This window comes from Rhipicephalus microplus, chromosome X (assembly GCF_043290135.1).
Source record: "Rhipicephalus microplus isolate Deutch F79 chromosome X, USDA_Rmic, whole genome shotgun sequence".
Taxonomy (NCBI): Eukaryota; Metazoa; Arthropoda; class Arachnida; order Ixodida; family Ixodidae; genus Rhipicephalus; species Rhipicephalus microplus.
In genome coordinates, this window is record NC_134710.1 from 287,078,851 (window position 1) to 287,212,690 (window position 133,840).

Genomic DNA, 133,840 nt, shown 5'->3' on the forward strand with positions numbered 1-133,840 from the left:
CAGTCTCTCACAGTTGTCTCGGTACGACCAGTTGCTAGAGTTCCTTCTCCGAGAGTAGCTTGTGCTTCCGATACAAGATACCATCGACAAGAAAGAAGCAGGTTTCGCGATTCTTTACTATCAACTTTTTACTAAGGCTCTCTTAACAATGCCGTAACGATGGGTCATTTCTTTGGTATTCCTCAAGGGACACTTTATCTATGATTGTGGCAGTGGCTTTCAGAACAGGCAGCCTGGTTGTGGGGCGTGTTTCTTTCACTGCTGCAGCACTATCAACTAGTGGCCCGAACTTGTCCTTGCGCTCTGCTCTCTGTGGTTAGCCGAGCTGTCCCCGTGGCTCGGGAGCTTTTCACGAGGTACGCGCACGAGCACGCGCATTGGCGAGCTCATAGTTTCACCGCTATCCCCATCATGATGACTCCCGCGCACCCTGAAATACTAAATCGGCCCCGCAAACCGATTTTCTACGTCAAAGCATGACGCACACTCTCCAGGGCAGCGTTTTTTACCACACAGACGGTGAACGCGCCGAGTGTATGAAACCGGATGGTAGCAAAGCGTGGTGGGAGCTGACGGCCTTAGAGAACGACGCCTGTGGTCGTTTTCCTGGCGGGAACGCCAGATGACTCGATACCATCCATGAAAATGCCGAACATGTGCTCTCCGCACGTCAGTTTTGACGTAGGTCGTAACCAGATGGTCCCGAGCCCATAAACTATGTCTGCTATTGAGGTAGTTTTTGGTAGGCCAAGACAAACACGTAGTGCTTGCGCTTGCACGCTATTATGTGCTAGAATGTTTGTCTTGCAAGTTTTAGTAAGCAGAGAAAAACTGTAGTGCAGTAGACCTATCAAAAGTGGTTGGTAAAGCTTTAGGATGTAACTCAATGATAGACGCCATCTTTTTTCAGCGAAAAATTTCAGGACGTGGGCAATACATATGACTTTAACTTTCAAGTTAGTCACATGAGAGCTCCAGCAGAGGTCGCGCTGAACAATGACACCTAAAAAACGATGAATACGCTTGTAAGAGATAGGTTGGCCATTAATGTTTATCGGATAACTTGGCATCGTGTTGTGCGTGAAAGCGACCCCTGCACATTTGTCTGTTGAGATTGTTAGGCCTTGTGTGCGAGATAATCAGATGCTTGCTACGCTGCCCTACTAGGCGGCTACTTAGCCGCGTCTCGGCTGGACACCTCCTCTGGAAATCGTGTCCGTAGCCCGACAGCTCCCCGTATCATCAGGCTTAGGATGCCTTGAAGCCAAAACACGCCAGTGACGCGCGGCCCTGGCAGGTAGTACGTGGCAGGTAGCCCGGGCTCAGCTGTTACAAGGCTTGGGTTCGAAACCCAACGGCCGAGTGGCGAGCCCCGCTTCCCTTGTCTCTTCTCTCGTACCTTCGCCGCCACGCTCTACCCTTCTTCTTCTCGTCCCTACCGTGGCATATTTCTATTGGTCTTCAGTTTTTTAAAGATGATGGTATTTATTGCGGTACTTCACCGCAAAAATTTCGAACTGTCTGTCTGTCTGTCTGTCTGTCTGTCTGTCTGTCTGTCTGTCTGTCTGTCTGTCTGTCTGTCTGTCTGTCTGCCATAATGATACACCTAAAGGCCCCAAAGAATACCCAAAAACGCCAATCCCAACCACAGTGCCCCCCAATATTGTTCTAGTTTCAGCATTCATACCAGTGTGATTGTCAATTAAAAAGAAAGTATTCCACATGTCTGAGGCACCACAACAACGCGTCAATATTCTGCGTATGTGGGTTTATAATAGAAAAAGCATACATAAGTAATTCTGAGGAACATAGCATTTATTGCTCTGCGAAGACAATGCAACGCTATGCACAAAAAGGCAAATGTTTCCAACGTTTTGTTGATATGACACGGTGGTGACATCTGCCCGTCGCTCTGCGTTCTATACCTTATTGCCTCTGAGACAGGTGTGCACGCCGTCCTTCGTTTTCGAAGATAACTGCCAGATAGTGCTTGTGTAACGTGCCTATGCGCTCGTTAGTGCTAAATCGCCAATTTTCTAACGCAGAACACCAAATAAACGTTTTGTTCACTCTCTCCAGACGCAAGACTCTGTCGACCACACCTGTAGTGAAACATGCAGATACAGGGCCATTTTTGTGTTCTCTTTGGTTTCCAGCTCAGCACTCGTGCCACCTTCATGTTTGTCTGCTTCGAACTCTTGAAATAGCGCACCCTTTGAATTTTGGCGCAAGTCATTTATCACAGTCCCTAGGATTCAGTGGCACGAAAGTTGCCGATGCCTTGCAGGAGTTATTAAAGTTATTAAGGCATCAAAGAGATTCACACTGTACAACGTTTCATTGCTCCTAAATTACTTGTTTTCAAAATACTTTCTTTATAAATTTATTTATTGTTGTTTCTGAAATATCTGCTACGCTTTCTATATTCGTCATTTAAAATTGTCAATTTTTTAATTTTTTCCTCGTTCCTTCTTATTGCTTTAAAAACGTGAGCTAAAATATAAGAGTATTTCTTTAGAAGTTGCTGGGTTTTGTCCAATCCTCCAGCGTGGGTGCGTGCCGCGAATTCCGGGCTCTTCCTCTTCCACCCGCATGCCGAGATTTGAAGACAACCTACATTACAATTGCACGATTCCGCACCTTAACCTAAAAAAATGCTTATCAGACCTTGTCTTTACAGCTTCTCCAGAATATAAGCACCTATTATTTCCCTGGAACAGTGAGTTATCGCGGTCGAAAATAATGGAAGTGGCCATAACCAAACTTCGCTGCCGGGTTACCTCCCTTAACATTTACCTGCATAGAGCAAGTCAAGCATTGTCTTCTCTGTGTTTCTTCTGTAAGGAGGAAGAAACAATCAGTCATTACTTTATATCCTGTCGCCGGTATACGTCATTGAGAAGAAGATTCATAGCACCACCTCTTCGAAACTTGGGTCTGGAAATATCCGAATCATTGTTCTATCATTCGGCGCCTCTACTCTAGATTACAGTCACAGGGATGTTTACTACGCCAAAGAGAAATTTATCAGTCAGACTAAAAGAATATATAGCTAAATTCTTTATTCGTTTGAACTTTTAAATATTATTATTCAGTAATTATTTCTTGTGTAACCTATCTGTAGCATATACGAGTAGTATTGCGAAGAAAGAAAAAGAATTCACCTAACACTCGGCCAATTCCCTGCTTTGGGTAAGAGCCATGAGATGAGTAGAAGGAGAAGAAGAAGGAGGAGGAGATATCAACATAGCCGAGATTCTTGCCTTTTGTTGACGCCACTTCTTCATGCGTTCTGCTAGGCCAGCTTTTCCACGTGCAAATTTGCATTCCGTTACTGGTAAGCGAATACGTTTTGTTATTTTGTTTACGCTGCCGTGCTGCGACCCGTTCGGTGATGAAGGCACAAGGTGTAATTGTGAAGACTACGAGAGAAAAAAAAAAGCGTTAAGTGCCTCCCGTTAGATGCAGGATGAGTAAGGCTTATGTTCGTCGATGAATTTGGCGCACGACTATTTTGAGCCGAAGCATATCACAGTGCAGCACTCCTCCCCTTCCCCTTTTCAGTGACGATCTACAATTGTATACAACATTTTCTCATTTACGAACACATATTCCCTTTTGCATTTGCCTAGGCACTGGCGATGACTCCATGTTGAAAGCCAAGTTCTATCTTTTCCCAGTGTATTTTCCAATGTTACACTAGACGGAACTCTGGAGCTAGTGTCTACGGGAGCTGCAGCTCGCATGGTGCTTCAGCGAGAATGAGAATGATGGGTAGTAGATGAATTTGCCTCATAACCGTAATTTCGGCTCCATTTTACGTTCGGTTTGGAGCTGCTTTGTCACAAAACGACAGAGAACAAATATTTGGCAGTGGCACTTCACCACCTTAGCTTTTTAGGCTCACCAATTCTTATCGGACGGCGAAGTTTATAACGGTTGTTTTTTTTTTAATTCGAAACGTGACCAAAACACTGTTGTAAACGAAGCCACAACGACATTTTGAAGCCCGCAAGCACAAATACTAGGCAAATTCACGCACAATACCCATCATTCTTATTTCGCTCAATGTACGCAGCGCCAAAATCTTTTCCAGTTAATTTGAGAGTACTCTATGGATTATATTAACTCCCTCCCTCCTCGTTCTCGTAAGGATTCTGTACCGCACTAGCTTTGCATTTCCTCCGGGATCTAATGGAGAGGAAGCCTGTTTCACCTCACGTAGTTTTGCAGTGTTTCCTGATTGCTGAAGCGTCCCAGCTATCGATGACGTCGTGTGACAATGTGAGGATGTTATCTCGGAACATTGACTTATTTGACGCCGTGATGAAGCCATAAATTTAGACTACTTGTGATATTACTATGATTTCATAATGCGACATCAACACATGATCATGTTCTGTTTCGTCATTCGTGTTGACTCCGATGGCCACTTTTCGCAATTGATGACGTATCTATAGGGCTGTCTCTTCTATATAAATGGATGTTCTCGCAAAAGTCTGTGTTTAGGGGGAGGGGTTGTGGATACGCGAAAACGTAGAGTGAAAGTATACTGTTAAAATAATCGCGCACATATATAAAAAACACCAGGCCTCCACGTAAAGCTCAGGACAGTCACCGCGAAAAATTGGCGAACTTTCAGAGCCTTTTATGAACAGTCTTTGGGCAACTTACAAGCACACTTGCTGGGTGTCCACTGCGCCATAATTAATCAGTTTTTTTTATTATGCCGGCATTCACTATGCTATCGGGGGTCATTCTTCAGAGAAGCAAGGTATCCACTACACAATTGCAAGGAAGATTGCGCAAATTTTTATTAGGGGCTGATGACGATGAATAACTAGGCCTGAAGTGGATATGCGCAAGTGTTAGGTGATCATGAACAAGCTTTTGTAATGTGTTGGATACTTGGACCACCCACTCGTTAAGCAATTCACATCGTGGGATGTCTGGTTTCTTTTGCGTTCTAAAACGCTTTAATACGGATACTAACGCGATTCCTTAAAGGGACACTAAAGTAAAGTAACAATTTACGTCAGAGTGAAAGCTCAATGTATGACAACATCCAAGACGACAATAATATTAACAGGAGGGCCCCACTTATCTAGAAATTAAAGTAAATGCATGAGCCACATTAAGACATTCTCAAAATGATAGCGATCACGTCAGACAATCCACTACACTTATTCACTAGCAATTGATCTAGCACCACTGAATAAAAAACTTTCTGTGCATAAAAAGACGCAATAAATTGCTCTTTGTTTGTTTCTTTTTGATTCATGGAAAATAGAGCCGCCGGACGTTACTACGCCGAATGGCGCGAGTAATTCAAAAATTCAATTTTGGCGTGGTTTTAATTGACGGGCCGTGCCATCTAGCGGGGGACAGTTGAACCAGAAACACGTCGGCCATCTCGGAGCCATTGGCAGGAAACTGATCAATGGCCGTTGCTGCTGCTGTGGTTCCCGCTGCCGTCTTTCTGTCTACTAGTGTCGGCGACCGCGCAGTAAAGCCGGCCAACGTTGTACACTGCAACAGTGACGTGAGTCGGACCGCTTCTTGAGGCGGGTACTTTGAAGTGCGCTAACCCGATGCGGGCCACTAAAAAAGATTTTATTTCAGAATAAGCCCTTTCTTGGCGTAAAAGTAACACCACGAGGTTTTTGGACCGCTATTTCAACGATCAAAGTCGATGTTAGAGTAACCTATTGTGTCCCTTTAATCGACATTAGGCCTGCCTAAGGCAGGTTTTTAACGGAGTTTCAAGCACCAGCATAGCTCTGAGGTGGAATGCTGGGCTGGCGTGCAGGAGACTCAAGTTTGAATTCCGCTGTTGTCCTTGGTGATCTTATTTACGGATTTTTTTCTTACTTCGAGTGATAGAGGTTACGGACAATGGCGGCGGCGGCGGACAACTATATGGCACCGCAGGTGATTCTCGTTGTTATCTCATAACAGCTTTCGCTGCAATAACTATATATTTAGAAAAATTGGGTAATGTGAAGAGGTTTATTAGTAGTTAACGACAACGGCAAGACAGCGGGATGAACCGTCCAGCAGAGACCGGCACAACAGCGAGCCGAAGCACGAGGCGAAAGAGCCGGGCGTTGGCGATGCTGCTCGCTGCAGGCACATCTTCTTCTTCACAATCGCCCCCGCTGAAAAAGGAACCACCTTGGTGACTTAAGAAGTTTCAGGCAGAAGCTCACGGTACGGTTTCAGTCGGGAAACATGGACGATGTCACGAGCGCGCCGGCGCATGTCGTCCGATCGGGAAACTGGTTCAATTAGAAAATTAACCGGAGAGGTTTTCTCCAAAGCGGTGTAAGGCCCGTCGTACCGGGGGACAAGTTTCGAGGAGAGTCCCGGAGTTTGGTATGGGATGGCAAGACACACAAGAAACTTTGGGGCATAGCTGGGATCCGGAAGAGAGGTGCTACGGTTTTCTTTCTGGCGTTGTTGCTCTTTCGAGGTGAACGCATGGGCGAGCTGGCGGCACTCTTCGGCTTGCCGAGCAGCATCGGAGATATGTGGACACTCGGAAACATCAGGATGGTAGGGAAGTCGGGTATCAATTGTATGGGAAGGCTCACGTCCGTAAAGAAGAAAGAAAGGTGAGAATCCCGTGGTGGTTTGTATTGCGGTGTTATATGCGAACGTGACGTATGGGAGAATACGGTCCCAGTTGCTATGATCAGATGTCACGTACATTGAGAGCATATCACCTAGCGTGCGGTTGAACTGTTCCGTTAGCCCGTTAGTCTGCGGGTGGTATGCTGTCGTTTTCCGATGAATGGCGTGGCATTCCGAAAGCAGAGTTTCGACGACCTCGGAGAGGAAAGCGCGGCCTCTGTCACTAAGGAGCTCTCGAGGTGCACCATGTCAAAGGATAAAGCGTTGTAAAATGAAAGAGGCGACATCCTGAGCTGTAGCGCTCGGCAAAGCGGCTGTTTCGGCGTAGCGTGTCAGGTGGTCAACCGTCACTATAATACACCGATTACCATCTGTTGTCAATGGAAGGGGACCGTAGAGGTCAACGCCGACGCGATCGAATGGCTTGGCAGGGCATGGAAGTGGCTGCAATGCGCCAGTCGCACGTGGCAGTGTTGATTTGTGTCGCTGGCAGTCAGGACAGCACTGCACGAATTTGCGTACAAAATTGTACGTGCCGCGCCAGTAATAGCGATGGCGAAGGCGTTCATATGTTTTGAACACACCGGCGTGGCCGCATTGCGGATCGTCGTGAAGAGAGGCGCATACTTGCGATCGTAAAGTGCGTGGAATGACCAGCAGTCACCAGCGGCCATCCGGAGCGTAGTTGCGTCGATGAAGAAGTTGATCGTGGATGGCGAAATGGAAAGCTTGACGTCGGAGGGATCGAGATACTGGAAGGCTGGGCGTGCCAGATAAACATTCGATAAGAGAGGCGATCCACGGGTCACGACGTTGTTCGGTGGCAATAGAGTCGAGATTTAGAGATGACAAGGTCTGGAGGCAAGTGTTTCCGCACGTCTGATCTGGTGGTAAAGGTGAGCGGGACAAGGCATCAGCGTCAGAGTGTTTGCGTCCGCAGCGGTATATGACACGAATGTGGAACTCCTGGATGCGGAGTGCCCATCGCGCAAGGCGGCCAGAAGGGTCTTTCAACGTGGAGAGCCAGCAAAGCGCGTGGTGATCAGTTACTAGACCGAACGGGCGGCCGTATAAGTACGGCCGAACTTTTCAAGCGCCCACACCAGAGCCAAACGCTCTTTTTCTGTCACGCTGTGATTAGTTTCGGCTTTCGTCAGAGTGCGGCTAGCGTAGGCTACAACGTATTCTGAATAGCCGGGCTTTCGTTGAGCGAGGAACGCGCCAAGCCCGACGCTGCTGGCGTCGGTGTGCACTTCGGTAGGAGCCGTCGGGTCGAAGTGGCGAAGAATAGGTGGGAAAGTGAGCAGACGGCGCAGAGTAGTGAAGGCAACGTCACATGCAGGGGACCAGGAGGAGAGGTTCACGTCACCGCGAAGAAGCTGGGTTAACGGTGACATGATAGATGCAAAATTGCGAACAAAGCGCCGGAAATAGGAACATAGGCCTACAAAACTGCGAAGTTCTTTCATGGTCGTCAGCTTGGGAAATTCTGCGACTGCTCGAAGTTTTGCTGGGTCAGCTAATACGCCGTGCTTGGACACGAAGTGGCCGAGGATGGTGAGCTCGCGTGCAGCGAACCGGCATTTTTTCAGGTTAAGCTGCAGACCAGCGTTGGTCAGACAAGTCAAAACGTGCCTGAGGCGAAGGAGGTGCGTAGGAAAGTCATGGGAGAAAACCACGACATCGTCGAGGTAACAGAGGCACATATTCCATTTGAGGCCACGTAGCGTATTATCCATAAAACGTTCAAACGTGACAGGCGCGTTACAAAGCCCAAAGGGCATGACGTTAAATTCATATAGTCTGTCTGGTGTAATAAATGCCGTTTTTTGGCGATCGGCTTCAGCCATTGGCACCTGCCAGAAGCCAGACCGCAAATATAGCGACGAGAAAAATTCCGCTCCGTGAAGGGTGTCAATGGCGTCATCAATGCGCGGCAAAAGATAGACGTCCTTGCGGGTTATCTTATTCAAACGACAATAGTCCTCGCAAAATCGGATAGATCCGTCTTTCTTACGCACCAGGACGACGGGAGACGCCCAGGGACTGTGAGATGGTCGAATGACGTCTCTACGAAGCATATCTTCGACTTGATCGTTGATGACGCGGCGCTCTTCAGCGGAGACACGGTATGGTCTTTGACGCAATGGCTGGTGTAGGCCGGTGTCAACATGATGTTTGACTCGTGATGTGCGGCCCAGTTGAGGTTGCGACACATCGAAAGAACTCCTGAACTCATGCAGAAGATCCAGCAGGTCGGCATGTTCGGTGGGAGTGAGAGTGTCGGTGATGGCGCTAGAAAACGTATCATTGGACGACTCCCCGAGTGCCGACAGTGCTTTTGGGTGGTCGCAGTAGTCATCCGGGACATCAACCAAAAACGAAGGGTAGAGATCCTGCACGCGGCCGAGACATACCCCCGCAAGCAAAGTGACAGGTGCGGAAAGCGGATTGCTTATGAACATGTTGCTTCTTTCGGCGGCAAGGTCAATTGTTGCGAAAGGAAGTGGCAAAGCTCGACGACATTTGAAGATATAGGAAGGCATAAAAAGGACTGTAGCGTCAGTGTAGGCGTTGCATGAAACGGGAACAAGTGCAAAATTTCCAGGCAGAATATCGCGGTATCTTCATGAACGAGCAACTTCGGCGGCTGATGAAGAGCGTCTAGTAATGGGACATCACACAAGGGTGAAAACTCAAATTCGGCGCGTGCGCAGTCTATGACGGCATTAAGTCGGGATAGGAAGTCCCACCCGAGGATGACGTCATGAGAACAGACAGGGAGAACAATAAACTCCACGATGTAAAGAATGCCTTCGATGGAGACTCTTGCAGTGCAGGCTGCGAGAGGCGTTACTTGCTGTGCGCTTGCGGTGTGAAGCGACAGTCCCGAAAGCGGCGTCGTTACTTTGCTTAATAAACGGCAGAGATTAGCGGCAATAACAGAAACAGCGGCGCCGGTGTCCACAAGGGCGAAAGTACAATAACCTTCAACAGTTACGGCGACCACGTTAGCAGGAGAGGAGCGAGGGCTTAGACAGTTCGAAAATGGCGCAGTTCTTGCCTCTTGAACTGCGGTGCTTAGTTTTCCTGGTCGGAGGGTCCGGGCCGGCGACGCATGGGGGAGGGCGATCGCCGACGAGGAGAGGGTGCGCGTTGCGGCTGGAAGTCAAGGTGGTCAGTAGGGGCATAGCGAGGTGGCGAGACCAGTCCGTATTGGACGAAGGGTTGGCTGCCGGGATGCGACGACCGGGCATAGTTGCCGAACGTCTGAGGTCGACGGCGGCAGTAGCGAGCAACGTGTCCGCGAGTGAAGCAGGCGTAGCAAATCGGTCGGTTATCGGGCGTCTTCCAGGGATTGGTTACTGGTGCTGCCGCCCAAGGTGCAGTATAAGCAGCCGGTTGGGCGGGCTGTGAGCGCGTGGTGTAGGGTGGTTGCGGGAGCCTACGTACAGCGTCTGCATATGTGAGCGGCGCGGCTACGGGCTGCATCTTTTGCGAAAAGGCGAAAGGAGGAGCCACAGGCTGCGCTGCATAGGTTAGGGGCGCGACCACGGGCTGAACGGCTGGCGGATAGGCGACAGGAGCGCCTACCGGCTGTGCGACACCCGGGCAGTGACCACGGCTAGATAGAGGTGGCTCGTAGTGCGCAAGAGGAACAGCTTGTGCAACCTCTTCCGATATAGCACTGCGAAGCGGGGCAGGTAGACGGGTGGTGGTCTCGTGAGTAAAGGGCACTAGGGAAAGTTGGCGGGCGACTTCCTCACGGACGAAGGCTCGGACTTGCTGAAGCAAGGGTGAATTGTCAGGCATGGAGTCGAAACTTGACAGCGACTCACCACCAGGCTGAGGCTGCCGAGTCAGAGTGCGTTGCTTCATCAACTCGTCGTAGCTCTGACACAAGCTGACTACTTCAGTAACTGTGCTTGGATTCCTAGCCGAGAGCATTTGAAAAGCGCCATCGTCAATGCCCTTCAGGATGTGTTTGACCTTGTCCGACTCGGGCATGGTGTCATTCGCGCGTCGACAAAGATCGACGACATCCTCAATATAGCTGGTAAAATTTTCTCCAGTCTGCTGAGAGCGGACGCGCAAGCGCTGTTCTGCTCGCTGCTTGCGGACAGCCGGCCGACCGAATACTTCGGCACATGACGTCTTGAAGGAGCATGTGGGAATGTTGTGTTTGTGGTTGTTAAACCACAATTCTGCGACGCCAGTGAGATAAAATATGACGTGTCCCAGCTTGTCGGCTTCATCCCACTTGTTATTGGCGCTCACCAGCTCGTAGTGGTCGAGCCAGTCTTCCACGTTGGTCCAATCCGCACCACTAAAGACCTTCGGGTCCCATAGCCTAGGATGGCCGGGACAGTTGAACTGGGGCGACGACGCCGATGGGTTGGCGTTGTCAGTCATGACGGGCTGTAGCGTGCGGCTTCTCAGCTCCAGGGTGTAGCGACGGGGATAAACAGCACCCTCCACCAAATGTGAAGAGGTTTATTAGTAGTTAACGACAACGGCAAGACAGCGGGATGAACCGTCCAGCAGAGACCGGCACAGCAGCGAGCCGAAGCACGAGGCGAGAGAGCCGGGCGTTGGCGATGCTGATCGCTGCAGGCACATCTTCTTCTTCACAATAAAAAGAAAGAGTTCCTGACGTGCGTGATGACCGCCTCTATGGCGGGTGCCATCTGTCCCGTTGTTTCCAGACTTGCATTCTGATTTCCGCTAACAATACGCGCTTTTTCTCAACATCGACTAGTACCGTGTGACCGAGTCGCAAAGCGACTGGTCGCGGGACAAACGGCCGCTTTAGTCACCAAGCAACTGCTTTGGCTCAGTGACTCGCCACTCGATTTTCCTCTCGCTCGTCTGCAGTCGTAACCCTCTGAAACAATCAGACACGCAGCAACAGCACGACAGTTTATTTACCGGAACAATATCAATGCAAGCCGACGTGAATTCGTTGTCTCGACGTACGTATACGTAAAATGCAGGTGCGAAACGTCTCCTAAGTAGCAAAACGTTTTTAAGAAATTAACCTGTTTTAAGTAGGGAAAGGTCCGTCAAGTATAGTAAAACTTTTACAAAATTGATGCCTGTTGTTCAAGTTAGAAGTTGTAGTGCGTAAATCTGATATCAGATGAGGGCAAGATTGGGGTAGTTGGTGCGTAGTCATATTTGCAATTTTTTTTGCATCACGCGAATAAGGACCCGTCACACGTCTTTTGATACTGACGTATTGAATAGGCTTTTTTTGACCTCCCTGTTTTTTATCGTTCTTGTGGACGCATATATTTTGCCGGTATGCTAAATAAAGTTAGTTGGAAGTCAGCACTTTTTCTATCTACATCTGTCCCTTTTTTTATTTTCGCTTGCTGTAAGAATTTTGCAAATGTGATATCAGTTCGCGAGTTTACTTCACAGATATGTGTTGTGCTAAATAATGAATAATCAATGTAAGAGTGCAATGATAGAACGGACTGTTTTATTGTTGGCAGCTTTTCCTAGGCACCTCAAGGCAGACGTAACCGTTGCGGAACCTGGCGAAGCATGTCTCAATCACGCGGATCCTTACGGTGTCTCCAAGATGCACTTCAGCACTGCGACAAAAACAAACATAAGCCAAGGAATACTCCAGGGCATACAAACGCGATTCCAGTATTATATTTATTAAAACTGTTTTTTCTGAGCATTTAAGAAATCCTTCAGAAACAGGTACGTGACTTGGAGGGCTTTGAACAGCATCAAGGGCATCAACCATTCATCGTGCCACTAAAAATATTGCAGGTTTTTCTAAGCACTGCGGAGCAGCAGTTTCGCCAACATTTTTTTTTTTCGTGCCGCAGGACGTGTTCAAGCTCTCATAATCTATATACACGTTTGTGTTTTCATGTCTTCGTTCATATTACCGCGTCCACAGTTGTGTCGCCGCTAGCACACGGCTAGACACAAGTATGGACCCACTCGTCCCCAGGAGTGTGCCTACGATTACTGCGCGCTGCACTTTTTCCTTGAATAAAGCTCCTGTGTTGTATAGCTCGCGACCCATCTAAAGTTGAAAGGTAAATCCGGGAGTGACAGGTCAGAATCCCTTCCCACCTCCTGGCCACGCGTATGCAGACAACAGTGTGAAGATACAGCTGCAATAGTTTAATGGATCATGTCTCCTCCCCCCTGTTGACCGTAGCTGCACGCACGACAGCCTGTAGAGGCACTGAATATTACGTTTTTTTTTTATTTCTGGTGCAGGTTGACTGACACGGGTGATCTCTTGGAAGAGCGCGATGGAGAGCATTTCTCCTGAGAGAGGACAGCGAGTGCCGTTCTCAGCCTGCGCGGGAAGGGGCGACACCTCCGCCATCGTAGATTGTGCATGAGACGATATTTACCGACCAGTGTGCACCTCAAGCAATGATCAGGTGTGTCAGATAAATGACTGTCTGCCATACTGCAACAAGCTGCTCTTTGACATCGGCTTGGAGCTCTGGCAACAACGTGGAGGGTCATTGTCTTTGGACACAATCCACGTCAATCTAGTGCCTCTTCCTGGTCCAGAATCGTACAGGGCAATTCCCTTCCTTAGTTGGTTTTTAAAAACACACGCCTGTATAAGGGCCCTCGAACTTTACGATAACTACTTGACGCCGCACAACAAGATCGTTTTGCAAGAACTCCCAGAAAACTCAGGGATAAAGAAGCTAACACTGCTTTTTGTCGAAGAAGACTTCAGCGTGTACAGCGCTATCGCAAAGCATCTTCCCAGGCTGCAAAGTCTCGAAGAGCTAAGTTGCTCAGGTATATACACGTGTGCAGAAACTGTGAGTGCCATATCAGAACTTTTAAAAACTTCGAAATGCCTCAATTTTTTGACAATCCAATCTTCTTTTGAGTTCGACCAGCCACTAAGGACACTTATCGAAGCTCTCGCCGAAAACTCGACGTTGAAATGGCTTGACTTGGACACTTATCTGATGACCGCCAAGCCACCAGGACCACTCGGAGAGTACGTGAGTAGCAATTGTTTCATTTCAAGTTTGACGATTTCTGGCTAAGACGTAGATCGCGAAAAGCTTCTTCTTTCCAATGTCCTCGTTCGAAATGACACCCTCTCTACGCTGCTGGTTTTAAATGTTTTCGGCGGCGGAACATCCATGCGTTTCACTACGAGAGTACTAGCCGAATGTTCATCCTAGAGAAAACTTTATGTGGGCTCGGTGCAGAACGCATATACCATGATACCGGAGGCCTCACTGACGCGCTGCGCGGATGATTTGGCGCATAACCAGACATTGGAGGAGCTCACGCTTCCGTACGACTTGTGGCATGCAAATGACTGGATTGCCTTCTTCGCAATGCTGCCAAGAAACAAGTGTATGAAGCAACTCTATGTCAAACATCGATACCCTGATGACTGCATGACGTTACTGCCTGTCCTGGAAGTATTGGCGCTCACAAAACAGTCAGCACACGTTTCTTTTGGTCATTACATTCATGGGATGGAAATAAATTTCTTGCATTTTGGAGTCTTCCCAACGTCACCCTCTCCGGAGACGAAAGTGACCACGTTGATACTTTAAAAGAACTACCTGCGTTAGATAACATTACCTCTTTGTCTCTTGACGTATTTGAGGCTGGCGAACTGTTGTTCGCTGCTCTGGCGAAATATATCCGCGAGACTACTGTACTTTGAAGACTGAAACTGATGGTAGCAAGTCCACGAGATCCGGACAGAACAGCTACATCAACTTGCTGGGAATCATTTTTAGAATCGATGTCCACCAACGCGAGCATCTCAGATTTCGATATTGTCACCAACGACAATTTTCGCTACAATGACTTCCTCATTCGCACCATTGTGCACAGCATCTACACAAGCTGAGTGTGTTTTATGAGGAATACTGGATTAGAGAGGGTCACCAAAATTGCTTCGTTCTTGTCTGAAACTATTGGAGACAACTACGCTCTTCTCGAAGTTGACTTACATGGTGAGACAGCGAGCGTGGATTCAAAATGTTGTTTGTTCGCAATGCGAGAGATGACGCGAAGAAACTGTGGCCTCGTGGAACGCGCAGCTACCTTCAACCAGTCGGCACCTCTCGATAGGTCTGTATTTCATATTTCTTTCCTTCGCTTTCGCAAATGATACCGTGCTTTTAGATGCGAAGCAGCTCCTTGACTAGCCTCTGTAACGCTGTCTCTCCGTCCGGACCGTGATCCCCTGGCCGAAGGTGTTAGGGCGGTGTTAAGTAGGTCGCGCCTTCCCTCGCAATGCACGCGCGTTGACGTCACACTCTTCCTAGCCTGTCGCCACTCGCCGCGTAGGACACCCGCAAAACGGCCTCTCACCTCCCCTTTTCTCGCCTCGCAATGCTGTTCCAGTAAAAAACCGACTGCTCACTCGGCTGCAAAACCATTCACTTGTTACCCCGTTTATGTAAGCACTTGATCGTGCGTTCGGAATTCAGTCAAGGGCATCTTTACTAGGCTTTCGCTTGATGAGCGCCAGCGTCCACGTCGCCATCAGCGTAAGCGTTAGCGCACGCTGCTTCGCATCTACGTATGGTTTTCTTAAGCGGGAGGTGGTTGAATGTCTTTTTTGTGTAAATATCGCACCTTCAGTAGGTATACGACATGTTAAAAACGAACGCTAGGCAAAAAGGTGCAAAGAATGAAACAAGGTAGCATGCCCCGTCCTTGTAGGGGTTAAATCTATTGATACCAACATAACTTCCTTAAGGGCAAACTACTCGTTCTTTAAATACTAGCTTTGAGGAGACAAACTGTTAGTTTCCAGCAGTTTTGATGCAACGAACTTTTCCCGTGTAAAGTTTACTCCTTTAGGGTAGTAACTAATCAGTCATAACTACAAGTCTCCCAGAGGATAACCACGAAGGGGCGAAATAACTCAACAGTGTCCTTTGGTTAGGTGACTTGAGAAAGAAACGTTTAGGCGAGAAAGAAACGTTTAGGCGACAAATAAGGGGCACCAGCAAAAAGTGTCGACGTGCACGTAGAATTGAGGTGAAGCGTTGTGTCATGCTTCATTTATGGAAGCAAGGAAGTTGGGGGGGGGGGGGCGCTCGTTTTTTCACGTGGCACTAACTTACTGAAAACTAGCAGATAATGAATTAAACGACTATATAAGAGACGTTAACTGTACTGCTACTTCTTTAGCAGCAATGAAACCACGTAATAATGCTCCATTTTAGAAACACCGATTTAAAAAGTCCTACAAACTTGCAGACCAAGGTTTACAAGTGGCTAAAAAGCATGGCATACCCCATGACTTATAAAGTTACGTGTGAATTATAGGTTTCACGCTGTGGTTCAGATTCATAGTGGAAGCTTCAAAGTTGCCGCAGAGATTCGTAGGTCAGCCTAATCAATTAGTTATTCCACCTAGACGCCTTAGCCTATCGTCAAAGTAAGCAGTTCTTGCCCACTTTCACCACATAATTGAATCATTTCGTCGCATTTTGCCGACATGTATTCAGGCCGTACTTTCTGCAGGAACGCTTTCGAGATAATTACCAGATGCTGAAGCAGGTTCTGAAATATGTAAAATACAGCGCGACCTAAAGTTATTGAAAGAAAAGTACAGTCTACATCTGTGTATAGTGCGAGACTAGATATAGCTTTACTCTCTGGAGTGAAACCTGGGGCGCCATTTTACTGGTGTCCACTTGGGCCTCCACACATTTTCTAGAGCTCGGCGACCAGTGCGCTGCCTGTTTTAGGTCTTTTTTCTGTAGCGTAATTTCGATGTTTCGAAGTTTTCAGAACTCTCGACACAAATGAGAAAGAAGGAATGTGTTTTGCTGCAACGAATGCTAGCCCCAAAGATCCGCTCTCAATCGAACATCTCGGAGGCCATGCATCAAGTCTATTATCAGAAGCACCTGAATTAGGTTGAATGCGGCCGCCCATCTAACACACTTCAAAGGTTGTCATGCATTCCAGGCTGCATTTTTCGAAAATATCAAACATCTAACACGTTCATACGCTAGTTCAAAGTTGTCTAGCTTGTGTAAGAGTCATGTTACTGTATATTTCGTTCACTCTCGCTACCATGACGCTGGTACATAGTGTTTCCACTTTTTGTTGAACAAAAAGAAACAACCTTTGTTAGGGGAAATGGATTGAGGTACCAGGAGCTTAAATTATTGTTTAACAATTTACGCCATGTCAGGTCTTTGGCACATGCAGTAAAACTTATTGTAGCATTGCTTTTCATGAGCCAAATAAACCTGAGCTAACCTACTTGTCTGATTAGTCAAATGGAAATTACGTGTGATTAGAATTGAACTTTGTTAACTGTTCTGAAAAAAAAAACGGCTGATGACGGCAGGCGCAGACCGGCAACCGGCTCGCTGTCGAAAAAAAAAACCGGCTGAGCCAGTATAAAACCGCATGGGTGGCAACCCTGTAAATGCTGGATGTGCGCTGGCGAGTTCGGTGTGCCGACGCGCTCAACGGGGCCATGACGTCACTGCTCGCTACTTTTTTTGAGTAACTGAGTGCATTTCACCACAGTGGACATGTCCACTAGATGGACACTACGAGAATAGCACCCCTGGTGAGGCTTGCCAGTTCTGACATTGGGTGCGAAGGCGTGTGCATTGCTTTATAGGCATGCAGATCTCTGCCCGTTGTCAGGAATGTTGTTAGTAAGCCCCTCGTTTTGAGCGCTCCGAGGTTAGTCCTTTTTTCACGTGACCGCGTATTTGGCCGGGACAGCCAAACAGTGCATGCCTTTTTTTCCCAAAGAAACAGACAGCCTGTTAGCTACTTGAGCAAAAGGCTTGCCAATTCGCTGCTTCTTGGCGTTCAATCTATGCTGATATTGTTTTTTTTTAAATAACGACTCTGCATCACTCACATCGTTGCTCACAGGTACACCGCCAGCGCATTCGAGAAAGCCGCACGAAGTCCAGCACTGGTCAGAGAGCTCGCCCAGAAGACGGATGTCGCCGTTGTCGAAGTGACCGGGGTACTCCGAAGTCGCCTTCGAAGCGTCGAGGGCCTACAGGACTTCATGAGACTCACCTGCGTGGTGAAAGAGTGCGTGACGTGCGCGCCTCCTGTGGGAGGCTGCGGAACGCCACTGCATGATCTGAACGACGACTGCTGGCGCCTCGTAAAGAGCTACCTTAGCTTGGATGACGTCAAGCGCATCGCTGTTGCGAATCCCTATCACGTCAGCTTGGACATGAAGCACTAAAATACATCGGTCAATAGAGCTAAGAAGTTGTAGCAGAGAATAAATATGAAAATAATAATGCACAAAGGAAACTCATCAATCCGTGCGCGTAAACCCTCTTTTAAATAAAAGCACCATTCAGAATATTTGTGCTTCAGTGCGTGATGAAGCTTTTATTGCTGATGTATTAACCAATCTTCGAAATTTTCATCTCACAGACGTTGGTGTATTCTGCATTTATGGGGCAGCACTTTTCTACGAACACACCAGCGACGCGGCATTTTCCCGCGCACCGCTCGCGACACGGTGCTTTTTCTCTTTCTCACGTGGAGCATCACGGAATTTCTGCCGCCGCCCCGCCGCGGTGGTCTAGTGGCTAAGGTACTCGGCTGCTGACCCGCAGGTCGCGGGTTCGAATCCCGGCTGCGGCGGCTGCATTTCCGATGGAGGCGGAAATGTTGTAGGCCCGTGTGCTCAGATTTGGGTGCACGTTAAAGAACCCCAGGTTGTCTAAATTTCCGGAGCCCTCCACTACGGCGTCTCTCATAATCATATGGTGGTTTTGGGACGTTAAACCCCACAAATCAATCAAATCATCGAATTTCTGCCGCCGACCGAATCACTCGCTGCGTCTTTTATGCCGCTGCCGCCAGCTGTCGTGCAAGTAAACCGCCAATGAAAGTCTCCTTTCCTTGCTTCCTTCTCACTAGGGTGTCGTCTCCTCCACTACGTCTCTGTTCTTTTGTCGCGAGGGGGTGGGCTGAGGGTGAAGCTGGGGAGCTAGTTTCGCGGTATCCGATTTGTGGACAAAAGGGGCGTAGCCAGAAATTTTTTTCGGGAGGGGTTCACACCAACCCGATGGGGAAAGGGGGGCACAGACATCGATGTTAACATGTGTTATGTGTTAACATGATATGTGTTAACATGAAGTGTTATTTTGGAAGAGTTATTACAATAAATACACTTTTGATGTAACATTTACTGGGAACAAGCTTAGAAGAAATGAACGCCATAATTGAAACTTAGTGAAAATTCTTTCAAGTAGCGCAAAGACATTCTTCAGAACGCGAAGACCTTGTTGCAATGTTGATCTTTTCTGCAAAAAAGCGCTCACAGGAAAGAGCAATGCAACACATCTGGCTCTCCGTGCTACACAGTATAACAGTAACGAATGGGTAACGAAGACACACCACAGTTAAAAAAACAATTTCGAAATAAAAATTTGCTATTTTTGTGCGCCTGGAGCAAGTTTGTGTTCTGAAACGTACTTGTATTTATTTAGGAAACTGTAGCCTCAGCCGTTATTTACTTCTATGTAGGGCTGCCTCAGTTGTACCGAGAACAATCAACGGTACATCTTTTTGTATTCACCTCCTTTTGCACTTCCTCTGAATTGAGCCTATTCTTAACGAAAACACTAAGTGCTATTTAATTACGTGGGCACTGTTAGTTAAAAATTGAGTCAGGCATATGTATTAAAAAGACCCCAGGTGCATGGCACTCTGATTCCCTCCGTGACAACGGAAAAGGCACCAAAGAAAGCGAATGAATAAAGATGTAGCTATTTCTTTTAGACGCAATGAAGTGAGCGAACTGATCACGAGATCATAAAAAAGCAACAAGGGTGCCCTTGGAAGTATTTATAGGAAATGCAGATAAGAAATTAGGGGTGAAGTGAATAAAAAAAATGTTTATCGCCTGTGAAGGCAAAAAAATTTTCGAGTCGCTTCTATGACGAATAGGATGGCTTGAACCTTTGCAGAATGGAAATCGTTAAAAATAATAATTTCAGTGTTTTACGTCCCAAAAACACGACAAGATTATGAGAGACGCTTTAGTGGTACTCTACCATTTCCCCTCCACCGAAGTTTGACCGGAATGAAACTCAAGACTTTCAGATCAGCAGCCGATCGAGCACCCTAACCACAACTGCACCGTGGTAGACTAATAAAATTTTGCGATGGTGACATGTTTAGAACGAAATTTACGCTTTCAATTTTTCTGCCTGCCTGCAATCTGTTGAGGCATGAAACCAAACTTTGTCCAAGTTTCTGTTAAGGAAACAGACGTGCCAGTTAAGACGTACTCTGCAAAACATGAAGAGGATTTTTTTTCCACAGGGCTCAGAATAAAACCCGAATAAAGTGACATCAGGCAAGATCTGGAACAATGCAGCGCATACACCTTGCTTATGTGCCACGCTCTCTATGATAGCTAGGAAATAATGTTCGAGCTGTTGAATGTAGTTGAAGGCTTCTTCCAAAGGTACGACTAGGTCACCAAAAAGCCTACCGGGCACGTGGTATGCTTTGAGCATCTGAAAGTATTGATGACTTTTGGTGACATTGCCAGATTCAATTTTTCAATAGCGCAGCACAATCGCAACCTTGCGTTTGCTTCTCCAGAAAAATTTTGATCAGGTAATCAACAACGTAATACGTAGAAGAGTCGTTCATTAGATTCGAATAAATGTTTGAAGCCAGTTCTGATATTTCTTCCAAATGAGGAAAGTTGTCATGATGTACAGGTTCCACATAGACCGCAAAGGATTTGTCTTCCGGGGAAAAGTTAGAGAGTTCCTTTAGAAAAGTATTGTTATCTTCTTCTACAATACCTCCAGCAGATAATTTAAATAGCCTCTTGATCATGATGTGCTTGAGCCCAGTGGTGAATTGCAGCACATTTGGGTTGACGTTGCAGCCACGCATCTGCCTAAGAGTTCCAAAGATGTTTTAAAGTGGATCCTGTTGCAGGCGGCGCGTCATCAAGAAAGAAAAGTCAAAAATTGTTGAAATGTCTTCTCATAGCATTAGAACACCCATATTGGTAATTTGCCAACTTTTGTTTGTATGCGGCTGCCTTCTTCCATCGAATTTCCACTGTGCGATCCAAGGGATTTTAGAGAGGAACTCGGTTATTTCAGTGTTCCCTTTGCGTATGGAATACTGCAACTTCTGTTCAGTTTTCTTGGACTTCGAGCTTTTGAGGCAATCAAAAATATTTATCAATTTTCACGCAGAAGTATGCCGTTGCTTCAGGAAGTTGGCGGGCGTATACCAAGGCCATGATGGCAACACACACTGACGCACTCAGCACCTCTGTAGCTCGTTTTACCTTCATGTTACTGAAAGCTTTTTTGAAAAATGTGTCTTTCTGCTAGTTTAATTCGGTGCAAATCGTAATCTTATCTCCTGCTTTGAGTGATATAGTTGCACAATATATTTGTATGACCAATATATAATTTCTGCGCCAATTGTCAGACTATGCGCCTGCAGGTTATTTCTCGTGGTCTTAATGAAATGTGGCACATCAAAATCCAATAAATTTGCTCCCCATTAGCCATAAAAAAGGGTTTCTCAGCTGTTACAACCAATTGGTTTGCAACACTTACGTTGGTAGCCCCTTAGTCACATACTACAGCTTTCACAATATATCCAGCATTCTTAAGCTCTTTGATCAGTTTTAGGGGGGTATTTTTAATCACAGAAGGTGATGCCGAAGTATGGCCAACAGTGTAAGCAATCGGCTCTACATACTTTCTAGATACCGGAGAGAACAAAAACCAATGCGCGGCCATCTATTTAAAACGTACTTTCGCTGCCATTGTCGGTAAACCCATGTACAATATTTTGGGCAGCATTATAAGACAGGTTTTTCTTAAGCATGATTTCGTTGAATATGAACGTGAAAACGCGACCTCGCCTATTCAAAAAATTTGCTTTCGACGCTATGGCCTGCAATATGCCAGACATGATCCCTGGAGTCATTTTAACGCTTGACAGCCACCTCCGTAATTATCGCTGAGAGGGCAAAGTAATATGTTTTGATAAGAAGGGGTATGCCTTTGGGCCATGAAAATTTAACAGTAAAACAGATTTCTTGAGCCATAGAGGAAAACGTCTGCCCTTAGCTTTTGAGTTGGCATGCGTGGCTATTAAAGTGTATACATCTCCTGTCACAAAAGGTCGCAGTGTCTTCAGGTCATCTGATGCAGTTCGGGGCATCTGCTCATGCTGCTTTTTCGGGCGCTTTATTGTTTTCCTCTACTTGGATAGTTTTACTTGAAGACACCTGATGATATCGGACCGTCGTTGGGCCGTCCTCTGGGCAGCAGTCCTTAAGAGTGGACCTGTAAAAAGAAAAAAAAAACGTCCGTAAAACAGATGAACGAAAACCTGAAACGTTTACCTCGCGCATCACGGCTAGCTTCACTCATCGTAGCTATAAATGAACCCTGCCAAATTTGTAAGAGTAGACTCCGCAAACGATGCTTTCGACTATTAAAGAATCGTAGGCCAAAACTGAATGTCCATGTCGCTAGTCTTGGTACAGGGGCATCATCCGGGCCAAGGCATGCGTCTGAAAATTAACGATTTCGGAGGAACGTTTACAACACTTGGTACACCTTCATATGCTTGGGGATAAAAGAGAATAAGACGAGAAGCACCCGTTACATGTGTATAGCCAAAAACCGTCTTGTTCGTTTCCGCAGGGCTGATTTGCAACGTTTAGCAATTCGCTTACAAGAGTCTGCTGGGCCAGGATGGTTACCAGAGCAATCTTCTAGCTGCGACACGGCAAGGCATTGCTGATCCAGTGTTTGTGCAAATTATTGGTGCTTGTAGAGTGCTGTTTCGCCTTTAAAAATATGTCACGAACTGGAGCGTACACTCTCTAACGAAACACACGAGAAATGTGCGGTGCAGACGCGGTGAAGGAGGAACACGAAGTTTAACAAACATGGAACGACCTCTCAATTTATACATGTATAAACAGGTTCGGTCTGGTTCCGTCGCCTCTGTGCTCTAGCTGTAATGAACCTGAAAAGCTTGATTATTATCTTCTAACATGCCACTCTTTAAAAAATCAAAGAAAAAGTTCTTCGAAATTTAATTTGAAAAAACTAGGTTTTTCACTTAGTGCTCTGAACATTCGGTCCTTTGGGGCTGCCTCATTGAAATTTAGTGACAAGAACGTCTGTGGGGCCATCTGCGAATGCCTGTGTGACCAAGATTACCCTGCGGAGCCATTGATCATCTCTCTTTCCTAACCAAGCTTAAATTCATTATTTCATTCCTACACTACATCAATTTATCCTACTAAAGAATTGTGTATTACGAATCATTTTAATTTATTCGAAAAATCCTATTATCTTTCTTTTTTCAGTCAACTTTTTTCATTGTACAAAAATTGTCTCGTCATGTGAAAAACAAAGTAATTATTTCTCCTTAACTTCCATAGTCCTACATTGTTCACTTGCATTTACCACAGGCTTTTTGGCCCATCCCACTTAGTGGGTAAGAGGCGGAAAAGAGGAACACGCAAGCAAGAGCTTTATGCCAACATCAACATCATGCCCACTGCCTTACAGCTATGTTCTAAAGGCGTTCTGGTTTCTGAGGCACCTCACAATTTGTGCATTGTTTAGAAATCCTGGGTATGAATGGTTTCATGTTTTACAGCGAGCCTTAACTAAGTCACTTGTTCACAAATTATGCCGCATTACTCGCTTTAACTATTTTTGCAGTAAAGGTGTCATATCTAGTGACCTAATGCGCCAAAAATTCGTATTCGACATTTAATCTCTGCTGTGTCAGTGAATTCGCGTTTTTTTAATTTGAGATAGTTATTTTCGAAATAAATGCTATTAATGTCATATACGAACCTTGATATTTAGGTCAATACTTATTCACAAATTATTATACTTATAATTTTATAAAGCCTCAGGGCCAGACAATAGTATCAAGTACCTGGAATCACGTGGAATTTTGAAGAACTTTATGCCGGCATTCTGGGTGGTCTTTCCATTGTTGCCGCACCATACAACGCAGCAGTAGTTGCCGTACGACATCGCTCAACCTTATGGCGCGTACTTGTTGAACAGAAAAGGTGTAGAAACTTAAATATATTCGCGAATTTTCACGTGGCTAGACACAGAATGCGTGTTGGCCCATCGCACTGATTTTGTACTTCACAAACTACGGCGACGTAATGTTGGCCGATCTTCTTATTTATATGGGTGTCTATTTATCGCAATGCTATTACTAGACTAGATGCCTTTTGTGCTTCTTCACAAGTAGGTTGCCTTATTATGGTACAAAATTACAAAGTTTGCATGCGAGCAAAATATAAGGCTTCATGTTTGTGTAACTGTTTACAGTACGGCGAAACACCGCAAATGGAGTGCGCGCATAGCAAGTTGCAAAGAACGCGCTCAGTTGTGCGATTTCCATTTTTTTTTTCTCTGACAAATTTATTTCCACTTTGTTGTATATATCAATCGCGTTACATTTTTTCTATCGTCGGCATACCGCCTTCAGTTAGCTCCACTGTTTTTTTTTTTTTTTCTAACACCTACTTCAATCATCAAGATGGGTCGCCAACCCGTGTAATATTAGAGCTGACACGTCCCATCTCTAGCACCAAAGCAGAGCTGACCCAGAACTAAAAAGCTTGGCGCTTACAACTACTGACAAACACCCAAATTTCGGCAAAACGGGTTAACGATATTGCGTTAAAATACACCATACCGCCGAAGAATGCTACCGCTATTCGGCCTAAAATAAGGAGAGAAATATCTATGCGCAACGCTCGCAGGCGCCGCGCAATCGGAATTTAGGAGGAGTGAACTACGTGTTCGGGTTGTTTTTTTTTTTTTACATTTTGATGTTTTAGGAGGCAACGTCAACCTCCTCACCCAATATGTTCGCCAGCGCAGCGTAGAGGAGAAGCTGAGAGAAGGATGTCACGCTGTCTCTATTGGCTGTTACATATGACGCCACGATGTCACACGCTCCTGTGGCCAATTACAGTATACGTCGTGACCGTTTGGATGTGATGGGTTTGAACTTCACCTAGTGACGGTTAGCCAGGCCCGACTCCTACGTCTGAGCGAAGCTTGGTGTTGCACGGCAGTGTACTTTTCGTGTCTCGTGTGGTCGCGGGCTGACGAGGAGCTAACTTGCTTTACACGACCGGTACTTCAGTATCGCTCGCTTCACTTCGCTGCTTGCAATACAGAACCGTGTGGAATTCACTGTGAATTGTTATAATGCGCGCGTCTGTTTTTCTGTGAGCAAGATGTGTTTGCGGCATCGGTCATCGTACGCTTGTTTTGACCGCCGATGGAGTCGCCCGCAGTCATTATTTTATTTGCCGATTATTGCTGCCCTGAGTATATACCTTCTCTCAGTGCGATGAATCAAGAAAGACGAGTGCAGAGCTTGGTGTGTGGGGAGCTTTTTGTGATTTCAATGCGTGTGTTGTGCCAGGGATAATTCATGCTCGGGAGCCATCCTGTGAGTATTACAACATTAGTGCGCCCACAGTGGCTGATTGAAAGTTCCGTTGGGAGAAAAAACAACGACAATAGAACAGGGGGGTTGCAAAATTTAATCTGCTCGTTGATCTTGTGTGTACTATTTTTTTTAATTGTTTCACCTTTTCTGGTCGTTATGGCGGGAAACAGCTGGGGGCACAGGCTATTTCGCCACCCCCGCGTTAAAAGCGTGCTTTTACATTTCGGGGCTTTTTAGTTACATTTGTAGTTGCTTTCTTTGGGGGGGGGGGGGGCGTTAACTGTGCCTCTATGGAGAGAGGTGAATAATTCCGGTCATTTTATTTTAGCCGTATAAGTTCTTTTTTTAATTCTATAACGCCCCCTTCTCTCTAGCGGTACATTACATATGTCAAGGAGAAAATTAAACCTCGCACCAGCTCGCGCTGAGGTTATCGACATTTGCTGCCCGGAAGGCGTCAGGAATTTTGACGCAGCTGTGCTTAACCTCACGGCCGGATGTGGCCGGCGGTCGGGTGGGCTGGAAATTTTCAAGAACATTACTTGCCTGTGTGCAAAATTGTCGAAGATGGGAATGTGAAGTGCCGGTTCGCTTGGTGTCAGTTCAGGGATTTCGCCGGTATGGCGGCATTGAGGCTCTAGCTGTATTTGCACACTATCTCAAAACTGCTCGCTTACGCAGCTGACGGCTTTCGCCCTTCCTCAGTACTGCACAATCAGTTACTTTTTATTCCTTTTCTTTTCTTTCAGCTTCATGCTCCCTTGCTCGGTCTAAAAAAGTAGTCGCGTCGTAGCGTCTCCTGCGCAGGAATGATATTTAAAGGCGGTCAGATTGAGGGTTCTTCATTATGATGTTCCACCATCTTAGCTCTCGCATGTGATTTTCGTGAATACCGTATATAGTTGTATGACGTTATGCGCGTGAAGGTTATAGTTTGCTAGAGATAATTTTATCTGCGCGGAAGTCTTAGGCATGCACCGTAATCGGCGAAGTGTTGCGTTTGTACTAATATATCTGGCAGCATTTCCCTGCATTCCTTCTATTCCCTCGTCAGAGGCCACTGCACGGAACTGTAATTGCAATTTGTAGAGGCTTCTTCGTCTACATAACGCTTTGGTTATCTTACGCTGCGGTTATCTACATTACGCTTTGGTTATTTATGTCTAGTATACCATGTTACAGATGGAGGCAGTGGCTAGGCCTAGTAATCTCACATGGATTTAATGCCAACGCATTGACGTTAGCGTAGGATGCTGGTTTGTCGTAAGAAGGTCGTGATGTTAACCAGCATTTTTGTTCCACAAAATAGTTTACAACATGTGTTCTTGTTATTACACCTGATTCATTGGTTTGAAGGTTCTCGATTGTTGGGATCGCTTTTTTGGCTGACGTGGAAGCTCTCATGCACACTGAAGCGCGCATGACAAATTTTACTTTAAATAAACTTCTCACTACGTGCGTGTGACACAGGTACAAGCTGTGTGAGCTTAGTTCAATGTAAATTATTTTGCTTTGCTTACCTTTTCTTGTAACAGGTTGTCACTGGTCCCGTTAATTCAGGAGGCGATCGCCGTGCTAATTCCAAGGGCCGGAGTATCGGCCCGCCGAACCGCACCACGAAAGCGTGGTCAATTTAGAAGTGGTCCTATTTGGCGCGCCAGCGGACGCCAGCTGTGGCCCAAAGAACAAGTCAGAGCCGATAGTTGATAAACAAAACAAAATTATATTCTCAGTTATGGCAGATCAAAACGATACACAAGCATGTACACTCGACAATGTCACCAATCAAACAATGTACTACACAGTACAATCAGCCACACTCGAAACAACGGACACAGACAACAATACGCACTACAATGCAGTCGCATGCATCGAACGACCAAGACACTTAAAGACTAAAGAGTTAGAAAACTTATTCAGACCAAAGATCTTGGAACAAAAGTCTGAATAATACTCTTCCGAGAATCACTTACTCAAAGTCCAGCGTTGTTGTCGTTCCGCTGCCCCCGAAGTTTCTCTTCCAGAAAACCTCGCGTCTTCAATTGGCTGCTATCCAAGCTTCAAACTTCTTCGCCGGAAACACGTCGGCTTCACACACGCAGCTGTTGCCACGCGTCTTCGCTCGATAGCGGTAGACACACACTCTTGCCTGTAGCTCGAGTCTTCACCCCTCAGGTGGAAATCCTCTTCTTCTCCTCCTTTGTCACGGAAGACAAAAGGCTTCGCGCACAAGGCGGAACACCCTACGCACTCTGGCGCATACTTTCTTCTTCTCCTGCTTTGTCAATAAGGACAAAACCTTCACCGACAGACGTGGCGGAATACCCCACGCACACTGGCGCTAACTTCCTTCTTCTCCTGATCTCCCATCTCGGCTGCTCGATTAAATACCTTCCGCGCGAGATTCCAGAAAGTTCTCATCATTTCGTCGGCGCGATACGCAGCGAAGGCTGGGGAAAGGGCGAGACGGTACGAGGGCCGTCCGCGATGGATGACGCAACCCTGCATCACCACGCCCCTTTCCATCGGGAAGGTTCTAGGGCTTGCTCGGCCGCCGATGCGAGGAGGTTTCGTCGGCGCACGTACGCTTCCCAGGGGAGAAATACGCGTGCCCGGAGAATCTTTGGATCCTTGTTTCTTGTTTTATCGTTGACCTCTCGGCGCTTCGTCGCGAGAATTTGGCGGCGCGCTCTTTTTTACACAGGTCTAAACATGGGTACCGCTGAAGCCGGAAAGCGAATACTGGGTCAGCGTTACGCAGGTGATCCAAGCCTAACATGGGAGCAATGATGTATGTGGAGGCGCCGTAACCATGTCAACCAATGTTTTTTTTTAGCAAAGAACTATTTATGCTGTATCATCATTGAAAAGATTACTTTTCTTGTCTAAGCTATTTAAGCGAAACATCGTGAGCCATTATTTCACGTTTACTTTTTATGGTTGCGCCGCCTAACAGACGGCAGGACGAGCCTGGGCCGCGTAGGGCGGCCATTCCCCACTCTTTACGGTTACTATGTTACTCCATGACTCAACTATGGGAGATCGCTAAGCCGTCCCACAAAAAGCCTCACACAAAAAAGTCTGTACGCTTGTATAGGGGGTGGTGGTAAAAAAAGTGGGTAACGATTTAGAGTGCTTCGTACTCTACTATGGGAGAGCATAAAGCCGTCCTGTGGGCCTTAATGCCACACTAAAAAGAGACGGAAACTTCGCCATCCAATAGTGATGGTGGCGTTCCTTCAGCTTTGAGCAGTGCTTTGAGCTTCAGCTTTCAGCAGAAGGGGTGACCGAGCTTGTCGTTGGCGTGATCGAGCATGTTGGGGTCTTGCAAAGCGAAACCGGTGCCGCTGGCGTCGGCGGTTTTTTTCTGCTAACTCTGCATTACAAGACAGCGATTTGCCAGCAAAGTTAGCAGTACGGCTTCTTTTTGTTTCCTGCGTACGAGAATCATAGAAGTCCAGACCACCAGATCGTGTATGTGGCGTTTGCGAGCCGCGACAACAACCGGGTGACAGCGCATCTATCCTGCATTTGGCGGCGCGGGGCGCGTCCTGTGCGAACAACGCTGTTTCGGCAGCAGAATTTCGCTCGCTGTAAAAGCGGATGGCTCAGTGTGAACTAGGGCTTACTGCGCATGCGCGACGGCTGGCCCAAGCACTGCTAGAATGCATTGCAACACGCCTCCGGGTCTACGTAAATGGCTGGCTAAGACGCCTCTCTCCTAACACACTATCAGCAATCATGTAAGGGCGTCGGGGAACAAACTTCTGCAGGTGCGCGATGAACCCACGTGCTCCCACGGGGCCTGGCAATCAACCCGCGTGGCGTGCTTCAACAAGAGTTCGGGACGAGCAACACCAATCGAGACTACAGTCAATTCATAGTGTGCTCCACTCGCAAGGTGGCGTTAGCATCAGTCATGGCGCACGTGATGAACGGAACTTTGAGTGGACCCATGCGCTGCTTCGCAAGCATGGTTTCTTTTAGTGGAAAGTGGTCTAATTAAGGCTTATTACGTGATATCCGAGACTTGGAAAAGGTGGTACACATTGATGAATTAGTGCTTGAGTGGTTGTGCAGAAGGTTATTTAAGTGGAATTTTACAAGAAACTCATGTCACGAAATACTTATCCATGTTCGTCTCTTAAACTCAAATAAGTGTCTCAGGTTATGCCGCATACACTTGCGATAACAGTGGCAGAATTTTTTTTTCATCGTCGTTTTTCTGAGAACTCTGCAAAGTGTAAAGCAACGCAAGATGGTGGGAGCTGAAAAAGACGAGAAATGCAGGGATCGAGTGTTTGATGACATATTTTATTGATTGACTATTCCTTCGGTAGTTATCATAATTTTTTGTGTGGTTTTCAAGATTTTGAACTGTTTATTCACGTATTTCTTAGAACCTACGCGTCACCCGCTGTAAAGTGCCGTCTTCATGCCCTAATATATCTAATTATATGACACCAGGGCTCGGTGGTTGTCAGAGCTCTGGCAGTGAACTGTGTGAATGGTTCTTGAGGAACTAGAAAATAACAATGCTCACGTGCAGTTCCAGCAGCTTATCCTTGCAGGCATGGGCGAAAATAATTTCGGCGTAGTTATGAGGCTTCGGCAAACTTTTATGATATTATTTCAAGGTGTTCAATAATTAGACGTATAAGGTATTCAAATGTAATGAAGCATTCTCTTGACGAGTGCAAAAACTTGCTTTTGAATGTTTTAAACGCAAGGATATCCATGATTGCTATCGTGCTAGTTTTGCAGCATTTACACGTGTTAACCGGGTAACGATGAATAGTGGCATCGAAATTCACGAGATTTCTCTTCACAGCTACTAATTCCTGGTGTTTTATTTATTGGGCATGGCAACATTTTTTGCTATATACTCATGGGGCAATCAGAAATCATTCTTTTCGATCTCTTGAGGTGACAGCAAAGCGAAATAAATAATTATTACACGTGACACTGAGTCTGTTTCAGTCATGTTGCGTCTCACTCTGTCTTGCTGTCATCAATACAGACAACATAATTATAGAAATATAGCGAACACGTTGCAACTTGCAACACGTTCATTAAATATCAATAATTTTGTTCTACATCCTACTTTTTGATTACGCATTTCCAGCTCGAGCCGAGTTTGTCGTATTGCCTGGCGGAAAGCGCCAGACGTCAATAAGGCAGTGGCTGAATTCGCAAAGAATTCACCTGAAGCTCATCGCGCTGCTGGATGGCAGGCGTGCTTCTATCACGCATCCAACGTTAGCCGCCTATGTTGTGCCAATGTATATATTGTTTATGTTCGTTCTTCCTGATCGCCCGTTAACGGCTCGTGGATAAAAAAAACGATGTGCTTCCGGCTGTGGCATCCGCCTCTGCAGATGGCGATTCCAGATAGGCGTTATTATACTCTGACCTTTAGCCCTCTTTCTCATGCATGCGTACGAGGGAAAGGGCACAATTTCGAACAATCTGAGCTTTTCCCGTAGTCATTAAGCTTATTTGGCACTCTCGGTAAGTGGTGGATATCTAATGGGGGGGGGGGGGAGGCGATCGCCCTTCCCAGTAAAGAAGTCTGTGTCAGCACCTCCCTCTCACTTCTGAGCTTGTATAGTCTACAGACTATCATCAATTAGGACAAAAAAGTGAAACGATTGTGCTTTGAATGGGTTCAAGCTGGTAAAAACAAAAAAGTCATGACCACATCCCCTCTCCGAAACCCGGTTGAAGATGTTGAAAAGTGCCTCTTATGGATAAAGTATAAATTTTCTTAACTGTTCAAATGACATACGAGATGAATTGCTTTAAAATATATATCGCTGAAGCTTTCCAGTGAAGCTAAAACTTGTCCCCACGGTGTTAATCACTGCGTTCATACCGACAGTACAAAAACTTTTTTAATTATTTATTTGTTTAAACAAATGCCTTTAATTCAGCCATATTCAGCGTGCAAACGTACAATAATGAAGGGAAGGGCATAAATTAGCACGTGATAACAAGTTGTTTAAAGATACAAATTATACAGATATAATATCCTGATTTCACTTTTGGCTAATTTCACTTACAAGAACAAAAGCAAAAGTGCGCCAGGTGAAAAACACTGCAATCAAAGTACCTATATGTCCTGGACGTGATAGAAATTGAGATCGTTAAATACACTGCCAAGAGAGATATCATGAAAAAGCATAATGTGCAAAAAGTAACCATTCATTACTACCACGAGAATGGCATCGTACTTGTCGAAGTTGATGCTGGTGGAGATTTTCGAAGGGAGGGTGTCCTCATCGGTGGGAAGAGAGGGTGGCACATAGGGTGCCTCCTTTGCTTGCCTTCGGGGGCCCAAGTTAAGCACAAGCTCGTTTATGCAGTCCTTGCGATGTGGTTCTCTGCCGGCATATGAAAAATCCGCGGGGCCGGTCACCCTCGTCTCCGGTACTGTCCCCCTCATCCGCCGCCAGCGTCCGGGTTGGGGCAGACGCGGACGTCTCTTCCTCATGCCGGGGATCGTCCGAGGCCACTGTGCTTGCACCACTATCGTTGTCAGCCGCACCATTGTTGTTCGAGCCAGAGCTGGCAGTACCATTGCTGTTGCCCCAGCTGGACTCTGCCGGTGCACCATAGGACTGCCCTCCCGCGCCCTTATCACCCCTCTCTGTTCGCCGCCGTATCGCCACCCTTTCTCTCTTTCATAAATTTTTTCATTCTTCTCTCAATGCAGCTCCTTACATCCTCCCCCCGACATACATCTCACACCGCACAAGCCATCCACTTCAAGTGTCCCGTTATCGTAACAGAACTGCCGCTTTTTCCGCTTCTTTTTTTCCCCGCGCCGTCAAGGATTGGAACGACCTTCCTTGCTCCATTGCTTCCACCACCTGCCCATCATCCTTCGCGACAAATCTTACAAATCACCTATGCTGCAAAACTAACGTGTTCAAATGTTCTCTTTTCCTGTGTATCCACCCCTTATGTAATACCCCCGAGTGGGGTCCTTAAGGAAATAAAAATGAATGAATGAATGAATCTGTTGTGGTGGTTGTCGTTCCTTCCCAGTCATTGCTCGACTGTTCAACACCTGGCCACCTTGCAGCCAGTGCTCCTCGACCCATGACTGTCTTTTCCATGCCATGGCCTGGGACAAAGCCGAAGCCGCCGGCAGTGTAGTCAGTCAGAGCCTCAGTCATTTCAGTCTCACTTCCCGCTTCAGACCGTGTCACTCCCATGATGACGGTCTCCTGCGATTCTCGATTGACGAAGCAGCTGTGTCGTTGGTTCCTTGATAACTTCCAACACGTGTTGAACCTCGGCCCTTACTTCTGTCCTAGTAGCCGTGATCAGGCGTGCTCAGAGTATCGCGAACAATCACCGATTCAATGCCGTAAGACTAGGGCGCAAACAGGTTCGATATCTCAGCGTCGTCGTCTTCCTTCTAGCTGCTCGGAGCAGCAAGCACGTGCATCAGTCTTCGTTTGCTTCGTCCTTATGCGCAACGATATACAACAATGTGTAGAAGTCATCTAGTCAGCCATACACAAACTCGAAATTACGTCACCTAAACTAAGTAAACAAAAAGTTACGGGAGTTGATCGTCCTGCCGCGGTGGTCTAGTGGCTACGTTACTCTGCGGCTGATCCGCAGGTCGCGGGATCGAGTCCCAGCTGCGGTGGCTGCATTTCCGATGTAGGCGGAAATGCATGCCTCTGTGCTCAGGCTTGCGTGCACGTTAAAGAACTCCAAATGGTCAAATTTCCGGAGCCCTCCACTGCAGCGTCTCTCATAATCATACGTGGTTTTGGAACGTAAATCCCACAAATTAATCAAATCAACGGGAGTCAATTGTCATGTAAATAAGGAAGGATAAAATCAAATTATACAGCAAAAACCATCTATTGATGTTCATCACTCGAAAACATAAATGTAGGACTTATTATTACGAACTTCCATTTATCGTAAATAATGCCAGAGTAACACAGTACAACAAGAAGGAAGACGAACACAAGTGTCAGCAGACAACTGCTTTCATTGAAGGTAGGACCTGAAGCATATTTATCCATATGCAGCATAGACACCACGTTTCGAGGAATAATGGAACGTCGACAATAGAAAATTGCGCAGTCACTTTGATACCTTATGTTTGCTATGCTCCACCAAACCTTGTAACATTGTGCCTTTGCAGCTTGCGATTGCATGTACATGTAAATTTAAGGCCTCGTTTTCTTCTTAGGAAACAATATAAATAAAAACTACCAGACAATAATGCCAGAGAAAGAATAGGGGATGCCATTATAAGTCATTGTAATGTCAATGTGAAGAAATAAAAGTGGACGAAACAAATTAGTCCCACGTTCAATTCCTGCCTCTGGCAACTTCTCTTATCGTCCTTTTTTATTTGTTCACATTTACATTCCAATAACTACTAATGACATCCCACACACTTTCCCTGGCATTATTTAGCTCGAATTAATATGCACATACCTGTGATTCTCCCTCCAATAAAATCAGTCATGTAATCGTGCCAGTGTTTGCCTTTCTTCCTCTAATCATGGCATTGCGAGCTTGTGCCACTCGACCAACAGATTGAAGTTGGCTGAGTGTTACCCAAAGATCACAATGACAGAACTTCTGATCAGAGAAGCGACATGGCATTGGACACTAATCTATGGTGATTTAATGTTTTTTATCATTGTGTAAAGGCAGCACCTCTCTGTAACAGTATTATGGAAAGAGGAATATCTAAATGTGTCAGAGTTGCAAAAGTATTCAGCTAGCGTTTTATTATGATTACAGGATATACAGGACTTAGAGAAGGTGACGCACATTGATGAACGTGTGCTAAAGTGGTTCTGCAGAGGGTTATGTAAGTGCAATTTGACAAGAAACCCATCCGAGAAATTATTAGGTTCAGTAGGCATTCTGACCCACCACATTTAACAAAAGAGTACACATCCTATCTTATATTTCTATTCTTCAATCATGACTTGAACCAGAGACCATTCATTCTTAAGCCAAAAATCAATTTTGCCACATTTATATGCCGAGAGCTGTGCGTGCGTGCTCTCAGCGCTATTGATATATCATGGTACTGAAGAAGTATGTTATCTTCCAATGGCATGAATGTCAAACTGCTGTACTAGGGCAAACCGCCCCCAAACCCGACAGTAATAGCGAAGAAATAATGAGGAATATAATACAGAGAGAAAAGTGATACATGTCAGGTAATATATTAAAGAAATTTTCGAGAAGATCAAGTTGATGTAATACGAGACTGTTTTTTTTTTCTTTTTTGCCGTATATTTTTGGCAGTTATCCATGCGCAGGGTTTTCCATTAGGAGGAAAAAGCATGTCTCCCCATACCTCCCCCCCCCCTCTTTTCAGTTGGTCGAGTCCGAAAGAAAATAAGCTTGACATTGAAAGCAATAAAAAAAACGCCAGGCCTGCGTGGGAGGCACAGCACACTGCCACAGTGAAAGCTAGAAGAGCAGCTTTTTAGAGCCTTTTCAAAACACTCATTGGGTAACTACTGCAAGCACACTTGCTTGATACCCACTAGGAAATTATAATAACACTCCCCAAAAGGCTAGGACGATGATGCGTCAGTCGTGGCTGGCTCTCGAGCAGAGAAGAGGCCAGCAATTTTCTGTTTTTCTCCAGATTGAGAGCCACTCTTGCTGTCGACCCACTACGTGTGGGTGGCAATATACACTGCGCTGCGTTATCTTGCAAATGTGTGAGCCATACCTGCTACTGCATGCCAAATGAACGATGAAATGCACTACTACACGCTTTTTTGAACACAACTTTAGCAGATGTATTCAGAAACATAATTATCAAAAGTGCTGAAAGCCCGCTTATGAAACTGTGTGCATGGCCCATGAAATGCTCCACTTGGCTCCTTTCTGTATGTCTGAAACAGAAGTAGAAAAAAAGAACTATTGTAGCAGCAGCAATGCTCAGAGTTTAAACCACTATGGTGCCTACTACGTACATCACCTGTGTTCACACCACTATTTCATGAATCGCAAAAGCAGACGGTCTTTCTGGACAAGAACTGATCACATGCAGAACAAGCAGCATTATGCTACGAAGACCTATTGCTATAGTAGGCAAGAACTCAACGTTAAGCACACTATATTTCAACTGCAAAAAAATTCATAGACTAGCATAACAAATTCCATTTAAGTAGTGCCATAGTGTAGCTGTTACTTTTTCTGTAACTACTAACACCATGAAGAGTTACGCGGGGTGAACAAAATAAATTTGCATTATATTACGAAATCTTACACAAGACAAAGTACTGTAGACCACTGCAAAGGCCTACGAGCCAGGCTACATACTGTAATGGCACCTTTGGAGCAAGAAACAGGAGCTGTGGATAAGAGGATCAAGACTTCGTTCTCGTTTCCGTAGCCTCAACCGATCCAACACTCTGGCACTGCGCGTGATAGAGTGCTGGATGGGTAAATTCCGCCTTATTATTAACATCATGATGGAAGTATTAGCCTGATGAAGACAATAAATAATGCATCAACACAAACGGTGAGCATTAAGTTAAGAATCAAGGCTTGCATCTAGATTTTTTTTAAATCCAATAAACACCACACGACAGTTGTACATCTCATTACGGCAGGAGCTAACATGAAGATAGGTGGTTGAATGAGTGTCATATCGCTAAATTAAGTGTGTTGTTCGAGCCAATTTCTGAATAGGACAATTTCTCTAAGTTGTGGCAGCAACCATTATGCAGTTTGCTGCCTCGGTAAAGAAAAGTTCTGTTGTCGAATAACAAGCTCTAACATTTGTTCAATTATTTTTTTTTCATCAGGTATACATCTCAACACATTCATTCCAAAACCTCAACTTTAACAAATGTTTCTATTGTAATGATACGGGGTGCAAAACTTAAGCTGCAGAGGACTAGGCATTTAGCAGGGGTCTGGCTGCTCAACAGTTTCATAACACTATGCCCATGATGCTAAAGATGAGTGATGGGACAAGAGAACATACAATTACCAGAGCAGTAAACTGTATCAAGTTTACTGCCACAACTTAGACAAACGGTTTTTGTTCAAACATTCAAAACAACCAAATCTTGAAAAATCTTGATTGCCTCCAAGAACAAACTTTCTTTAATGATTTGACCCTCTATCAAGACCCCCCTCTCCTATTATCATCTTAACTTCTGCCATAATACCACAACTGTCATATAGTGCTTGATAGAATTTTAGGATATGAACAGTAAGCCTTTCTTCTCAATTTATTGCTCACCCTTTATGTTCATGCTTTAATGACTGTCTTATCAGCCAAAGAACCCAGGGTAAAAATGTGTGAAGGTGTCTTCAATTTTTAGAGCCAGAAGTACTTTTAACTTTTGGTAAATGCACTTAAACAATGTAATTTTATTTTACAAGAAAGAACCACTCTTGTAAAAAATATACTAAAAACACTGCATTTCTCCATGTTTGATTTGATTGATATGTAGGGTTTAACGCCCCAAAACCACCATATGATTATGAGAGACATCGTAGTGGAAGGCTATGAAAATTTAGACCATTTGAGGTTATTTAACATGCACCCAAATCTGGGCACACGGGCCTACAACATTTCCGCCTCCGTCAGAAATGCAGCCACCGCAGCCAGGATTCAATCCAGCGACCTGTGGGTCAGCAGCCGAGTATCATTGTGCCATGTTTCCTCGCGACCACAATTACCATAAACTGAAACAAAATTATTTTGATACTCTAGCCTTGACATTTTGCTGACAAAGAAACAAAGACAGTGGAAGAACCATGAAGAACAATCATGTGTAGATTATTTTTCTCCCATAACTCAATTTCTGAGCACATGATTTGAAAGGCCTCTGCTGTATTAGAAAGTTTTTCCCCGAAAATAGTGCTGGAACAACTTCTTCCCACATTGAGGCATCGAAGCACCAGTTTCGGAAAATATTGGAAATGATCAAGAAACCACTTTACAGACTAACATGACAAGACCACGAACTTGCAAATACTTACAGGTTAATGCAAAATCACAGTTTCCGAGGCAGCCCAATGGCTTATGTCTGTCCATCTGTACTACCTTCTGTCTGCCTTTGGGCTGGTTTTGTAGAATGTCTGCCGAGAAAACAAAAACATTAAAAACAGTTAGCTTTTTCAAGTATGCTCCATGTAACACAACCTAACTTTTTCGGCCTCATGAGGTAGCAGTCTCGAAAGCATGCTAACAGCTGCTGCTTTATGCATTTATATCTCATACCCCATTTGCAGGCTCCAAAATAATGCCCAGTCATCAAGCAAGAAGTCTAACAGAGAAAACAGAAACAACATTTTGCACTAGACATAAATTAATTTCTTAATACTCACTCAATAAACTATTTTCCTTACGCATTATATGCATACATGTTGAAAAGACTGGGCATGTAAACATGGCTGCTGGTGAGTCAGGACACTTCAAATGCCAACAACCAATGAGAAGATAGACTAATGGAACATATAAGACAGCTAACCAGACGCCCCTTATTAAATCTATCTTTATATCATGACGTAAATGCATGCCAAAATTCGAATCACGCAGTTTCCTACAAGCAGAGAAATGGAGAAATGCATCTAATATTGAGGCTTGGCATAGCGACATGTGGTAGGGCATGTGTGAGCCAATCATTAAATATCTCAACGAAGAAATCAAATTCTGAGCATTTATTTCTTACAAAGACCAACAGGCATGTCATCTTGATCGATATCTCCACTTGCCTTGTTTTGCTTCTAGGCTAATGTCAACTTTTCCAGTTGGTGTTTGCGGTGTCTTCACTACTCTCTCGAGTCCATGTTTCCATGCCCTGCCTTTTTAATGCGGATACAAACCTACTAAGCAGCTCACCTCTCCTATTTGAAATGTGTATACAATCTAGAATTACCACTTTGTTCACTTGATGTAACAATAATAATGGGGTTCTGAATGTAGATGTCAATTCAAAAGCACTTAACCATCTAGCATTTTAGCCTCCCTTAAAAGTTCAACTGTTGCCCTAAAGATCAAAATCACTCTGTACGGGAGTTGTTCACATGGTAGCATAGCTGTAAGCAACGTAAGATCAATTTTAGGACTATGAAAAGAGCTCTAGGTAAAAGCAAAACACGCAACTAGCAAGAAGAACATATTATCCGGCCTAGAATCTATATCTGCTAACCAAGAATGCTGTGGTGCAGGCCATGCACCTCGGCAACTGTTCAGCTTTTCTATCTGAACCAAAGCTTAGTAGAGTCAATATTGATATGTAGAGATTGCTCTAAAAACAGCAGTTAAGTTGCCAAAATTTTAAAGCCAAAAGACCAAAAAAAGCTCCACGAATAATACAATAATAAACACTTAATGATGCAAGTACACCCAAAACACCGTATTAAATGCACTGGTTGAATAGGTATTAGGCAAGCAAAGCAGCAAAGCAATGAACTGCCAGCTATGTAGCTGCAAAATAAAAGAAAGGAGGTGGCTCTAGTGACACGAAAAATCTATGAAAGTACTATAAACAGAAAAAGTTTGGTAGATGTTGAATCCACAACAAATGTGAATTTCGATACACCGGTACTTAATGCTTGTAATTAGGCTGGTGACTGCATAGATCAGAATGCGAAGTGCAGTATGAAATACTTCTTTCAAAATTACATTCTCAGACAAAGTAAAAATTTAGCTTCATCGAACAATTCCTATCACGCAAACTTTTGCTATTGATGGTACCTATTGAACATACAGAATGTTTCGTATAATGAACACATAAATATTGACAGAAGCTACAGACTAATTCACAGATGAGCACTGCAAAATATAAATCAACAAAGCCATGCGGTGCATAAACTGACCATTGATAATTGAAATGTAAAAAGCTACTATACAACCCGACCATCTCAAATTTTCGATAACTGCATAAATTGTAAATTTTGAGCACGTTGCCACAAATAATGTGTTCACATGATGAAGTGATGAAGTAACAGCCAATAAAACACACATTGTAGCTGTTTTCAGTTTCTCACTCGGCTTCTCCATCGTTCTCATCGTGAAGAGGGGTACGCATACGTAACCATCTGCAGTCAGAAGCCAACAAAGCATGACGTCAGTGATTGTGCAATCAACATGCAGCCATCAACTAAGAAAGGCCTTATTGATGTGCCGCTATGCTACATCGGCACGGTGAGGAAGTACTGTGCAAGGCATAGGTGAGATAAACAAATATGCAGCACGCCTCACAACGACCCAATCTACACCGAGTAATTTTAAGGCTAAAACACTATTCCATATTGCAGAGAGAACCAACCGACAGTCAGTGCAAAATCACATGAAGAGTATACACTGGTCAGGCATGAAGGGGTCACCATATTTGTTTTTCGAAATGAAGTTTCTGCGATACTCACACAATGCGATTAATGCAGCACCCTGTAGGAATTAGCGAGATGGTCTGCAAGGTGATAAATAAGACAAAGCAAAAGCTGCCTAATCGCACTTTGCGAGAATGTAAAACACACTGTGCAGGGAATTACTTTTGCAGACATATTCCTATAAGCTATAAAACTGACAAATAACATGCCTACTCTATGCAACATAGGAATGCCTCACGCCTTTGCAAGACCTTTACTGTGATGACTGCACTGTCTGTGTAGGCCAGAGGCAGCCAGCCCATGGCTTTCAGGCATCTGATCCGATTGTTGAAAAGAACTTGTGGCTCACATCCTTGTAGCACTGCTTTTGGGAAGTGCTTCCTGTGATAACAAAAGTAACACAGCATAATTATTCTCTGTAAACACTCACATGAAATCCACATTGGTGCCTTTTAAAAAAATTCAGCTATAGACTGAACCACAGACATACTTGCTTCAGTTATAATGGAGCACCTTATTGCTTTCCCTGGCCTGGTTTTTTGTTTTCACCCATGAAACAATCTAGCAGAAGTTAAGCTTTAGTTGGGGAAAAAGCAGTTGAAAAGCATAAATTTATCATACAATATGAAAAATTGGATAATTTTGCATGATATATGAAATATAATTCTTGTATAGTGCCACCACCAAGAAATGAGTGAGCAAGCTGTGACATTAAGGTGTCACAAAATAATGGAGTTTCTGGAAAATGCAATATACAGCTAGGTAATTTTGCTATTGAAATGTGCTGTTACTACTGACTCTGTAGCTGCAAGTGCCTGCTGAATCTACTCGAATGCATTTAGCAAACCTATGTAATAACACTGACAGAGAAAACCCAGTTCTCACTTAGCTGCCCCCATCACAGCATCATGTTGCTTCACATAAGGGTTCCTGGTATGCAGGTTGCAGATGCATGAACTTTGTGGCTATGTCGTACCACAGTGAACGTGGTCGACATCTGCTCGAACTACGTGAGCAGCTGAAAAATGCTCCATTGTGCAATTAGCTGTAACAATGCAGTGTTGCTAGCTACCAGTCGCTTCACAGTACACCCTTAACAAATTTTGGCACCAGCAAGGTTTCACAGTGTATACAAGCGTCTGAACACAGTATTCAATGCTACCAGTTGCATTCTCTAATTTTATATCTAGATGAATAGAACATGCACACAGTAGCCAATAATTGTGCCAAGTAGAAGAGACCATTTTAGGTACTCTGCAAAATTCATAGTCAAGAATCAGGTTCATCACTCAAGCCTGTTGTTTAGCATTATAAGTGAAAGTGTGCTTGCAAACGTACACAGAAAAATTAGCAATCGACAATGAAAAATGGTAAAAATTAGGTTCATGTTTGGCAGAAATAAATCGCATACAGTAAAGACAGTCTAAGACACTGCTATGATAATGTTGTAAATTTCAAAATGGGTCACTATTCTATACACTATGCATGCATTTACAAGAAAGATAACAATGCTTGTTGCAAGAAACAATAAAGTTTTACAGTTTTTGCGAAATTCCACTTGCCAGTACCCCATTCTACAGAAAGGCAATACTTTGCGAAACCAAGTCACGTTTCCAGACGAAATGCACTCGCCATGGTGACGAATAGGTGGAGTACTCTTCTACAGCATGATTTATTGGAACTCAAAATTCTGATAACAATTATTTCTTATTATAGCTAGCAAGAGCCTCTCTACTGTTGCTTATGTGAAGTAATTTTATGTCAGTAGGAGGCCACAAGAATAAGGGCCAAACATTAATGAGCGCAAAAATCACAGTGACTAGTTGTGCAGCAATTTCCAACTATCCTTATTTATGGAAACTATTGCACTTCTTTCTCAAATAAGAGTTGCACATAATTAACACTTTCGCATGAATATAGTTAAGTTCTAGGTAGCATACATCCTGATTTTACTCTGTATACCCTCACTTATTTTGCAATATTTTCACTTCGACATGACTAGCTCAAAACAACACTCTTCTTCATTAAATAGAACTTTGTACTATACCTTTGAGTTAGCCACATATGCTGAATAAGCACCTCTTATAGGATGCTTGGCTCACCGTGTGGTCAGCACTGCACAGTTCGTCAGGGCACTTCTGTTTGCTACCTGCAGTACACAGCAAAAAAACTTAGGCATTCAAACAAAAACAAAGCAAGTATGGCAGCAGCATTTCGTCCTTTGGAGATAGAGAAGGGGGATGGGTAGTGCTGTATTGTTCTTCATAAGCTACACACACATGCACAAACTGTTTTAGTTTGGCACATAAACAGTATAAACGAGTGAAAATGATTAGAGGAGACAGGTGGCCGCATATTTGAAATCCTCCAAAGAAGGAAGAAACACGCACTTGGTATTTTACAGTATACAGTGCCATCTATGAAAAGTATGCAAAGTGCTGAATTTCACTAACACTTGGACACTATTAAGCCAATGTGAAACGACAACGTATTGCACTCGCTTCGCTGTCCAGCTGGTGCTTCCGAAATTTCCTGAGGTTGCCCAGACAGCAAACTGGTCTGGCCAAATTTAAGTATACCCATTCCATTAACAAGCACCGCTGGCCTCAACTCCAAGTGACAGCACCAAATGAAGTCATTTAATAATGGCATGCAACTAATGCTAAGTACCTAAGCGTTTGAATGAAATATTTTTAAAATATAGTATTAAAATATGTTTACCACCAACAGTCATACTACATTATACCAAGGAGTGCTAGCGATATCACTGCAAACACTCAGAGCAATGTCAACGACATATCTCAGAGACCTTCGCAGTCTTTTATTGAGCTGCAGTTAAAGGCGGCAGCCGCTAAATGTACTTTGAACCCCTTCTTTCACAAACCGAGAGAGCTGCTTTTCTTCAAAAGAGCTTGCGGGCGCAAGGTGCAGGCATTGACGGAAGTAAATATAGCCCCGGCAACAGGGACTACACCGCTCAGAGTTGATGTGCCGGCACTCTAACCAAACTGTTACAGCGAAGGTAGCTTCTTCGTCCTTTTTCGCCCTATGAGCTTGGGAAGCGCCCATGCTAACGCGCTGTGCCCTGTTGGGACTCCGGGTCCTGGCGGTCTCGTTTTCGGTAGCTGGCCCCGTAGCAGGATCCATCGTCCGACAATTCAGTGAGAAGAAGCGCCCGAACGAACGACAGAGATTTATTTACATGTTGAGAAGTGATCAACTGATCCAAAGAGAGAAGAGAGAGAGAGATACAAAACGTCTTCGGCATTTTATAGCGCCGCGTTGTCGACACTGGGCGCATTGTCCGCATCGTCAGCCAATACGGTGGCCCCGGCACCTCGGCCACGAAGGAGGGGGAAACCCACCTCACAACACATGCAGGGGAACAACCTAACACGATGCCCAAATATGGTCACGAACGCACAGCAGATTCCGGAATTCTCCCGGCGAGAGGGAGGAGCCTGAATGGGGAGGTGGGGGTCGACGACACAGGTGGTCAAGAACCGGTTCTCCCCGCAACTCCTCTTGCTTGGTTCCCTAGCGCAAAACCAGTGCATTGACCTTTGTTTTCGCTTGGCTGGAAGGCCGTCTCAGGTGCGGGCTATCCCGGGAATGCGTCGACGAACTCCCAGAGGGGTTCGCAAACTTTTGGAGAATCCCAATGCTGGGGCCGGTCGTAACAGTCTCTCGCGCGGGGGGGTAAAGATCTCGATGGGCTGAGGTTTGCAAACACTGTCCAGAGAGATCAGCGCCGGCAGTCGGTTTGGTGATGACCGTCTTTGATGAAGTAGAGGGCACCACCTGCTTCATTGTAGGCTCAACAGACATCACATACGCACATGAAAACACAACTACTCAGCCGGTGAGCGCCGGTCAATTCCACCAAACTCCACCAGGCAATTTTCCCCTTTAACTGATATTAAAGGAAATACACAATTTATTCAAAATGTTACTCATACGTTAAGGTGACACAAAACAACAACACTGGAAGCACACCGAACCCGAAACCCTGGATAGCCGTGTCTTCATAGTTTTCAAACAAGTACACCTAAAAGAGTAAAAAAAAAACAATCACTAGCCCTTGTCTAGGTTAGGAAAAAAAAAATGCCAGAGTTCTCGAGACATCCTCTCGCCTCAGGGGCATCGACTTAAGCCATCAGCGTTGCCATGGAGTACACGCTTTTTGTAGCGTATTTAAAACGTATATTGTTGCAAAACTAGGCTCCAACGCAGCAGGCGGCCGTTCTTAGAGGACATGGTCTGTAGCCAGGAGAGAAGACAATGGTCCACTTCCACAATGAACTTGCTTCCGGCAATATAACAAGCCAGTTTCTGGACTGCCCAAACCAAGCACGCACATTCCTTTTCGCTAGCGCTGTAAACCTGCTCGCGAAGGGTGAGTTTCCGGCTAACATAGAGGACGGGATGCTCTTCATCCCCCTCATCCCTTTGACTAAGAACTGCCCCCATGCCTCTATCACTAGCGTCACATTAGACTATGAAAGGCCTCGAGTAGTCCGGTGAACTAAGCAAAGGTTGGCTCGACAAGGCCGCTTTCAAAACGCGGAAAGCCTTTTCTTTTTCCTCATCCCAGTCGACCATTTGGGGCTCGGTCTTGCGCAACGCGTCAGTAAGAGTGCTGGCAATGTCGGAATATCTAGGGATGTACTTACGATAGTAACCAGCTATTCCAAGAAAAGCCCGAATATCGGTTTTCGTTCGGGGCTGGGGAAAGTCTCGGATAGCTGCCACTTTCATTTCAGAGGAACGGCGATGCCCTCGACCGATAACATGCCCGAGATAGAGTACCTCTGCTTGTGCTAGCTGACACTTGGGCGCCTTTACCGTTAAACCTACTTCGCGTAGGCGTGTCAGTACTGCTCTCAAATGCGCCAAGTGTTCTGGCCAGGACGAGGAAAACACGGCGACGTCGTCCAAGTAAGGCAATGCGAAGTCCTCTTGACACCGCAAAACTTTATCCATTAAGTTTGAAAAACAGTAAGGCGCGTTCTTTAGGCCAAAACTCAACACTTTGTGCGAAATGTCCCCAATGGTGAAATAAATGCAGCGTACCGACTCGCCCTCTCGGTGAGCGGCACCTGCCAGTAACCTCTCACTAGGTCTAGCGTTGAGATAAATTCCGCGCTGCTTACCCTCTCGACGCGTTCCTCAATGTGGGGAATTGGGTAGGTCTGATCCTTGGTGATGAGGTTTAACTTACGATAGTCTACGCAAGGACGCGGATCTTTGCCGGGTACCTCCACAAGAATTAACGGGGAAGTGTAATCACTTTCACACGGCTCAATCACGCCCAATTCCAGCATCCTGTTAACCTCTGCTTTTATTAGCTCAAGCCGGCGAGGTGACAGCCGATACGTCTTAGATCTTACCGGTTTCGACGAGGTAAGCTCTATGTCATGAGTGAGGACGGATGTCCGGCCTGGCTCGCTTACAAATCTGTCCTGAAACTCGGTCAAAAGACCACGCAATTCCTGCTTCTGCTTCCTTGTCAGCTGTGACTTTGATACTAAATCCTCAACTCTTTTCTCGATCGGGACTTCGTCCGATTCGGGAGCTAATTCAGAAATTTCTGCCGGAACCTCTTCCGGAACATTTACAGTCATGTTCACGATGGCTTCACTCTCTTTAGAGGGCTTGAGTAAGTTGCCATGATACACCTGGTGTACCTTACGACTTCCTGGTAATTTTACCACATAGTTGGCGTCAGACAATTTTCGAGTAATCTCGGCCGGGCCGACCCATTGCACTTCAAGCTTATTCTTTTGGGAGGGCCTCAACAACATGACCCTGTCTCCTACAGCAAAGTGTCGCGCTTTAGCTGTTCGATCGTAGTAAAGCTTAGCCTTCTGCTGTGCTTTGGTCATCGCACTCTCGGTCAGTTCTTGGGCTTTTGTTAGACGATCCAACAAGGTGAGGACATATTCCACTACTATAGGATCATCACCGTGACCTTCCCACGACACTCTCAGCATACGAAGAGGAGATCGCAGTCTGCGGCCGTAAACAAGTTCCGCTGGCGTAAATCCTGTTGTCTCATGTGGTGCAGTTTTTAGTGCAAACATCGTTGCAGGTAAGCACATTTCCCAGTCAGTTTTTCGTTCAAAACATAAGGCTCTTAACACTCGCTTCAACACGGAGTGAAGCTTCTCTATCGAGTTCGACTGCGGATGGCAGACTCAACTATGCAATAATTTCACGCCACACCGCTCTAGAAAGGTTGTCGTTAAGGCACTCGTGAAAATGGTGCCCTGGTCTGATTGTATCTCGGCAGGAAAGCCTACCCGGGCAAACACGGACAGAAGTGCGTTCACTACTTCCACGGAACTTAGCTCTTTTAGCGGGACCGCCTCTGGAAATTTAGTAGCTGGGCAGATTAAGGTCAGGATGTGACGGTAGCCTGAAGTTGTCTTGGGCAAAGGACCTACTGTGTCAATTACCAACCGACGAAAGGGCTCCGTGATTACGGGTACCAGCTTCATTGGAAATTTCGCCTTATCTCCCGGCTTACCCACTCGCTGACACACATCGCAAGATCTTACAAACCTCTCTACATCTTTAAAGCATCCAGGCCAGTAGTATTCCTGTAAAAGACGATTTTTCGTCTTCTTTACGCCTAAGTGGCCTGACCATGATCCTCCATGCACCAAACTAAGCAAATCCTGACGATACGCCTGAGGTACGACTACCTGGTCAAACTCTACTCCTCGCCTATCTAGATATTTTCGATAGAGTATGCCGCTCCTCTCTTGGAATCTCACATTTCGTTTGGCGATTCCCTCTTTCGAACTGTCCTGGAATTGCTTAAGCATCGGGTCACCTTTTTGTTCGGTTATTAATGATGCGGGGCTCACCTGCAGCAGCCGACTGAAATTATCCGAAGTTGGCATGACACTCTGCAGCCTGTTCTCGCACAAGTCGATTTGTTACCGTGGTGTCCAACTCGCAACCAGGCCCGTTATCGATTTGAGGCTTGTTTGCCTCAGTGAATGTTGCTCTCGCAGCCGGCGCACGTGCCTTCGATCTAGTCAGTGCCTGCACTATGCCTTCTCCCAACGTTAGACCTTTCTCCTTCAGCATTTGATCTGACTTGTTTGAAAATAAGTAAGGATACTGCAAGGGTAGATATGGCGATACCGCGGCTTCCGTTTCCAACGTACCAAATGCGCCTTTAAGGACAACTTTAGCTACGGGAAGGCACTGACTGTTTGCTTCTACGGCTTGTCTAATCCAGGCACAGTCTCCTGAATACTGTCCGGACTGAACAAAGGACGGATGAACTACGTCCATAGTGGCTGCGGAGTCTCTAAGAACCCGACACTGCTTGCCGTTCACGGTAAGGTCGTACATATAGGGCTCTAACAACTTCATGTTCTTGTCGGCTTCATTTATAGATAAAAAGGCCACCTTTTCTTTCGGGCAATGTTTCGCGAAGTGCCCTGTTTCGTGGCAATTGAAACAAGCCGCCGGTTTTTTTGCCTCAAATTTCCTTTCGCTTGCCTCTGCCGACGCCTCATGGTTAGATGCCTTGTTTTCCTCACCCTTTTGTGCGAGACTTGTCGGTTGTTTTCTAAACGGCACCTTATTCGGTCGTAGGAATTTTTCCCCTTTTGGCTCGCTGCTTGCCCCGAGGGCGCGGCGCGTAACGAATTCTTCAGCGAGCTCTGCGGCTTTTGTTACGGTGTTCACGTCTGGTCTATCCTGCACCCAGAACCTCACCTTTTCTGGTAACCTTTGATAGAATTGTTCCAGACCGATACACTCGAGCATTTTGTCATGATTCCCATACGCCTTTGCCTCTTTCCGCCACTCCCCCATGTTGGCCATTAACTTGTAAGCAAACTCCGGGTATGAATCATTGCTCTCTTTTACGGCGTTGCGAAATTTTTGTCTGAAACCTTCCGCTGACAACCTGTATTTCTTGAGAAGGCTCGACTTTACCTCACTGTACTCGTCAGCCTCCTCTTTCATCAGGCGCGCGATTACTTCAGATGCCTCCCCCGGAAGTAGGGACAACAAGCGTTGGGGCCATGTCTCCTGGTCAAAACCCTGCCTTTCGCAAGTTCTCTCAAAGTTGACAAGGAACAGCCCAATGTCCTCCCCTAGCTTGTACGATCTCATTAGGTCCGTCATTTTGAACCTGACCCGCTCTGCGGTACCGGATGCCTCGCTGCCTCCTGCTCTACTATTATGGCTAATCTCTAGCTCGAGGCGCTTCATTTCAAGCTCGTGCTTTCGTATCTTATCTGCCTCGGCTTCTGCCGCTTTCCTTTCGGCCTCCGCCGCCTTTCCTTCGGCCTCTGCCTCGGCCGCCTTTTTTTCGGCCTCTGCCGCTTGCCTCTCCTGAATCTCCTCGACACATTCTGACAGCTCGTCATCCTCCGCCCCCAATGCGAGAATCGCCTCTATCAGCTCTGGCTTTCTTTGAGAGTCCGACACCTCCAGATTCAACTCCCTTGCAAGTAGCAACAACATAGACTTTCGCAGGGATTTCAGATTCATGGATGCCTCCAGTACCGCTGTCTCTGTTCCACAAAGATTCCTGTCCTGCAACTAATTAACCTTGACGGCAACGACAGCTCTAGATTCCTGTCTTGCCTCAAGTTTTCCTTTAGCTTAGTCTACAAATAAAGCTTCAAAAAGCTCTTACACGGAATCCTGCCCTGTCACTGTTAACCTTGACGCCACTGACAGAAAGAGCTTAACCAAGCTCTCACACAATTTCTGCCTGACGCATGTTACCTGTTAACCCAATGACCAAGACAGCCCCTCTCTACCAGCTTTTACTTAACACATAGAGTAAATGCCTGGTAAAATTTAACAGAGAAAGCCGGCACTCACCCAGTTCGCAGTCATGTCTCCGGCGTCGTGCCTCTCAGAAGTGCCGTTCGATTCCCTCTGGAAGTCGATGAGCTCGTGTCATCCTTCTCCTGTTGTCCCGTTGTTGGACTTCGGGCTCACTCCGTCCAGTGGTCGCTTTCGGGGTTATCGGCATCCCACCGCTGCCATCCAGTTGTTGGGACTCCGGGTCCTGCCGGTCTCGTTTTCGGTAGCTGGCCCTGTAGCAGGATCCATCGTCCGACAATTCAGTGAGAAGAAGCGCCCGAACGAACGACAGAGATTTATTTACATGTTGAGAAGTGATCAACTGATCCAAAGAGAGAAGAGAGAGAGATACAAAACGTATTCGGCATTTTATAGCGCCGTGTTGTCGACACTGGGCGCATTGTCCGCATCGTCAGCCAATACGGTGGCCCCGGCACCTCGGCCACGAGGGAGGGGGAAACCCAGCTCACAACACATGGAGGGGAACAACCTAACACGATGCCCAAATATGGTCACGGCGCCCTAAAAAATGCCCAAACATGGTCACGAACGCACAGCAGATTCCGGAATTCTCCCGGCGAGAGGGGGGAGCCTGAATGGGGAGGTGGGGGTCGACGACACAGTCGGTCAAGAACCGGTTCTCCCCGCAACTCCTCTTACTTGGTTCCCTAGCGCAAAACCAGTGCATTAACCTTTGTTTTCGCTTGGCTGCAAGGCCGTCTCAGGTGCGGGCTATCCCGGGAATGCGTCGACGATCTGCCAGAGGGGTTCGCAAACTTTTGGAGAATCCCAATGCTGGGGCCGGTCGTAACAGCACTCTCGGGGCTGCTCCAATCAAGCGATCTCTTCTGTATGGTGTTTCCGTTTTATTCTTTTTTGATACATTTTTTTCTGATAGCCAAATAGCGAGAGCCACGATGCGCCACAGCTTAGGTCACTGGCACCCAACTGAGACGAGAAAATTACTAACGGACACTGCGAAAATAGCGAGAGCCAAAAGAACAACAAGCTGGACTTAAGCAACTACTGCCGGCGTAAGACCTGCACACGGTACAATAAACGCTGCCAGCAGAATATGCCGCGCTAATATTTATCAGTGAATTATCGCACTCAGACACAGACCAGCTGTCACACTCCTGCTAATCAAAGTGGCTTGTTTATCTACACGGAACACGCCAACTAAACTTCGGTCGTGTCGCCTGATAATGCAACTGCAACGAAAAGGATGGGATGCGCAGTTTTGTCTGTCACTCACCAGTGATGTAGAGGAATTTTCGTGAACTACAACGCAATGCGTACTGTAACACGACACGTGACAGCAGCTTACAAGCCCACACCGCTAAACCCCTGGTAACCAACTTCACGGTCAGGGGCACGCGACACCGTTGCACAGAATTCGCAAGAACAGCGAAGCGCGCGCAAAAAAAAAAAATCACAGCATATCCACGGAGTGAATGATGATTAGTGGGGCGCAGCGTTCGTCAGTCTGTCTGTCCGTCCATCTCTTTTTGCGGCCATCCCTCTGTCTGTCCATCCGTTCGTGCGCCCCTCTGTCTGTCCGTTCGTCTGTCCATATGTCTAGAGAAAACTCCAAGCACAGCCATCTCACATTCATCATGTATTCATCATATACAAGTGCCCCCATCCAGCAGACATTGTAAGGACCGCTATTTCGGGTATGTGCCACTGGTGGTTACGTCCTACGAGGGACCCACAAGCCACGCCATAAGGAGCTTTGCCCCTAAAAAAAAGCCGCTTTCGAGTGAGTCTCTGTGCGATTTCGAAAAAGCGTAAACATTCAAGGCATGAGCATTTTGTCGGCTCATGCCTTGAATGTCGAAGAGACCGAAGGCGGGCAAAATTCACGAGAGCAGTACGATAGGACTTACCTGATAGCGAAATCCACAAAACTTGTTCGCTGGTCAGCTTGACGGGAAAGCTCCGACACAATTGTGGCTCGAAGCAATGAACTTAACGACACCTTGCGCAAACTTCTGGTGGCATAATGTCCGAATTGACGCAACCACAGGTTAGCCGATCAGAATAGGACAAGGAATACACGTCTCGGTGTCCCAAATCGCCGTTTAACATGGTCGTTTCTAACGAGTCCTCGACGGAGACGTTCCGCCGTGATGCGCGACCTTGCATGGATGGATGGATGGATATGGCTGTACCCTTCAGATCGGGCGGTGGCTAGCGCCACCAAGCCGTAATACTTAATGAACGCAAAACTATATTTATTTATTTTTTCCTTAAAAAGTGAGTTTGAGGATTCGTACTTTGCAGTGAAGAGTTCAATTTTCACTCGTTCCTTGACTTTAGCCACCAATCAGATAACCTCCTTCTAGTTAAGTCTACTTGCTTATAGTCTATTTTGCCCTCCCGGTCCCTAAACCCCAGTGCTTTGAAAAACTCTGCGCCATCATCCTGAACTATAGGGTGAAGCCCTTTACAGAACATTATCAAGTGTTCAGCAGTTTCTTCTTCCTCTCCACACGCACTGCATACTGTGTCTACCCCTTCGTATTTGGCCCGATATGTCTTGGTTCGCAGTACTCCTGTCCTTGCCTCAAACAGTAGAGAACTACCCCGAGTATTATCATAGATCCTTTCCTTGGCAATTTCCTGCTTAAAAGTTCGATAGATCTGTAGTGCGGGTTTCTTAATCATGCCCGTTTTCCACATGTCAGTCTCCGTTTCCTTCACTTTCTTCTTAACCGATAGTTCTTTTTGGTTTGGCCACCTGCTGTTTTCTAAGTATTTACCAGTCAACTTCCTGGTTCGCTTCCTCCATTTTGTATCGACATTCTTCATGTACAAGTAGCTGAAAACCTTCCTAGTCCAACGCTCCTCCTTCATTTCTCTCAATCGCTTCTCAAATTTTATCTTGCTGCTAGCTTCCCTGCCCTCAAATGATGTCCATCCCATATCACCTTGTACTCCCTGATTTGGTGTATTCCCGTGAGCTCCTAAAGCAAGCCTACCTATTCCACGTTGCTTAATTTCTAATCTTGCTTGAACTTCTGATCTCATGCACAAGACCGCATTGCCGAACGTCAGCCCAGGAACCATGGGCCGCGTCGTGGAGGCGCCGCTGGCGCCACGTACATACATCACGTGACCACGTCGGAGAGATGTTATCGCGAGCCGGCGCGCGCGGCTGTGTTCTGGTGTCGCGAAGGGGCCCACGCTCGGAGGATTTTCTTGTTGAAACAATATTAAAATCATGCTTTGCGGTTGCGGTATAAGCTCGTTCTATTCGCTACACCTCCACTGCAGTAGAATATCCTGCGTACTTGAGAATGAGACAGTTCGTAGAAATGGTGAGCCTGTCGTAGTTAACTTTCGCATTCAAAAACATCGTAAGTACACCATCAAATTATACGTACGCGCTGTTTGACTGACCAGATGAACTCACGCATTCAGTTGTGCAAAACGCTTATACGCAATTTTTTGCCTAATATTCCGACCACTTTTTTTTTTATTGAGAAGCGAACAAAACAGAAAAAAAACTTCCTTACCGAGAATAAAAAAAAATTGTTCACCACCTCTGATAATTTCAACGCACTTGTTTTTTTATTTGTTTTTGTACACACTATCTGGCAACCCTGAGACGCTGGGTGAGAGGACATTAGAATTTTCACATCAGAGGGATAACAATAATTCAAAAATTCTCGCAAGCTCATAACAACGTGTGGAACCCACCCTTACATCGATACTGGTTTCAACGACATATCAGTGATGATGATGAGATGGAACTACCAATGTTTATATTCTCTCTTTGGCAAAACAACCCGCTTACAACAATGCCGCTGAGCCGCATTATAAGTTATATCAAACAAGTCTGGCTGCTGCGTGTTCGTGCCAAAGGGGGGGGGGGGGGGGGGTAATGCGCGTGTTGTGTAATCCTCGAAAGGAAAGAAAACGGGAAATTTTTGCGTCCAAACACCCTTCTATTATTATGGGGGACTCCGTGTGGTAGTGGTCTCTAGAAATTTCACTCTCCGCCATTTAAAGAGATAATGAATAAAAAATATAAAAAATTGACAAAAACACGGAAGTTCTCTTAGGAAGGCGCGCATGTTCCGCTGAACAAAGTTCACATATCTTTGAGTAATTTAGTTGTATTTTTGGTAGACTGTCATCGCGCGGCAGCAGCGCGTGACTCTTAATTGCTGTCAGAGTCTCCGAGGCACACGCAGGGCGCGGGTGTTCAGACCCTTCTCTTCCCTTTTCCAACCTCTCCTTTCATCCTAATCTTTCCTTACACAAAAGCGCTGATGCTTTAGCTCCAAGCCGGGAGCGCTACTCGCTGCCAGTGCCGTTCGTAGTGGAGTCATCCCACGCCAAACATACCACCTATTTTGACGACCACCTCAAATCGATTCGTAGAAATATCCTGCTGATTTACTGCATTGAAAGCAGTGAATCACTAAAATATTTCGGGAAGAAAAAATTCTGGTCACGTGAGTGCTTTCCGAATTCATCCAACTGTCGTATGTCTGTTGTTCATGAAAAAAAAATATTTTTTTGAAAGAGCCACTCTCTCTTTCAATGCCAAATTTAGTTTTTATATTAAGTAATGGTGACTGTGCAAGGTGTTTTAAGCTAATCATTATCAGCGCAATTTGGCCACATACACCTACAAGAATTTAGCCGAAAGTGGTTATGTTTGCAGTTTTTCTATTGCACATCTGCTTTTTATAGAATATCTCAGAAATTAATAATTACTCCATGGAAGGTATATTTTGCAAAAAAATTGCCTTTGCACCCCTCAAGTCGCTAAACTTACGAGAAAAAAATCTCAAATTTCCCAAAATCCTCAACTTTGTCCACATTGAGGCCAATTTGCACCACGTGGTGGTCTCACTAAAGATAACATTTATATCCAACTGGAAAGCAAATAAGCAGTTCTTTTGCTATCCCAAATTTATCATTGCAATTTTTGTTTCATGGAGGAAAATAATTTTTGAAGTTTCCAATAGGCGGCTATCTTCTCATTTGGTTATATGGCAGCTTCCCTCTAGTTCCCCGTGGCCCCGGCATTCTTCAAGACAGAGCGTTTCCTCTCTGCCTGAGTATGAATCTACGACATGCACGCGGGTGATGTTATCGCATGCGCCCATCGTGTGACTGAGATGACTCGGTTTGCTTCCCCTTTGCTTCAGCCACGTTCGTAGTGCTCACTCGCGTTCATTTACCCGCAGCTAGAACATGCGATTTGGACTTTATAAGGTGCGTGACGGCACCTTATAAACGCGGCAGAGTATTCATATCACAGTAAAAAGATTAAGAGGAACTATGAATAAACGATTGTTAGTTACACGCACCCAGGCTCTCTTTCAACACATCGTGCCCTCCGAAAAAGTGGCCTGGTAGTGGCATTTCCGCTAGGAAATAACTAATCAGAGCAGCCAAATTCTAGACTTTTTCATACGGTTCACTGTTGTCTCCGTACCTACAATAACAGCACTACGTCTGTTGGCATCCACGGCCATTTTCTCCTTCCCACAAACTGAGAGGCACCCGTGAGCTCTACTTAGATTTTTGCCGTGCCTCTGACAGACAGCTTTTACAGTGTAATAAGTGACCAACGACCGCTAAACTTGGCAGGCAGACCGAGATGGGCCGATCACAACTAATCACAACAATTTATCGACGACTACTTTGAGTACGACGATAAAGAATAGCAAAAAAAAAAACAATCCTAGATGGAGAAAAAGATTTATTACATAAAATGCATGCCTCCATCTCCCCCCAGGATACAGATGACAATCTTCGCACAAGTGCGGTCCCGGTCGTTTTCCAGATGCACTGTTAACGCCATCATTTTGGGTCACTATCTACTTTCAGAGGCTCATTGCTGAACTTCGGGTGTGGGGCCTTGGTTGCGAGCGACCGGTCTTCAGTGACTTGCGTCTTCTTCTTGCGATGTGATTCGGTCTCTAGATGCTCCAGCTTGTAGCCGACGTTCTCAGACAGCACGATGCCGCGGACTCGGCAGGACAGGTCGGTCACTTCGCCATTCTGTTCCTTCAGCTCTGACATGGTCGACATCGGCGGTGACATCGGCAACGGCATCGGCGAGATTTCAGCAGACGCGAGCGGTCTCAGGACTTCTTCCCTCTGTGATGTCTTCGTATGCTTTTTGCCCTCAGCACGAGCGATTAGGTCGTCCTCGATGTTCAAGGCCACACCAGATAACTTGGAGACAAAGGGATTCGAAGCGATCTGGGGCGACGGTAGCGCCGCGGCGGAAAGACCGACTGCCGTTTTGACATCCGGGTTGAAGTTCACCGGGCTCCCCCTCGCGGCCATTTCAACTAACATTCTGTGGGTTTCAACTCTTTTCTGATGTTTCGGGCTCTTCAGGTCGTCCAAGTAAGGCGCGGGCCCGCTGAACTGCATGCTTTATTCCCGGCAAAAGAACTGCGCCAATGCCACGAGCGGAAAAAGGAAGGCAGAGACTGCTGCGCCGCGCGGCGCATGAGCCACCCCCACAGATTTGGTTGCACGTTAAACACCAGGTGGTCTAAATTTGTGGAGCCCTCCACTAAGGCGTCCCTCATAATCATATGGTGGTTTTGGGACGACAAACCCCACAAATCAATCAATCAATCAATCAAGCAAAAGCAGACGACACGTTTCGCCAGCGCTTGGTGAAAATTTGAACATGACATTGATTGTGAATGTGAACAGTGATAACGGCGTGATGAGAACGTTGTGATAGTGACAGACGGCAGTGCAGAGATTCACGCAGCAGCTGGGGGGTGAACTCATTTGTTTTTGGCTAAATACGCGCATAGGGGTGATTGGTGTACAAGCCTTGTGGGCACGCGGAGCGGACGACAGGCGATGCACCAGCGCCTTTGATTGAACATTAAAAAAAAGAAAAGGCACGATGGCGATGAACCTGCACCATCTGTACCTGCCCATCGTTTGCACCGCTGCGGCACCATCTGAACATTTGCTGCACTGGTACCGCACATCCCACCGAAATCAAACACCTTGAAACCGAAACTGATAACACAGTATTTTTTTTCTCCGCTTTGAACTAATAATTTATTTCTCCTAGAAAACAAAAGAAGGTTTGTCGTTTTGTCTAACGGGGCTACAATCGACTGGGAAGAGGATAAGTGGAAGAATTGAGAGGTACATTTTGAAATATTAGTTTTGAATAGTTCTGAACAAACGCAGGTTGCGCGCCCTGGACAACACCGGAGATTGCATGCTCTTGATTTGAGTCTTGAACCAAAAACAAATAATTTTTATAAATGCGTGGTTTTAAATGGAAGTAAAAAACACAATACTAGAGGAACGTGCCCTTTTGAACAATTTTTAGAGTTTAAAAATACAAAATTAGAAAACTGCAAAGCCAGGTGCAAAAATTGTATGATTTCTTAACTGCCGTTAAAATAATTTAGTTTTTTATAATCACACTTACTTTTGCAAATAAATTAACAATTTTTGCATATCAGTGTCAACTACGAACTGATTTTAATTTTGTTTTTAATTGGCTTTGACTTGACTTTGGATCGTCGTCTTGTCTTTATGCTATGACCTTGGTTATGAAAACGCATGTGGAGACGATTCAACCTTTCATTCACAAGCCTAGCAAGCGTGCGCGCCGATTTAACGCTTAGCTCAGCATGGTCCGCAAACTGAAATATCACGAGCAGAAGCTCTTGAAGAAGGTTGACTTTATATCATGGGAAGTCGATAACAACCTCCATGAAGTAAAGATTATGAGAAAGTATTATGTACAGAAACGCGAGGATTACACTAAGTGAGTACTATTGTTGCTGTCTGTTCATCGGTCGGTCACCTCGGTCCGTTCAAGCAGGCTGCATTCACGCACTGCGTGTGATGCTGTACCACTTAATGTGCATGTAATGTTTGCGCAGGTACAATAAGCTGTCACGGGCTATACGGGATCTGGCGCGGAAGATCAAAGAGTTAGATCCGAAGGACCCATTTCGTGCCAAGGCAACCACAGACTTGCTCAACAAACTGTAAGTTGGAGAAGCATTCATGTTTGCCTCTTGTGCCTGCTCCACGTGCGTGTAATTTGGCCGGCTTATGCATGCAACTCTATTTTTATGTGCCTGTATGGGGATAAAACGTGGAAGGCAATGGAGGTAACACAGTTCATTGCACTGCTGCTGCTACTGCTTCAGCCAACGTGCTTCAGCCAATCTGATTATAGAACCTCACTTTGGTACTTTCGCGGCTTCAGGAAGCAGTGTTGTAGGCCGACAACACCGCACAGATCTCGATATCGGACTGGTGCTGTTATATATCGCTGCTGTGCCACTTGATGTCAGTGGTATAGCGCTAATGCGCTTTACAAACACCGTTGCTCTGGATTGGTTCAAGCTTTTATCCTTATTATGGAGCGTCAAATATACTTGGAATGTCGTCAGATCTTAACCAAATAAGGAACATGTACCCATCAGGGCAAAGATATATGCAAGAAGTGTGAATGCCCTTACCTCGCCTTTCCTCTTGTGAGAAGGCACATCGAGGCTCTTGGTTCGCCGTATCACATAGCGAATTTACATTTGGCTCAGACCCAAGCATGAAATGCATGAATAATTGTTTACCTTCACACTGCTCACAAGCACAAGAATGTGTGCGCCAGTTTCTCCTTATACCCTCCTGTGGTACACACTGCTTTGAGGCGCTACATGACATTAGATAACTGGAAACACACATTTGCAGCAGAGTTTACGCACATCTATGTTTCTTATCGTTCCTGCACATTACTGCAGCTGTGCAACGACCCTCAATATCGCAACCTTTCAATTAATTGAACCCCATTAATTGAAAGGTAAAAGGTGATGCTTTGAATATGTGTCAATTTATGAAGTAAACACAAGGCTGAATTTACACATCAGTTTTGTTTCATTTAGAAAAGGTTCGTGGCACCAGATACAAAAAGACGCAGGTAGTGCTGACCTTATGCACAGCAGTTATCGGCGCCTAATTTCAGTGTGCAGATGCAACATATCAACATCGCCACTGCAGTTGAATGCCGAGGTGCAGGCAACCAGTAGCAGCTGCATAGTGACATTTTACAGGCAAAATGCAGTGTGAGAGGCCAAAGTAGAACCTTTATATGCATCGCATGTTCACAGATTTCCTGACATGGGCATGAATTATCTCCACATTATCATGAATCTAGCAGAAACTAAGAGTGAAGACCAAGAATTTGATGCGGTGTGAAATGTCTAGCTTCTGCCATCTGCAATATGAAACAAAGGAAAGCTAGGAAATACGATGATTGTGCATGTGCATACAACTTGTCTAGCATACTGCCATTTTAATAACATTATCTGCCCCGCCGCAGTCCTCTAGTGGCTAAGGTACTCGGCTGCTTACCCGCAGGTCGCGGGATCTAATCCCGGTTGCGATGGCTGCATTTCCGTTGGAGCTGTAATAGTTGTAGGCCCGTGTGCTCAGATTTGGGTGCACGTTAAAAAAACCCAGGTGTTCGAAATTCTCGGAGCCCTCCACTACGGCGTCTCTCATAATCATATAGTGGTTTGGGAACGTTGAACCCCACATATCAATCAATCATACGATTACTTGCTGTTGGGATGGGAGGAGCTTGGCACCCCTGCTATGACTATGATGCCAAGCTCATCCACAATGGGGAGCATTTCCATTGGGCTACTGTCATTATAAACGACCACCCAGTAGGACTGCTGGTGTTATCTGCACGTGCTGTCAGTGATGCTACAAAAAATGCACTCATGCACTGGAAGGTGTAAGGTGGCGGTCGCGGTCACTAAAATAAAATACTAATGCATTTGTTCTGGCAACGAAATAACTTTAATTATACACAGAATAAGAGCAGCATGAATGCACAATGAGTAAAAGGCTTATTCTCGATGCAAAGTGTGATTTGCGAATGAAGCCGTCACCGTGTCTTCATCATCCCTTCTTGCTCAATGGTCACAACACTGTCCGGTGCCCTCTTTTTCTGTGCTGGCAGTTGCCCTATGCTATTGGATTACATCCAGAGGGGCGCGTTCTGAGCTTGCACGAGAGGCTGTGAAGAAAGAGTTATTTTGGCACTGAAGACCATATACCAAAATTCTACGTCTTCTCAGAATTTCGTTTTCAACTCATTTTTTCCTGAACTGATGCCTTGATTTGCCTTAACCATATAGCTCAATTTGCTGCAATAGCCAAACTGGTTGTTGAAGCATCGTTTCTGCGAGCATTTGCCCATGGCACGACATAATCTTGCAGTCGCCACCAGGAAATGTAGATTGAACGATTCCAATCTTGCACATCTGCCTTTGTAGCATCGAATCACTCAGTAGTACAACTTCGCTTGGTATTTTCATTTGCAGCTGCTTTAGTATTTTCATTTTTAGCCGGTAGTTCTCGAGAGACGTTACAGTTCTCTCTGAGAATTTGTTCAGTAGTTTAATTCGATAGGACATCACTTTGAAGTAGGAGGAGAAAAGGGTTACAATCTCTAGGTGCTGTAAGTTAGACAGTGATGTCAGCCATCTTCTCGTTAAAAATAAAGCTGGATGAAGCAGTTCGGGCTTGTTAGGCTCAGTATGGATGTCTTAGGGGCACGAATTTACCATGGCATCCATTTTGCTCAGCATTGTTCTGAGCTCTTCAAATCAAAGGCTGCTCGTTCCCAGCGTTTTCCTCAGAGCCTGTTTAGCGAGTTCAACCAAGGTTTCATAAAATCTGCCAATCATGGCATGCATTCCGATACGAATTTCCTTTGTATGTGAAAGTTGGCAACAAAGTTCTTAACCTCTGTGTTTCTAATAACTGTCCAAGATGTGGCTAGATTCCTGCGTGTCTTTTTGGAACATCCTTGTCTTGGTCGTCCTTGTTGAGATGTGACCAGCAGACATGTTACTCATCAGCTAGAGTTGTATAGCCCAGGTTACACTACATGTCAAGAGAGCAATGTACGACTTCATTGTGATTGCTTCTTTGAGAAGAGGGCCAGCAAGGTCAATACTGGTCACTTCAAAAGGAGAGGCCTTGGTGGCCTTGAATGAAAACAATGACACATTATGCACGCCGAAAATACTTGCAGTCCTGCCTCGATCACACAATATGGTGCATTCAGACAGACTGAATCTGCTTTTGGAGGCGTGGACGACGCTCCATGTGACCTCACATCAGCGATTTCTCTCTTCTGCGTGCCTCGCAAATGGATGAGCCCAACCGGTTTTTCATATCGGGTATCTGGCGGCATAACGCTGCAGCTTTAGCTCACAAACAGACTGGCAACTAGTAGACTTTTTATCTGCACAAGCCAAACAGTTGCAGTTGATTTCAGCTCTGTGTGCACTTAGTTCAATTTATTTTTGGGGCTATATTTCAACACGATCACCTTTGAGATGTCTATCACTTTTAATGCACACTGATCGGCAGATTAGAGAATAGCAGATAAGTTTTCTCTTGAATCATTTCTAGAGACCAGATTGTAGGCAAGTGCCTATTCTGTTCCTTAAAGGGACACGGAAACACTTTGACAAAAAAAAAAAAAACATGATTATGGTGTCATGCTACAAAATTTCGTGTTTCTAACTCGAAAATTAGGTAGAAAAATTGAATAAACTAATGCAAATAACTTTATTTTGCCAAAAAAGAGCAACAGGTGCCGCAGCCGCCATCGCGAGTCTCGCCACCACTGTGATTGATTGGTCGGGAAGGTGAGCACAGCTGACTGCGCTCGCCGGCAGTCAATGCTGTGTTTATCTGTTGAGGCACTGCACCGTGCTCCCTACCAGGCTGCAGAAATCGGGCACCCTATTCTAGCCATTACCATCACCACCACCACTCTTTGTTGAAATCGGGTAGTTGCTGCAAGTATGTCGGCCTCTGAAAGTCGGACCGAGTTCGCTGTACATCCATACATGTTCAATGACTGAAGCGGCACATAGAAGCCAGTCTCAACCAGACACCTTCTCTTGCGTTGAAAACATAGAATGGCACGTATAAGACGCATGTCGGTACTTAATTTCACTGTAGTAAACTGTTGCAAATGATACGCTTTTCAGTGGATATCAAATTCGATAAGAAACAGCAGCATCGGCACTTGCTTTTAGCCGCGTATTGGCACCGTCCGCGCTAGGCGCGGGCAGCGTGCAGAAACATCACTTGTTTGGGGATTTTACAGCTCACAGTAAAGCGTTGGTAATGCTGTGAGTATCCTACTTCGCAGTGGGAAAGGCGCATGCGATGAGTCGGTAAGCTACGACCAGAAAAAAAAAAAGTCAGATGAGTGTTGCTCTTGCTGCAGTGGTGATATGTGCTTTGAACTGCCCTGAAAGTTGTGCAAGAATAGTTTGGCTCATACATTGCAGTTCTCTTTTTCATAATACCGTCCCTTTTTCTAGATTCAGCCCAGTACTACAGTGATGTGTTAAAATGAAAATGGTATATTAGCTGTGCTAGAAGTGTGCAACTGTCGTGTAGAATAGCTGATTTTAATTATGCTACTGATATCTTTGAACACCTGTTTTTGACATAGGTGCTCATGAACGTACTGCATGCAAATGGGGAAGAAGGAGGAGTACTGCTGCTGCCTAGAAATTCGGCAGATTCGCGACCACCACAGCGCACTTCATCTTGTAGGTTTGAAGTATTTTTTTTCAACTGTAGTGGCTCATTTTGCAGCCATCTTCTGATCCAGTGAAGACTTGTGAAAGGCGACTTTATCGTGACCATAAGTGCTGTGGCAGCCATATGCCGTGCAGTAATGCGGCATCGCGAGTCCATTTCAACCTTGCAAGAACACAACTAGTGAATGTCGGATGGCAAAAATCTCCAATCGGAAGAAGAGAACAGTGTAATGGCAAGAAATGCCTACGAACTGGCAGGACTGAGTTACGCAGGCGGCCTGGTGCGAAGTTGCCCGCCGTGTGGCGGCTCACCCCTGACGATGTCGTCACCTCCCCACGTGTCTATCTCTCCCATGCTCCGCCCCTGCGTGTGCGCGTGCGGGGGGAGTTCTCGGCCAAAGTTTGCTCGCTAGCACCGTTGTTTAATGAGCCTTGCAAAAAAAAAAAAAAAAAAACTCTAGAAATGTTCTAAAAGGTTGCTGATACCGAATTCGCAATAAATTTGCAAATTCAAAACCTCATCAGTGTCCCTTTAAGTTCCTATAATGCCACGTTGATATATGAGCATGAATTAGAGGTTAAGGGCTTTTATAGTGTTTTTATAGTGCCTATAAATTCCTATTCTTGGCATTTGTCCCTAAATTTCTATAAGTGCCGATAAATGCCTATTTACAAGATTGGTGCCTATATGAATACTACTTAACTTCAAATTTGGCTTTTGAGTACAGTTGGAGACTGTAATTCATGTTACCAGACAAAATTGAGCTTCTGGAACTCTATGGGTTACAACCTATACTCTATCTCAGAAGTTCCTTTCAGCATTGTCAATACTGCAAGGCTCCTTGGCCAATAATAAGAAGGTTGTTTAGCCTCTACACATGTATTCATGCACATCGCGTTGTCTCCTCGGTATCTTCCCAGTATCTGCTCGCTTGCTAGGGAATAGGAGGTGCTTCTGTGCAGCCGCAGGATAGTGGAGAACGAATGCGAAACCATGGAGTGTCATCAGGAGGAAGTAGAGTGTAGGAGGAAAAAATCTGATGTCCATGTAGTTTTCGTTTTGTTTGTCATTTACTTCTTAAAGGGCACTTCCCCAGGTTACACGAGACATTTTATTTCTACACTGGAAGTTGTTGCATGTCCAATTAGAAGTTTTGAACCACAAGAATTTTTTTAATTGGTTCTTTACAAGCTGAAAAAACATGATGCGAAGAGCTGAGCTTGAAACCTTTGCCACTCGCCCGGTGTAGACTTGATAACCGCTGATATCGGTGCATCACTGTACTCTCCCTGTGCCTGTGGGGTTGCAAGTGGACAGCAGCATGAGGTCAGTCTTCAGCAGCAGTAAAGCAGATTTTTCTTCGCATCAGCCATTCCACAATGCTGTTTTCACCGAAACAAATTACTCTCCTCAAAAATGCTCGACAAAGCTTGGTGTCCTTCACATTCTGTCAGCATCCATGTTGTTGAATACTCTTAAACCGGTTTGCTGGCAGTGCGCGCTCGGAGCGCAGAGGCTGTGGTTGAGAGTAATCCGGTTTTTCTCCGGTTTTTCTCTCCTTCGACAGCCTCTATTGTGTGTGAATTGGCCTGCAGACGGATCATCTGCAGATTAGCTGTCCGTATCCACGACAAATCTGGATTCGGTCTGCCGTCTGAATGCACCAATAGTGTCAGTGTATCTCATATGCCTCCGTGTAACCCCTCTTGGTGACAATGCAAACCAAAAAGCTCTAAGCTCTAAAGTTCCTAAAAGAACTAAAGTAGTGCCAACTGCGCCCCTTCACCTCTTCCTCCTCTCTCAGCAGCTAAAGCAGGGCCCCTATTAGCCCCGAGAACGAATGCTGCCGTCGCTGCGGTCATGGCAATGTGACGTCACGGCACGGACTCGCCTGCTTTGCCGGCGCCCTTCGTCTTTTTCTGTGCCCGCCGTGTACACGCTCTTTAGCGATACGTTGGTGATTATTCCTCAATTTCATGACGCTAATTTCTGAACATACAAGGTGCAAGATTTCACAACTAATGAAAGTGTTTAGAGCTGTGACAAGTTTCCACAATTTACCTTAATATAGGCAGACTCCCGTCCGAACGGAAGATTTATTGTGAACATGGTGATGCAGGAGAAGACGTTCGTTGTTTTGTCGCGTACACTACTGAATGAGTGCTGAGAAAATATGCTAAGTGGTACTAACGTTATTACAACTAGGCATAGACTCTGGGATTAGAACATGTCTGTGCCGAAGTATGAGAAATGAAATTGGGACGTTTTCGATTTCCTACATACATTACGCTTTACTGTGTAAGTTACGCCTTCATCTGCAAATGGTATTAGTAATTTGACAGACTTGCGCTTTCTACAGCGGAAGACATTACATAAATATGACTGTCATAAGCACTCACGTAACATGTTTGTCAAACAAACAAAAATATTACTGCCACACGCACAACGATTTTGGAAATAGTGAGGTATTTTCGTTCACTGGGATCATATGTACTGGTTTCTTCCCAACAGTCGCCAGGCATTATGTAGTTCTATACCTTGATTTGCGTGAAATGCTGGAGTGTTCTACCGCCGCGTCACAAACGCTAATGGAAGCTTCACGTGGGAGCACCGCTGGTAACAACGGTTTGTCAGAAAGTCGAAATGAAAACCCTTTCTATGCCGCGCTCATGGACATAGCACAAGCATTGGCGTAACCAGGGGATGGCTCACCGGGCCTGTCCCCCACCCCCCCCACCCCAATTTTTTACTAAGCAGAGAGAAAAATTACCATTTCCTGTAGGTGCCCTCCTCCAACTCCGAAAAAAATTTCAGCTTATAGGCTTCTGGATCTATATGTAATAACTAAACAACCTTCGCCTCGATGAGGCGACGACTGGTCTTGCACGTCATGTCCACCACCAGGTAATGACCTGCAAAGAAATTTAACATATGAGGTGGCTATCTAAACTAGTAGTTCCGAGCGTGACCGCACCGTTGCTATGATTCTGCACAAAGACAGAATCTGACCGCAATAGGAATTTCCGCACCTAACCACAACCACCGCACTTAACCTCAACAATATCGGTCAATTAAAGCTTCAAAATTTTTGTGAGATAAACGTGAAACTAAGCAACGTGTTGAGTGAGGAAGTACACGAGAAAAACACACAACAGCGGCGGCAATATTCTAGGGCGAGCGCCTTCCGGTATATGTTGCGATACTCGATGCTGCACGTGAGCACGGGGCTTGATTCACTTGTAAAAGCGTTGTCCGTAAATACGTGAATTCCTCAGGTACAAATTATTCTAGGGGAGGAGAAGCCCTGGTATACCTGAAAGGAATCACCCATGCACATCTCAACCTTATAATATAAATATGGTGTCCTAAATACTTCTAAAAATCGCATGGTTATGCATCGATAAGTTTGTTGTATACAAACAGAAGCGCATTCTTGATTTTCACACCCGTCCGAATGCAGCTGTCGTTGCCACGAATTGAATGTATCATCGGGGTCAGCAGCGCGACACAGACCTTTTTACTCATCTCACATTGCTATACGACCCAGCGCATGATTGTGCACTAGCAAAAGTAAAGATTTTATTGTTTTACCTGACTCGTTACTAAATATGTTTTCTTCGTTCATCTGCAGCTTGAGACAAGCGAAAACCGAATGCAAACATTAGGACAGGGCATGAAGCGAGCGCCTCGTTATGTAGGCGCGCCGTGGCTCGCGTAGAAGAGTCCGTGTCATGACGTCATCTGCCAGGCGGCGCTGCTCCAACTTCTCAGGGCTAATAGCATCCAGTAAGAAACTACGAACACAGCCATACCTTCTCCTGGCGCACAGAAGAGGGTAAGCCAGTGCAGTGCCTCCTTCTCACCAGGGTCTTCATGGAAGCAAAAGAAAACATGCCACCAAAAACAGCCAAGATGGCGCTTGCACTACCATGGCTACCAAGCATGGGGTAGAGGAGGAGCCTGCACAGTGACACTAATGGTGCTACTTAAGTTATTTCTATGAACTTCAAGAAGCTCAGCCAGGTTGCTCTTTTTAGGCAATACAGCAGGACGCTTCTCATTGTAGTCAAGGGGGCTACACTGCAGCCTTCCATTAACTCTTAAGATTCAATCACTGTCTTATCAGTTGAACAGTACTCATTGAATTCGTATTCTGTTTTTGCACCGTATTCTGTTTTTGCCCCATTTTTGCACCGAGCTGCTCCAAAACCATGAAATTTGTTTAAAGTACGCCACGCTGCACCAACATGCCCGACCAGCCTGAAAATTTTCTCAGTTGCGCTAATTTCAGCAAGACATAGAAACCAGCCACTTTGGTAATCTGCAGTTTTGCGTCATCAATCAATCTAAGCGCGCAAACCCATAACTCTAAACTGCAATGTCAGATATATTCCCATTAGGTCAGGGCACTCGCTATACGCAATCGACCAGCTAAAGTAACCAAGCTGCGCGCCCATTAGTCCACTGACCGCAGCGTATACGTATTGGCAGGATGACACAACTTCTGGACAAAAATGCGTTGCTGTAGCCACCAATGTTTCGCGGAAAATATGAACTTCCTAGTCAGCAAACGTGGGTATTGGCATGTAGCACCTAGAGCTGGAAGTGCATACCACATTTTTTCGCGCGCAAACAGTGTCGACGTGCCGCGAACGACGGCGTTGCCGGCGACCATGTTGGTCGCCATAGCAAAGGCACATAAAACATTTTTTTTTTTAAAGTTGCGTCTTCCCGGCAATAAATAACTGGTGCTGTCGCCAAATCAAGGAAGGGGCGTGTGCCGTTACTTCACCTGGTAAAACGCGTCCTGCAAGTGAGCTAAGAAGTAGTAGCCTAAACATAGCCCCATCGTAAAAAAAAAAGAGGGGTAGGGGTTGTAGTGGTGTTAAAAATTTCTTGACCTTGCTCTAGCCCGTGCAGAACGTTGATTAAGTCACATACGCCTCACTACATCATTGCCCTTTGGGAAAGCGCATTATGGTTTGGAAGGGGCTCTTAGCACTAGTCACGGTACACAGCTCATTTTGTTCAATTACTCATTCGTGTATACGCTGCATAACTGTGAGTACTAGTATGATTGCTAACTTTTAAAAATGCTATGTGCAATTATTTGGAGCTGTGTATAAAATTACTAGCGCCTTACAAGAACTGTGCATGTTTTTTTTTTTTTTTGCCACCCCTACTTTTTAGTTTCCTTAATCTCCCGATTTTCAAGGTCGCCAGCTTGGCAGATCCACATTTGAATTCACGAAGTCTGTCAAAGTATTTGAAAGATGTCGCAATCGCTAATGTGGACGTTATCATTGTTTGCTTAGGGGGGTTGTTTAAAATATTACTTTTATTGAAATAACACCATATTGCCACAGAGACACTATCCATTATTAAGAATGATCAGCGTCCACGGTCTCAGGCGCGCTCATGCTTCTGGCAGCGCAACTCATGCCTCTCGTGCATGGGCACGAGTGAGTGTGGGTTCGACGTGCATAGAAGACGTGTTGGCGGATGCACAGTTTTTGTTTGGAACGCTCTAGCAGACTCATCCATTTTTTGCAGATAGTTTTCAGTGCACTAGTTCACCCATAATAAACTAGTTTTTGGTGTTTCTTTTTTTGAATTCATTACATTCTGGTAGAAGTGCAGGGTATGATTGGAAGCTCCTTTGGCACAAGAGAGCGGAGCCCTTATCCTTAATGATTAGAATCTGGTGAACTGACTCCAGTACACCAGCGTTCAAGCTGCTGCCTTCGAGGAAATCTGCCTGAGTTCGGAACCCTTCCCAGTGCTCCAGCAACACAGGCAGCGTCCTCAGACAACAAAGGAATAATGGCTTGCCAGGTGACATTATCGGAGCTTATTCTGTCTCCACCATGCTTACCTGAGCCCTTCCATGGCGACACGTTCGAAAATGTAGAAGATTGGTTGGAACACTTCGAGCAGGTTGTGTATACCAATGGCTGGCACGAGGCAAGGAAACTGCGCCGCCTGTACTTCACATTGGAGGATGCAACGAGGACGTGGTATGAAAACCGCGAAGCGTTCATACAGACATGGGAAAAATTTCGACAACAAATGTAGCTACGTATGCCAGCACTGATCGTTGGGAGAAGGCAGAGAATGCTCTTCATTTCAGCAATCAGCGCATGAACGAAAGCATTCGCATGTGTTTTGAGGACATGTCCCGCCTTCTCAAACGCGCAGACCCGAACATGACCGCAGAGAAATAGCTTCGTCACTTGATACGAGGTGTCAAACAGTAGTTATTTGCCGGTTTGGTACGCAACTTACCTCGGACAGTTGCTAAATTTCGCACCGAAGCCACCACCATAGAGCGGGCATTGCAGCAGCGTTTTCGTCACTACAATCATGATGCCAGTAGTGTTCCTATGATCATGATGCTAGTAGTGTTCCTACGGATGTCTTCTCCGCAAACCTGGCCAGCAGCAGTGAAGTGTTGAGGGAAATGGTACGAATTATTGGGAAGGAAGAGCTCCAGATGCTGCTGCACCCACAAGTCGCACCGCCAGTTTCGTCTCTCACTACTTTAATCGAGATGAAGTTCGCCACGCCATTCTACGAGTGGAACCTGAGGCGCAACGTGCTCGACTCAAACAGCAATTACAGGAATGCCCCGTACCAACCTATGTCGATGCTGTACGCCACGGGCTGGCATACTGTGTCGTTTGCAGCTCCCAGTGGCGAACTACCGGATTCGCGTGGCTCAAACTATCCAGCTGATCCGAGGCCACGGAAAAGCGACGTGTGGTACACACCTGACAGGACGCCGCTCTGTCGAGTGGCCGGCCTTCTTCAACCCATAGAGCCTCCTGTGACTACATTTCAACAGGTTGGCATGGACCTCCTCGAACTGTTTCCAATGTCGGCATTGGGAAAAAGGTGGATCATAGTTGCTACCGACTATTTGACACGATATGCTGAAACCGGCTGCCTTGAGTGAGGAACGGCAATGGAAGTCGCAAAGTTTTTCGTTCAGAACATTGTTCTTTGCCTTGTAGCCCCAGTCATCGTGATTACAGATCGGAAAACAGCGTTCCCGGCTGATTTGATGCAGTCCATAATGACAATGACTAATCCCAGTCATAGGAAGGCCACTGCATACCATCCCCAAACTAATGGGTTGACAGAACACCCGAACCGCATCATCGCTGACATGTTGTTGATGTACGTTGACATTGAGCATTAATTGGGGGACGAAATCTTGCCATACGCAACTTTCGCCTACGATACTGTCGTGCAGGAGACAATCCGTGTCACACCATTTCAACTGGTCTACGGTCGCACTGTCACTACGACACTCGATGCCATGTTGCCAGTAGACAACGACAATCACAGGCCATCTGAAGACAATCACAGGCCATCTGAAGTTGACTTTCTGCAAGTGGCTGAAGAAGCACAAGAGTTGGTACGACACCGAATACATCAACAGCAAAACAAGTGCGCAAGCTACTACAATCTTCAGTACAACCCAGGCGAGCGAGTGTGGATATGGACACCAATATGACGCCGCGGTCTATCAAAAAAGCTCCTTTGTCGATACTTTGGTCCGTATAAGGTCCTCCATTGAATTAGTGACCTAAACTACGAAGTCATCTTCAATGGACACATCCGTTCAAAACAACACAACAGTGCGGAAGTCGCACACATTGTTCATATGAAGTCATATTATGAGAGACAATGAAAAAGCTCCCTTGTTTGCCTCCCTCCATCGCACATCGGGACGATGCGTATTTCGAAAGGGGAATAGTGCCACAGAGACTAACTACACTATTCGTTATTAAAAAGGATTAGCGTCCACGGTCTCGGGTGCGCTCATGCTTCTGGCAGCGCAACTCATGCCTCCGTGCATGGGAACGAGTCAGTGTGGGTTTGACGTGCTTAGAAGACAACGTGTTGGCGGATGAACAGTTTTTGTTTGGAACCCTCTAGTGGACTCATTCATTTTTCGCACATAGTTTCCAGGGCGCAAGTTCGCCCATACTAAATTAGTTTTTGGTGTTTCCTTTCTTGAATTCGTTACAATATATGTTTACTCTGCACGATTCATGTGATGTTGAATGGTACGTACATACTTTTTTTAATGTATGCCTTCTTTTTTGCACTGCTTCAAATTTGGTCTTTTGTGATAAAAAACGTTTTTTTTTTGCCCGGAACCTGCTCTATATTTTATTTTTGTGCTCCAAAAGCTAAATTTTGCTGCTCCAAAAATTTCTCCAAATTCCATTTCGGCTGTTGCACCCCTGAATAGAGCGCGACTGTTGAATCCGCTCAGAGGTCCAGGAGCTGCTTGTTCAGGGTATCCAGAATGTGTTGACATAATCAAGCCACAAGGTGGCATGCCATTAGTTCCAATTTTGCCAGAGTAATTTCCTTGGCTGGTGCAACCCTAGATTTGTTCTTTAGAATTGTTGAACTTGTCCCGTTGTTACACTTCAGAATGGGTAGGCGACCGCTTCATATGGCCCTGGACATGCATTAATGAAAATGTGAAGGCAGGTCGTCATCCCTCCATCCGTTTTGTGGCCAGTCATGCCAAGCTACTTGAACCTCGTGCAGATGTTGGAGGTGGAGGTCATCTAACCACTTCTTCCAGGGGGCTGCGATGCTATCGGGATATTTGTAAGAACTGTTGAAAGAGGGCTTTTGTGTGTTTGATAAAGGGAGGAAGCCACCCTAAAGAGTCACATATCCAGACTCGTTATTGGCAGCATGGACTTTTCTTTTTTGTGGGGCGTTCGACATTCTGAATGCACTGGGAGAACATCAACTGATCAGCATATAGATTACACTGTCATGGAAATCTGGAATAGGATTGCCTATTAAATATGACACACACACACACACACACACGTTAAAGCCCACTTATCAATCAATCAATCTATTCATCCTATGTTCGTTAAATTCGATGGTGGCACACACACAGCAGGTTATTGCACCAAATGTCATATATATCCGAATTCTCAACAAACATCCACCACCTCAAAGAAGGCCGAAGCCGTTCCAAGAATCCTATTAACGTCGTTGGGCCCACACAGCCGGTTGATTTCTCTACTTTGGCAGCAGCTCAACATGAAGATGACAAGCTGAAACACCAGTAGTCTGCAACCACTGCCCTGACACTGCAGCGATTTGCCATTTTCATGTCACAGCAAATTTTGTCTCGGGATCTAATACTGAGCATAAGCATGGGCATAAGTACGAGCTGTGAGATGAGTAATGCAGTCTGGAGGAAATGGCTAGACTAACTCCGTCTGCATGAAGTTTCAGTACCTCAGTATTACAGGCCACACATAAACTAAAAGATGACGACCTGTCCAGATCCTAAGACTAGATTCGCTGTGACATAAGTATGAGGAGAACTACTCGCCTGTTGGTGTCTTCCAACCTACACGTTCCAATCTCAGCACACTCTCTCGCTCTGTGATTAGAGTCACACAGACAGACAGCAATACTATCAACCAATACTATCAACCCTTAACTTGGCTCAAGAACAGTCTTTACATGGATGTCTTGCTAACTGGAGTTGAAAATGAAGCAGCAGCATTGAGGTTGTACAATCAGACAATCAAAATATTTGAAGCTGTGGAAATGAAACTGCACAAATGATCATCTAACAGTAAAACACTAGGCCAGCAATTTCAGAGGGACTTCCACGTGCGTGTGTTTTGTGGATGTAAACCCACAGCTATTAATTATTAGCAGCAATTTTAAAATGTCTGATACCGAACTTTGCCACAAAATAAGCTAGAAACATCAAATACTCTCGCCCCTAAGTGTAGTGAATCTCAAGGTAAACAAGTGCTGAGTGTCAAGGCCTGTTGTTCCCGTGCTTATTGGTCTTTCTCCTAGTTAAAACAAGCGATACGATTTACCTTGAAACATGCAGATTGAACTGGCCCAAACCTTTATGCTATTAAGTTGCATAAATGAAAGCTTCATAGCACATCATTGTATATAACTGAATGTTGTGGGTGTCTGAAGAATGGGTGTCACTGCATACAAATCAGTGCTTTTCCCGGCAATTTGTTTAGAGCAATTCAATTTCAAAACTGGCTAGTGGGCCATTGTTCTGAAAATCGCAGACTAATTGTTCAAGGCTACATAAACAAAAAGTTAAATTAATCAACTTCAATTAAACAAAGTGCTAATTACTGTAAATCACTCAAATTTTGCCTAATCCAGTCATACATCGCTTGAAGAATATACACAACTGACATATTTCTGGAACAATATATTCCTCAGATGATATAGTGAAATCGACAATTTTACTGCCATTTTACTTCGTGCCATCACTGAACTGCCAGGCAAATGGAAAACCTCCCCTGCCACAAACATGGCACAGAGAATCACCTGCCAAAAACATGTAATAGTACTTTGGGCATTTATAAGATGCTTCTTCATCACTTTCACATAATTATCATCACATGTTCTTCATCTTCATCGTTTTTGGGGACATCCCTCGAGTCTGTTCGTTGCCTTCGAAGTGACAGTTTTGACCACGTCTTCCAGGCCTAATAAAAGCGTGTAAAGCACTAAGTCGCAAGTGGTGGAGGTTGCTCCTTGATTTCCCATTCCGCCTCACCCACTTTACTTCCTGGAGCTTCACTCAGGTCGCCGTTTGAGTCACGTGTATACCAGCATGTCGCAGGACAAACCCTCAGGCGCTTCTCCTTTTACCCGTCCGGCTATGACTGCCGCAGCTACTCACGCAGTACCTAATTAGCGATAATGAGTCCAGTGGTGGCTTTAATAGATTATGACCTCATAGTGTGGTGTGATATCCGTTCCTTCTAGCCCCCACCCCCTCATTAAAACAATTGTATAGTCCCCTTTAAGTTCAAATTAATGAGTTTGCAGTAATAGGCGACGGGACGATAAGTGCCGCTATGATGATTTATCTCAATATACGCCTCAATTTGTTTTCCGTCAATCAAATCTGCTTTTCAGAAAAGAAAAAATATGAAAAATCTTAGCTAAAGAAATTTAAAACTGTTAAGGGTTACAGAAGGGCAAGGCCCTTTCGCTCTACAATTCAGTGATTTTCCTTTAACATGGACAGAAGACAGCTACTGAAGGCAATAATACAGTTGCATTCGCATTAGCACTGGGCGAGCAAGGACAGCACCGATCCTATAGCCACTGGCATCAGCACAAACATCTGTCAGTGCAGTCGAATCAAAATATGTTGAACTGCAATGTCATGAAGGCATTGATAAGGATCGAAATAAAAGCTGCTTGGGTAAGCCTAAAATTGAGGCGACCTTTTTCTTCAAGAGCACAGTAAGAAGATGCACAATATTCGTGAAATTCCAGATAGAACAGAGCAAGTGGAAGCATAACTCGATGAAGCTTCAGACATGTACAGCCAAATTGGGAACGGAAGAGTTCTTCACAGCAAGAACTTTATCAGGATCGGTCAGGTTTTACACCCACTGGGTCAAGAAAACCAAGAGAAATAATTTCACAGTGTCTGGAATGACATTATTAGGAGTTCAACTGAAGGGCAATTTTGTGTGATATCTCAAGAATTTAATGAAGATACTGAAGAGGTATACTGAAAAGTGAGGAAAAAAATCATGGCACCATGAAGATAGCACAAGCAGTTTGGCCCCTTGAAGGCACAAAGTAGTGAATCCCTCATGTGCAGAACTGTGGCTTGTGTATCACAAATACCAAAAGGCACAACTTCAAATTGATACAGCCACTCATGTGTTTTTTTTTTTTTCTAAGCCCATAGATCTACATAAATCTCTCAATAAACCGAGTAAAGTTTAAAAAGGCCCTACAACATACAATGAACGTATGTTGCCAAATACGTTCATTAGCAACATATGTACGCATACTCTTCCCCCATCAACTACGCTGATACAATATATTTGCACAGCATATTCTGTATTTCCTACTGTCTGTCAAATTTATGGAAACATCTGAGTGTGTAAATAGCCCATGGTACAAAACTCTGGACAACTCTGGCGCAAAGCCAGAGTTGTCCCAATTTATAAAAAGGGAGACTATCTTGCAGTTTCTAACTATCGACCAGTTTCTATTACAAGTACTTGTAGTAAATTATTAGAACACATTGTAGGAGGTTTCATTCACCAGTATTCGAGTGATCACAAGGTCCTCTCTCAACAACAGCATGGATTTCGGAAGGGGTTATCAACTACAACTCAGCTTGTGTCAGTTGTTCATGATATCTCTGAGGTACTTGACTCGTCCGGACAAGTTGACATGCTATTTTTCGATTTCAGTAAAGCCTTCGATAGGGTAATTTATGAAACAAGTGCAAAAATATACACACTCAGAAAGGACACAGACAAGCGCTTACTAGCAACTGAAAATTTTTATTTCGAAGCGAACACTAATAAATACATCGCATGCATGTACATCATTCCCGACTTCCCCTGACATCATCAAAAACGTGATATAACAAAATATGCATGCCAATAATCAATAGCACACAACCGGAAACAAACACGTGTCAATAACTAAGAAAAGAAAACGTAAAACGGGAAAAAAAACACTGGATTATGTCATGTCCAAAAAAGCAAATTCCGCATCTGTTAGCAGAACTGACGCTTGACTAGCGCAACTGTCCCCTCCTTTCCTTATTCTCTACGCTTCCATTATTTCTCTCGTCGTCCGCTTGTTGTGCCTGTCAATTATTTGTGTGTCGGAAAATTTTGGTTGGCAGGTGCACTCCTTGCAGTGCATCGCTAAGTGTGAGTAAGGGGCCCCCTTTAGTGAACTCTCATGTTCACGAAGGCACACATTTATGCAACGACCCGTCTGACCAACGTATTCCTTTCCACATGCGAAAGGAGTTCCATATACAACATCTTTTTTGCACTCAACGTACCTCCTGCCATGATTAATGCTACATCTGTTCGATTCTCTAGTTCCTTTCTTGTTGACTAGTCTTTTTTTTTCCGTTTTACGCTTTCTTTTCTTAGTTCTTGACATGTGTTTGTTTCCGGTTGTGTGCCATCGATTATTGGCGTGCATATTTTGTTATATTACGTTATTGCTGATAACAGGGGAAGTCGGGAATGACGTACATGCATGTGATGTATTTATTAGTGTTCGCTTCGAAATAAAAATTTTCAGTTGCTAGTAAGCGCTTGTCCGTGTCCTTTCTGAGTGTATTTTTGCTTTTGTTTCATAATGAACCTTTACCAACACGCCCAACTCGCAGTCATCCTTCGATAGGGCGCCTCACGGAAAATTAATCTACAAGCTCAAGTACATTGGTCTCCCTTCAGACATATCATGGATCCAGGCATACTTACGGCACAGGCAACAGTTCGTAGAAATTGAGCAATGCTCGTTTGTTGCACGCCATGTAACCTCGGGCGTGCCGCAAGGCAGCGTACTGGGACCACTTCTATTCCTGATCTATATAAATGATGTCTCGGAAAAACTCCATAATGACTTGCATGTAAATTTATTTGCGTGACTGTGTCATATTTAAAGAAGTTACCTCGCAGAATGATCACCAAAGCTTGCAGCAATCAGTCACAGCTATTTCAGAGTGGTGTAGACTTTGGGAAATGGAAATAAATGTACAAAAAACAGATTTGATGCGAGTAACAAGAAAAAAAGAACCTAGCATATTTTCTTACGTTCTGAATGACACCATAATAACCGAGGTTGACCACTATAAATACTTAGGCGTCACATTTAATAACAAACTTGCTTGGTCAGATTATATATCTCTTACATGCTCTTCAGCCTTGCACAAATTGTGGTTTTTGAAAAGAAAGCTTACCAAAGCTCCGGCAAGTACAAAGCTTTTGGCATACAACCCAATTGTGCGCTCAAAACTTGAATATGCAGCGGTTGTATGGGATCCTCACACCAAAAAAGACATCATGAATTTGGAGTGTGTGCAGAGGAAGGCTGTTAGATTTGGAAAATACAAAAGAGAACATTCCCCTTCACTTCTAATGCTTACTAATAAAATAAGTTCACTAGAACATCGCCGTAAACTTAGTCGCCTACAGTTCCTGCACAACATAATAAAAGGGAAAATTGGCCTTCAGAAGCCTCATTTTTTAGTGCCCCTAAACACAGGGTCGACTAGACACATACACAGCTTTTCTCTCGCGCCTATATTCGCCAAAACTAAATCTCACATGAACAGTTTTTTTCCGCGCACCATAAAAGAATGAAACTCTTTACCTGTTCACATCATACAATCGAAAACCTTTATAAAAGAATTGGAAAACCACTTCTCTTAATATTTAGTATAAATATGATCAGTGTTTAAACATTTCTTGCAATGGTGTCGTGAATCCCATGCGTCTTGCACTGTACGTTTTTCTTCTTGCATTGTTAGTATTTTTGTGAATGTCTTGTCATTGTATTATTGTATTTGCCCCTCCTGCATGGGCCATCATATTGGCCTGCAGTATCGATAAATAAATAAATAAAACAACCACTCAGTTAAAGGTATTGGACAACATAAAACGATCGTAGTCTTTCGAAGCAATGAGTTGGATGGTATGGGTCTGTATTATGTCAGACTTGCAAGCGTGAAATACCGATAAGGTGTGTTATACTCTGACTTATATCCTTAAGGGCTATGTTTCACAAATGTACGTTGAGCATGCATTAAAACACAATTGATGTCTGAGTTTGAGAGGGAGCGCGAGAGGTCATAAAAAGTCTAACTGCGAGCACATTTGATTTTTAGAATAAAAAACAGCTTACTGTTGCCATTACCGATATTGAACGCGATATGGTACGTTTGCAACACAGAAAGAAACAAATTATTCATTCATTTTTCTGTTGCTCACTCGTAGAATTATAATTCTATGAGTAAGCAACATGAAAGGAAACGAGTGGATGTTTCGTGATGCTGTTTTGTGCAGAAAAATCTATGTACAAGAGAAGATATGCGCGAAAGCACCCTTTGCCGCAAATTAATATCAGTGTGTCCTGAGGTTCATGCTGCTTGAATGAAAAAAATTACCGCTCCTACCATTATAACTATCTCGTAGTGACTGCATTTGTTATTCATCTATGCTATATAGCCCTTCAATGTATTATGTATCAATTTGTTAGAAAAGGCTTCTGCGGGTGCTAGGTGGAACAATGTGACGGCACTAATAAGAATGGCCATCGAGCGGCACGTCATCTTGAACCAAAAGTAAATGCAGACGAGCACCGTAGCCCACAATCCTTTGCGTGAGCCACGGTTTTGCTATAGTATTCACCTATTCTCTCCAAGAAGTACTGATGCAGCGCTCATTATGGTTTAGCCTCCTTGAAAAACACGAAGTCCGATGCCAAATTTCATCAAGAAGCTGTGATAAAAGACAGTGGAGTGACTGAGGAGGGGTAGAAGCTGTTACCTAAGCTTCGGCGAAGATTCTTGGGGCGCTACTTACGTAGAAGTGAAGACACGTTTAATTTACACATCTACAAGAGCATTGCAAACGAGGCATACAGGCCCACCTTCATATAACATGAGCGCATTCAAAACAAGACGACTACCGAAGTCCACAGAGAGAGGCAAGCGCTCACCCGACATGCTCCTTTTATACTTGTTCGTGCATGCGCTTCATGTCAAGCGATCTTGTTGGATGTGGGCTGTGTATTGCAGGCACACCAATGCTCGTTCCCCTCAGCTCTTGCAGTTTACTAAGAGGTTTCCCGCATTCTTGTGGAATGTGGACAGTGTATGGCAGGTAAAGGTACGCTAATAAGCGTTCCTTGCAGGCTGAATCTTTGTAGGGCTGGTTAGAGGAGCCCATCTGCTGCACATAAGAGCTGCAGTGGCGCTGCTCCCTGAAGAGGCGGCTGTTCGTCTGCATAGGCTTCACTCTGATTCTTCACAACACACACACACACATTATATAGCAGGTTACTAGGCACGCTTCGGCGTCACAACAATCCACAGTGCACCAACACATGCTCTGTCTCAGCATGGGGGTGTCCACAGCTGCAGACGCCCATTTGCCGCTGCGTGGTCATCCACTGTTCGATGATGACACAAAGCGCTGCAGAAAGGCCACAGTCGACAGTGGATCATTTATCGTGTCCTCCATGCTCCACTGTGGGATCAATAGGCGTAGCTGGGCTTTCTGCCTGGCTTAAGTAGGGAGTGATGCACGCAGGCCTAATGCCAACACTGAGAACACTCAGCTCTCCAGAGATCCACTGGTTGTAACTTACTGCAAGGCTCCTTTCATAATTTTTAACACAACAGCAGCCTAAACTATAATGGCGACCAGTTATTAAAGTTCACGCTTAAGTGCTAGTCACTCAAACTATGCGAGGGGAACTTTTCACATGCAGACCAAGACAGAAAGATGCTTTGACACTTGTTTTTGAGGCACGTGTCTAAAAATCCACATGAAAACACACATACGCTTTACAGAATTTTTATTCACGGTGCAGAAAAGAGGGGGTCCGAACCGAATGATTTTTCTCTGGTTGCATGGGAACAGGAGTGCCTAAACGACACCTACCAGCATTTGAATGCTTTGCTGGGACACAAAATCAAAGAAACAGGTATCTTTCATATACTTAGAAATTTGGCGCAACCTCGACTCACGCAAACACTCACACAAGCACACACACTTACACCAGAGCAACACACACGACACGCAGCGCTCCTTGAGCGCTGCGTGTCGTGTGTGTTGCTCTGGTGTAAGTGTGTGTGCTTGTGTGAGTGTTTGCGTGAGTCGAGGTTGCGCCAAATTTCTAAGTATATGATGTATAACCAACTAGCCCAACAACAAGTTTTATTAAGGTATCTTTCAGCAAGTGACCACTACAACCACAGACACCACAGAGATATATCAGCTTCCTCACCGCTGAAGAAGCTGTGCCTTCTTATGTCGCTTGCTCCATCTGTATCATTGCATTCCCTACAATTGACTTTAGTTTGTAGAGCTCCTCTATATCCTGTCTCGAGCTGCAGTTTGATCATATTAAAGGGCTAGGTTTTCATACATCAGTGATGCACCGTGCTGGGAATTTTTCCTTTTTCGGGGAATTTTCGCCTGTCATTTTGAGCCAAAGGAAAAAAGGGAATCTGTGATATTGCAGGGAATTTCACGAACGGTTAAATTCTCCTATGACGACCAATAATTAGCGGTCACAGTGCGCCTTCATCTGCTGTAATCGGTTCTGCCGCATGCGCAACGCAAGCATAACCCTCGAGATTTGGTTCTGATATTTACGCAGAGCAATTTCTAGTTCACTATTGGTGTTAGACTTGAAGCCCAAAATGTGCAGTGTTCTAACAGTATATAAAATAATAAAGTCATGCTTTTGTTGTGTGGCAGTGGAGGGGCTAGTCATGATTTCAAAACAAGACAGTACGTCAGGCACGTGTAGTTATAGTATGCGTGTGTGTATCGGGCTGGAAATTATTTATATTGTGCAGGGAAATATGCTGAGAATTTGGTCAAGGTTTGCAGAGAAAAATTCTCTAAATAGGGATTTATCATGTCTCTGAATGGGAATTATTCGGCATAGTATAGAACGTCACTGGCATACATGAACAAAAAGGAGAAGTCAAGGTGCTGCAATTGCCACAGTTTGTGGTGTCTTGACTTCTCTTTTTTGTCAGCGTTTGCGCGCCCACTCTTTCAACATAAATATGTACCAAGTAGCTCAACACTCTCTTATTCTGCAATGCGAGTTACGGTAATCTTTGATCCTTCTGCGCACTGTCAGTTACCAATTTTTTACATTGTTCTAACATATTCTGGCATCCTGCTACACACTGCAGTCACCATCACTAGTCACTGAAAACCGATCTTTTGAACTTTGGTCTATCCAGTCATGGGCTACCTGCAGGTATTGCACTTGCCACCGTGTAGCCTTTGCAGGAATGGGATATCTGTGTTTTGAAAGTCGGCGGTCCTTGCTGCCATGCACTATTATTGCAAAAATTTCCAGTGCAGACCTTCCACCCCCACAAGCAGATATTTGTCACATCTTTGTGACTTCTCCCAATACCCTACAATCTACCTCTGTTGTTATAGATAAATATCACTTTCATATGCAAAACCTACCTGATTCCCCTGTACATTTAGTACATTTCTGCTCCAGAACATGCTAATATTCAACAAGAAGTCGAATATATTCTGGCTAAGGTTGTCATCTAACTGATAAGGAACAACACGATAACAAAGAACGACATTTGCTCTTAACCTTGCAGAACCGAAGAACTCTGCTGTCTTCATGGCACCAAATATCTTAAAGGGACCCTGCAACACTTTTTAGGTACGGTCGAAAAACGCTGCTGATCGATAGTCGAGGCTCCTGAGAATAGCTGAGCCAAACATCATAGCGCAAGCACCATAGCCTGAAATTTATCATTAATTATCAAAGTTAGAAATCTTTTCCTATTCTTTTTTCAAATGATGCCATATACTCAAATCACCGTACCGCATGCCAAAATTCATGGCCATTGGCTGATTTGAGCCTCGTGGGCTGCATAGTTATTGCGTCCGCTGCAAAAGGCTGCCATGTGCCCCCACGTGTGTGCACAGATGACTGAATTAAAAGTAAAGCATGCATTTTTACAAAAATAAAAGAAAGAGTGCTTGAGGTTATTAACTGTTTTCCCCATGCCATTCCATCAGCTTAGTTTCCAGCATGCTCGTTAGGACAAGAGAAGAGAGAAAGCAGTCTCGGTGTGTGGCAAATCTCTGGAACTGCACTGGTATTGATGGATACTAGAAATTTTTGCGGTGGTCTATTCGTGAAGCAATAAACTCATTTAATGAAGCTTTTGATCGTTACTTGAAAAATTGTTGTAGGGCCTTTTTAAACTTTACTCGGTTTATTGAGAGATTTATGTAGATCTATGGGCTTAGAAAAATAAAACACATGAGTGGTCTGTATCAATTTGAAGTTGTGCCTTTTGGTATTTGTGATACACCAGCCACAGTTCTGCACACGAGGGATTCACTACTTTGTGCCTTCAAGGGGCCAAACTGCTTGTGCTATCTTCATGATGCCATAATTTTTTCCTCACTTTTCAGTATACCTCTTCAGTATCTTCATTAAATTCTTGAGATATCACACAAAATTGCCCTTCAGTTGAACTCCTAATAATGTCATTCCAGACACTGTGAAATTATTTCTCTTGGTTTTCTTGACCCAGTGGGTGTAAAACCTGACCGATCCTGATAAAGTTCTTGCTGTGAAGAACTCTTCCGTTCCCAATTTGGCTGTACATGTCTGAAGCTTCATCGAGTTATGCTTCCACTTGCTCTGTTCTATCTGGAATTTCATGAATATTGTGCATCTTCTTACTGTGCTCTTGAAGAAAAAGGTCGCCTCAATTTTAGGCTTACCCAAGCAGCTTTTATTTCGATCCTTATCAATGCCTTCATGACATTGCAGTTCAACATATTTTGATTCGACTGCACTGACAGATGTTTGTGCTGATGCCAGTGGCTATAGGATCGGTGCTGTCCTTGCTCGCCCAGTGCTAATGCGAATGCAACTGTATTATTGCCTTCAGTAGCTGTCTTCTGTCCATGTTGAAGGAAAATCACTGAATTGTAGAGCGAAAGGGCCTTGCCCTTCTGTAACCCTTAACAGTTTTAAATTTCTTTAGCTAAGATTTTTCATATTTTTTCTTTTCTGAAAAGCAGATTTGATTGACGGAAAACAAATTGAGGCGTATATTGAGATAAATCATCATAGCGGCACTTATCGTCCCGTCGCCTATTACTGTAAACTCATTAATTTGAACTTGAAGGGGACTATACAATTATTTTAATGAGGGGGCGGGGGCTAGAAGGAACGGACATCACACCACACTATGAGGTCATAATCTATTAAAGCCACCACTGGACTCATTATCACTAATTAGGTACTGCGTGAGTAGCTGCGGCAGTCACAGCCGGACGGGTAAAAGGAGAAGCGCCTGAGGGTTTGTCCTGCGACATGCTGGTATACACGTGACTCAAACGGCGACCTGAGTGAAGCTCCAGGAGGTAAAGTGGGTGAGGCGGGACGGGAAATTAAGGAGCAACCTCCACCACTTGCGACTTAGTGCTTCACACGCTTTTATTAGGCCTGGAAGACGTGGTCAAAACTGTCACTTCGAAGGCAACGAACAGACTCGAGGGATGTCCCCAAAAACGATGAAGATGAAGAACATGTGATGATAATTATGTGAAAGTGATGAAGAAGCATCTTATAAATGCCCAAAGTACTATTACATGTTTTTGGCAGGTGATTCTCTGTGCCATGTTTGTGGCAGGGGAGGTTTTCCATTTGCCTGGCAGTTCAGTGATGGCACGAAGTAAAATGGCAGTAAAATTGTCGATTTCACTATATCATCTGAGGAATATATTGTTCCAGAAATATGTCAGTTGTGTATATTCTTCAAGCGATGTATGACTGGATTAGGCAAAATTTGAGTGATTTACAGTAATTAGCACTTTGTTTAATTGAAGTTGATTAATTTAACTTTTTGTTTATGTAGCACTTGAACAATTAGTCTGCGATTTTCAGAACAATGGCCCACTAGCCAGTTTTGAAATTGAATTGCTCTAAACAAATTGCCGGGAAAAGCACTGATTTGTATGCAGTGACACCCATTCTTCAGACACCCACAACATTCAGTGATATACAATGATGTGCTATGAAGCTTTCATTTATGCAACTTAATAGCATAAAGGTTTGGGCCAGTTCAATCTGCATGTTTCAAGGTAAACCGTATCGCTTGTTTTAACTAGAAGAAAGACCAATAAGCACGGGAACAACAGGCCTTGACACTCAGCACTTGTTTACCTTGAGATTCACTACACTTAGGGGCGAGAGTATTTGATGTTTCTAGCTTATTTTGTGGCAAAGTTCGGTATCAGACATTTTAAAATTGCCGCTAATAATTAATAGCTGCATGTTTATATCCACAAACCACGACATGATTATGAAGGGCACCGTATGTGAGGGCTTCAAAAATTTTGATCATCTGGCATTTTTTAACATGCACATCATTTGGCATTTTTTAACATGCACTGACTTCACACAGTACTTAAGGCTTTATCGTTTCGCCTGTACCAAAATGCGGCGACCACTGCGGGGATGAAACCCACGACTTTCGAGTCAGCAGGGGAGCACCGTAACCACCGATCTACTGTGACTCATCCAAAACTGCTACTGCCTGCCTACTGTATGAAGATTCCTTGAATAATCACTACCTTCAGGTCTATAGTTATAGTATGTTTTTTTAACCTAATGTGATTGATTATAACGTCCCATGGAAATTTTGATTAAGCTACCTGTGAAATTTTCTTAGTAATGGATGCATGTAATGTGCCTTTTTGCTGAAAAAAACAGTTTATTACAATAACCACTATTTTATTTTTATAGAACCCTAGGTGGTTAAATTTTCCAGAGCCCTGAACTACGGCCTTTCTCATAATCGGGTGGTGGTTTCGGAACGTTAAACTCTATGTATCAATCAATCATCATTCCTCGCCGCGGGGTCTAGTGGCTAAGGTACTCGGCTGCTGACCCGCAGGTCGCGGGCTCAAATCCCGGCTGCGGCGGCTGCATTTTCAATGGAGGTGAAAAGGCTGTAGGCCTGTGTGCTCATATTTAGGTGCACATTAAAGAACCCCAGGTGGTCGAAATTTCCGGAGTCCTCCACTACAGCGTCTCTCATAATCGTATGGTGGTTTTGGGACATTAAATCCCGGATATCAATCAATCAATCATCATCATTTTATTTTTGTATCCCATCTATGCACAACTCCTTAAAACTTCGGCACTGTCTTTTTTTCGAAACTATCTTTGAATAAGCATAGTCCAGCACAAACCACCTGCAGCTATAATGGCCTTGTAGGCCAGCTACGAACTAAGGTCAGCTACAAACTAATATAACAGTGCACATTTGTCTTGCCTATTCGCCCCGAGATCGAGTGGAGTCGCCGCCTTGTGGCCACTGACTGAAGCGCACCTAGTGTGGATTGCTCCCTGCGTCATCTGCTATTCACATCAGCTAGCGCCTGCGCGTACGTCATGCTCGTACTCCAAGGGTGGTTTGTCCCACTTTGTTAGCGCAAGAGTAATTGCTTGTACATTTGCCTAGCACTCTCTACAGAAGTATTTGGCCTTACTCGCCTGTATATGTACCGCAATAGGATGAGGTCGAGCACTTGGCTGGAGTGATGTGTATCGTCGTCGTAGCCTCTCTTCGCCAGGATTATGTCAGTGGAGGCGCCGCTTTTTAACTGAAGTTCATCGTAAAGTGCACTTGGCGTCGTCCTAAACATGAGGAATGATAAATATTGTGTGAATGCAGCGTTTTATTGACTCGGGGATAAACGAAAGTTTTGCATTGTTGTTAGCTGTGTACCTCAAAACAAAATTGTGGTGTTCTTGCTTATCGGTTATGCGATCAGCTTTAATTGTGCTTGAGATAACCTTGTATTGTACGGTCCTAGTCCCATTACACTGCTGTATGGTAAATTGTGACACTTGACACGGAGCTGATTAAACTTGAGTTGCCGTGTGCAATTTTAGCATTGGACGACATCTATACAGATAGACTCATGTTCTTATCAAAGGTGAACATTTGACAGAAGTGTGCCTCATTGGGATAGTAATGAGGCAATTAGAAAACTGCAACTAAAAATTGTATTCAGAAAACTGGTGTTTCCAAGCCAGACCAAGTGCTGACTCAAGCGCTGTAATACAATTTTTGGCTGGAGTTTCCTAATTGCCTCACCCTTGTTCTTACATTGGAGTTCGCTTAAAAGAGGCCAGATTGTCAAAATTAATCCAGACGGCGTGCCTCACATATGTCGTATTATTTCAAGGAGAAGATCATTTCCTTTTCCATGTTATTTTGAGCGTTTTTGTGGTGTTGTGCTAGACTGACGGAAAGAGTGGACACACATTCGCTTCAAAAAAAAAAAAACAAAAAAAACCTTTGTTTCATCGAATTATCGAACCTTTGCATCACTGTGATGCAGATAATCAATATAAGAAAGCTGTGGGCTGAACTCTTACCTTTTTGTACTGCAAGGAGTAAGAACAAGCGTGCTTAAGCGCTGTAAGTCACGTAGCTTTTCTGAATAAACTTATCGGCTGGCCTACGTTTATTTTATGAAGAAATTTTCAAGACAAAAGTGTGGATGAGTAATAGCTGAATTTTTGGGTTCATCGCCCAAAAATATCGGCTTTCTTTCTGGCAAGGTTCTGTTTGGCGTTGCATAAGTCAGTTGCCAGACTTTGGGATGGTTGTTGCCAGACTGCCACCAAATTTAGTAGATAAATTTGCCCCTGTAGCTGTGGCTTCTCCGTGAAGGTTTGGTGTCGTCCGCGGTGCTTTTTGAGAGTGCGTGAGCTACGTTGGCCGTTTTAATTAACAAAATGAACGTAAGACGAGTGTTCCAGAACTCGGGGCGCGTTCTCTTGCTGTGTGCGCTGCTGTGCAATTAAGGGACTGTGTTCCAGAGTTAGGGAATCAACAACGTACAAAACGTAAAAAATACAAGGAACGTGACAGACACACTGCAGTGCGAAAGCGCCAGCAGTCGTCAAGCGCGAACATTCCTTTTAATGGTAGGCTGCGTTTCTGTCACAAGTAATAGTAACGTTCGGTGAGCTTCGTGCATCCGTTGAGCCATGATTGATATGTGGGGTTTAACGTCCCAAAAGCACCATATGATTATGAGAGACGCCGTAGTGGAGGGCTCCGGAAATTTCCACCACCTGGGGTTCTTTAACGTGCACCCAAATCTGAGTACACGGGCCTACAACATTTCCGCCTCCATCGGAGCCGTTGAGCCATGGGCGGCATATATATTACCAGTAGGCAGCAGTCAACGCATTTTATTCGTCGACAATCGGCTCACTGCGCTGAAAAAGCGCACCGCCGGCCGCTAATCCACCCTAGCAAGGTGATGGTGCTGCCCCGGGCCTTAGCCCAATCTCGGGGCGAATAGAGCGATGCACACGCTAGTGCTAATTTTTCTATGCACCTTTAAATGAGAAGACTTTCATGCTGCAATGCAAGTTCGAATCAAAAATAAAGTTACTGCTGGCAAAATTGCTTGTTGAAGGGACTCGCAACTGGCCCACAACTGGGGGGATTAGATTGTGGTGGAAAGAAAAAGAGCGTGAATTATGGTGACATGTGCGAGCATACGTTTTGCGATCTGAGTAGCGTTTATATTTTTAAATTGCGTTCAAAAGTAACCAAAACCGGTATGTCGCGCCCCCAGCGCAAAAGCTATGAACCACAAATATGAAGTCCTAATAACTTTGCTGTCAATATTTAAAGTGCACGGGAATAAGAGCTTAAATTTCAAATATGTACGTTATTGTTCATTTCTGTTTGTTTCTATGTGGCTTGAAAGGTAAAAGAAGTAGAGCATGAAAAGTGGCGCTGCTTTCGTTGCCTCTACAGAGAAAAGGGTACAGTTGCGCATGCGCGTGTCGTGCTGCGTTTCCCGAGCAGCTCGTCGCGTTGGGTGCGTTGGAAGAAGCACGCGAGCTTGTGAATGCGATCGCTGCAGCACGCTAGAGTTACTGTATATGCTACCTTTAGGTAAAGGTAGCATATACGGTAACTCTACTACAGTGTATACTCTAACTCTACAGAACGCGAGGTGCCGTCGACCTCTGGGGAGGATTGTACAACTTCATGCCTGCTGCTGGTGGTGGCGATGGTGACGCTTCGTCGGATTCGTCGCTACCGCTGTCGTCCGTCGAAGCATGTCGCTCTGGCGCTACTTGATAGGGGCCCTAATTTTGTGCTCGCATGCGAGCCAGAATTCGTTCTTCCAACTCACTCGAGTTGTCGAGCGATGACATCGAAGCCGACCAACTACGGCTGAACGTGAATTGTCGATCACGTGTAAACGTGCTGTTTCGTTTTCGAAGGTTTGTCTTGGCTCGACTTGGCTAAAGTCGAAAAAAAAAAACTACCTGTGCACGGCCAAAAGTACTTGCATAAGAAGCCCCGAGAAAGTGTTGTAACTTCTGTAATATAATTTAGCACGCTAGAAAGCAGTGGTCGCGGGACTGCAGGCTTGACAAACACATTACGTGTTTTTACTTAGAGCTTCACTTTTGCTCACTGCTGGCATTACACTGGCGTATAATCGATATCGCGATCACATCCACCGTTTGCAGCATAATCGCCGCAAATCGAAAAAAATTCTGATTATAAATGTCCTACGGTGTTTTCCACGTTACCATTCCGTGATTACAAACACTGACAGGTAAGCCTTACGTTGCACTCAAAGAAACAAGCACCATAAAATTGGTTGTGTGTCCCTTTAAATTGGGAGCAGTAGTAGCTGTAAGGCGTGTGCCTTGTATATGAATAATTTCAGAGGGAAGGTCAAACAAGGGAAATGAAAGAGTAACAAGGGCTGCTAAGTCTGGGCCTATTCATCTTTTTTGCTTGTTTTCCCAGTGCAGCTGACTCACCCACTACTGGGTATTCAGCGAGAGTTAGATTGAGTAGTGAGATGACGTTTAGTTCTAAGCAGAGACAAGTGCAGTATTCGGGGAAGCATCGAAGTGGTTAAAGAAACAATACGAAGCACCACAAATCTAACTAAATAGTTTTAGAGTTATAATGAATTCGCAAACGGTGGAGCAAGTGTAAGTGTCTTTGTTCCAGTGGCCAAGGCAGGATGCTCCAAGAGAGAGAGAATAAATACTAGAAATTGAAAATTTTATGGCATTCTGAATGCATTTTAGTTTTAATATGTTTGTTCTTGTATATGCAGGCAGGTGACAATAACCGCAATATTTATTTCCCCCACCGAATGGGCACAGTGGTATAGCTCTGCACTAATAAACGCTGAAGGATGGTGATTAGCATCTTAAATATACGAAAGTTGATATATATTGTTTAGTTTTAAACAACTTTCTGTATTAAAAAAATGGCCCTGTATCTGCATTTTACGCTGCAAATGTCGTAGAAAGGCGATAGTCTTGCGTCAGTGAACAAAACGTTGATTTGATCTTCTGCGAAACAAAATCGGTGAATGGTACTCTGGAGGCGCTGCCTTAGAGTACCTCGAGCGTGCAGCCGAGGCGAACGAGCGCATTGAGTGACGTCACACGTGAGACATGAGCGCTATCTGGCAGTTATCTTGCAAAACAAAACGCGCGGCGTTCGCGCCCGTCTCGAAGGCTATAAGGTGTAGAACGCAAAGCGACGGGTGCCACCACCGTCTTACCAAAGCGTTGGAAACACTTGCCTCTTCGTGCAAGCGTTCTACGGTCGGCGCAACGTGATAAATGCAACGTGCAACGTTCTTCGTGCAACGTTCTACGGTCCTTAGAATTATGTGTGCTATATCTAGTAAAAGACACACATACAGAATGTTGACGTGTTGCTATGGTGCCTCAGCTATGCGCAATAATTGCTTCTTAATTGACAATCGTACAAGTATGAACGTTGAGAAATATTAGTGGGCGCTGCGGATGGGGTCGGCCGTTTAGGGTATCGTCTGGTGCCGTTTAGGGTACCGTTAAGGGTGGAACAGACATATGTACAGACAGACACGCAGACAGAGACAGACCAAAATTTTTGCGTCGAAGGTCCCCAAGAAAGACTATCGTCTTTAAAATCGCCGGTGTTGATGCTGTGCGAAATTTGTTATAGACTGGCCACAAAAAGTGTCGCGATTGCGTGGGCCCTGAGTCTAGCTGTCGTTGGGTATCCGACATGGGAAGAACTGCATGAACGAGGCCACTAAGGCGTGCTGTCTCGCCGACTCACATTTTATTCAGAAATAGTCTTGTATGCAAGTCTTAAGGATGCAACATGTAAAATGGGAGAACCGCTATATGTTTTGAGCATAGTACATTAGTATGAAAAACCTGTCGGTGCAGATGGGAATGGTTTTTGTGGTGGATATAATTGCCAGTACCTGTATCGGCTCAGAAATCCGGAGAGAGGAGGACCTGGAAGGGCGCGAAATTTCTATACCCGATTTTTTTTTCCTCCGCATTTTTAAGTTTGTTGCTGTGACTCTCTTGCTGGAGTGATCTGATAATAATTAATATGAGGCAGTATAAATGAATTATTCTGCAATATTTAATATAATGTAGTGTAAGCGACATGTTTCGCTTTGTTTGGATAGATAAAATATTATTGCGGCATTTTCAGCACCTGCCAGTAGGTGCAGAAACTGACCAAGATTCTGTGAAAACTACCAAAGCGTATGAAATTTTACATTCAGGCGTCCCCCCCACCCCTTTCTTTTCAATTTTTTTCTTATTCAATCAACTTGAATACATTCTGATAAAAGTTTACATCAAGAGCGATGTTACTAAAAGAAATGAAGAAAAGCAAGAGCTGCCAGTGATTAATTTGGTGTAGTAATGTATAATATCTGCGGTTTTAATTCACAAAACTACGACATGAATATGAGGGACGCCGTAGTGGAAATTCGGCGATCTGGTTTTCATTGACTTGTCCCGACATCGCACAGTACGTGACATTCTAGCATTTGGCCGCCATCTAAATGCGACCGCCGCAACCTCTAGAGACATCACCGCGGCGGACGGGCTTATAGTGAATCATCGCGTTTCCCTTGTCGTTTTTCGCAATAGCGTTGTGGTCTTAAAGTTGATCGTTTTATTCATTTTATTTCTGGTCTGCTCGCGAAATTGCATGGAGAAGGAAGCAAAAAGTACTGCCTTCCGAACTGTAGACTGTCACTTCTGCTCAATTATTTCGGCGTGTCCCGTGCAGTGCACTGTCGTCAGCTTCTGTCTGTCGGTTTTCACTTGTTCTGAAGCAGCTGTCGGAGAACTCGTGGAAGTGGTGCAGCGAAGCCCGTCTATGTCGAGCTCGGGTAAATCGAATTATCCTTTACGTCGGGAGTGCGCAGAGAGCTGTGCGCGTTCTCTTTCTCTGTGTCCCGTGTCTTTTAGGGGCGAAGCTCCTTCTAGCGGCACCCGTTCGTCCCTCGTAGCCGTTGTAATAGTGTGTAACAAGTATAACATTTTGACCTCCAAGGTGGTGCCGGTGAGATATTTCTTCTGTGCGTTGTTGAACAATAAAAGATCGTGCTCAATGTACATGCCAATGGCTGCTAAGGGGGAATGAAAGACAGGAGAATTCGGCTTTTAGTTAACGCGCACGCTGCGAATTTAATATTGTTGAACAACGCTCAGAAGACAAGAAAGGGTTGCTACGTTACACTCGCTGGGCGTAACCTCCTAGGTTTTAGAAAGGTTTAGCGAACGTTGGGCCGCAGTGCCATGAATACAGTGAACTAGTATATACCATGAACTCGAGGTGGTTAAAGGTGGGAAGTAGACACGAAGCGCAAGCCGTAAGAAAGTGTGCGTGTGCCTCCTCTCGTTCAGTCCTTGGAATGTCCGCTGGATGGCGGTGCTTCTATATGCGGAATATATGATGAAAATATGCGATATGTTGGTACTTGGAGTGTTGACTAGATGAACGAACGGACACACAGACAGATGCATGGACCGACTCACGGATGGCTGCACCGACGGATGGACGGACGCAGGGGTGGATGCATGGACGAACGCAGGGACGGACTCACAGATGAACGTGCGGACGCACGAACATACGCACGCACGGACGGGCGGATGTACGCACGGGCGGCCACACAGACGCACGCATGGATGGACGGAAGCAAGAACGAATGGACGGACGGATGCTTCGCCTCACTATCCATCATTCACTCCGTGTATATGCTGCCATTTTTTTCGTACTGTCCTCTAAGCATCTTTTTTTGTCGAACTGTTTTCGAACGCTGCAACGCTTTAAAGTCATCTGCCGCGAGGTCAACACTTCATACGTCGGGCGGCATGTCCCGCCCCGCACGCATCTTGAACGAACATTAGCGTGACAGGAAAACGGGGACGGGAAAGATTAAGACAAAACTAGAGTCCCGCATGCATTTGAAATCGCGAGCTGTGCGAGGCTGACTATAGAAGCTTCAGGCGACCCGTGTACGCAGAGCTGCGCATGAAGATATTGAAGCATTGTTTACATTGGTGCCGTATTTTCTCGCGTGTAAGACCTCTGCCATGACCCGCGCGCCAAACTGCCAACCGAGGATAGGTTCGAAAAACCGCCGTGTAACTGCATCCCTTGCATTATCGTGAAACAGTGCTGTGCAGCCAACTTGCGCACTGAAGTTTGCACCGAAAATGCGGTTAAGTCATTGAAAAGTTTGATTATTGCATTATAAGATATAATGAACTAACCTCCCTTCTTTTTTGTTTTGTGATTCCGATGTCCGCGGCGTTGACTGTAGTGCACAGACGTTTTACTACGCCATGATCCACTCGAATGATTGTTATAGCGCGAACTCAGTACAGGGACAAAAAGATACACGAAGGCGTCCTGAGCTCGAGCTGTAACAATCATGACCTACCACTGAGCCGCCACATTTCTAAATTATTTAAACTTTGCAGCAGCGGCCCGCCCACATTCAATTTATGGTTCCCATCAAGATGCTTCATTCCGTTTGAATACCCTTCTCCGAAGAGACAGTGCCGTCATGATTCATTAGACTCGCGAAAAGCGGGAAGTACAGATTGCGTCGTGATCTTATTAGGGAAGGTGTATGGGAGAGAGAGGGGGGGGGGGGGGGGTTGATAGTGCACATTGGCCGCGTGGTTCTCTGACGTTTTGTCTCGCGTCACCTTGCGGTCCGCGGAGCGCGCGCCAGTTTCCCACCGGCATCGTGTGCATCTGGACCGTCGGTCGCACTTCGAACAACACCACTTCATTACACCGGCGAGGGGGGTCCGAGCATGGCGCGCACAGGTGCACGGGGCCGTGCCATATGGCTGCGTGGCGCGCCCCATTCGGTTCTGTTGCCACTGCGGTGCCGGCTTTCATTGATCAGCGGGCTTCGCGGCCGGTCTGTTCTCACGCTCTGGAGTTTATTTTTGTCTGCTGCCCTCGGTGCTTAGGCCTCGCGGCGCGGGCCCGGTTGAGCGCCCGGGATGTAAGCCGAAAACGGGGGTCACGGGGGGGGGGGGGGAGGCGTGGAAAATGTTGCATAAAGCCAGCGCTAACTAACCTTGTGTTGAAATCACGCTCTCGACTGCTCGGCGGATCCCTTTCAACCGGGGGTAACCGGGCGAGGTCGGGCTCTTGCAGAGCGCGTGGACTCCGGGATTTTGGGTGGGTGGTGCGGTTTCGGGAGTCGCCCGAAATCTGTCGCCCGTATAGTCGTGGAACTGTGGGTGTCGCGTTTGCAGTTAAGCCACGTTTGTGCCGTTGCGAAGAGTGGCGCGTGCGTCGAGCTCTTTCGCATATGGCGGCGCGCGCTCCTGTGCAGATGGCCGTGTTTAGTTACCGCGCGCCACCGAGGTTGTTGGTCGCGCGTTTTTTTAATCCCGCTTGCCTTTTTCCCACGCGGAATACTTGGAAGACGCAGCTCGATCACACCGCTGAACGCCCGCTGGTCTAAATGGATCGGCGCGCGGAACTCTGCCGTATACGGTGATATTTGCCTCATCCTGGGGGGCACCGCTCTGCGACGCGCTTTCCAGCTCAAATAATTTTGTCAGTCTAGTGCCATGATCGGCTGGTAACCTTTCGAGTAAGCTTACTGTTCCCTTAGTCCTTTTGTTTTGTTATCGCTCTCAATTATGTGGCCTTCGGACTAAACTTGGAGCTATATTATTTTATATTGTTACATATTATTATTATTATTATTATTATTATTATTATTAGTAGTAGTAGTAGTAGTAGTATTATTATTATTATTATTATTATTAGTATTATTATTATTATTATTGAAATCTCAGTTAATCTTGATCGTGGCGCGCCAGACATAAGCTTGAGATGCGATGGTGCAGTAAACCATAATTTTCTCTTCTTGTCACTTAGGCCCAAGTGCTTGCGTGTGTGCGTCCATTCTGCCCGCGTTGAGGTCAACCCGATGGATTTGTCGACTACCCGTTTTCGTTTGAATCGCGTGTCTGTAATCCGTGGGACTCCTCGCAGGCTTCGCGCTTTTATCGCTTCGTTTCCGGGAACGAAACGTGAGCCCCCGCGCATTTCTCTGCCTCTCACACTGTGTGTGCGTGCGTGCCGACTTCGTTTCTCAGACATCGTTGAGTCTAAAAGTCGGCTTTCTAGCACCTCACTGGGGCATGCGGGAAAGCCAGCCCGAGAACCGTGGTTCGAAAGTCGGTTATCTCGCTTTTTTTTTTTTTTTGCTTTTTTCGAAAGGTTGCGGGAAATCCGGCAGCGAGAACCGTATTTTTGTGGTCAACAACCAGCCATCGCGGATGCCCCGTGTTAGGCATGGTGTTTCGCCTAAAATAGTAATTACTGGTGTACAGCTGACTTGTACACATGCTAAGTACTTACTCAAGTTACTGTGAGAGCAGAACACTTTTGGTGTAACATATATACGCTAGTATATACCATATAACTTGTACCCGGTACTTTAAATGCTCGGAAAGAAAACCCAATCTTTTTAACAGAAAAGCCCCAAAACTAACCCGTCTGGCCGCGACAGGCACTGTTCCTTTGTTCAACGTAAGCAGTCTGAGAGGCTTATACAATCAAATCCTCACAGGTGTGCGTACACATTTACTTTATAGGGCTGCGCTGTGTGTATTCCCGGTCAAAGTACAACATTTAAAGCAACTCACGCACGCACACAGAAGAAACTGGATACTAGACACACGAAGACAATGTCGCCGCAACGAAACAACGAAAGAAACAGAGCACTGCAGCAGAGTATGATTAATTTGTACCTTTCGCCGAGTCGGCGCCAGTCAGCTGGATCCAATGTCCTCTCTTTGTATACATTTGCAAAAAGGAAAGAAAAGGAGGAAGAAGAAAAAAACGAGACAAGCGAAACCACAGCTGCTTCGCGAAGTTTTTCTGCGTATAAAACGTAGCCGTCGCTTGGGCAAGGCTAGTGAAACTTTTTCTTTGCGGCAAAGTTTTGTTGTACCTCGTTTCGAATCTCATAAGAAGATGTTTCTTGGGAGTATCGTGAAAGTAACGTCATGCTTTTTCCGAGTATAGTACTCGTTGTACGTCTTTGCGACGCGGCCTTTAAAAGCATGACATTTACATGCGTGAAATCTGGTGCTAAAGTCATATACAAACCAAATATAAACGAAATGGAGGTGTTAGAATAGTTTGCTGCATATTTTACAGCAGTTTGTTGTATATAAAATGTAAGTTATCATATAATTATGGTTTAGTCATTCTTGCTGTAGTTTTTCATAAAACTAAGTTCAACGCAACGATCCGTTGAAATTGCATGCGCTGGGTTTCTGCTTCAGCGAGTATTCGCAAAAATGTTTATATCTATAAAGATGGTGCTGCGCCTTTACCAAAGCGGTGTCGTGTGTAGCAATTTTTTTTTACCAGAAGTGTAGTGAAGGTACTTTAGGCAACTAATAATATACCTGTAGGTCCGTGTTTGTGGCCTATAGTGCATCGAACGGGCCGAGGTTGCGCCTCCACAGGTAGCAAAGTGGTGCTGCACTGAATTCGGCATTCTATATTCTACTTTTTTTTTTGTTTCTATACTCCAGTATTCTGTACATGTTTGTTGTACGATATATAAAGTTTGACATATGTCTTTACGGCGTTGGCCAGCACCTCTGCAGAGGGGAGGTGGCGTTTTTATTGCGGGAGGTTTATGGTTACTACACGCTACATGTTTACGAAGTGCTGTGGCAGTTCTGGCTAGTTGGTATGACATGACGATAGTTGTAGCGCGAGAACAGAATGACGACAGAGACAAGAAGGACACGAGTGCTCGTGCCCTTCTTGTCTCTTTGTCGTAATTCTGTTCTCGCACTATAACTATCGTTGTTTTTAAAGGCCAACTCCGGCGATTTTTTTTTTTTTTTTTGACCATGTCAAGGTTATGGTGTTTCTATGTTCCTGAGACACTCGTGTTGCGAGCCCAATAGCTGAAATGCTCGGGAAATTTGAAAATGATTTGTAATAAGCAAAAATGTGCAATACCGAAACCGAAACCCAACCGAGCACCCTGTCTGCATATGACGTACTATTTGGTAGAGCCGGAGCATGGTCCCGCCGGCGCGGAGTATGAAAACTGTGAAAGCCAGTCCAGCGAAGCACCGTCCAAACACCACAGAGGAACGAAGAAAGCATTCCCGTGCTATACCCGTGCCAAACACCGCCGCCGTCGCCTCGTGGAAAGCACAATAAACGTTGTAGCGGCCAAAGTAGCGATGCCATCGGCTGCGTCACTTCCGTTGACAGGCCAAACATGACGTCACACAGACAGTGTTGCCAATAATTCTGGCAAGTGAAGTGAGCTTTTCGAGGCAATTTTTAAAATTCATTTGCAAACGATCAGTGCATCACTCAAACCTGTGATTTGGCATAAAGGACAAAAATGTGGAAAGAAACATACCCAGCGAATTTCTTTGAGATTCATTGACCTCGAAAAAATCTCCGGAGTTGGCCTTTAAGTGCCCGCGGAGACAGATAAGCGAGCACTACTTATCGTTCCATTTTGAGGGGCAAGACGGTACCGATGTCATATTATTGTATACGCTGTGTGTAATAGATTCGAAATCTTGCCCAATGATACTACGACGCCGCATTTTTAGTCTTAGTCTTCGTTTTCTTTATTTTTATCGGCTTCATAGTTGTTGTTGTTTTTTCTCTTCATATGTTATACCGTTTCCTTCTCGTCTGACAGGAGGCGGCGATTACTTCTTTTTGGTGTTGTTGCTGTTTCCGTCCTGTCTAGGCAACCATGAAGCAGCAGCACGTTCGCACGCGTTTGTTTTTCCGAGCCCACTCCGGAGTTCGCCATAACCGGGACTCACTGTTACCAAAGTTTCGAGTCTGTCGTTCAGCGGTCAGAAAACAAACTGCTCTAGTTTTAAGCAGTAGCCGGGTTTGTTGACTTTTCCGGTGCTCCGCTGCCTGTCTGTTAAAGCGTTTCAACCGCACCCCCCCCCCCCCACTTTCTTTGTTATGGTGATGTTTTCACTCGCCTTTACCTGTATATAGTAACGCCGATGCAGTCGTTCTAAAAATGCTACTGTGGATGCTTCTTTTAGGCACAGCCTGGGCGTCATTTCCATCAAGGAAAACCTGGAGATATGCGACAGAGTGACAGCTTCATCATTTTGCAGGTACGTTGTGTAATTTTTTTTTTTCATTCTGTTGATCGGTTTACACGGTGAAAAGTAAAGCTGAGTGAGGCAACCGAACTCTTCGCCATTAAGTGTCCCGCCTGTCACTCTTCTGCTAGCTTCATCGCCATCTTTCACTTCACGATGATTTATTATTTCACTCACCACCAGTTATCTTTCCACATCGTGACCATCTATATAACCTCGGACGCATAAACTGGGTCTTCCCATTCGTCATATTCTTGCCGCGCACAAGCTCCGACTGGCGCGCCTTAATTAAAGGGACATACGTTACAACAGAACTCGAGTTTCAGTATCTAATTCACTCACGGCTTATCACCTCAGTATTATTGCAGTATTATTGCTGAATGTGGCTCGTGGTGCGTGCCCGTCAGCAAGTGGATAGTTTCTTCGGGCTTTAGTGGTAGTCCACGCTCTGCCAGAACACGCGCGCGGCGTGTGGCAGCATCAAGCAATATAAGATTTTCGACATAAAACGACTTGATTTGTCCCTGGAGAGATGGCTGGCTTCCCAGAATTACATTTGTGTTTATAAGTGAAACCGTCTTTAGGGGTACCAGCGTAGGCTTGGTTTTGCAGGCTAGCTTTCCGACACCGTGTTGCAGCGAATCCTATTAATTAAGAGTGCTCAAACGTCCAGTTCAAAGATATGAGTGGCCTCGTTTTCAGAGAGTACATATTCATTTATAATAAGAACACCATGACAGTCAGGCTCTTCTTGTTTTCGCGCATGAACTCGCTGTATATTTCGAGGTGGAAATACTTTATCGTAGCAATAATGACATTGGCGCGGCTATTGTTAACAAAAGCTCATCCATTCCATTGTTAACTCGAGGACAGTTGCCTATATTAGAAAGTTGTAGTGCGTCACTATATACGGCATAGCCATTTTTTTTAATCGCTAAAGCTGCACATCATTTGAGATATTCATTAACGAAATCTGATGGTGATGTCGTAACTGATCGCGCCTGGAACGCAATAAATGCCGCTTCTCTGTTACGCCAGATTGTAGCTACCCGCGACATAAAAGCGACGAAACTTAGTTAAGAAGTAATTATAGACATTGAGCGAACGTGGCATTTTTTTCCTAATCTTGAGGATATTGACATATTTCTTGCAACGCTACGCACGTGGCTGGTTTTGAAAAAGTCGGCGCTCGGATGGCATATAGTGACTTGTAGTAACGATTGAATACTTAGGTGGTTATATCGAGTGCGGTGTTGTTTTTTTTTTATCTGTTGCAGGAGAAGGCTTCCAGTCATCATGGTGCGAAACCAGATGGCGCAGCGCGTCAAGATGGCTACGCAGTTTGTCGAGCAAGGCCGTATCCTTTCCGCCAGACTGTTGTACCGCCAGTGTTAACTGAACGGCCAGAAAAGGAGAGGTGACAGTGGCCGTTGAAGACTTGGTGAACGCTGTGTAACATTGACACGTTACTCTCGATTATCGGACAAAATAAGAGCAACAGCGCCAGTTCAATATCGCAGTTTATTATTATTATTATTATTATTATTATTATTATTATTATTATTATTATTATTATTATTATTATTATTATTGCGTCGGGGCAACGCGAGTGATGCAAAAAAACATCATGCAATGACGCCATGCATCGCCGAAATTTGTGACATAACGTGACGTAACGCCGCGTGATGACGTGGTTAGGTGACTTCGCAGCTTGATCAAAGAGGTACCGAGCACGGAGGCTGTGCTGAAAAGAGGTTTGTCACTTTAGGTGCCGAAAGCTTTCGAAGGGTGGCCGGGCACGATCAATACATCGACAAAGAAGGAAAATATGGCTTTTAACTTCGCCCCAGACCTGCGGCTACATCACGTTAGTGCGACGTTTCAGGATTTTGAAGCATTAAATGCGTGTGGAGCTTCCTTTGCTGCCTTGCTCCTACCGGATGTCTAACGTCTGCAGGACGGAATGTGGTTTTACAACCGCGAGTACCGTCGGTGCAGTTCATGTTTACAACGGATTAACATAAATATGCGCCGGCTGCTAGATTTAACTCTAGCTATATGCCTCTACTATGGAAGCGCAATGTGCTACCCGTTATTGTAACTGGCCCATGCCTAACGAGGCATAGGAGAACGGCTTTGAGAATGTCCCGCGTGCAAGCTAGCCCTGTTTTGCAATTTACTGACGGTAGGTTCTGTCAACAGCGCGTTGAGACGCTTGGCACGCTGTCACGACGCTGACTGAGTGCCAAGTTGCCGTTCAGCCGAATGCGGGTGCACCTTAGGAGATGATCTACGCATGATGAACATCAGTGCTTGGTTTCCGCTGTAATTTTTTTTTTCTCCTTTTGGAAATAACCCCCGCCCTTTTTTGTTTCTTCAGGGGCGGGGTAGAAGAAATTGTCGTAATGACATGGGCTTTTAATGTTTTTTTTTTTTCGATTGTTATTCTATCCTCTACCAAATGCTGCCCAAGACAGAGTGCGTGTTTTTGTTTCTGCGTCATTTAAAGTTTATACATCACTGTCTAAAGAGACACGGCGTTCCTTCCCGCCTACGCTGCTTGTCTACCGGAACCGAGGGTGCGCGTCATGTTTGTGGTGACCCCCCCCCCCCCCCCATTTTTTTTTCGCGGCGGATTTCCGGTGGCGGCGTAGCGTGTCCTCGTTTTACACCACAAACAGTGCGTTTTGTGTAACTGCATTTGTGCACGCATGCACCTTGATTCTCGCTCAAAGCGCGACTCCCTCGAGAGGGAGGGAGCGTGACCTTCTGTTTGAAATTTCGGCCACTTTCGCGCCGCCGCAGACCGTTTTTCTACTCACGTTATGCGATTGCCACCCGTAAGATCGTTTGCTCCTTCGTGCATTTCGTATTATTCGGAAATTTTCCCACACATCACGCCAGTCCCGCGTGCGCAGGCTCTCCATTCGCGGGCCCCGCCGTGGTGGTCTAGTGGCTAAGGTACTCGGCTGCTGACCCGCGGGTCGCGGGTTCGATTCCCGGCTGCGGCGGCTGCATTTCCGATGGAGGCGGAAATGTTGTAGGCCCGTGTGCTCAGATTTGGGTGCACGTTAAAGAACCCCAGGTGGTCAGAATTTCCGGAGCCCTCCACTACGGCGTCTCTCATAATCAAATGGTGGTTTTGGGACGTTAAACCCCACAAATCAATCAATCAAGGCTCTCCATTTGCTTCTTATCCGCAGCATGCGCTGCCGACCCTTTATTTCGTACCGAACACTGCGTTTCGTTGATTGCACTTGGCGTTCCTGTGTGGCGGAGCTGCTCTTGGAACGGACGAGCAGCGACAACGCAGGCGAGGAGTCCACGTTTTTGCCCGTGTGGCCCTTGCTTGTGTATATAGTATAAGGCGTACTGAATCGGAGACCGCACGCTGATGTTGAACTTCCCTTGACGACGTGCCAGATGTTCGCATCGGACCTGACGTGATCACAGATCCCGCGTTTTTAGTGTCCCGCCAGCTGGAGGACTTCGTGACGTGGACCGACTCGTCGGCCATCAAGAAGCACGTCGCTGAGTACAACGACATGGTATGTACTTAATCTGAAAAAAAAAAAAAACTGTGGCCGTGCGGTGTGGGGATGATTTTCCGGCGATTCTTTTTTTCTATGTCTCATCACTCGTGTCATTTGATCCAGTGGCCGTTTTCAGCGATCCCGGAGGCGCAGCTTCGTGCGAGGGCGAAAAAATGAAAGGAGTTTGAAGTTTATTGGACCTTTTTTTTTTTGGTGCATGTACTTACACTTTTAGGGACCCAGCAAAATTGTTAAAGTGTGTAAGCACGTGCAAGGGATAGGACACATTACACATTACAGGCTCTTAAGAGCCTTACACATTACAACTCTTAAGAGCCTGACACATTACAGGCTCTTAAGAGTTGCTGTTTTTGAAGGGACTCTAAAGGCTAAAACGCTTTTTGGCGTATTAGTAAAGCACAATTTCACAATCCAGAAAACACCACTCTTACAACATGACGCTTGATAAGCTAGGAAACGCGCGAAAAGAAAAAGAAGGTGGAGACACCATCCTGAAGTTCCCGCTCCAAACACTGTGACGTCACAGATTTTGAAGGTACCTAGTGGGTGTACATTATCATCTGTTAGTGCCATAGACTTAACATTTAAAGTTTCCGCAGGATGCGGGATTTAATCCCGGCTGCGGTGGCTGCATTTACGATGGAGGCGGAAATGCTGTAAGCCTGTGTACTCCGATTTGGGTGCGCGTTAAAGAACCCCAGGTGGTCGAAATTTCCGGGGCGTTCCGCTACGGTGTCTCTCATAATCATATGGTGGTTTTGGGCCGTTAAACCCACATATCAATCAATCAACATTCGAAGTTCTCGAAAATTTCGTCGAGCCAATCTCTCGAAAACACGAAAAAATGCATGTGCCTCTTAAGTGTCCCTTTAAATATTGCGCTAGACAAAAATCCACTGCTTCTAGGGGCAGTATAGCATATCTATTTGCGTCGTGTTTACAGTGTAATGCTGTTGACTGAGCCCTCTGAAATGCCCCACTCCAACGACGTCATTCGTCGCTAGAAGCGTTCGCACCAACGTTAATGGATATAAACAGTTGGCAGCGCGGCCAGTATACGCTTGAGAAAGACTGTGCGTGGAACAGAAAAATCTGTTTCGCCGAGTGCAGGTTCCGAAAGAATGATGTTCTAGCCGTAATTACGCGCAAGCGCTTCGCCGTTGCAAGCTATGCCAGTCGTGGTGTGGAAGAATTTATTTATTTATTTTATTTATTTATAATACTGCTGACCCCAGTTAAGGGGTCGTAGCAGGGTGGAAAGAAACGTGTGCTACATTTCACAATAAAACAGACAAAACGAACGCATAACATACAAAAAAAAAAACCAGATTGAACTAATTGCCAATTCACAGTGGCGCGTGAATAAGATCTTGCGAAGGGCACAAAAAAGAAAAGAAGAAACCGATACACGCATTGCAACAACACACACTGCAAAAAGAAGAGTACACATTATTGTCCGGCGAGTGCAATATACACCGAGAACCAGAACACGTATCAAGTGATCAACAAGACAGAAAAGTTTAAAAGTCAAGTAGGCTTTCAAATTTGTTAATATCAGTTTGCTCGACAACATGACTTTCAAGGCTATTCCATTCATTCACTGTTCTTGGAAAAAAAAAAGAATACTTAAAGACATTAATTCTCGGCTGGAAGGGGTTAAGTTCAGCGAGTGACGGTGGCGGGATGAATGACCTGAAGAAAAATACGTTAAGTATTGATGAGTATCGCTTTTGAGAAGGTTCTTCACAATTTTAAAAAGAAAGCGTAAGCGGCATAATTTATTTCTGTCTGCAATGTTCAATAAACGAGCCTTGACTGTCAGTTCCGAAACTGATGCGCGGCCATAGCAATTAAAGATAAAACGGAATTCTCTTTCGAGTGGACCCTTTCAGCGACCGAGAGCCAGCCCCACTCTAGGCGGCCGCACCAACAAGTGGACGCCGCTGTTGGCAACTGATGATGACGGCCCGTGGCACAGACGGGTTCGCTGCGAAGTAGTGCGGCTATAGTTTTGGCGCGCATGCGCACCTGTGTTGCGGCCATCGATCTGACCCACATACTCCCTTATTTTTTTTCCTCTCATTTTTTCGTTCTTTTACCCCTGTATTGCATCGCATTAAGGTCTTGGAGGGAAGAATGAAGTATCGGCGGAATAGCTGTATAGATTACTCCGCAGCCGGTGTCGACGGCGTCTGATTGCTAAAAAGAATGAACAGACTGCGTGGAATGGTCCTGTCGAACCCCGGCTGGAGTGCCTACGTCACGACACTGTGCTTGTCATTCCTTGCAGCGCTCGAAACAGAGCATACCATTCGGTAGAAACTGTCGAATGTGTCCGCAAAATATCTATTACGGGTTTTTCTGCGGGGTCCACTAGCTCCGTTTTGTCTTGACGGCTCGCGCTCGTTTCTAATTCGTGCCTCTTTTTTTTTTGTGTGTGTGTGCACGTTTGGGCACTTTCACGTAATTCTAAATCACACTCTTACACAATTCATAATGTTCACATGTATATAACATTTCTGTCGGTTTCAGGAAATGTTATTTGGGGATAGCTTTCGAGAGCACGGGGTTCATCGCCTGTAAACAGACAATTGTCTCGGTACCACGTGGATACGTTGGGCTTTTGCTTCTCCCGCTATTTTTCTGCTTCCACGATGTAATTTTCTTCTTTCATGTTTTTCAGAGGGACGACTACGACCTCCTTTAGCGACAGGCTTGGCCTGGTTCATATGTAAATAAACGAATGAAGAGAAGGCTCTGATTGACAGTGCTATACGAAGCAAGATTTGGTGACCATGTATTAGCGGTTGTGCTAGCGGTTGCCGGGGCGGTAACTAACCCTGCTCTTGGAGCTCCTGGCCAGCGACCTGAACCACAACCTCAGAAGTCCTTGCATCTACCAAATCTGACTTGCGTCAAGTGTTGATCCGTTTTACTGAGCAATAAAATGATAAAGCATTCCTTCAGTTTTCGTTTGGTGGCTCGTGATCTATCGAGGACACCTGTTAACGCCACTTAATACGAATTTTCATAGTCTAGTTTACTGCGTCTCACTAATCTCCCGATATCGGGACGGCTCTGCAAATGTGGAACTCAGTGAATGCTGCTATACTTCCCTTTTTTTTCCACTAAAGAAAATTTTCTCATGGAGCGCCCACAAACATAGGCGCTATTGTGACGTCAGGTAACAATATCGATTCTGGTGACGTCGCGCACCAGTGTAGCTGGTTTCGATGACGGGAGGTACTAAAAAAGAAAAGTTACTGCCGATCCACGAAGTGAATGCTGATGATGGAGCGACGCTAGGTCCTAAGGTGTACATTGAAGTCACCGACTTGTATAAAGGACTGATGTACGGACGCAGGCACGTATGGACGGACGGACTAAGTAGGGTCTATTTTTAAACCATATGCGCGTTCTGTATGCTATCTGCACGACACCTGTGTTCCGGCACGCCGGGGGCCTACGACGACGACGGACATGGTGAGTGCTTGAAAAATTCAAAATGGCCCCTGGTGTCACTAATGGAGCGGCCGCGAAAATGTCACGATGTTTTGAGTGCGAAGCTGGTGCCGTGACATCAGAGTACAGCTAGATAGATAGAAACTATCTTTTATTGCGATAGCAATTATATGGACACTCTCCGCTGGATTTTTCCGCCGGCGTCGCCGTCACCGTGTATATATAATATATATATATATATGTGTGTGTGTGTGTGTGTGTGTGTGTGTGTGTGTGTGTGTGTGTGTGTGTGTGTGTGTGTGTGTGTGTAAACGAAAGAAGGAAAAAGACACCGGTGCGCGGAGTCGAACGTGGAACCTCTGAATCGTGAATGCGGGGCGTTAACCACTGAGCCACCGTGCACTCATAAAATGTTCAAACGTCAAGCTATATCTACCACTTACCGCTGTTGACGGGCATCTCGGGGTTCCCCCGCCCCGCCGCGGTGGTCTAGTGGCTGAGGTACTCGGCTGCGGACCCGCAAGTCGCGGGATCGAATCCCGGCGGCGGCGGCTGCATTTCCGATGGAGGCGGAAATGTTGTAGGCCCGTGTGCTCAGATTTGGGTGCACGTTAAAGAACCCCAAATGGTTGAAATTTCCGGAGCCCTCCACTACGGCGTCTCTCATAATCATATGGTGGTTTAAACCCCACATATCAATCAATCGGGTCACCCCCCCCCCCCGAGATGCCTGTCGTGTTTTCAGCATTACCAGCAAGATGACACAATGAGCGCGCGTCGCCACATCGTCACGACGTGGCGGCGCGCGCTTTCATCTCCCATGCGTACTTTGCCGTGGAGAGGGGGTGGGTTTGCGCTCACTCGCGTGCCCGTATCTCGTGGCGGACAGGATCGTACGTCTTGGCTGACGTTCGGCTTTCACTGGAATGATTCTGTTGTAGTTACGGGGGGCACAAAGGTCACTCCAATCGTTGCACAGCCTCTGTTTGCAAAAAAGGGCGCGCTTCTCAGACACGGCAAAGTAACATCTGAGACGCTTATTCGCGTTCATCTGTACCTGTGAGTACGTTTCGTGCGTCATTTGTGCGTGAGAAACGCGGAGCACGTTTGGATCTGCTTTCCATTCTGCGCGTGACCTTCCAATTTGTTGCTATCGTGTTCATTTCTTCGCCTTTGCGGCAAAGCAGGGACTTTTTAAAGAACATGTCGTAAATAATTCTTCAGTGCGCGCTCACGCTTACCATCATTGTTTAGGCTCTTGAGGGTCGGGCCTTTCATGTTGTGCGAAAAAAAAAAAAACAACTGAAAATGTTCGTGTCGGTACTCTGCCGCAGAGCCGGAGGTGGCGAGTATATTCCCGACTTAACGAAGAGTGTTTTAGATGTACGTTAACGAAGTTTCCCAGAAAGGGGGCCGACATTAATTTGGAGTCCTTCACTGTGATGTCTCTCATTAACGTTGCTTTAGACGTTAAAAACCGTGACCAATCAATTCGGAAGTCTCCAAAGAGTCTAGCTAATTCGCGCACATTCTACTCTATTTTTGCTCGCAATTAGCCACGTGGTTATTAAGCGCTAATTTCTGCTACTGCAGCGGGATGAATTGGCAGTTTACGTGCACATGTTACAATGGTTTGGGAAATTACCTACCTGCACGTTGGTGGCATGCTACAGAGTGCCGTATGTTAAACAGTTTCTTTCGTTTTTGATGCATTGCTAGCTTTTAATTTTTCATTGCCGAGATTTCAGCTTTTTAATTCTGCCATTTCTATTTTTGAATAGGTAACAGAAATGAAAAAAAAAAAACGCGTTAACGATTTCGTTGTCCCCGTGCTCCTATTTAGCCTTCGAGCTTGGTTTTGAGTTCCCATATCTCTGAAGGCAACGCGCGAGAGCATCCTGCACGATGCCCGCTTGCAATTTTCGGAACGCAATGTGATTGTGGTGTTCTGTTCTCTTGCCACTGCTCGGCCTTCAAAGCTTTTGTATTTCCAGGTCCGACTTTTGTACGCTATATATTTTTCTCCGCCGTTGGGCCGTAGCAAGGGTTGTTGGTTCAGTAAGTTTAACGTCCCAGGGTGATCATGACCACGAGAGACGCTGCAGTGTATTGCACCGAATACGTTAGGCCACCTGGTGTTCTTTTTAACGTGCGGTGACGTATCCCAGTACAGGGGCCTCTGGCATTTCGCCCCCATCCAAATGGCGCAACCGGCGTCTTTCGGGTCAGCAGCTGAACCGAGCCAACGCGATGACAATGCGGGGAGGGGGAAGCACGGGAGCACCGCGCAAGAACGAAAAAACAAAACGCAAATGCCAACGCTCTCTCGCTACGTGTGGCGGCTCCGACCGTCGCCTGCAGTAAGGGCGGGCTTTAACCTTGGCTGCCGTCAAAGGCTGGCGACGCACTTTGCTGTGTACAGGAAGGAGCTGGCAGGCCGCGGCGCCCGGGAGCGGTGGCCCCTTATGCTTGTGCGACACAGGATGTGGTCGTGTGTGTTTTCTACTTGCGTTTCTCAAAGCATCATCTCTACCGTGCTCGAGCTCGTATCTCTTGCGTTATTAAAACACCGCCACGCCACAGGGAAAGGACTCGGGAGTATGTTCTTGCGCTTTCTTTACTGTAAATGAAAAGGCGCACCCTAGCGAACTAAGGTGTGACAGGGAGAGTTTTTTATGGACTGTTTCAACGTTGAATACCGCAAATATTGCAGTTCTGCGTAACAAGCGTTACCAGCCGGGATATGATTTTCCCCCATGTGTGCGTTTTCTCTGTCATAACATCCACCGTAAAGAAGGCCGTCGGAACATTTTTTTTTTCCGCAGAATTTTTAGACCTTTTTTTTTTCAGTGTGTTTCACGTTTATGGAGTAAAAAGTAAAACAATTGCCTTTATTTCTGTTGTTAAACTGCGAGGACGCGTACGGAATAGTCGGAACCGCTGTGTTCGGAATGGGCTGGATTTTGGATTAAAAACAGAGTGTGCCTGACATCCTATCTGACGCGTTTACCCTTTTAATTTGCATGCATTCAGCGGAACGATGTATCTCCGGAGTATAGTACGTACAGTTCGTAGACATTGGAGTGGTACGTGATACGCTAATAGGAAATTCTCGTTTAGCGTCAGATGCATGAGTTTATAACTATATGTAAAATTGCCTGGAGGTGAGGATGCCGCCGTGTGATAAGCATATTACGATCAGGTTTATCTTGTGATTACCCACCGCGTGGAGCTAGCATCTATGCATGATGACGTGTTATCTAGGTCGCCGGAGTTTTTTTAGGGGGGAGGGGGGTTCTTTGATTTTGGGGGGACGGACCACCCCCTTAAAATATTCATCGTTCGTTCTGTATGCCATGGCGAAAAAAATTTACGGGGGGGGGGGGGGGGTGCTACCCACTAGCTACTGCAGTGGTGAATTGCAAGGAAGCACTGTACTTCTATTTTGATGGACGTTAGAAAGAACCGCAGGCAGTCAAAATTTTTGCGAAGACTCTCGCTATGTACCGCGTGCGTGGTGACGGAATTTTATGCGTCATTTTATTTTACCTTTATCCACGTTGTGCGATCGTGCCCGAAACGAGCTATATTCCCGTCAGGCGCGATTGATGATGGACTGTCCTGGAATGTGTCAAATTCATATAACACAATTCCAAGGCACTCGATATCACATTTCAAGAAAGGACACGAAGTAATGTGTAAGTTTCAGCAACTGATCGCTACTCATCTAATTTAATACTTCATCATTCTCCAGTTGGCCGTGTTTCACTGCGACATAAAAAAAAGAATGAAATCCTAGGTTCCGAATGTGCGCGCAATTAGCTGTTGGTTGTACATTGATTTCGAGGAAAGGAAACTAACCCATTTAACGTTGGCTCTAGAACGCGGCACGTCAAACGTGCCCGTCGAACGTCCTAGTGAGTTCGGTTACAGTGAGATCGGCTACAGTCATACGCAGCGTGCTGAGGTGAAGTCGATACATGTTGACTGTGCAGAAGTCTCAATTCATCGAGCGAGCTGTCTTGTTCTCGTTTGGCCACAAGTTGACACGACTAAGTTGCATACGTGTGCACAAGCGTCGCCACCGCCGCCGAAGGGGGTGTATGGCCTAAACAGTGCGGTGATGCGCGTCAATCGAACAAGACGTGCTTCCGCCCCCCTGGCGAATGGCGTAATAAGAGAATGCTCGTTTCGCCCGCGCACGGGTGAATCGGCCTCTCGTCGCCCTCCGGCTTGCGACACCGAACGCGTGTACCGCGGTTCAGCTCGCGCGACCGGCCTCAGCTCGAGCTGACGTTGTGGCATGCGCGATTCTTTTCTCTCGCTGGTTCGCCCCCCCCCCCCCCCCCCCGTGTTTCGTACGTCCGCACGCTCTGCAGCTGTCAGTTTGCCCCCATCTGTAACCGCTGATCCGGTTTCAGCCGCGTCCTTCCTTCCGCGTTTTTCGTGCGTAAGTTGAGCAACACTGAAAAGAAAATGAAACGTGCGTGGTAGTTAGGGAGCAACGCAGACCGCCGCAGGATGTTGCTAGCTGCTAAGTTTTTCCGCAGCTCAGCTGCTGCCTCTAGATCGGAACGAAATGCATACCGCCCGTATACTTATGTTTAAGAAATGCGTGGGATCAAAATTATTACTGAGTCCTCGATTAACGCGTGCTTCAATCATGTCGTTTTATTGTACATTTTTTTTATTTTAGGAATATGGATTTGTAGGCACGCGCTGCCTCAAATGTGAATACGGGATGAAACCCTTCGTTACTGCTGAAAAAAAAAAAAACGGTTTCGTCTAATAACGACATGTAGCTTTACTGACTGACAGAGGTGTAGTGACACCAATTAATGAAGCGGACTTTACTCCGCCGCACAAATCTCCTCTATACAAAGACGGCTCTGAACGAGTGTGAAGATCAGGATTCGCGGAGATATGTTATATTTTGACACCAAAGTCAATTTTCGCATGGCGTGCGCATTCTGACACCGACAGATACATTTTCAATTCTGGTGACTTACCGCATCGTTATATTTAGTTGTGTAGACGTCATGCACCAAAAAAAAAAAAAACTCAAAATAGCCTTTTGTGCTCCACCTATATTTATTTATTTAACAATACTGTAGGTCTTCTGCAGACCCATACAGGAAGCGGGCATACAACATCACAGGTAACCAATTAGATACAAAGTTGAGGAAATACTATATTTTGAGGGACGATACGAACAACAGCGGAACACTTACAATAGCGAGTACAACAATACTACATTGGTGCTCTTCCCATAACGAGAAGACGAGAAAAAAAATAATAAAAACCACGTACTACGCATGAAAAACAATATATATGTACAAAAGAGTACAATGCACCACTGAAAAACAAGTTTTTCGTTATCGCAACAACTAGAACAGCAAAATATAAGTATACTGGCTCTGTTACCTGCTCCACAAAAGAACAAAATTCACCAATATTTGTAATATTAACAGCTTCACCTGGTAGCGCGTTTCAAGCGTTGACAGCGTGAGAAAAAAAAAGGAATATTTAAACACATTGCTGTGGGCACTGAAGGGACGTATACATTTATCATGGTTCGTCCTACCAGAACGGCGGCCAGGCCACAGAACACCTACCAGGCGGATATAGGTGAAGCCCTGTCGTGTCTCCAGTTAAGGCGCGTCTCGACGTTTAGTGGGTTGGACTGTTGTAAATACGTTAAATAAATCTTGTGTTTTTGTCAGCAGGAAGTATTGCACGAGTTCTCTTTTTTCCCGGCGCATGGCTGGCCGCCTGTGCCCCGCTCCTCGGTCACATCACACCTGAAATCGTGCCATTTTCCGGACTTCGCTGACTGTCACCGTTGATTGATTGATTTGTGGGGTTTAACGTCCCAAAACCACCATTTGATTATGAGAGACGCCGTAGTGGAGGGCTCCGGAAATTTCGACCACCTGGGGTTCTTTTACGTGCACCCAAATCTGAGCACACGGGCCTACAACATTTCCGCCTCCATCGGAAATGCAGCCGCCGCAGCCGGGAATCGAACCCGCGACCTGCGGGTCAGCAGCCGAGTACCTTAGCCACTAGACCACCGCGGCGGGACGACTGTCACCGTTCGCGGAAACCATATCTTTCACATACCATTCGCCAACGCTGCCATGTAACGATTAAATTAATAAAAAAGAGACAACTGCTGGCGTGAGGCAACCTTTCTTGGTCCTCCGGAGGCAGGCGCGATCGGCTGTGAGCGCATCTGTGCCAGCGAGCGGCCGCGACGATCTGGTTCTTGCGAAACGACGCTTGTCAGAGCTATCATAGTGCTGCGAGGAAGACCAGGAAGTAGCCACAGAAGAATGGTTGTCATGCCGACAAACAGAATTGGGGGTGTGGTCCCACTGATCGTCGCCAAGGGAACGCAGTGACAGGCGCGAGGGATTGCGTCCGGCAGAGGAAGAAGAATGCTGCGCAGCGCGTCGCTGCTGTCGGAACACACGCACGCACGTGGCTTAGCAGAGTGGTGGAGGCTTAATTAACCTCGCCCTCCTGAAGTTTTAGGATTTTCTATGTAACAGATGAATGTTGTAGGCCCGTGTACTCAGATTTGGGTGCACGTTAAAGAACCCCAGGTGGTTGAAATTTCCGGAGCCCTCCACTACGGCGTCTCTCATAATCATATGGTGGTTTTGGGACGTTAAATCCCACAAATCAATCAATCAAATCTATGTAACAGATAGTCACATTCACACAAGACACACGTATACATAAAGGAAATGGGTCTCTCCCCCACTCCGAAATGAGGTTATTAAAATTCTGGCTACGCAACTGATAACTTAGAGTTTATACATTTCTATGCGAGTATAATGCAAAACGCGTTGCTTATGATTACATCGTGTGTTGTTGCCCCGTAAAACCCAGACTTCTTCTTCCTATTAATTATTATTATTATTATTATTATTATTATTATTATTATTAGTAGTAGTAGTAGTAGTAGTAGTAGTAATGTTTCTTTGATTTTATAGTTGTAAATTGGTCCTCCCTATGCAAACTACCACATTTAATACTGGCTGCGGCGGCTGCATTTCCGATGGAGGCGGAAATGCTGTAGGCTCGTGTGCTCAGATTTGGGTGCACACGTTCAAAAACCACAGGTGGTCGAAATTTCCGGAGCCCTCCACTACGGCGTCTCTCATAATCATATGGTGGTTTTGGGACGTCAAACTTCACATATAAATCAATCGCATTTAATAACTGTGGAAATACCCCCACATTCCCTCAATAAAGTTTTCCCAAACCGAACCAAACCCCCACATTCTCTAGCACGTAGGGATTCAAAAGTAATAGTAATGTACTGTTATCGCTTTTAGTTAACTGTGATGCGCAATCGAATTTAACTTATTTTAAAAGCTTCCAGGAAAGCTACTTGTTAATGTAATTTGATTGCCGTTTTTGGAGAATTTTTGCCATTTTAGGATGAGGCGCTGTCACAGCGTGAAATTATTGCTGTTTAAGTGGATTTTCAAATGGATGTGGGTCGCTGAAAAATTTGTGCCAGTAAAAAAAGAGCTTTATTTGGCGGAAGATTTTAAATTTTTTATAAAGTGGGAGTGGCCAAAAATCTTCCTCCTATAAAATGGGAGTGGATTCCTTCCTCAATAAAGTGTTCTATCTATCTATCTGAATCTGAATATCTATCTATCTATCTATCTATCTATCTATCTATCTATCTATCTATCTATCTATCTATCTATCTATCTATCTATCTATCTATCTATCTATCTATCTATCTATCTATCTATCTATCTATCTATCTATCTGTCTGTCTGTCTGTCTGTCTGTCTGTCTGTCTGTCTGTCTGTCTGTCTGTCTGTCTGTCTGTCTGTCTGTCTGTCTGTCTGTCTGTCTGTCTGTCTGTCTGTCTGTCTGTCTGTCTGTCTGTCTATCTATCTATCTATCTATCTATCTATCTATCTATCTATCTATCTATCTATCTATCTATCTATCTATCTATCTATCTATCTATCTATCTATCTATCTATCTATCTATCTATCTATCTATCTATCTATCTATCTATCTATCTATCTATCTATCTATCTATCTAAAGGGTATTGACGCTGGCTGGGGAAGGCTAGGGTTTTTCAGTGAATCAATCTACCCATCGATCTATAAATAAATAAATAAATAAATAAATAAATAAATAAATCATGGTATTTGCTATTTCTGAGAACGGAGTAATGAGAAGAAAAAGCTCTGGAGAGCGATGGCTGAGCTTCCCACGCCTATTACTGTCCACCAGCACGCACTGATGGCGCACATCCTGCGCACATAAGCAAAATAAAATAATACATTGCGTGTCCACGTAGCCATCGAAATTACTTTTAGAGATACAAGTACGTAATTAAGAAAAAGAACGACATCTTCCTTTTCATGTTCGAGAGTACGGGTAAGCATGACGCTGGACTTGTAACACGTATAGTTACAGTATAATATCAACATTAGTTTATGCTAAATTGTTTGATATAGAGGGTAGGGTGATCCGTAAATTTTGAGAACCGTAGTTTGTATTTGGTATTCAGTTTTTGTATTTTTGAATTTTTTCGTGAGCCTCAAGTGATACACAGAAGCACATTTAGCGGGCTCTGCTATTTCTTTAAACGTGGAGATGTTACGTTTATTTCATATTTCTATCGATGCAGGGGCATAGCCAGAAATGTTTTTTTTTCGGGAGGGGGGGGGGGTCACACCGATACAACGGGGGGGGGGGGGAGGCATCAGCTCTCCTCTGTGACGGGACTATCGGCAGTAGTTTGAGCAGAAAGTGTACAGCCTATAGACTCCCCCCTCTCCCTATACGTATGCTTGAAAAGAGAGTAAATGGGAATAAAGTCATCATCATGATCATTAGCCTGACTACGCCCACTGCAGGGCAAAGGTCTCTTCCATGATCCACCAATCAAACCGATCTTGTGCTTTCTGCTGCCACGTTGTACCTGCGAATTTCTTAACCTCAACGGCCCATTTAACTTTCTGTCTCCCCTTCGTGCGTTTGTTTTCTCTGAGAATCCAGTTAGTTACCTATAATGACCAGTGGTTATCCTGCCTATACGTGCAACGTGCCCGGCCCATGCCCATTTCTTTTTCTTGATTTCAACTATGATATCCTGAACCACGGTTTGTTCCCTGACCCACTCTGCTTCCTTCTTGTCTCTTAAGGTTACACTTATCATTTTCCTTTCCATCGCTCACTGCGTCGTCCTCAATTTAAACTTAACCCTCTTTGTAAGCCTCCGGGTTTCTATTTCGTAGGTAAGTACCGGCAAGATGCAGCTGTTATATACCTTCCTCTTGAGGGTTAGTGGCATATTACCATTCATGATTTGAGAATGTTTGCCGAATGTGATCCACCCCATCATTATTCTTCTAGTTATATCACTCTCATGGTTCGGCTCTGCGTTTCCTACCTGTCCTAAGTAGACATACTTTACAACTTCTAGCGCCTCTCCATCTATCGCAAATGGCTGTTTTCGGGCCGATATTGTTGCACATTGCTTTAGTTGTGTGCATATTAATTTTCAGACCTACTCTTCTGCTTTCCGTGTCCAGTTCAGTAATCATGAGCTGTAATTCGTCCCCTGAATTACTCATAAAGGCAATGTCATCAGCGAATCGCAGTTTACTAAGATACTCTCCATTAACTCGTATCCCTAACTCTTCCCAATCCAGGGCCCTGAAAACCTCCTGTAAACACGCGGAGAATAGCATTGGAGAGATCGTGTCTCCCTGCCTTATACCCTTCTTGACTGGGATTCTGTCGCTTTCTTTATGGAGAACTATGGTGGCTGTGGATCCTCTGTACATTTCTTCCAGTATGTTTATGCATAGGGTTCTTCGTTGCCCCAATTTCGTAGTGCCTGTATTAGTGCTGATGTCTCGACCGAGTCAAACGTCTTTTCGTAATATATGGCAGCTATGTATAGGGGTTGGTTGTATTCTGCGCATTTCTATATGGGTCATTCCACGCCAACTGTCCCAACCTTGGCGCTCGACCATCTCCGATTTACTTGAAAAAAAAATTTGGAACAATCTACCTGAAGCCAAAAGTGTTTCCCCAAAACATTTTTGGGAAAAAAATTTTCCAGTACCGCAAGCCTCATTTGAATTTTTTCGGAAAGCTCGAAACCATAGCTCGGAAAACACGTCGAAAAATTTGTTCTTCTCAAATTAGGTTAAAACAAATTTTTACATTTAGAACAATGGTAGGCGTTTTATTTAAAATAAGTTTTACGAGCTTTTACGCATTTGGGGAATTTTTTGTGTTGCCTCGACGATGCAGAATCTGGTCCACATTGTTTTCTTTTTATAGAAAGACAACATTAGGAGAAATGTGATAGTTGACAATAGAGTATTCCCAGAATGCTTTAATGTATACAAAAAATAATTTCTGGCCTATACTTCGCGAAATAAAGTTTACAGGTGGCCACAAAGTTGCAAAAATGTTCAATTTTGCACATGTTTGGCCATGAATTCAACACTGAGGTGGTCCTACTAAAAATATGCTCAATAGCAGATTTAGTAGCAATATTTAATGGCTACTGACTCAGAAAGTTTTATCAAATTAATTTTTATTTTAAGCGAGAAAAGATGTTTGAGTTTGTGCGTTACCGCTATCGGGGTTTGGACGTGTTTCTAGCCGTAACAATGCGTCACCTAGCAACAAGTACAAGGTGCACGGACGTGAAGATCATCTGTAAAACGTAATAAACTTTGTCCGTGCTTGCTTAAACTATTACCAAGCTAGCATTACCCTTAGTTAACGAGAAACGCTCGACCTACTACACATCATCCACATGTAGCCGTCTGGCTGCATGTGGCTAAATACCGAATTTTCGCATGTTTAGTAATAGTTGTGCTTCATTTATTCACTCGTTGCAGAAGCGCTGCAATGAGATGGAAGCTAGAGACACGAACACAACAATAAAACGTATTTTTGCGGCATATTAGGACTGTAGTTAGTTAATAACGATAGCTTTCTTGAATTAGCTGGTATTGGCGAGGGAGACGTGAATTTATATTCGCGTTATATTTAAGGCGCCATGTTAAATGTTGAATCACGTATAGTCAACCAGATAGTTTTACGGACCATTAAATCTGAGAAAAAGCCGAATATCTCCGCGGCGTCACAAAACAGCCTGGTATTGGCGTTTCGGCCTCCGACCAGAATTCGCTAAAAAAAAAAAAAACATTGACGATTACAGCTTTAGCCGCTACTGCTACACAGGCTGCCCGCGCATTGAACGTCTCTGAGATCCCGTGGTCTGTAAACTTTCTTTGGTTGACTGCACCAACAGTTCCATAACAAATTTATAGTCTCCTAATTTGCATATGACATTCTCCTCCTCGCTAAAACAGCTGCTTCGGCGAGTTGGTTCATGTTTAAGTTAATGTTCCCTTCTTTCTTTCATCTTTCTTGGTTCCTAAAAGATTATGTATGCATTTCTTGCTCCCAACTACCCGCCCTGTAACTGCCAAGGGCGTGCGCTGTACACACACGTGGGACACTGTGCACGCGGTAGTGGTGTATCCGCGCGTCGTCCTCTCTAGGGGGACCATTAATATTGCAATGTGAGCCTCCCGGCGTGGTTAGTGGGAAGCCTCGTCGTGCCGTGCGTGCACTTGGTGTGCCGCTCCACTTGCTGCACGGCGCGCATGTACAGGCTGAGCATGCGTGGGGAAGTGCGCATCAGTGCATGCGAAGCGTGTGTATATACGTCCTACTACTGCGGGATGTCGTTGGTCTTCTGTAGGGCCAGACTGGCGTTATTCTTTTCTTTTTTCGTTTATGTTCTTTCCTAATAAACTTGCTTCCATGTTCGTAGCGCGCTAATGGCACATACATGCGCCGTGATGGTGAGGAACGGAAATGGTGGTTTGTTATCCTGCACTGGCGTAGCCAAGAAAGGGGGTGGGGCCACCCATCCCGAAATTTTCCCATTCTGCTTGCGTGTACATACAAGCGCACATACAAAGGCACGCATAAAAAGACGCATAAAATATGGCTTAACCCCCTCCCCCTAAAAAATCTCCTGGCTACGCGGCGGTGTCCCTCGTTAATGAACACAACGATCGTCTCACCACGGAAGCAGAGTGGAAGGACGCGCTCAAAAGCTCCGACCTTGCCGCTCAGCTATACGGGCCCACGACGCGCAGGTCAGGTTACGACGTGGGAGCTGCCTCGACCAAGCCCGGCGAGTTGCAGAAGCCAGAAGGACCCTGTAATAGGGGCTCCACCCACATGTACCATCTGTGCGGTATCAATATAGTTGTTCGTCTTGCTCCCCTCTAAGGGGACTATCCTAGTCGCCCCTCAGGACCGTAATAAGGTTCATTACCTGTCTGTCTGCACGCCCCTGTTATCCTGAGTGTGTGGCGTAAAAAAGTTCGTCTGCATGAAAGTAAAAAAAAAAACGTTTAAATGGCAAGAACGGTCTGATAAACGAAATCCGACGACATAAAGGCGGCAAGTCGCGCTTGAAACAGGGCATGCAGTTTTAAACCCATTAACACCTGAACGGTGGCTTGAGGAGGAAAGGAAGGGAGTTCAAAAAGACCCGCGTCCGGTTCGCTATAGCTTACCCTGGAGGAAGGGGATTAGGCAGTGAAAAGGTAGAAAGAAGTGGTCAGCATACGCTGCGTTCCATGCACGTATTCAGAATCAGAATGAATTTTATTGTAATTAGTACGAACGTTACATTGTGACAATATACAGAAAGAGGTCCCGCAGTCAAAGGCTGCAATGAGACCTCCTTTTTGAAATAAGAAATATAGGTTACAGCATAAAAAACATACGCATTTCAAAATGTGTAAAAAATGATTGAAGTTCAACGGAAATAAATTGGAGTAGAAAAAAAGACCACACTTAAAGTAGCAAAAAGAAGGTAACCGTACAACAATACACAATAAACAAATAATATGAAGATGCTTAATAATCAGAGATTGATGAGAAAAGGATGCTCTGCTTGCCTTAATTAGTATTCGTTTTGGGTTAGACAAAACTGCTATTATTGACTCGTATCATGTCGCTCTTAGAGTATCAGATAGAGGTTTGTGATGTCTGCGTCACGCATAAACGTAAACAAAGAACTAATCGAAACGTGATCATTACGTTAAAAAAATGCCGCCATATCCACGAAGTGAATGATGATGAGTGGGCGAAGCTCCGGAGGTAAACCTGGTAAACCATGAATCCTCCGTACATTTTGCCCACTCGATTTTATTGCAACGCTCCCCCTAGCGTACGTCGCCGCACTATATCGAACGATGACACGCGCCATATGTGGCATCATTCCTATTTTATAACACCTCGCATCTTTCATAATCAACTACACGTACCGCCGTCTAGTTTATAACATCTTGCATCTTTTGGACGGACGGACGGATGGACGGCTGGATGGATGGACGGACGGACGGCTGGACGGACGGACGGACGGACGGACGGACGGACGGACGGATGGATGGACGGACGGACGGACGAATGGACGGACGGATGGATGAATGGATGGATGGATGGATGGATGGATGGATGGATGGATGGATGGATGGATGGATGGATGGATGGATGGATGGATGGATGGACGGACGGACGGATGGACGGATGGATATGGCTGTACCCTTTAGATCGGGCGGTGGCTAGCGTAATACTTAGAACTGAACGAGAGGTGGCTACATACAGGGTACGCACAGCCCACGCCTTAAGGATCTTCGCTCCTAAAAAAAACAGCATCTGCCTGCACATGTTACTGCGTCTTTGAAAAGTTTACGGGAAAGTTGAATGCGCCATTTTGACTGCGGGAAAGCAAACATTCAGTTATATACAACATTCTCAAGATAACTTCGGTTTGTGAATTTCACACACAATAACATACAGAGGCGTAAAAATACGCCCGTGTATTGAGAAGAAAACCAAAGGAATTCAGAGAAAAATACGAAAGCTACATTTTTAGTGAATAGATGCTATAAGAACATCTCAAGTTCACGCAGGTGCGCGCACCTGTGTTAATTCAGGATTCGATATGGTACCCTAAATCATACTCGATCCGACTTTTCACCAATTAAAAATTAAAAAAAATAAAACGGTAATATAACAACATTCTACAGTATCGTTTTCAGTGAAATGACAAACGAAAGGTAACTTTGGAAGCCTCGTCGAACGCGCGCCTACAGCCTGTTAGCCGCTAGTCAACATGCAGACCTTGCATATTCTGTGCAGCCTGTGTGAATAGCTACACCTTGCTCATTTCCATTGTGGGGGCACAAAAGTATGCCTCCGTGCTCTCCAACCATTGTGTTCATTACTTTAAAAAAATTATAAGCTTTCCTCTTCCACTGACGAACTTGAATTTGCATCCTACATATAGCAAAGCAATCCTCGAGAGAAGTCCCTTTCCTTGACTCATATCCAAAGCGGGCCTTCAGTCATGCTGCATGTGTACTATTCCAAGATCTATGCCTGCTTAACTGCCTGCGAAACGAATTGCGATGCAGTGTTATTGCACTTGACTGCAGTTTCCACTTACATTGCCAAAAAAAAGTACACGAGAGTTATGCGAGTACAATCGAAAAACTTTTTTTTAAGTATTACCGTTAAGTAAACCAAACGCACAGCCCAAAAGGTTAAAATGTGGTCTAATTATCGCCTTTTGAAACGCTCAGCTGCAGCGACAAATACAGAAGGACAATCAGATTGGAAACCATTGCAAGTACACAGTATATTTTAAGTGCACACGTAGCCATGCATGATCCTCATCTCAAAAATTGTGAGAGGAATATATGTGATTTTAATTATGTACCATGCCATTTATGCTATATATGATATTCTGTATCGTACCGCGGTAAGTGTACAACGATACAAAACGTTTTAACTGCGCGAATAGTAGGCTCGACGCGTATAACGTGATGAGATTATGAGAGTGGCTAAGGCCTTGTAGACTAAAATAGCTGCGCGCCGGCAATGACAGTACTGTTTTGCCGAACTTACCGTATAGGTATACACCAGCACACCCAAAACACCCTGATATTGATATCACAGGAGGCAGTGCTTCGCTACTTGAAGTTTGAACTTGCAGCCACAGATACAAACACGTATACCGAAAGAGGATAATGTATGTGCGTTTGCCGCAGTAAAAGTCCGGAAAGGAAAGACTTGGCACGTACATTGTATATAATGCAGAATGACAGGATATTTACCCGCAAAACCCGTACAGGAAATCTTTTTGCAGGAGCGCTGTGTTCCGACGTGTCCGCTTTGAATAAATAATTGAATAGACGAGTTAACGACACGCTTTGCAGTCAATATAAGCGAGAGGCGTTCAGGTATACCGGTGGGGGAGAGCATGGCAAGTAATGATCGAGCTAGAATGCTTTAAGGCAAAGATAACTTTACGAGTGAATTAATCAAGGCACGAGGAAGAATAATATACGGTTGGCTTTAAAAAGGAGCCGCAATAAACATGACCATCACTACGCAACGCATCGTTCCCGATGTGCTTGAGGGTGCGCTGCTCGTCGCCGTTACATTTAACTTTAGTGGGCAGTGGTGTGAGTGTGCATATGTTGGCTCGAAGGTTCTGTTCGCTTTCTTAGAACTTTGGCCTCGCGCTCCGGACTCGCGTAGATGCGCGAAGTGCGGTTATCGCGTCAAGCCGGTTATCGCGTTCGGACCTGCACGCCGCTGTTGCTGGTCTACTACAGCACCCACTCCGTGCGTCGTTGTCTGTTAACAGCTGGAAATGTGGTGGACTCTTGCTCGTTCAACGAAAACTCGTGTCCAGCACTGGCGCATAGTCATGGGGAAGGGTTAGGATTTTGTTAGAAGTTGGGAGGGGTTAAGATTTTTCTGCAAGTTTTCTATCTGGTAAGAACGCATACAAACGCACGCGAGAACATAAAGTGTGGTTACCCCCCTCCTGAAAAAAGGGGGGAAAAGGGTGGAGGGGATTGGGATCTGGGCCACGCATCTGGCGTTCGGCGTCGAGAAGGCGCCCTTCACTGTGCTAGGTGCGCGTGATCGATAAATGTCCATCGAGTCGACGGTATCTGCGACACCGAAGCGTTGTAACGCAAGGACGGTGGTCTGGAAACTTGTATGCGGGCATGGTTGCTTCCATATATACGTTTGAGTACCCTGACCTATATCTTTTACCCGGCGTCAGTTCGCGGTCGCAGTATACCTGTCCAGTGGACATCGGCGCGAAAAGGCATCTTCGAGCGTGTGCAGCTCGAAGACAACAGCAGGCGCGCGTCGTCCATGACGTTCGTTGTTCCTGTTGTTACATTTGCTGTGCACACACATGAAGGGCATCAACTAGAAACTTGAAGGTCGAAATGTACTTTGTCGCCGGGGGCACCGTATACCGTTGGCGAACATGGATAGACTAGAGAGAGATGAGAGAGAGCAGAGCGACTATTTCTTGTGATTTTTAGTACTTAATGACCAATTTCCACACTGAAATACAGAAGTTTGCAGGCATTGCATGGCTCGTAGCTAATAAGCAGAAACCTTATAGAGATATAGTTGACGGGTTCACCTAAATGCAACCAAACGTCACGTGTATACATGCCAGTTATGTACGCTCTCATAACAACGAGTTATAAAATACAAGGGAGCTATAACAAAGATGAAGGGCCGTTTCCTCTTACATTGCCAAAATAAAAAAAAGTACACGATAGTTATGCGAGCACAGTCGAATAAAAATTATTAAGTATTACCGTTAAAATTTATGTAAGTATGCCCATACTATAACAGGGCGCGTATGTAACATGAAATATGCATTCTTATCACTTATACTGTTGCGTGTATTTCTACTGAAAACAGCTGTGTTTTTTTTGTCTTGTTTTGTAGCCGATTTGGTGTGTATCCTTGCCTTGTTTTACTTGATATATGGTATGTTGTTCTACTGCTTCGCCTCAATAATTTCAACCAATTTTTGGTCAAAAGTGTATCGCGAAGGGGCGGGCAAGGAGTACATTTACCGTGCCAATATGCATCGCTATATTTCTTTTATCCTGTCGCTGGTCCATTGGTTTGATTACGATAGCTCTCGAGTCTTTCACGGCGCATTTATCGCACTTATCGCCCTCGGACTGGCAAACTTTGGAGGCCGATAAGTACCGATAACGCGACTGTGCAGCCCTCCATTATAACCTCGTTATCTGCAGTCCTCACGCGTCCCAATGCACGCGTTTGAAGCACTCGAGCACGAACAACGTCGCGTATTTCGCAGGGTTATATCTATGGAAAAACGGAAACGCCGCGTATGAAGCTGTCGGGGATTTCGATCGAGCCAGAACAAATGTTAGGAAAAGTTTGTACCTTAACTGTATGCTTCGCAAGGGCTGAACAAAAAAGAAAAGTTAATAATAATTTTGGGGGCTTCACATGTCAAAGCCACGATATAACAATGAGACACGTCGTATGGGCTCCGGAAATTTTCGACCATTTGGTGTTCTTTAACGTCCACTAAGATTGCACAACACGGGCTTTCAGCATTTCGCCTTCATTGAAATGCGACTGCCCCAAAAATAAAAGTTAAACAAAAAAATTACGGCATATTCACGGGGTGCATGATGATGAATGGGCGAAGCTCCGGAGGGATTCATCGGTAAACTGTGAATCTTCCGTGTAATTCGCCCAGTCGATCATCATGTAAAGACGTGAGAAACGCTGTGTGTGTATATACACAAATCAACTTTTATTTGTTCTTAGACGATGGATGGCTTGCGATGTCCCTTCATTATGACGGCTTTATGGTCTGTGAAATGAAGGGAGAGCGGTTCCTGTATGGGTTGCAGTGGGCAATTTGCAAATACTAGGTCTATGCATGTTCCTCGGATCGTGGTAGGTTTCATACGGTCAAACGATATACGTCTGAGTGCATATCTGGAAGCCATATGTTGGATAAGCCAATTATTGTCTATGATAGCCACGGTAAAGTCTCCAAGTAGTACAAATGGTCCATTCTTGTATTTGTTCTCATAATTTCGTAACGCAGTGTCTATGAATGTCTTGATGTTCCCGGTTGACAGGTTGGGTGCGAGGTACATGGTCATGAGGACGATTCCAGAGTCAATCTTTCACGTACGGCAGGATCTTGGTGGCGGCGTCGCGCCGCTGCAGCCTCTTTTTCACGTACGGCAGGACCTTGGCGGCGGCGTCGCGCAGCTTCACGGAGCGCTTCTTCCTCGCGCGCTCGCACATCGGGATTCTGTCTGCGAGCGCGCGCTGCTGCCGCCTTGCGCTCTCTCCGCTGTGCAGCCTTATCCATCCGGCGACTCCGAGCGCGCGCCAACAGCGAACGGATTTTATTACAACGCTCCCCCTAGCGTACGTCGCCGCACTAAATCGAACGATTGCCTTCAACCAATGACACGCGCCATATGTGACATCATTCCTATTTTATAAGATCTCGCGTCTTTCATCAACTACAAGTACCGCTTTCTAGTTTATAACATCTTGCATCTTTTCATCATCAGCTACAAGTACCACCATCTAGTAAACACTACAAGAACTAAACGAGAGGTGGCTACATACAGGAGACGGTACCGCCATCTAGTGAACACTGCAAGAACTAAACTAGAGGTGGCTACATACAGGGTACGGTACCGCCATCTAGTGAACACTGCAAGAACTAAACTAGAGGTGGCTACATACAAGCTACAGGGGACGCACAGCCCATGCCCTAAGGAGCTTCGCCCCTAAAAATACTGAGAACATGTTGAACGCTTTTATTCGAATTCGTCTGGTAGAAAACGTCAATTATTTTGTTCATCTGATAGTTGTTTATTTTTTCTGCCTTGTATATACCCATAAAGCTTCGAATGCTTCCCAAATAATGTTATTGAATATTCGGCAGATCGCACGCATTGTGGAAATTGGTTGCATGCGAAGCAGTAAGCGAGTAACTATCTACGCTGCATTTCCTTTTTAATTTGACTTTGAATGAAGCGTCGCAAGGTCGATCGACGTGGTTTTGTAAATATTAGAAGCATATTGTGGGCTTTCCAGGGACGTAGACTGCACTGAAGTTCAAAGGCCGACGTCATCTGGAGCAAGGTCAGCGCTCATGGTGGAGCGCGTCAGCTTTATAGAAATAAAGTGCACGTTCCGGTGTGATGGTGCGAATATCATACGTAGCATTCATTAGCGTACTCCTCCGGGATCTATCAACGCTTGAGTATATAGCCTGCTGAGACATAATAGTGCACATGTAATGTTTATTAGACCTATAAAACCGGAGCCAGCACTGGAATCATACACTGTCGACGTGAACCCGACATGACGCTTATATGATGCATACGTAATGTTTATTACATTGTCATAAAATTGGAAAGGCGGCATTGCAGCCACAGTTGAAGTTAGTTGCACCTACAAGACGCCTGCATGGGATCTTTCGTCCAAAGTATAGTTTGAAGACCTGGCATGACTCTGTGGCAGAATACTTGAAAGCCACGCAGAATCACTGGGTTCAATGCCACCAGGAATTCTTACTTTTATCCGCTGCATTACATGGGTCAATGTGCCGGAAACAGCATTTTTTAACGCTTTCACGCGTTTAAATTAATAATGCCTTTTCTCACCTTGTATAGATACTATAAAGGAAAACTATCGATCAGCGAAGAAACCAGACCGAACACCGTTTCTTGTTTGCAACTTCTTCTCTTGCAGTACTAGCCTGCACACGTTTATTTATTTTATTTTGCAACAGATACAAACTATGATCACCTGTGGCGCGTATTCGTATACCGCGGCCACTCGTAACTATATGGAGGACAGGGTTTCATGACACACAACAGAATTTTCGCTGAGCCGTGCTCCCACTGGGGCGTCAGAAGTTTCGTCTTTTCCTTTCCCAAACTTCTCCTCCTTCATGCCATCACAACACAGTCATGGCCACACCCTCATGGCCGAAAACAGCCAGAAGTAGGCAGCTAAAAGTACATTTGGTTCGCTATGAAATGCTTCGTACTTCATATCACGTTGACTGTGTGCACAGATTATTCGTGGTTTTACGTCCAGCTTTGCACACTGGCTACGCCCTACGTGTCGCTTTTAAATAACTGCGAACAGCGCTCGAGAACCTTGATAAAGTTTAAGCGAATCCCTCGCTCAAACCTGGCGACCTTAATTAATGGTCACTTCGTGGTAATGAAGGCACTGCACGTATCTGCCCCGCACTGCTTCAATGCGTGCACCTTAATTAGAGGTGGGAGTTCGCATCAATGAAGTAAGGAAGGTGAGGCTGTTACCGTCGCGTTATTCGTCCCAGCCGCCGTAGTGGAGGCCGAAAAATGGCAGCATATCCACGGGGTGAACGATGAAGAGTGGGGCGAAGCATCCGTCTGTGCATTTGTTCTTGCTTTCGTCCGTCCATGCGTCCGTCTGTGTGACCGTCCGTGCGTCCATCCGCCCGTCCGTGAGTGCGTCTGTTCGTGCGTCCGCACGTCCATCCGTGCTTCCGTCCCTGCGTGTGTCCATGCATCCGCCCCTGCGTCCGTCCATGCGCCCGTCCGTCTGTGCAGCCATCCGTGCATCCGTCCATGCATCTGTCTGTGTGTCCGTTCGTCCATCTAGTCAACACTCCAAGCACCACCATCTCGCATCTTGTCATCATATATATGCGTCCGTCTGTGTGACCTTCCGTGCGTCCATCTGCCCGTCCGTGCGTCCGCAAGTCCATCCATGTGTCCGTGCCTGCGTTCGTCCATGCGTCCGCCCCTGCGTCCGTCCATGCGTCCGTCCGTCCGTGCAGCCATACGTACGTACATGCATCTGTCTGTGTGTCCATTCGTCCATCTAGTCAACACGTTTAAGTATCACCATCTCGCATCTTTTCATCATATATTCCGCATATGGATGCACCGTTATCCAGAGGACATTCCAAGGACCAAACGAGAGGTGGCACACGCACATTTTCTTACGGCTTGCGCTTCTTGTCTACTTCCCACCTTTAACCACCTCGAGTTTTTCCCACCATTAACCAACACTATCAACTTACTTATGCAGTAGTTAGCGAGAAGCGTGTACACGATTTATAGAAAATTAAAGCCGCCAATCGTGAAAATACTGACCATTACTTCACAAGAAACTTTACTGGTCACGAATGTCGCGTGTGAAAACCGCTGTACTGATAATTTCGGCACTTCGTGACCTCCTGAATATCGCGTCACGACATACGAAACTGAGAAATCATTCGTGTAAAACAGCCCAAGATAGCGGCCCGCATGAATGGGGAATAATATCGCCTATGCGGGGTGTCCCTCGCACAGCTGACGAAGAAGCAGGAGACAATCACTCAGGTTACCGCAATCCAACACGTTTCCACATCAGACGGGACTGCACCTGCTCTTCCGAACTGAATGGAATGGAATAAAAAAAAAACTTTATTTCAGTCCTGCAGGACGCACTTAGCGCGGGCGTCTATCGGGACCGACAGGGATTATACCTGGCGGCCGCTTCGTGGGCCTGCTGGACGGCCCATTGCTGGTCGGCGAGAAGTGAGCTCCCAAGGGACCTCTCCCACTTGTTGGAGGTATAGTTGGGAGGAGTCCGAAAGCATGTGTCCGAGTGTCGCCGTGTGTCCACATGAGGGGCATGTGTCGCTGGGGTATGCATCAGGATGTGCATACCATACCATGCTGAATGCGCCGGTTCTCGTCCGAACTGAATACACCGATAAATGCCAATATACTGCGAACACCTAGGCACACCCTGGCAGATAGACACAGATGGCGAAGAGAAATGCGGAGCTGTCTCCTCCCCCCATCTCGGAAAGGAGTGAGAAACTACGGGAGACGGGGCTGTCCAGTTTCCCGCCTCCCCGACCAGATGGACGCAACTAAGATGGCGCGAGGATTTCTACGACGAGCTAACAAGGACTCCTACACTTGATCATTATGCTTGATAAAGATCGTTCTCCAACTCTCCTCCGGCCAAGAGTGAGTGAATATTTGTGCGTATACGCTGCAAACATCTACAGCAGAGTAACCGTTGCGCGCTAGCCGTTTTTCGAAAGCCGTTCTTTTCCAATGTTATGTCTTTCTTCATATCAAGTTATTTTCCTTCTCTCTTTTATTCTTTTAGGGGGGCAGGGGGTTATAAAGAGGAGGTATGGTAGGCGCCTCTTGCATGTGCCAGCCTGCACATTGGTTCGTGCTGTGAGCAGGCCCGTTCAGCGAGTGACACGCGAGGCCGTGTACAGCATTTTGAGGCGTTTCTCGTTCGTCGTCATCCTGCACCCATTGGCGCTTCCTCGGCGGGAGCAGAGACCCCCTACCGCGACACGCCGAGGCTTCCGGCGTGCTCACCGCTTTTTTGCGGAAATAAGCAAAAATTACATATTCCGCCATTATGATGCGGCCTCTTGGGCTGCGCCCTTCGGGAACGCGCCACGGATGAAGAAGGGTGCCGAGCAGCGTATGTGCGCCGTGGGGTGCAACCCTGACCCGTTTCTCGGTCTCCCTGCCACTCCTCATGTTTTCTTCACCTGTGTGCATGTGCAGCGAATTCTTTTCGATGTTTACAGAAGATTTCATCTATAGAGACTGCAGGAAAGCGGTGTGGTTTAGCGCTAAGCGGTAGTTAGTATTTCCTCCCTGTACCCCCCCCCCCCTCCTTTTTTTTTCTTCCTTCCTGAACTCACACACGCGCTGTACTCCTACGTTATAGGAAAAGGAACAAGAACAACAAAAAAAAAAACATTCTTTTAACGACCAAAAAGATTTCGAATGAGAACTATAGAAGAAAATTTATTGTCAAAAGAGCTGTTCTTTATTTTCATTCTTTTTTACGCTGAAAAAGAGTTGTTATTGACTTGAAATTGTTCATATGTTTTGTGAGCGCAATGAAGTTTATTTCGTTTCTCTACCATACTCAGTTAGGATTTGTGTGCCGATTCAACATCCGTGTTGCTAGAAGTATCGCAATGCGCACCTGGCGCGCTTTCGCGAAATTCTGGCCTATTACCGGGCTTCGCGCTGCCTCTACCCGGACCCCGCGCGTGGTCTGGAGAAAGCGGACGAGCGAATACTACGCCACCTCCAGACGAACATCTACCTCAGTTTTTTGACAGAAACCAGTGGCACCTGCTCGACCTGTCAGGTCCTGGCCGACACCTACCACGTCGTCGCTTTGGGCTCCGCCAACCCACCTCCTTTTTCATCCCCATTGCCCATCCCAACTAGAGAGGCTTGGGAGGAGTACCCGCTGGGCTGCTCCACCTTGGATGCTCAACGCGCCTTGGACGCGCTCAGGGGGACACTCGCTCGCTGGATTCCGTGCCGACCGGTTGTGCCGTCGCGATCTCCGACGACAGTGTAGCTCTGACCTACTGGACTTGCCCTACGTCATCTCCTGACGCCGACAAGAGCTCTCGCCAGTGGCGCCCCTTCCTCGGACTCCTGCAACCGTGTCCATCTTTCCTATCTTCTCTCTACTTCCGTCGCTCCCTGTTCCTGCGCCTCTCTCTCTCTCTCTCTCTCTCTCTCTCTCTCTCTCTCTCTCTCTCTCTCTTTATATATATATATATATATATATATATATATATATACACATTTTAATCCCATCCTTTTAATCCCTCCTTGCCCCAATTCCTCGTGAGCTACTGTTGGGGTGTCATCCCCTGAGAGACAGTTACAAGGCTCACTTCTCTCTTCTTTTCATTTAATAAAGTCACCCCCCCACCCCCCCCACCCGGCCACCTTCACTGGCGTCCCGAAATAGGGTCTGGCCACTCATGCATGCAATGTGTCGCAACTCTCTGGTTCATTTTCTGAAATAAAAAATGTCTTACACCACCACCACCACCATATGCAAAGGGCGTAGCCATGGAGGAGGATGTGAACACGCCTCCCGATATTCCGTCGACCGCCTCCTAGAAAAGCCAGCTGCTAAACGCGCGCGACGACGCGTATAGCGTTAACGCAAACAGAGATACTCACTCCGCACTTCTCGGTCATTATAGGATAAGGAAGTGAACGGATGATTTTACGAAATGTCGAGCTTGCACGGGGAAACTCGCAGAAGGTGTTTTCGTAGCGCTCTTTTTGCTCGTACAGCAGTGCGACATTGAATTTTGAACAGTGGCCCACATTTTAACAAACAATTGTTCTTACGGATCAACTGCTCTTTTTGATATGTCCGTTCGTATATATATATATATATATATATATATATATATATATATATATATATATATATATATATATATATATATATATATATATATATATATAGATGTTACAGTAAATGAAACAAGTTACCTTTCAACATTATTAAAGTACAAAAATGACCAAGATAATGCACGGACGCATACTCTATTTTTAAACATTTTTTTTTTGTTTTACTGGCAGCATATAACACCTCGATTGATTTGTGGGGTTTAACGTCCCAAAACCACCATATGATTATGAGAGACGCCGTATTGGAGGGCTGCGGAAATTTTGACCACCTGGGGTTCTTTAACGTGCACCCAAAAGCATATAACACCTCCTGAATAATATTTATGGCTACGCCACTAGTCTGTGCGGGCGAGACAACTACAAATAACTTGAAAAAAAAAAGGGGGGGGGGCAGTCAGCTTCTTGTATTGGTGGAGCTCATGCTTAGATATGTCTGTAGCGCCAGTGTCATAATTCTATGCAGAGCACCTCGAGTGTTTTACACGTATATAGCACGGTTATCTGTATTTGTGTGATAGCTAGTAGCCACATGGCTGGCGGCGTTTGGCTCGTTCGTACGTCTTGTTAAAGCACGAGCCATGAGTCTGTTAGAAGCTTTACTTCCATAATGATAGATGCTACATATGTTGTAACAGATATTTTTTTTTAAAGAGCAGAAAAATACATCAAGAGAAAGTACCAGTGAGGAAAAAAAATGTACGCCACTAATGTCGTCAAGCGTTCTTTTATCTTTAGAAAATGATTACAGTGCATTCGTATTAATATGCGTTTGCAGTAAACACATTCACAGTAGTATCCGAATGTGTTTGTCGTTTTTATATAGCTACTTCCTGGGCACGCCTATAAATTCTGCTTTCACTCTTCACATGCTCCTGCGCGTTCGCTCCTTCAAATGGTGCGAGCTAGTGTGCGAAATTACAATAGTGGTGTACAAAAATGTTTTCGCATATTTCGCAACACGTTACATCAAAACAAGTGCGATCACTCGCACTGAACGTGCACTTTAACAAAGGTGGGCTACTCAGCAGATCTCGAGCACTCTCGACTCGGGAAGGGACTACGACTTTTGTATACGCATCGAGATTTAGTATTTTAAACACGTTCGGTTGCGATGTGTATGAGCAGCACCATCTGCCGCAGATCTTACGAATGGAAGAACAACGACGACAACAAAATGATAATACCCTTTTTATGTATCAGCCAGATATTTTTTTTCTATCTTATTGGTCTCGAGCGGTTTAACACGCCCCAAATGGGCTACGTAAAAGCACTTGTTGGACCATCGGGTGTCTGATTGATTGATTGATTGATTGATTTGTGGGGTTTAACGTCCCAAAACCACCATATGATTATGAGAGACGCCGTAGTGAAGGGATGCGGAAATTTCGACCACCTGCGGTTCTTTAACGTGCGCCCAAATCTGAGCACATGGGCCTACATCATTTCCGCCTCCACTGGAAATGCAGCCGCCGCAGCCGGGATTCGAACCCGGGACCTGCGGGTCAGCAGCCGAGTACCTTAGCCACTAGACCACCGTGGCGGGGCCGGGTGTCTGATTGAGTTAAGTTCCTTCTATTTGCAATGCAAGACAGAACCTTGAAATCATTTTGGACGATATATATCCAAATCATGCACAAAAAAAAATGTCTTTCCAGTTATTAAGCGGTCTTCTACAACGGCGTTTAGAAAGGGTAAATATAATAAATATCATAGCCACAAATGCCTCACAACGTGAAGAAAAATCTGGCGTTGGTATCTTCCCCCGAGACCATCAACTTCTCGTTCTCATCAATACTTCCTGATTTCTTGTCAGTATATTCGGCAGATTTTCCCGCGGGAATAATGGCATTGAGAAAACTCAGCCCACCAAACTCAAGCGTGGCAATAGCTACAGAATACTCATCTTTGAGTCCATCACAATTCGCAATTATCACTTACTTTTCATATTCTGGTTCCCACTCATATAACTTTAATCAGATTAATCTGGGTACTGGGACACGGGGGATAAAAATGAATGGCATGACGTACACTGGAGAAAGCCACTCTCAGTGGTCCGGCACTCTCACTTATTCCCACATCAGCACTCATATTTCGTAACAGGTTTAGAAGGCATGGAAGACTCAGGTAAGACGTTAATCACTCATCTAAACGAATATCGACACACCTTGTTCCCTTAACGCATACGACTTCTTAATCGACACGTAAAGAGCAAGTCATTTTTACAAAATATACGCTGTCAAGTTCCAAAATTAAATGATTATACGCACAGAGCTGGTATATAGCTTATTCCCCTGGTTGCTTGTTTCGCAACAAGAACAAAAAAAAAATCAAGCAATACTTTTTTTAATCATACAGTCGCTTTAATTTACTGAGGAAAAAGATTCTCAAAGCGTCTTTTAGTCGCATTATATTGGATTTCGTTACTTCTAATATTCTCTCCTTGGAATCCTCCTCATTAGGTCGTTATCACCGGGATATTAGTTCTGCTGTACAAAAAGTTTTAATTGAATTAAGGCGGTTTTGATCGCAAAGCTCTAAATTAGTATAATTGCTTTCTTCTAACCATCATATAAGTCATATATACCATTCATACGGGATCACATCTATCTAATTATTTGTTGGTTGGCTAATCCCCCGGGCGAACCATTTATATAGACCGCCGCCGCCGCCGCCGCCACCACCACCACCACCACCACCACCACCACCACCACCACCACCACCACCACCACCACCACCACCACCACCACCACCACCACCACCATCATCATCATCATCATGATCATCATCAAGCAGCACGCGTTCAGTATCGCGCCCAAGCTGGAGCAAGAGGTTCCGAATAGCTGGGTGCAGAATAGTATATCTAGGGGTGGGATTTTGAGGTGTGACAGGGTAGAAGCCCAGAGCTTTGTGTGACTCAGCCTTGTGCGACTTTGTGCAAGTTCCACTAATTTTTTTTTTCCGTTGTGCCATCCTCGCGGACGAAGTGCATTGCTGGTTCATGAGCGACGATATACACTGATGTTATGGGTGCGCCCGCTGGGGTGAGTTGCTCAGGGGTTCAGACTCAATTTTTTTTCGAATTTGATTGCGTATATATACAAGCAAACATACAAACTCACGCACGAACATACATAAAGTATAATAGAACCCCCCTTCACCCCAAAAAATATCTGGCTAAGCCCCTGGTTGATGTCAAATGATTGATTGGCCGCATGTTCAAGTTTCACCTCAGTTACAACGTATAACAAGTATACATGTTTCGAGGTCACCAGTATGTGGACAAAGACAGACTATTTATGGGCGCATTTGATCGTATGTCTTGTGTATAACTATGCGCAGCGTGATCGCAGAAAATTGCTGGCGCTTTGTGGGTTCGATAACGCTGTTTCTTCATATATATTTAACGATCTGCTAAAGGTCGTTCCTTAATTAGTATCTGCTAGGAAAGAATTTCTGGTTCGATACGCATGCTCGCATCAGTCTAAAAAGTTGCTCTAAGTGCGCACAACGCATGCCAACAAAAAGTGGATTTCGTGTCACGGATATACATGAAGCTACTATGGTCCGGAGGATGACAAGCCCAAACTGCCGTAACGTGACCCATAAAACTAGAAACACACTTTTGGTCGCCGACTCCAAGCCAACTGTGCCTCTCTCTATAGTAACCTTTCACGCGGACATGAATATGTTACAAATGTCAGCACTCATTTACAAAGGCACACTCATTCATATCGTGCTTGCCCCGCCGTAGTGGTCTAGTGGCAGAGGTACTCGGCTGCTGACCCGCATGTCGCGGGATTGAATCCCGGCGGCGGCGGCTGCATTTTCGATGGAGGCGAAAATGCTGCAAGCCCGTGTGCTCAGATTTGGGTCCACGTTAAAGAACTCCACGTGATCGAAAGTTCCGGAGCCCTTCACTACGGCGTCTCTCGCAATAATATGGTGGTTTTGGGGCGTTAAACCCCACATATCAATCGATTCATATCGTGCTTAATGTTCGTACACACACCCGTGTGCTCAGATTTGGGTGCACGTTAAAGAACCCCAGGTGGTCTAAATTTCCGGAGCCCTCCACTACGGCGTCTCTCATAATCATAGAGTGGTTTTGGGACGTTAAACCCCACATATCAATCAATCATTATCGTACACACACACTCAACTCTTTTCCGCGCTCCGTTTCCCTATCTCAGCCGAGAGGTTGCAGTCACACCCTCCGTCGCACTCGCCACCAAAGGGCTCCTCGTGCGCGCGAGTGAACAACACGTTGGCTTTCGCCGCCGTAGGCGAGCGTGCGACGCACTCGCAGCCTTTTCATTGCGAGATCGGTGACGTCACACTTGGCCTGCTGCGTGCCTGGACGCCGCCCGCGGGGCTATAGAAGAGCGCGTACTGCAGCACTGGGACTCCTGCAGCGAAGTCAGCTGCGTGTCAGACTTGCAAAGGTCTCCCTCCGACGCGCGCAGACGCGAAACAACAGCTGCGCTGTCAGTACAGCAATACACTGCGGAGCCTGTGACTTGGACGCTGCCGCGAGCGCGTGTACACAATGTATCGGGATCAGCACGCGAGAAGAACGTTACAAGTAGATGAACGTCATCAGCACCGTTTGTGTATTCAGGAACGAAATGGCACTTTTTGAGTGGTCGCACTTTGAACTCGGAATCTGCCTGCTTTTCTCCGCAGACCTCATTACGCATCTACCTCAGGTGGTTCTCTTTATTTCACGCCTTTCGCCACGCAACCAGAAAAGTGCAGCGTCTGTTCGCGGTTTCATGTTCATTTTTGAAGTTTTGCGCGTTTCAAGAAACTAAAATTTGACGTAAATTACGGAACCTCATGAAGCGCACCCTATGCGTATATAGGTCGGGCGCGGCATTATTTTTGTACCACCCGGGCTTCTTAAACGTGCAACCAGACCTGAATATAAACCAGTGCTTTTAATTGAATATCACCTCCGCGCACAGGTGTCAAGAACTTTCGATAAACTACGGACGTTTCTATTGTCGGCCTGCCTTCGTCGGAGTAGCGCAGCAGAGGGAGAAACATTTACGGCCCCCGGGCCACGTTCGAACGGGAATGCGTCAACAACACTCCTCCTTCCTCATATGTTGCAAGGTGTTTATATAAAAAAAGGCGGGCGATCGTGTGAAAATGTTTATTTCCCTGACGAAGGCAGGCCTCGATCCTGTCAAAACTTTGGAACAAATAAACATTTTCGCACGTTCGTCCGTCATTTCTCACTCAAAGTATATGAAGCACTGGATCCACATAAATGCTTCTTGATATATATATATATATATATATATATATATATATATATATATATATATATATATATATATATATATATATATATATATATATATATATATATATATATATATATATATATATATATATATATATATATATATATATATATATATATATGCCCCACCACGGTGGTATAGCAGCTAAGGTACTCGGCTGCTGACCCGCAGGTCGAGGGATCTAATCCCGGCTGCGGCGGCTGCATTTCCGATGGAGGCGGAAATGTTGTAGGCCTGTGTACTCAGATTTGGGCTCCTCCACTACGGCATCTCTCATAATCATGGTGGTTTTGAAACGTTAACCCGCCCTCCACATATATATATATATATATATATATATATATATATATATATATATATATATATATATATATATATATATATATATATATATATATATATATATATATATATATATATATATATATATATATATATATATTGTTGTACGGCGTAAAAATTTGTTTGAATTTCGCCAGACGTAGGAGAAGGTGCTTAAGCTTCTTTTAATCATATAAACGCTTATTATATCTCGCGTACGCACACAGATATAGTTGCCAATTCGAACGCACCCCTCAACAATTAAAGTTGACATGTGTGTGCGTTTTCTGTGGCTGCCTGTTCTGACGAGAGCTGTCGCAGAGCGATTCTGCCCCACCGCTGCGCTTCACCGACCGCGATTATATCCTTCCTTTCATCCTTTCTCAATTGCTGCGGTGGAAACGGCGGAACGCTGCAAGACGCGTTCAGCAGAAACCGACAGGTGCTCAGAAATTGACTGCACATTTCGCTCCCTTTGAATTATTATTATTATTATTATTATTATTATTATTATTATTATTATTATTATTATTATTATTATTATTATTATTAATGCTGCTAGTGCTGCTCTTGCCGTTTTCTCTCTTTTTTTTTTTCGCAGGACACCAAGACCTATGGTATACACTTCAGTGTATACCATACACTTCCGCGAACTCTCTGCACACAGACGTACAAGGATTCGTAACAATGAACAAAGCGCGCGCATATGCCTCTATTGCGCTGCGACACATGCACATCTACGCTTTTGGAAAGGCTTTTATTCTGTCGTACCCGTACAGGTCCCGTTCGCTTTGGCGTTCTCGCGCGTGCACGGGATCAGCAGGACACATTCCAACGAATAAGGCTAAGAAAGAAAGGGGAGGGGTCGTAGTCCGTGTCACTTTAGCGCCGTGAATCAGTCACCCGCGTAATGAAAGTCGTGTGACCAAGGGCCACGAGTCAGGCGACAGCTGGCGCGTGATCGACAGAAAAAAAGCTTGCACAGCACATCCTCGACGTGTGGACGCCATGATGGTCGAAGTTCGCACCCTCCGTGTTCGCCCTCGATTGCCGCGACGACGGATGCTCGCTATCACTACAACACATGCAGCATATGCTGTGGTCTTGGCAGCTTTTACATGGAAATCCGCTGATATACTAAAAACAATTGTCGGGCTTTTAGAACGCAACAACACAAAACCACGATATATGAGACGCCATAGTGGAGGGCTCTGGAAATTTCGACCATGTGAAACTTAATTTATTTCAACATTCGGGATGCTGAGGGCCGTGGTGGAAATGCCTCTGATGGGCTTCACTGGGACCATGGTGACTTACAAATCCATGGGCGGCATAGACATTTATATTTATGACGATGAAGATGTACAAATGAGTGTTATTGAACTAGCGCCAGATCTGAGGACATGGTCTTGTAGCATTTAACCGACACAGAAATACGGCCGCCACAGTCGGGATTCGGTCCTGCGACCTTGCGGGTCGCCGCTTTTAGGTCTTCCACACGACCGCTTCGACGGGTCCAAATGCGCGAGAAGTGCCCCACTCCCGCGTCGACTTTGGTAAGTGCGTGGTTCACGAAACTTTGCCGTCATGGTCCACCACGACCAGGCTTACAAACAAAACAAACAAACAAACTTGCAGCCCATTTACAGAAATTATACAGACCATTAGTCACCCGGGATGCGGAATATAGGTAGACAAGTGACAAACTTTCTGTCACCCTTGTCACCTCCGAGTAGGCAACTGGTACACCCGTTGTGCAGCTGCAGCTGGAAAGAACGCAGAGCATATGTGGCCGCGCATGATGCCGAATTCCTGCAGAATATCCGCAGAACATCTGCATGAAGTATACGAAAATTCTGCAGCACTTCTGCAGAATATTCACAGCGTTTTGTCGTGGATGAACAAAAAGTAATAGCTACCATTTCCGT

The 133,840-nt window shown here is 45.4% G+C and overlaps 2 protein-coding genes and 1 pseudogene across 9 annotated transcripts; 1 reads left to right on the forward strand and 2 right to left on the reverse strand.

Moving 5' to 3' along the window:
* Window positions 1-19,817: 19,817 nt before the first annotated feature.
* LOC142775266 (uncharacterized) lies at window positions 19,818-32,351 on the reverse strand (annotated as a pseudogene).
* On the reverse strand, window positions 29,425-50,474 carry LOC119161443 (uncharacterized). 8 transcript variants are annotated; one of them, XM_075879276.1, is made up of 6 exons: window positions 50,229-50,474; window positions 48,355-48,572; window positions 41,598-41,644; window positions 39,734-39,876; window positions 37,141-37,239; window positions 29,425-35,033 (listed from the first exon to the last, which is right to left on the reverse strand). In XM_075879276.1, the coding sequence occupies exons 2-6, from the start codon at window positions 48,367-48,369 to the stop codon at window positions 34,978-34,980; spliced, it is 360 nt and encodes a 119-aa protein (XP_075735391.1). In that variant the 5' UTR covers window positions 48,370-48,572; window positions 50,229-50,474; the 3' UTR covers window positions 29,425-34,977. The 8 variants fall into 8 exon arrangements, 7 of the variants coding, with proteins under 7 accessions (XP_075735391.1, XP_075735392.1, XP_075735393.1 ...); XM_075879277.1 differs by having other exon boundaries at window positions 41,543-41,644; XM_075879278.1 differs by lacking the exon at window positions 48,355-48,572 and having other exon boundaries at window positions 41,543-41,644.
* Window positions 50,475-55,894: 5,420 nt separating this feature from the next.
* On the forward strand, window positions 55,895-101,575 carry LOC119161442 (U3 small nucleolar ribonucleoprotein IMP3). Its single transcript, XM_037413911.2, has 6 exons — window positions 55,895-56,125; window positions 56,244-56,351; window positions 94,993-95,067; window positions 96,333-96,412; window positions 98,479-98,603; window positions 101,293-101,575. Exons 1-6 carry the CDS (start codon window positions 55,989-55,991, stop codon window positions 101,314-101,316), a joined length of 549 nt encoding a protein of 182 aa, XP_037269808.2. The 5' UTR covers window positions 55,895-55,988; the 3' UTR covers window positions 101,317-101,575.
* The last annotated feature ends 32,265 nt before the right edge of the window (window positions 101,576-133,840 follow it).

Excerpts from the sequence above, each read along its gene's own strand:
- LOC119161443 (XM_075879274.1), bottom strand. The coding sequence starts at position 43,323 with ATGTCTGTTGAGCCTACAATGAAGCAGGTGGTGCCCTCTACTTCATCA. Across the intron at positions 41,645-43,056 it reads CCAGCCAAGCGAAAACAAAG|GTAGCAAACAGAAGTGCCCT; the intron begins GTCAATGCACTG and ends TGTGTACTGCAG. Across the intron at positions 35,034-37,140 it reads CTGTGATTTTGCATTAACCT|ACATACAGAAAGGAGCCAAG; the intron begins GTAAGTATTTGC and ends CTTCTGTTTCAG.
- LOC119161442 (XM_037413911.2), top strand. The coding sequence starts at position 55,989 with ATGGTCCGCAAACTGAAATATCACGAGCAGAAGCTCTTGAAGAAGGTT. Across the intron at positions 56,126-56,243 it reads AAACGCGAGGATTACACTAA|GTACAATAAGCTGTCACGGG; the intron begins GTGAGTACTATT and ends ATGTTTGCGCAG. Across the intron at positions 95,068-96,332 it reads ACAGCTTCATCATTTTGCAG|GAGAAGGCTTCCAGTCATCA; the intron begins GTACGTTGTGTA and ends TATCTGTTGCAG.